General features: G+C 49.8%; 6 protein-coding genes across 17 annotated transcripts in view; all 6 read left to right on the plus strand.

Annotated features, from left to right (window-relative positions):
• Nucleotides 1–5,436, plus strand: part of CSF3R (colony stimulating factor 3 receptor) — a 20,342-nt gene extending 14,906 nt beyond the window's left edge. The window contains exons 14-16 of the mRNA XM_030539088.1: nucleotides 836–926; nucleotides 1,527–1,608; nucleotides 2,258–5,436. Coding sequence (XP_030394948.1) covers nucleotides 836–926; nucleotides 1,527–1,608; nucleotides 2,258–2,791 — 707 coding nt within the window. The 3' untranslated portion in view covers nucleotides 2,792–5,436. The remainder of the gene's footprint in view (nucleotides 1–835; nucleotides 927–1,526; nucleotides 1,609–2,257) is intronic.
• A 2,823-nt stretch (nucleotides 5,437–8,259) lies between these two features.
• Nucleotides 8,260–22,409, plus strand: MRPS15 (mitochondrial ribosomal protein S15). Of its 2 annotated transcripts, none has more exons than XM_030539129.1 (8): nucleotides 8,260–8,383; nucleotides 11,341–11,403; nucleotides 11,950–12,025; nucleotides 15,251–15,299; nucleotides 16,868–16,952; nucleotides 18,391–18,449; nucleotides 20,617–20,808; nucleotides 22,207–22,409. In XM_030539129.1, exons 1-8 carry the CDS (start codon nucleotides 8,275–8,277, stop codon nucleotides 22,324–22,326), a joined length of 753 nt encoding a protein of 250 aa, XP_030394989.1. In that variant the 5' UTR covers nucleotides 8,260–8,274; the 3' UTR covers nucleotides 22,327–22,409. The 2 variants fall into 2 exon arrangements, with proteins under 2 accessions (XP_030394989.1, XP_030394990.1); XM_030539130.1 differs by having other exon boundaries at nucleotides 22,169–22,318.
• Nucleotides 22,410–30,183: 7,774 nt separating this feature from the next.
• Nucleotides 30,184–49,328, plus strand: OSCP1 (organic solute carrier partner 1). 3 transcript variants are annotated; one of them, XM_030539289.1, is made up of 11 exons: nucleotides 30,184–30,341; nucleotides 36,454–36,483; nucleotides 41,662–41,816; nucleotides 42,470–42,637; nucleotides 43,271–43,351; nucleotides 44,053–44,156; nucleotides 44,601–44,729; nucleotides 45,409–45,478; nucleotides 46,248–46,387; nucleotides 47,121–47,184; nucleotides 48,211–49,328. In XM_030539289.1, exons 1-11 carry the CDS (start codon nucleotides 30,230–30,232, stop codon nucleotides 48,325–48,327), a joined length of 1,170 nt encoding a protein of 389 aa, XP_030395149.1. In that variant the 5' UTR covers nucleotides 30,184–30,229; the 3' UTR covers nucleotides 48,328–49,328. The 3 variants fall into 3 exon arrangements, with proteins under 3 accessions (XP_030395149.1, XP_030395150.1, XP_030395151.1); XM_030539290.1 differs by lacking the exon at nucleotides 36,454–36,483; XM_030539291.1 differs by lacking the exons at nucleotides 30,184–30,341; nucleotides 36,454–36,483 and adding an exon at nucleotides 33,261–33,578.
• Nucleotides 49,329–50,393: 1,065 nt separating this feature from the next.
• On the plus strand, nucleotides 50,394–52,273 carry LSM10 (LSM10, U7 small nuclear RNA associated). Of its 2 annotated transcripts, none has more exons than XM_030538868.1 (2): nucleotides 50,394–50,484; nucleotides 51,462–52,273. In XM_030538868.1, the coding sequence occupies exon 2, from the start codon at nucleotides 51,479–51,481 to the stop codon at nucleotides 51,848–51,850; it is 372 nt and encodes a 123-aa protein (XP_030394728.1). In that variant the 5' UTR covers nucleotides 50,394–50,484; nucleotides 51,462–51,478; the 3' UTR covers nucleotides 51,851–52,273. The 2 variants fall into 2 exon arrangements, with proteins under 2 accessions (XP_030394728.1, XP_030394729.1); XM_030538869.1 differs by lacking the exon at nucleotides 50,394–50,484 and adding an exon at nucleotides 50,803–51,020.
• Nucleotides 52,274–62,336: 10,063 nt separating this feature from the next.
• STK40 (serine/threonine kinase 40) lies at nucleotides 62,337–103,369 on the plus strand. 6 transcript variants are annotated; one of them, XM_030538862.1, is made up of 13 exons: nucleotides 62,337–62,422; nucleotides 64,078–64,200; nucleotides 77,358–77,473; nucleotides 79,699–79,818; nucleotides 81,465–81,550; nucleotides 82,375–82,518; nucleotides 84,063–84,290; nucleotides 85,470–85,522; nucleotides 91,424–91,539; nucleotides 95,358–95,502; nucleotides 95,911–96,030; nucleotides 99,040–99,124; nucleotides 100,434–103,369. In XM_030538862.1, exons 3-13 carry the CDS (start codon nucleotides 77,452–77,454, stop codon nucleotides 100,650–100,652), a joined length of 1,338 nt encoding a protein of 445 aa, XP_030394722.1. In that variant the 5' UTR covers nucleotides 62,337–62,422; nucleotides 64,078–64,200; nucleotides 77,358–77,451; the 3' UTR covers nucleotides 100,653–103,369. The 6 variants fall into 6 exon arrangements, with proteins under 6 accessions (XP_030394722.1, XP_030394724.1, XP_030394725.1 ...); XM_030538864.1 differs by having other exon boundaries at nucleotides 64,078–64,129; XM_030538863.1 differs by having other exon boundaries at nucleotides 62,340–62,452.
• Nucleotides 103,370–103,438: 69 nt separating this feature from the next.
• Nucleotides 103,439–119,798, plus strand: EVA1B (eva-1 homolog B). 3 transcript variants are annotated; one of them, XM_030539063.1, is made up of 4 exons: nucleotides 103,439–103,493; nucleotides 108,047–108,135; nucleotides 118,187–118,305; nucleotides 118,552–119,798. In XM_030539063.1, the coding sequence occupies exons 3-4, from the start codon at nucleotides 118,239–118,241 to the stop codon at nucleotides 118,959–118,961; spliced, it is 477 nt and encodes a 158-aa protein (XP_030394923.1). In that variant the 5' UTR covers nucleotides 103,439–103,493; nucleotides 108,047–108,135; nucleotides 118,187–118,238; the 3' UTR covers nucleotides 118,962–119,798. The 3 variants fall into 3 exon arrangements, with proteins under 3 accessions (XP_030394923.1, XP_030394920.1, XP_030394921.1); XM_030539060.1 differs by lacking the exons at nucleotides 103,439–103,493; nucleotides 108,047–108,135 and adding an exon at nucleotides 108,145–110,425; XM_030539061.1 differs by lacking the exons at nucleotides 103,439–103,493; nucleotides 108,047–108,135 and adding an exon at nucleotides 115,945–116,872.
• The last annotated feature ends 2,098 nt before the right edge of the window (nucleotides 119,799–121,896 follow it).

Genomic DNA, 121,896 nt, shown 5'->3' on the forward strand with positions numbered 1-121,896 from the left:
ACACACACACATGCACACACACATATACACATGAACTCTAGGGACAGCTGGATCCCAAGCTGCATGTGAACTTGGCTCATCCCTAGGTGGTAGGGGAGCACATGGGGGTTGCTGAGGCACTGGGACAAATTCCTGGGACCACTCCAGCTACTTAGCACAAAGCACCCCAGGATCATAAGAACATGAGAACAGCCGTATTGGGTCAGACTAGAGGTCCATCTAGCCCAGTATCCTGTTTTCCGACAGTGGCCAATGCCAGGTGCCCCAGAGGGAATGAACCGAACAGGGAATCATCAAGTGATCCATCCCCTGTTGCCCATTCTCAGCTTCTGGCAAACAGAGGCTAGGGACACCATCCCTGTCCATCCAGGCTAATAGCCAATGATGGACCTAGCCTATATGAACTGATCCAGTTCTTTTTTGAACCTTGTTATAGTCTTGGCCTTTACAACATCCTCTGGCAAGCAGTTCCACAGGTTGACTGTGCATTGTATGAAAAAAATACTTCCTTTTGTTTGTTTTACACCTGCTGCCTATTTTCATTTGGTGACCCCTACTTCTTGTGTTCTGAGAAGGAGTAAATACACTTCCTGATTTACTTTCTCCACACCAGTCACGATTTTATAGACCTCTATCCTATCCCTCCTTAGTCGTCTCTTTTCCCAGTCTTCTTCATCGCTCCTCGTATGGCAGCCGTTCCATACCCCTTATTATTTTTGTTGCCCAACCCCCACCTACCTCGGGGGAATGCTCAGGTCACTCCATGCCACCTACCTGACTCCTTCATACAAAGTGCTGAGCTTTGGGAATAACCCAGTTCCTATCTCTTTTCCAGATGAGAAAGAAATCCAGTATCTCCTCCCGTTCTTTGGCCTCGTGTGTGTCGTGCTTGTAGTATTATTCGTCTGCTTCCAGAAGAATCGGAGGTGAGTGCCCGTGGATCAGCAGCCGTCCATGGGCTTGGCGGCGCGTTATTAGCCACTTAGCCTCCCGTGATGTAGCTGTGACCTGTGCTGCCCTCCTGTGCGATGCGTGGGCACTGATCTCCGTCCAGACAACGGAGGGGGCTGGAATCAAAGGGCTGGCCAGACATTTCCTCTCTGTTAGGCTCAGGGACGCTCATAAGTATGGGAGCTTTGTGCTTTTCACACCAGGCCAGATCCCCCACTGGGGTGAATCGGTGGAGCTCCATGGGTTTCCATGGACTCAGGCCCAGAGGACCGACGTTCCTCTTCACTGACGGAGGTGTCTGAACAGAGGCAGGTCCAGCAGGCGCAGACAGGCACTGAGGGTAACTGCACTGCCCCCAGTTATTATTTATCTTGTGATCAGACAGCCCCCAGAGGCCTCTGCCAGGGATCAGGGCCCCCTGCTTCTGGGCAGTGCACAAACACAGCCCCAGGCCCTGGATTTCACCCTGCCAGCTGCATCTCTGCCAATACCCCCAAGAACCCAAGCCCTGACCGACTGACCGGCCAGCAGCCCTGTCATTAAGCATCCCCCCGGCTTTGTTATGTGACCAACAGGGTGAAGAATCAGTTCTGGCCCAGCGTCCCGGACCCAGCTAACAGCAGCCTGGGCAAGTGGGTGCCAGCCGACCTACAGCAGGTAAGAAAGAGTCCGGCAAGTGCCAGTCCTCCCCCATCACTGCTGACTCCATAGCACAATATTGAGTCACCTCTCGCCAGCTGAGCACCTGGCTGGGAGACGGGACCATGCCCTGGTGAGAAGGCCAGACACCACAGTGATGGGCAGGGATTAAGCACCAAAGTGGAATAGAAGAGAAACTAGCCCTGCCCTCCTAGCAGCTGGGTCAGCAGCAGTCAGCCTAGCAAAGCTCCTTCATATCCGCCAGTAGGGCCGTAGCAGGCTCAGCCCTGCTGGACAGTCAGATCTAGCAAATAGCTCAGCTGGCAAAGAATGGAGCCTGATCCTGCAAAATGCCGAACATTGACTTACTCAGCACCCTGCAGGATTAGGCCCCGCTTAGCGCCACTTCTGGGCCCTGCAGTGGGGCTGAGACACAGAGCCTGGCGGGAGAGGGGCAGGACGAGGGCAGGGGAGCCGGAGGGGCTTGCATAGCAGTTGGGCTGGGAAAGGCTGGGGTGAATAGGTGCTGCAGAGTGTCTGAGAAGGGGCTAGGGGAGAGGGTAGCCATCGGGAGAGGGCTGTGCCCTGCAGTGGGGCTGGTGAGGCCGCAGCTACACACCTCACCACTATGAGTCCAGCCTTCCCTGAGCAAACGCCTGTTTCCTAGGAGACTCTCCAGACAGCCAGTGCGAGGGAGCCTGGCCTGGTGACCATTTCTGACATCACCGTGCTCGAAAAAGGAGCCGAGAAGAAGGCACCGCTCTGGGGGAAGAAGGACCCTGTCCCAGCAGCTGCTGGCAGCGTCCCGGCCCTCCCCAAATCCTACATCCACCCCAGCAGCTCCGGCCTGCCAAGTGGCAGCAGAGCTCCAGGAGAGGCGAGACCGGGCTCGTACGTCAACAGTGCTGGGGCCGTCCAGTATGCCAAGGTAGTTGCAGAAGGCTACAGGGGCCAGCAGCAGCATGTCCCATCTCCCCTCTACATCCGGTCCGACTCCACTCAGCCCCTGTTGAGCGAGTCGACGCCCAGCCCCAAGCCTTATGAGAACCTGTGGTTCCACGGGGCCCCGCAGGCGGGGCTGCACTGCCAGAGTTCCCAGGAGGATGTGGCCTTCCTGGAGGAGCCGCTGATCGACTTCCCCCTGCTGCAGGGCCTGAAAATTGACGGGGCTGAGGACCTGCATGACTTCCAGAGATTCTAGCGCCTTGCAGAGGCCAGAAGAATGGGCAGCTCAAACAGATGTGTCTCTCCTGGCCAGCCTCACACCGTCCCCCCACACCCAAACCTCCATGGAGTAGGCACCAAGCTGCTGTTTGCATTTGCACCACATACTCTCAAAGCATTGGCGTGGCTTGAGCCTTGGGGAGGCAGAGGGCTGGCTGGCCGCCCAGGGATGGTGCATCCCGCCACCCTGCAGGAATATGGAGTCTGGCTCCTGGGCTGGCAGGGGCTGGAAGCTCACAACCAGATCCTGCTCAGGGCAGTGAGGAGCTGGGTGCTGTCTGCTCTGAACTCCAGCGACAGCAGTGTGCTCTGTAGCTCACAGAATCAGGCCCTGAGTGCCTTCCCCGAAAGCTCCTCTAGTCTCTTTCTCCCAAGCCGGTGGGGCTGGGAATGCGGCAGAGAGCCTTGTGGAGGGAGAGAGCATCCCAGGCAGCCCCGCTGGCCGGCGCTCAGGGCAGTGCTGACTACCTAAAGGAGCTGCACCCATCTGCAGCTGAGGGAAGGTGGCTATGATGCAGAGAGGAAGGACGGGGGGGGGATCCCTGAAAACAGAACATCAGCTGCGTGCAGGGTCCATGCAGAGGCTGCAGCTCTGGAGTCCAGACTTGCTCTGCAGCTGTCTCCTTTCTGCAGCTACTATCCCCAGTGCTGCCCTGGTAGGGAGGGAGCCCTGCAGACTTGGCTAAAGACTTTATAAAGCTCCCTATCTTCTAAGGAAATGTCAATGAACAGTCTTCTAAGCTCATTATCCTGCTCCCTGGGGTTCTCTGGCAAGGACCAAGCCACGGCTCTACATGGCCCTCGCAGAGATGGGTAGCTGAGAAACTTCACTGCACTTTCTAAACCCCAAGTTAATGTTATGCTATTTATTTGCTTCTCTACATGCTCACTTGTTACCCTGGGGACATTTGCAAAGAGTCAGCACAGCAAGAGCTATCTGAGGCCAGGGGACGGGGACTAAACTGCTGAGCTGTTTGCTGCTAGGTCACCAGTTCAAACCTAACCTAGGTCCATAGTGACCAACAGTCGGGCCCTTTGATGGATGTCTAGGGGTTGGCGTGTGAAATGAACTGGGTGTCCAAGTGGGACTGTGTTACCAAAAGGGATAATGAACTCCCCGGTCAGCCTGTGAGGTGGGACCTCCAGCCAAGGGCTTGGGGTACTGTGAGGAACGTGTGCCCTGCCGCTGCTCAGGCTGTGCCTGTTCACTGTGGGGCAGGATGATCCCAAGTTTGGAGAGCTAGCCTAGGATGGGGTAGACCTGGGCTAGGTTTCCTTCCTCACTCCTCTGTGACCTAGGGCATGTCACAAAGGGTATGTTTTCTCTGCAGTGTAAACCCGGGGCTGTGGGACCTGGGCCTGTGGACTCAATGGATCCAAGCCCTCATTTGAGCATCTACACTGCATTGCAAACCTGGGTTTACAATTGCCAGCCCCAGGTCTCACAGCAGTGCTCACAGGTCCATATTGCACTATGCAGCCCTTCTGACTCAGATCTGTGGCTTGGCCTGCATCCATACTGCAAAACAACAGGGCTTGGATCTGACTCTCAGCGAGTCCCAGGTCTTGAGCGCTTGCTGACCCCCAAGTCAGGCTGATTTGTGTGTGGACAGAAGGGGGACTTGGGCTCAAACCTGAGTCAGACTCCATGCTGTGTGTGCAATGTAGACATACCCTTTGTCTCTCTAGGCCTTGGCTCCTCAGCGGAAAGCACCATCCGGCCTCCCAGTGTGTCATTGAGATAAATGCCCACAGGATTGTGAGGCGCTCAAATACCACAGCATTACAGGGAGGCAGTACCGTAGATGGCAGGTACACTAAGGCTTTGAGTCTCCCGGCCTGCCAGCCCAGCACTGGAATCGCCACTTGCCTGTTTACCTTTTGAAGTGGTATTTTTTAATCGATTGGGCTGGCTTCAGAGCTGGAGCGTAGCGACTTTCCGTAGCTTTGGAAGGAGTCGGCTGGGCACTGGATGCTGCGGCAGAAGCTGCACTGCAGCAAACCCACCCCCAGCTCACCCTAAGAAGCCCAGAGGATGAAACGCAGCTTCTTAAGGCTTGTTCAATACTCCCCCAGGGTTGGGGTTTGGGCAGCGAGTAGAGTAGATCCTTCTTTATGCTGAGCCATTTTGCTCAGCCTGACTGTCAGCTCAGGAAGTTATCGGTCTGCTTGCCCTGTGGCAGCATTAGCTGCTCTCAAGCATTAATATAACCAGCAGTGATCCCCGTTCACCCTGCGAGGCAATCACCGGTCATTAGCAGTAGGGTTATTTCCTGTAAGGATTTTGAATTGAGCCATTTGCTGGGCGTGCTTTGCCTTGGCATGTGGCCAGTTCTCTAGGTTGCTTTGAACATTGCACTGGATGGGACTGTTGGGTGGTGGACCTGGCTGCCAATAACACTGTTCTTATGTGATGGTGGGGACTGGAGATCCTTCACAGATAAAGTGTTGTACAGCCATGTAACCATTCCAAACCTGTACGTGCTGCCCCAGCAGCCGCTCCGCCTTGGGCTCTGTTTGTAATATACCACTCGGAGGGAAGGTTTCCCTTTATGGGTTTGGTTTTTTATGTTTCCTTGGTTTGTTTCCTTTGAACACGTCATTGTAACGTTCTGAAATTCAGTGTTTGCCAGGTGTGTGTATTTGTTTCTGTGATGCTGCAATGGTTCTGTCACCTCTTGCTCTCCTCCCACAGGCAGATTGGTAGCAGGTGGAGAGGTTCTGTTCCCTCCAGTTCTACTGCAGGAGTGACATATCGGCCGGTCCTATCATTGGTATTATTCGTCTCCAAGCCAGGCCTGATCTAGCTGCTGGAAAAGGCAGGGGGGCAACACAGTATGGATCTGATCTCCTGAGGTGCTGAGAGCCCCAAACCCAGCTGAAGTCAGTGCGAGCTGAGGGTGCTCAGCACTTCTGAAAATCAGGCCCTAGATGACATTCAAAGTCCAGCACTCCTGCAAAAGGCTGGTTTTCTGAAAGGGTCTCTAAGGCAAGCAAGCCAGCCAGGCATGTTCACACTGTGCAAGCCAGCAGCAGTTCTGCGCTGGAGCTGGTAGATCAAAGCACTGTATGTCATCACTAAGAGTCTGAGAAGTGACATTACACCCAGTGTGAACGGGGACTGTCAGCCACAGATGCCTGACTTTAAAAATCATTATTATTAAGATATTTGCAAAGCAAGGAGAGAAAAGAGATTTGCTGGCTGGGCTCTCTGTTTCTCATGCCATCAGTTACCCTGTGTAATGTGAGTGTGAAACACCATCAAATCAGAATAGTAACAATTCACTCCCACTGTGCACTGGGTTAAATGGCTGCACAAGACACAAGGCAGCAGGAAATCTACCTTGTATTTGCTTCTGTGAAACTCACATTAGGAAACCTGAAACCACCCCAAACCCACCTGGCTCAGCTTCCGTTATAGCCTCCACTCTCCCAGCTTTGCATAACCCTGGGGCGTTTAAAACGTTTGGTGTTGAAATCAAGTGACACTTGCATTTCAGTGTGAACTGTGGCTGCTCTTCTCTAAGTTTTGCTTTGAGCATTTGGCATGATTCAGACCATGAGCCTCGAAGTAAAACTGACAAAGGTGACACAGGGAGGGTGCGTGGAGCCCCCAGGAGGACATGCAAGTGGTTGCCAGCTATGCTGAGGAGGTCTTTGTCCTGCAAGAACAGGTGTAGTAATCGTCTCATAACTCCACTGCAGCTCGGAACCCTGAATTCTTGCCTGCTGCAAAGGCCACCCCTTAGCTGATGCAATCCTTATTTGAGTGCCAAGGTTTACAGGCCATCCTATTCAAAGGCTTCCCCAGGTCACAGGCCCTGGGATGCGCCAGTTCCAATGCAAGCCAGCTCCACAGCGACTGAGCATCACTACAATCTGGCGGCTCTTCAGCAGCTCCCTGGGGAAATGAATGGGGGGAGGGTCTCACTTCCGTTCCCGTTGGCATTTCCCTTTTGTTGGCAGTCACAGCAGGAAAGCAAGGAACCTGAACCTCCTGCTCATCCTCAGACGTGAACCCATCAGTGCATTGATGGAGGCTGAAGACACACTATGGGGGAAGCTGCTGCTGCCCATCCCATCCCTGTTTGGGCACCTCTCCTGCCGGGCCTCTGCACAGAGTCTCTCATGGGTGCGCCTCCCCAGTACATGTAACCCTGTTCATGCCCCTCGCTCCTTTGGAGCCCCTCCTGCCTCAGTGTCAGGATGGCCTTTGAATGCTGCAGCCATGCCTGGCTGGCACCTTCACTGAACTCTCACAAACTAAATGTGATGCAGGAAAACAAACCCTTGAAGGCAAGAGGGAGTGATGTGCACTATTCTTTATAAATCCCACGTGTAGCTGTTTTCCTGCATGTTATCCTGCCTGACTGCACAGAGTTAAATTGAAGGGGAAACTGACAGGAAGCAGAGCAATGGCAAAGAACAGGTCAGAATGTCCAGGGTTCTGGGGGAAACAATGGGGAGGCTGTTCACAGGGGAAGACCCCAGTCTGGCTCTAGCTAGACTGGTCTACTCATTCCCAGGCTTTGCCATAAACCATAAAGATGTTGGCTAAGGAAAGAAGGGGGGTTGTCAGGGGCTGCCCAGAAAGCATCAGGAAGTGCTGATGGCGATGCTAGGAGTCTGCTTCTCCCAGTCCAGAGCCAGAGGTAAGTGGGCGGAATGGAACCGACCCAAGCTTGCAAGGAAAGATAAATGTTTAGAGAAGAGGAAATATGCACATAGACCTTTATGGTTTTTATCTTTTACTCTAGGTGCTTGGTTTTGAAGAAGCTGGTTTTGGGTCAGTTGAATCAACTTTCTAGGCACAGCTCCCCAGAGGTAAATGGCTTACAGGTGCCAAACCCCACTGGGCTGCTAGTGCCAGCACTATCGGGAAATGGACACACGCAGAGAGCCGGGGGCAGGATGGGCACTGCCACATCCCCAGGACACAGCACATCCCTTCGGCTGTCCCTGCCCCTACCAGGGTGAACACGCACACTGTGTGTGAGGTCACAGCACACACACAACACCATGCTGCCAAGCGCCCGCTGGCATGACCTCGCCTACACCACGCCGATGGGGGTGGAGCAGCGTGCGCTGCAGAATGGCATACCCGGCGCGTGACAGCGACAAACCACGTCCGGTTTATATCAGCACCGGAGAGGGGCAAAGCACCCGGCCAGCCTCCCCCAGACCCTGGCTGCAGGGACCCCCCTGCGAGAAAGGGGCAGGAAGCCAGGCCCATCCCTGTGGGTGCACTCGAGGGGGGCGGGCAGGCCCTGCTCCCCCAACACCCCCCAGCAGGGCTGGGAGCCACGAGAGGAACTGGGCCAGGCCCGACCCTGCTAACCTGGGCAGAGCTGCCCCACCCTGAGCCCAGCCCAGCCCCCGATCGATTAGCTCGGCGGTCGATTGGCCGGGTCTGTCTCAAGATGGCGGCGCCCATGCCAGCCGGAGCGTAGGGCGGGGGAGATGCTGCTGCTGGGGCTCCGCGGGGCGCTGAGCTGGGCCCGGAGCTGCCGCCTGCCAGGCCCCGACTGGAGCAGGGGGGTCAGCGGGGCCCTCCGCCTGCAGGAGACGAGTGAGGCGGGGCTCGGGAGAGAGGGACCGGGGAGCAACGCGAGGAGGGGGCTGGAGGTTGCGGGGAGCTGGGGGTAGGGGAGGAGAGTGGGTGGGTGGGTAACTGGGGAAGGGGGGAGCTGGGGGGAAGGGGGGTAAGGAGGAGGGGTGGGCAGCTGGGGGAAGGAAAGGGGGGAGGGGAGTAGGAGCTAGGGAGAGGGGAGGGGGAAGCTGGGGGGAAGGAAGAGGGGGTAGCTGGGGGAAGGAGGGGGCCAGGGGGAAGCGGGGGTAGCTGGGGAGAAGGGAGAGGGGGGTCAGGAGGAGGGGTGGAGAGCTGGGGGCAGGGGAGGAGGGTCGGGGAGCTGGGAGGAGGGAGAGGGCAGCTAGGGATAGGGAATCTGGGGTTGGGGGAGGGGAGGGGGAAGCTGGGGGGAAGGAAGAGGGGGTAGCTGGGGGCAGGGGAGGAGGGTCGGGGAGCTAGGGGGAGGGAATCTGGGGTCAGGGGAGGAGGAGCTAGGGGGAAGGAAGAGGGGGTAGCTGGGGGAAGGAGGGGGGTCAGGGGGAAGCGGGGGTAGCTGGGGGCAGGGGAGGAGGGAATCTGGGATCGGGAGGAGGAGCTGGGGGAAGGAAGAGGGGGTAGCTGGGGGAAGGAGGGGGGCCAGGGGGAAGCGGGGGTAGCTGGGGAGAAGGGAGAGGGGGGTCAGGAGGAGGGGTGGAGAGCTGGGGGCAGGGGAGGAGGGTCGGGAAGCTGGGAGGAGGGAGGGGGCAGCTAGGGATAGGGAATCTGGGGTCGGGGGAGGGGAGGGGGAAGCTGGGGGGAAGGAAGAGGGGGTAGCTGGGGGCAGGGGAGGAGGGTCGGGGAGCTAGGGGGAGGGAATCTGGGGTCGGGAGGAGAAGCTGGGGGAAGGAAGAGGGGGTAGCTGGGGGAAGGAGGGGGGTCAGGGGGAAGCGGGGGTAGCTGGGGGCAGGGGAGGAGGGTCAGGGAGCTAGGGGGAGGGAATCTGGGGGCAGGGGAGGAGGAGCTGGGGGAAGGAAGAGGGGGTAGCTGGGGGAAGAAGGGGTCAGGGGGAAGCGGGGGTAGCTGGGGAGAAGGGAGAGGGGGGTCAGGAGGAGGGGTGGGGAGCTGGGGGCAGGGGAGGAGGGTCGGGGAGCTGGAGGGAGGGAGGGAGGGGGCAGCTAGGGGGAGGGAATCTGGGGTCGGGGGAGGGGAGCGGGAAGCTGGGGGGAAGGAAGAGGAAGGGTGGGGAGCTCCACGCTGGAGGGGAGTGTTGCGGGAGTTAAGGGCCATGGCAGTAAGGGGAAGTTTGGCAGCAGTTGGCTGAGGTCGAGGGGGGGGTGCTGGTGGAGTTCTCGGATGTCAGGTGCTTGGCTGGGGCGGGGGGGGGGGGCGCATGGGCTCCCTGCCGGGACTAAGGTGATGGGAGAAGTGCAGAGTTCTGCCACTGGGAGATTGGGCCTAAGAGTGGGTGCTGGTTGTCACGGAGTCACCGGACGATGCTCTGGAACTGCTCCCCACCAAGCCAGTCAGGACTTTGGGGAGCCTCCTCTCCCTTGGAGCAGACTTGTTCAGGGCAAGAAGCTCACACGTCTTCACCTCCTGGGTCTCTCCTTGGAGCATTCAGCATCCTCTGCCCCTCCGTGCGCTTCCCACAGCGAGTCCACCCCAGCGGGGTCCTGGGGAAGCCACCGGGTCCTGCACCCCCACTTTGCAGTCAGACGTGACTCTCAGCCAGCCAGTAAAACAGAGGTTTATTCGATGACAGGAACAGGGTCTAAAACAGAGCTTGTAGATACAGCGAACCGGACCCCTCGGCTGGGTCCATTCTGGGGGGGCAGTGAGCCAGACCCCCAGGTCTGCCCTCCACCCTTGACCCCAGCCAGCTCCAGACTCACAACCCCTCCCAGCCCCTCCTCTCTGCTCAGCTCCTTTCCCGGGCCAGGAGGTCACCTGATCCCTTTGTCTCCAACACCTTCAGCTGGCACCTTTGCAGGGGAGGGGCCCAGGCCATCAGTTGCTAGGAGACAGAGGGTCAGGCATTTAGGTGCACTGGCCCTTGGCTCTGCCAGAGACTTAAGAACTGACATGGGGACACTGAGGCACCAACACAGAACTCAGAGAAAACATTAAGAACTTTCCCAGTTCGTCACACTGGTCCCTGGGGGGAGTCGGGTACTTCGGGCCCTAGGACAGGGTGAATGCCGAATCCCAAGGTGCAGAGTGTACTAGAGTGTTAGCAGGTTGGGATAGGTGACAACCTGTAAGCCCAGGAGCCTTCTGTGCAGGGAGGGGAACACTGGACACTGTGGTGCTTCATGCCTCCAAACACGCACACAAGCAGCAGTATTGGGGCCACGGGCTTGGTTACCAGCTACTGTAGCTGATTCCTGCCTCAACCTCGGAGATAAGTGTCTGTGCTGATAGACCACTGCTGCCAGTTTCCTATTTGCCCCCTCTCTGTCCCGCCATGGAGCTTGAGCTGCTCCAAACCTCATATTGTCATCAGACCACATTTTATGGTGTGTTGGTGACACACATAAATAGGAAGTGATGGGTGCTGGTTAGTACAGCCAGAGTGTTACTGTGATTATCTGGGACACATGCATTAACAGACTGAGGAGCTTCTGCACTAAGAAGTAGTGAGTAGATGGTGAATTGCCCGTCCTGTAATGCTCAGTAATGGACAACGTCAGCAGGAGCCTGCTATTGGGAGTGCTCTCCTTCACACTCCTTGCTTCTGTGGACATGCAGCATCCTTGGATTATGGTGCAATCGAACATCTGCTTGAAATATTTTCTTTAGTGCCTCTGACACAGACCTAGATAGCTCTCACAGAAGCCCAGGCAGAGGGTGCTCTAAAGGCAATCTCCCAATACAAACTTCTTATTTACATTATATTGAGTATATTCTTACCAAATCTCAAAAGCATATAGATAAAATGTATTTATGTGTCTAGTCAATCTTTGCTTTCTTCCATGAAGAGTATAGCCCACTTGTTCAGACAGCCAGAGGTTATGCCAGGCCTGTCAAAAAGAGGAAGCAAGGTATGGTAGAGACTGGATTTTGAGCACATTCCACAATGTATTATTCTTAATAACATTAACATGACCAATTTGCGGGGAGGGGGGGATTACACCCTAAACGTGTTATTAGACACTTGAATGGGGTGTGGGTGGGTGTGTTTGATTCATTTAAATCATGCTTCAGAAATCCTAAAAACAATTTTCGGACAGCAAGCATGCTGGGTTGGTCTAAAACCGTAATTGGACTGTCATTTCTTGAATACACAGTGAATGCTCACTGAAGTCAATAGGAGCATTTGCATTGATCTCAATGGGTTTGGATCAAAACCTAAATCCAGAATTCTGAAGCCAGGAAGTGGGATCATATCAACTCCCATCACCTGTCTTATCCACACTCAAGTTCAATTCAAAACTGCTTTCTTGGTTTGCCCTTCACAATTGAAAGATCCATCCCCTCTTTCCTCTTGAATTATCTTCCTCTGCTCCATTCCCCCTCCAAATTATCTAGGGTGTGAGAGAGCCCTGATTTGATATGCTGTTCCTCACATGTTGATCTTTTCTTTGTAGTGCTCCCCAGCCATCTGGATGACCTTCCTCCTACCATGCTGAAGAAAGATTATGCCAATGTCCCAATAATAGATAAGTATGTTCCAGAGGCAAGGGAAGGGGGAATGCTTAATCGTTTCAGAGATTTAATTATTAAAGACATCTAACCACAGAAAGCAGTAGTTGTAATACTGCTAGCACTTACATAACACTGTACAGTCATTCATCTAGAGAGAACTGCAGAAGTTTTGAAATAATGGGTGAAGAGTCTGTAATTTGCGGAAGTGGCCACTGATTATAAGAACATAGGAACTTAAGAACAACTATACTAGATCAGAGGGACTGTGGCCAGTCCAGAGGGAATGAACTGAACAAGGTGGTCCATCCCCTGTTGTCCAGTCCCAGCTTCTGGCAGTCAGATGTTTAGGGATACCCAGAGCATAGAGTTGTGCCCCAACCATCTTGGCTAATAGCTATTGATAGACCTTTCTCCATGAACTTATCTAGTTCCTTTTTGAACCCAGTTATACTTTTGGCCTTCACAACATCCCATGGCAACAAGTTACACAGGTTAACTGTGTGTTGTGCAAAGTCCTTCCTTGTGTTTGTTTTAAACTTGCTGCCTATTCATTTCGTTGGGTGACCCCTAGTTCTTGTGTTATGTGAAGAGGTAAATAGCTCTTCCCTAATCACTTCTCCACACAAGTCATGATTTCACAGATCTGTATCGTATCCCCCCTTTAGTTGTCTCTTTTCTAAGCTGAACAGAGCCAATCTTTTTAATTGCTCCTCATATGGAAGCTGTTCCATGCCCCGAATCTTTTTTGTTGCCCTCTCTGCACCTTTTCCAATTTGAATAGATCTTTTCTGAGATGGGGTGACTAGAACTGCACACAGTTTTCAAGGTGTGGGTATACCATGGATTTATATAGTGGCATTTCTCTCTTTCCTAATGGTTCCTAGCATTCTGTTAGCTTTCCTGACTGTAACTGCACATTGAGTGATGTTTTCAGAGAACTGTCCAGGATGACTCCAAGATCTTTCTTGAGTGGTAAAGCTAATTTAGACCCCATCATTTTGTATGTATAGTTGGTATTGTTTTCCACTGTGCATTACTTTGCAGTTATCAACACTGAATTTCATCTGTCATTTTGTTGCCCAGTGACTGAGTTCTGTGAGATCCCTTCATAATTCTTTACTGTCTGCTTTGGACTTAACTTTCTTCAGTAATTTTGTATCATCTGCAAACTTTGCCACCTCACTGTTTACCTCTTTTTCCAGATCATTTATGACTATGTTGAACAGCACTGGTCGTAGTACAGACCCCTGGGGGACACCACTATTTACTTCTCTCCATTCTGAAAACTGACCATTTATTCCTACCCTTTCTTTCCTGTCTTTTAACCAGTTACCAGTCCATGAGAGGACCTTCCCTCTTATCCCATGACAGCTTAGCTTGCTTAAGACCCTTTGAGAGGGACCTCATCAGAGACTTTCTGAAAGTCCAAGTACTGGACATTCACTGTATCCCCCTTGTCCACATGTTTACTGACGCCCTTAGAGAATTCCCATAGATTGGTGAGGCATTTTCCCTTTACAAAAGCAATGTTGACTCTTCCCCAACATACTGTGTTCATCTACATGTCTGATCTTTCCTTCTTTTACTCTAGTTTCCACCAGTTTGCCTGGTACTGAAGTTAGCCTTCCTAGCATTACATTAGCTATCCTCCAGTCGTCTGGTACAGAGGCTGATTTAAGTGATAGGTTACATACCATAGTTAGTAGTTCTGCAATTTGAGAACACTTGGGTGAATGTCATCTGGTCCTGATGACTTACTACTGTTTAATTTATCAGTTTGTTCCAAAACCTCCTCTACTGACACCTCAGTCTTGGACAGTTCCTCAGATTTGTTGCCTAAAAAGCATGACTCGGGCATGTGAATCTCTCTCACATTCTCTGCAGTGAAGAGCAATACAAAGAATTCATTTAGCTTCTCTGCAATGGCTTTGTCTATCTTGAGTGCACCTCATGGTCCAGTGGCTCCACTGGATGTTTGGCAGGCTCCCTGCTTCTGGTGTACTTAAAAATGTTTTGCTATTTTTGTCTTTTGCTAGTTGTTCTTCAAATTCTTTTTTGGCCTGCCTAATTATACTTGACTTGCCAGTCTGTTTTCCGCGGTAGGATTGACTTCCAATTTTTAAAGGCTGTCTATATGTCTCTAACTGCCTCTTTTACGCTGTTGTTTAACTATCAGGGCATTTTTCTGGTTGTCTTAGCATTTGTTTTTCATCTGGGGTATACATTTAGTTTGATCCTCTAGCATGGTGTTTTTAAATAGTTTCCATGCAGCTTGCACGCTTTTCACTCTTGTTGTCACAAGGAAAGTTCCTTTTAATTTCCACTTATCTGGCTTCTTCTTTTTGTGTAGTTCTCCTTTTTGAAGTTAAATGCTACTGTGGTGGGTTTCTTTGGTATTTTCCCCCCTACATGGATGTTAATTCAGTAACATTATGGTTGCTGTTACTGATTGGTTCAGCTACATTCACCTCTTGGACCAGATCTTGTGCTCCACTTAGGACTCAGTCAAGAATTGCCTCTCTCCTTGTGGGTTCCAGGACTAGCTGCTCCAAGTAGTCACTAATGGTGTCTAGAAATTTTATCTCTGCATCCTGTCCTTATGGATACCTTAACTTTCTGGGTGCCCAACTTGAGATGCCTTGGGGTCTGATTTTCAGAAATGCTGAGCACCCAGAGGAGGAACCTGTGGGTGCCTAGTACTTCTAGAAATCAGGCCTTAAGGTATCTCAAGTTGGGTACCCAAAATTAGTGGTCACTTCTGAAATTTGGGCCCAACTGCATGTGTGTGGCTGGACTCTTTTTTGCCCACATGGAATCCCACTGACTTTGGGAGGATGCTGCACAGATATAGTTTGAAGGATAATGGCCTTAATAGGAATCATTTTGTCTTTGAATGTTCATGGAAAGCTAATCTTCAGCACCCGGATTGCACATCATGTAGGTTTCAGAAGTATCAGTACTTCATAGTGAACTGAAACGTTTCAGCCCTAGTATCCAATTAAAACAAAAAGCTACATACTGCCTCCACTCTTAGCAGTGATTTCTTTTAACGAATGGTTTGATTTCCTTATTACTTTTTATTGGTAGAAAGCCTCTAAGCTACTCTCTTTTAAATCTCTTTGAAACACTTACAGAAATGCTAATCTGTTCTGAAAATCTAAATCAACCTTCAGAGTTGAAAACAAAATAAATACATTGCATATTCTGCTTTGTTTTATAAATCCATCTCCGATCTCCCTGCAGGGTTGATGATGTAGTGAAAAGGCTATTGTCTCTGGAAATGGCCAGCCAGGTTAGTGTCTTTCTGCTTGTGTAAATGCTAGAACTTTGGGTGGCAGTGTCTCTGTAAGATCTGGCCATACGCTCAAAATCATTTCATAATTTACTTCTTCTGGTTTGTTAGTTGTGCCAAGTGACTTCAAGCCTGGTGGTTAATAACTCACCCTGATCTGTTGGTAATTAACTCAAAACACACCTGAAATTCACCAAACAATTCTCTCATTTATACTAGTAAAATACATGTATGTGCTATTGTTTTTTACATATATTAAAGTAAGTGAGAAAATGCTAGAAGAATCACAGAAAGAACCATAGGGCTGTTGAGTGCCAGCAAATGGTATCTACTTATTTTAGAAAATGATACACAGTCAAAATTCATTTAAAAAGTGGTTTTATTACTATTTTTCAAATGCCTCAAAATGCAGGCACATCAAAGACAAGAGAAGGCCCTCATCCCATGGAGCTGCTTAGTATCTAAATTCAAAAATGTACAACCAGAATAGGACACATGCAGATAAAATAGAGTTTTCCAACTGTACTGAGAGAGACCGGGCCCAGTTCCTGGTCCTTCATCATGCTGGCAGGAGCTGGGAGCACTTTGGTGTGATCATGGTCAAGCCTACAAACTGTTAAATGTCTAAGTGCTGCTCAAATATTAATACCAGGGAAGGGTTTAGTATTACTACCCTTGTGAGGTGGCAAAATACATAACTTGTGGTTAGGCTTGGAGGAATTTAAATCTTTTTTATATAATTTTATGCATAATATCAATGTTTATTTTTAAGTGTTTTTGTATTTAATTTTTCATAGTTGCAGGAAATTATGGGGGGTCAGACAATTATTTAATGATTGTAGATGTTGAGATTCCAAAAGTTAAAGCTTTATGACCTTTAAAACACACATTGTCAACATCGCATGTCAAAATATACAAAGTAAATATCCTTAAAACAAACTCTAAGAAGTTCTCATGCAGCATTTTTCTTACCTTGCCTAGCTGTAAATTTTGACCGTTATCGATGGAAATATTTCTTCATCGGCTTGTGTGTGTATGTACAGTGATACCAGTCTTTACCAACTTTTACCAATAAAAACTGAATCCTTTCCAGCCTAGGTTGGCGTTGCTTAATAGCAAATCTCTCTGGCTAGTTAAAGAGAGAAACTGCCAAGGTTCGGAAGGGGAGATGTGCATTCCAGTGGGGCTGGATGAATCTCTGAGCTTGTCAGCTAAAAGGCACAAAGGGGTTTGAGTGTGAGCAGGCACCTTTCTTTCCACATCTGTGTGTGTCTTAAGAAAGGGGGTTCCGTGACTTCAGGCCTAAAAAAAGTATTTCTGGTGCTTACAGCTGAGAACTTCCTGAGTTCTTCTTTGCTGTACTCTGACACTCAGTGGCTGCCTTGCCCTTTGCTGGCTGAAGAAGCTTATGCATTGAGCAAAGGCATTTATAAAATACTTGGCTTTTCCCCACACTTCCTCTGGGCGTGTTGGGTTGGTGTTAGTGCTTTGAGGCAGTGGGGGTCTTGCATCTAGAATAATCCCAATTAACAAAGCTGAGGGCCTTGGTTTCTGTCTGTTGCCCACAGAGGGAGAAAGTGAAGATAAAGACGCAGCAGTTGATCGAGAAGGTCAGGAGGAGTCCCAGTGACAACGGTTCCTTCGAGGTGCAAAGTAAGTCCAAGAGCCAGAGGGAAATCCTCAGTGGAGAGCATCTCTTTGCTTTAATCCAGCCGTTTCCCCTGTCATTTTACTGAGGCTCTTGTGAGAACTACAAGAGCCACCTTTGTGGGAGCACTGGGAAGGTGTCCCACCTGAAGTAGAGCACTGGGGGACCCTCAGGGTCTGGGAGTGCAACAGATGTAAAAAGCTTATCCAGTGGCAAAGGGAGCGGTTTGAATTTTTCTAATGAGTGCCTGTGGCTGCTGCATAGAGAGACATTCTTGTAGCTCTCTGCTTCAGAGACCTGGGATGGAGGATTCCTCTGCAGCTGTTGAAGTTGCTGCAATACTTCTTCCAGTAATATGTTTCTTCTGGTTTTTCCTTCACTGTTTCTGCAACTGTGATGTCCCAGGCCCAGCAGAATGAAGCAATTTTCTGGGGAGGGAGTGCATGACAGGAACTGTGGCTTCTGAAAGATCACTGTTGTGTTTGGAAATAAAACTCCTTTCTGTACACATACCAATTGTTTAATGAAACCCCAAAGGACAGGTGCAGAGGCAGGGGTCAGGCTGCTGCATGACAATTCATTTGACAGGGCGTAACCTTGCCCAAAGTTGTGTATGGGGCTGGGAGAGGTGAATCCCTCCAAACATGTGACCCTGTGTTAAAGTTCCACAGTGAGTCTGACACCCATTGTCACCCCTTTCCCCATCTGGGAAAAGGAGATTTGCCTCTCCACGCTTAGTCAAAGTGCTGTAAGGTGCTAGAATTTCACAGTACCATCATCCTTCCTTCCAATGCTTTACACTACAAATGTCTGCCAGGAGCCTTTCCAGTGACAATGTGGAAGTGCTGCACACCCCAAGGGCAATGTGTGAGTTAACCAATTCCAAGCATCCACATCACACAAACCACTGCAGCTGGCAGTTTTAGCACAAAGTCTGAACTGGCCAAGGAAACGGAACTTCTCACCTCTAGAGGCAATCCCTACAGGCCAAGTCTGATGTATATTGGTAGGGGGCAGTGGATTCTGCCAGTACTGAAATTCACTACTGATTTAAATATAGCCATGTATTGTTAAACAGACTGGGCTTCTTCCTATTCCTCTGAGACTGACTCCAAGTGGAGAAGAGTGAATATAAAGCCGTCAGCAGTTAAGTGGGGCAGCAGGCATTTCAGCTGTCAAGGCAGGCTCTCAACTGTTATTAAAATAATCTTAATACATAATACACACTTTCAAAATAACTTTAAACTGGTGTTTAAGTTTTGGGTGTTCAATTTTGAAGGTTTGTTTTGCATTTTTTAAAAGAAATTCTGTACAAATGCCCAAAGTTCTTTGCAAATCTGATACCCAAAATGTATCCACTGTAGTGTGTCAGAAATCTGAGAAAACATCAGTGTCAGAGAACGCATTGCTGCTTTTGTGTAATCTCTTGTTTATCTTTTATAGCTGCTATTTTAACTGCCAAGATTCAAACTCACCAGGAGCACCTGCAGATGCACCCCAAGGTAATTCTCATTAGATATGTAATCTACAAATTTGAGACCAGCCAGAGGGTCTTGTACTTTATTTCAGACTTAGAGGAATTAAATTGTGAGGAAGATCCTAATTCAGTTTTTTAAATGTCTGTATCTCCTCCCTTCTAAAGCAGCGAGGTCACTGGTAGCGTTTGAAGCTGGAAGATACTGTAGGCAGTAGCTCATGTTTCAAGGATTACTTTGAGTTTTGCTGCACCTGACTGGAGAATCTATGGATCACAGTTACATTTTCAAAGATTGAAATTTGTCCAGATACGTTCCTGGAGCAGTGGAAGCAGTGGCGTAGCCAGGTTCTAAGAGCAGGGGGAGTGAACACAGAAAAAAAGGCGCCACCCGCTGCAAAGCAGCAAATTTAAAAAAAAAGAAAAAAAAGAAAACTCAAGTCTTGCCAAAGAACCCGCTGCGCCAAATTACCCACCATCGAATTGCTTCCGAAGACCCGGAGTGACTGAAGCACCTGCCACCGAATTGCCGCCAAAGACCCAGAGCTGCCAGTGGGAAACCCGTGCTGGAGCCACAAGGTAGCAGGTGCCCCCCAGCGGGCACAGGGAGGAGTGTCACCCGGCCGCCACAAAGCAAGGGCCGGAGGAGCAGGAGCTGCCACTGCAAGATGCATGCAGCAGAGCCCACAGTGAGTGCAGCCGAAGACCCATACGTGCTGGGAAGCGCTGAATGACTGCTCAGGGGAACGACTGCTCCCCCGCAGCTACGCTATGGAAGCCACTGACTAGATGCATTTGAATTAACAGCTAAGCTAAATCATGCTGCTAGTGAAGATGGGCTTTTCATATGTTTGTTGTTTTAACATATATTTATGTATGTCAGCTAGAAACCTATTTCCTTCTGGCTATAAACATTTTTCCCAGATGGGATTTATCTCAATGCCACAGTGGCTTAAAATCTAGTCTGTTATTTCAAGGCCCCCTAGGTTCAAAGTCCAAACTTGGATCATCAGCAAAAATGAGTTTGTGGACAAGACACCATTAGGTTCTTGCTGAAATTGTACCAACTTGGAAATGTACCAACAAACATGCCCCAGAATGTGCTTCAGTTTCTCACATTAAAATTGTTCCCTGTTTATATTTAAGTTTATGGAATTATAGTCTTTAAGGTTAGTCTGCACTACAGAGTTAGGTTGATGCAAGGCAGCTTACATTGACCTAACCACGGAAGTGTCTACACTTTAATTTGCTCCTACCAACGTAACTGCTCCAGTACTGATTTCATCTCCATGAGTGGTGTAGAGTCAAGATCGACGTAGTTGGGTCAATGTGGTGTCAGTGTAGACACTGCATTGCTTATGTAAACTCGCTGTCAGGAGCCATCCGACAATGCCCCACACTGATAGTACAATCAATCTAAGCGCTCCTGACACAAGGAGCAAAGTGTAGAGACACAGCGGCGATGTAACTGCTGCAGTGGCTATATGCCAGCATAAGTTAGGTCGACTTAATTTTGTAGCATAGACATGGCCTGAGAAGGTAAGAGCTGTTATCCTGGACTGGGGTCCAGCTAGTCCAATATCCAGCCTGTAGCAGCAGTTGTACGTTATGTTTCAGCGGAAAACAGAAACACTTGAAATGTACTTGGCTGAGAGTGTGCAAGAGTTACGCATATAGTGTGGGGATGGGATTGCTTCTGACCCCTGCAGGAAGTTGTTCTGCCCTGAAGCCAGAGATTCCCCCTAATAACATGGTTGAATTATCCAAACTCCTTTGCAAAGGATGAACCAATGGACCCTACCAGGTCAAACTGGTCCCAAATGCTTCTGTAGGATTTTGGAACAATACATGTAAATGGAAGCCGAGGTTTTAGCCAGTAAGACTTCCCCTGCAGTCTTTGGCACTTGGCCATTGCAGGTTATGCTAGTGCTGAGGAAGGTGTAATTGAGCAGTAAAGGAGAATACACAAATTGAAACTAACCTTCTAGCAGAAAAATTGTAAATCAAATGCAAAATGCAATTTGACTCTTCAAATTTTCTTATAAAAATCCGAGGTGCCGATTATATCTTTTAAAGAAAATGGTTCTTAAAATATTACTCTTAACCTGACTGGGTCCCCATCAGCAATAACCTGGGCTGTTGAGAACTGCTTATTGGGAAGGAATTACAACTCATGAATATTAAATCCTCTGCAGGACAAAAGTAACCGGCGTCGCATGCTGATGGCCATAGATCGCCGGAAGAAACTGCTTAAGTACCTGCGTCGCACCCGCTGTGAGACTTTTGAGCACACGTGCAAGCAGCTGGGCATCCAGTACACGTTACCGCCACCCTATTGCAGGAGAATGACCCGGCGATGGGCCGCTAAGAAGGCTTTCTGCCTCAAGGTATGAAGTGGAAGTACAGCTCAACATAATGTCAAGGGGAGCAGGCTGTGGACTTGTCTGCACAGCTAGAGCAGATTTTCCTGCTAAGGGGCATAGCAGTTTGGATCACTGTGCTGAGGTGTGGGAGGAGGAGAGGTTGTGACTCTATCCTGGGTTTAGTGCTGGGAGTTTGATGGTCACTCTGGAATAGGATTTGAGTTTGAAAAACGAATGAAAATTAGTGAAAGGTCTGGGCTGTCCAAACAGCTCCATGGAAGGTGAATTAGGAGCTGGATGTGGTGGGAAAACTTTTTGACCTGAGGGCCGCATATGGAGGGCTGGCTAGAGCCTGGCGCAGCCCAACACCCCGCCCCTCCACTTCTCTCCCCCTGATGGCCTCCCCAGGACTCCTGCCCTATCCAACCCTGCCCCGTTCCCTGCCCCGACTGCCCCCCCTCACTGCCCCATCCAACCACCCCTTCTCCGTCCCCTGACCACCCCCAGGACCCCTGCCCCCATTCAATCCCCCTGTTCCCTGCCCTCTGACCACCCCAACCCCGACCCACACACACCCCCGACCACTCCTCCCAAACTCCCCTGCCCTCTATCCACCCTGCCCCCTTACCATGCTGCCTGGAGCACCAGTGACTGGCGGCGTGGCTGGACCTAGCCACGCAGCACAGAGACTGGGTCAGGGTGGGCTCTGCAGCTGCACTGCCTCAGCAGCTCGCAGCCCCGGCACCCAGAGCATTGTGCTGGAGGCGCAGTGAGCTGAGGCTGCACGGGAGGGGTACAGGAGCTCGGGGCCGGGCAGGAGGGTCCCGCAGGCCATAGTTTGCTCACCTCTGTGCTAGAGTCACTGAGTGAGCTGCAAGTGCAGCCTGCTTTTTAACTGTCTGAAAGCTTCAAGTTTTGTTGCTGAATTGCTGTGAATGAGAGATTCTGCTTTCCATTGCAAACTTGGGACAAATCCATTTCTGCAGAGTCACACTAAGAGAATGAATATGTAGAAGTGAAAGTGCAAACTTCTGTTGTTTCCTGGGAAGGGATGTGGGTCTCAGTGGTTGGTCAGAGTCTAACTTGTCATCTACACTCATGTAACTGAGAGCAAAAGTAAAAAACTGTATTTAAAAAAAAAAAATTCCTTGAAAACGAATACAGTACTTTGGCCCAGCAAAAGAATAGCTGTGTGGAAATGAATATATCAACTGGAATTCTTGTATTTGGAGTCCCAGAAGGTGAGAGCGTGTCAGGTGCAGTTGCCTTTATTGAGACATGTTGTGTCCCTTCTAAACCTTGATGTTCTAGGATTTAACCGATCTTCCCTACGTTCCTGAATGACCCTGACCTGATGTTAGAACTGTTTTCAACAGCGAGACAGTCTTCTTTCTTCCCTTGCCCCCTACCACTCTCCTGCAGGTTTTCAATGAGGTACAGAAACTGAAAGCACCCGAGAGGCTAAAACAGAGACGAGAATGGCAAGCGAAAGCAAGGGCCGCCAAGGAGCAGACGCTGCAAAGTGAAGGGACCCCAGTATAGCAGCACTCTGAGCAGATCTCGCATTCCATGCCTGCGTGTGAAAAATGTGTCCCTCCAAAATACAATAAATGATTTTAAAGCTACTATTTCCAATTTCTTAGTGTGGGAGGAGGGTGTATGTAGTGTGTCCTCTGTATTGGGTGTGAGTGATTAAAAAATCTGACTGTTCAACAGAAATACCCAGTGGGTGTAATGAGCAGTTTGAGGCACTTTAGCTGCTATAGTCAAGTGTGCATTCTTGAGCCTTGTCCTCACTGATTGTGCTAAGAAAAACTTTAATTTTAGAGATCCCACCCCATCGTAGGTTGGCAAGTGATCGTGTCTTCAGTGTGAAGCTCCCTCCTTTTAGAGATCCCACCCCATCGTAGGTTGGCAAGTGATCGTGTCTTCAATGTGAAGCTCCCTCCTTTTAGACAGGCGTCTAGCTCAGGGAAGGGCAAACTACGGCCCACGGGCCAAATCTGGCCTGTCAGGGTTTTCAATCCAGCCCCATGGTGCAGTGGGGTTAAGGCAGACTCCTTGCCTGCCCTGGCCCCGCGCTGCTCCCGGAAGCGGCCAGCACCACATTCTTGCAGCCCCTGGGGGAGGCAGAAGGCTTCGTGCGCTGCCCGTGCCAGCAGGCACCAACACCCAACGCACAGCTCTCATTGTCCGGGAACGGAGAACTGCGGCCAATGGGAGCTTCAGGGGTGGTACCCACAGGTGAGGGCAGCACATGGCAAAGCCGCCTGCCCCCACCCCATCCCCAGGAGCCACTGCCAGACATGCTAGCCACTTCCGGGAGCGGCGCAGAGCCAGGGCAAGCAGGGAGCCTGCCTTAGCCCTGCTGCATGCCACTGCCACCCCAGAGCCGCTCAAGGTAAGTGGCACCGAACTGTGGCCCGCACCCTGAACCACTCCTGCACCCCAACCCCCTGCCCTGAGCTCCCTGCCACACCCCTCCTGCACTGCAACCCCCTGCCTTGAGCCCCCTCCCGCACTCCGCACCCCCTCCTGCACCTCTGCCCTGAGCCCTCTCCTGTACACTGCACCCCCTGCCCCAGCCCTTCATTCATGGCCCTGCATACAATTTCCCCACCCAAATGTGGCCCTCGGGCCAAAAAGTTTGCCCACACCAGTCTAGCTCCTCTTATCACACAATGCAGAGAACTCGCTACCTAATATTGCTGATGTCAAGAGGTAAGAAGAATTCAACCAATGATTATCCATAGAAATGTCACATAGAGGAGGGGCAGTTTCAGGAAGTTAGCCAACTCATGATTTAACACCAAGTCCCTGTAAGATACACTTTGAATACATTTACCCTTTTGGCTCTCTTGAAAGTGAGAAGACAAAGCTTTGAGGTAAGTGGATCTTTTTTCATTTCAAAATGTACATAAATTGCATGTTAAATTACTCTGTTGTTAAACCATTCCTAGTGCGTATTAGTCAAGTACAATGTGTGCATATTAATTTGTCATGCACCCAGAATTTTTAAAGCTCCTCTTTGAGAAGCATTCTAGACCTTCAGAGGGAATGCTGTGTTTACTTGTTGTGAATATATCTATTTTCCCTGTCCTGAATAATTAACAGCTCCCTGCCCTTACAAATACAAGACCAAGTATAATGTCAACACATCTTATGCTTTTGGCTCTCTTAAGTCACCCTAGAAGAAACAAAGATACAAAATCTTTAAAAGTACGTAATATAATGGGAACATGCAACCATTTAACCTCACAGCATAGATCCTGTGGGGGCATCAATGTCTATATCAGTGAGTCTCAGACTTTTGTATTGGTGACTCCTTTCACACCGCAAGCCTCTGAGTATGACCCCCCCCCCCAAATTAAAAACACTTTTTAAAATATATTTAACACCATTAAATACTGGAGGCAAAGTGGGGTTTGGGGTGGAGGCTGACAGCTTGCGACCCTCCATGTAATAACCTCGTAACCCCCTGAGGGGTCCTGACCCCCAGTTTGAGAGACTTGAACTTTTTTGTATTTTCAAACACTGAATTGCATTTTTAACACACAATTCTGTTTTGTAACTGATGTGTAGTAAATTAGCACCTGTAGATGACTGACTGCAGTTGTAAACTCATCATTAAGGATAAGATTGTCACAGAAGTCATGGATTCCGTGACTTTCCGAGATTTCCATGACATTGTTCACTTCAGCCCTGAGATTTAGGGGCTGCAGCTGGCGGGGGTGGGGAGGTGTCCACAGCTCCCAGACACCAGCCCCAGAGCCCTGATCCACCGTGAGGGTGCCCCAGAGCACTGAACCGCTGCAGCAGCAGTGGGTCCTGGACTCTTCCCCTGCCCCCCCTCCCATTGCACAGCAGGGTTTGGTCTCTCATTCCTCTCTGCCCCTGGGGCTTCAGTCATCTCTCCCCCCTCCACCCCCAGTCAAACTCTCTCCATTATTTTTAGTAAAAGTCACAGACAGGTTGCGGGCCTCCATTAACTTTTGTTTAGTGCCTGTGACCTGCCTGTGACTTTTACTAATAATAACCAAAACAATATCTTAACCCTACTTGTGATGAATCTTGTGTGCTGACTTCAGACAACATAGATTGGATAAGGTCACGCACCCTTGTATCCATTTCCCCATTTTGTAAAATGGAGATTACACTGACTGACTTCACAGGAGAAGCGGAGGGCTAATATTGCTCTTCTATAAGTGCTTAGGGTTACTGGTTCTTTAAGGAGCAAATATGACCTGTAGCTGCACCTTGGGCTTTGTTTGCAGAGGGTGCACTGAGCACTAGACAATGTCCCAGACAGTGATCACCCAGCAACCTGGCTCCGTGGGGTCTGCCATCATGTCCCCAACGGGTGACTGGAGCACCGGGAGGTACGAATGTTGTGCAGACTGTGCCATATGTAAGTACAGTACTTGCTGCAGTTGTGATGCGTTTTTGAGGCAAGCCAGATGATCTCTCAGTGTCAGGTAACAGGACTGCTGAGACTTAGAAGTGCATCAAGCACTGGGAGGGCATTTCTGTGAAGACAGTAAACATAGGAAAATGGAGAGGGCTGAGACCTGACTACGTGTTCAGGAAGTTGAACAACAGGGGAAGGGGTAGGTGTGTAGGGAGGGAGGAGGAATATAGTTCCTTTCCTAATGGTTCACTACCCCATGTTGGCAAAACTGAATGATAAATGACTGATGTCCTGTACACTGTTTGTATATACTCTGTTTTGAAGGCTGTTTGGGGACTTTCTGCCCAACACTTCTGTCATGTTATGTGGCAAACAAGTATGGAGAGAACTGCTGCCTTGGCATCGCTTTTGGAGGCATGACGGCGCTGCGAACTCACATGCGCCTCTCTTACGGCATCCAGGTAGCATTGCTTTTTGGAAAGTTTAACTTCTTGGCATTTTCTGTCTTGTGAGCAATGTTTAAATTAGGTCAGGCTATCAGAGCAGCAGGACTCTATTTAGATTAAGAAATGGATGTAAGTGGATCAAGGAAGCACCAACAGCACTGAACGTGAACTGGCGGAGGGTAATCTTTGCTGTGGAGATATCTAACATTGTCTGAGAATAAGAACATATCTGCTGTATTGGGTGAAAGTTTAAGTCCATAATGTTTTGCACCTTAGTCTGCTGGCGGGCAACGCCTGATGTTTCAGAGGAGGCCAACACCGCTAACCCCACCCCGTTACACCGTTCAACAACTGTACAGTGGGGTACATAGGAAGGAGGGATTCCCTCCTGATCCCTGTGATGATTATCTTGCACCCCAATTTTTGAGATTTTTATTACCCTTTTCTCACCATGGATAACTTCAAATGTTATTGCGTGCAACATAATCCAGCTATGGTATTTGTCTCTGCCTTCCTCTGGGCAGTAATTTCCATGGCCCACCACATACTTTGTGATATATAATTCCTTTCATTTGTTCTCAAATTATCCATCACTTAATTAATTGACTCCCCACCCCTTGGCTTGTTTTCCAAGATAAACAGCCAAATTCTAAACCTGTAGTACGGAAATGCTTCCTACGTTAAGGACCTGTCTGATAACACTGGCTGACTCAACCCTCACTGGAAATTCCTTTGTGTCTAATGGTTCAACCAGATATGAGAATCTGAAGTGTGAAACATGGATAAATCCTGTTAGTCCATCTGCTTGGTGGAGATTAAGGTTTCAGTCTGTAGAACAGAACTGATTATGAAACAACACACTTCATCCAGCTTTGGACCGACAGCTTAATCATTTTAACTCCTTTGCTAGGAACTTCTGATAGAGAGTGATGTTAAAATCTCTGACTTTTGAACAGAGCTTTATCTCCTGTTAATTCCTTACCTACCACACTTGTAAAACCTACACAAATGAGTTTGTTCTGTTATGCAACGGCACAAATAACTGATCCCCTGTGGAGAGGGATATGCAGGTCTCTCTTTTTTCAACACTACAGTTTCTCTTTTTCTTCAGCAAATCGTTACATTACAAAACTGTTAACTTGCTGAGGAAGTGGGGAGATGTCCTGTGGCTGAAAACAGTAGCATAGCCTCTCTCTGAATGGGAGGCTGCAGTAGGAACTGTTGGGCCTCAGTTCTGGTCTTCAGCCCTGCAAACTGCTTCCCCTTTGCTTTGTGTCAGACAACAAATTCTAGGGCTGTCAAGCGATTAAAAAAATTAATTGTGCTGTTAACAATAAGCAGCAGAGTCCTGTGGCACCTTATAAACTAACAGACGTATTGGAGTATGAGCTTTCGTGGGTGAATACCCACTTCGTCAGATGCACTAGAACACCATTTATTTAAATAATTTTGGATGTTTTCTACATTTTCAAATATATTGATTTCAATTACAACATAGAATACAAGGTGTACAGTGCTCACTTTCTATTTGATTACAAATATTTGCACTGTAAAAACGAGATGTAGTAGGTGAATTGAAAAATACTAAGTACTGTAGTGCAATCTCTTTATCATGAAAGTAGAACTTACAAATGTAGAATGAAGGATTTTTTTAATACATAAATGTAAAACTTTAGAGCCTACAATGGTGGTTGAAGCATGAAGACATGAATCTTTAGTACATCTGGCACAAATATCTTGCAACGCCAGTTACAACAGTGCCACGTGAATGCCTGTTCTCACTTTCAGGTAACATTGTAATTATCTCCTGTAAATATAAACAAACATTTCTCTTAGCGACTGGCTGAACAAGAAGTAGGACTGAGTGGACTTGTAGGCTCTAAAGTTTTACATTGCTTTTGAGTGCAGTTATGTAACAAAAAACCCTACATTTGTAAAAGCAGCAAAGAATCCTGTGGCACCTTATAGACTAACAGACGTTTTGGAGCATGAGTTTTCGTGGGTGAATACCCACTTCCTCAGATGCATCTGAGGAAGTGGGTATTCACCCACAAAAGCTCATGCTCCAAAACGTCTGTTAGTCTATAAGGTGCCACAAGATTCTTTGCTGCTTTTACAGATCCAGACTAACACGGCTACCCCTCTGATACATTTGTAAGTTGCACTTTCATGATAAAAAGATTGCACTACAGTACTCATGTGAGGTGAATTGAAAAATACTATTTGTTTTTTCCAGTGCAAATATTTGTAATAAAAAATAAAGTGAGCACTGTACACTTTTTATTCTGTATTGTAAGTGAAATAGATGTATTTGAAAATGTAGAAAAACATCCAAAATATTTAATAAATTTCAGTTGGTATTCTACTGTAAGAACTGGCCTTTGGGGCCTCTCACCTCTAAATCACTGAATGAAAATTGTCAAGGTGGTTAATGATCAAAAGTGATTAATGTCTGACAGCACTTTGCCCTAGATGTTAAGTGAGTTTGAGTGCTCTGTCCAGTTCCTATTAACTGCCAGTCTTCTGACAAACTGCTCAAGTGGCTGGTACGTGTGTCCAGTCCAGTTGGCGCAAGTCTACACCTGGTACAATAATTAGGTTAGGTTGGGTATTTTTAAAAAAAATCTGAACTGAGCCTAGTATTCTGAGGATTGGAGATGTATTATTCAGATAAGACGCTGGCAAGGGGGAATAGCTACTTATATTAAAACAAAATTCCTACCTGCAGCACACGTGTCTCCAAGCCATATAAAAGCACAAATTTGTGACCATTTCAAATCAACAGCACAGAATATTGGATTTAGGATAGGGTTGATAATAGTCCTCCCATTTTATCTCGTGTATGCAGGGAACCATCTGCAGGGATGTACTGGCGATGTGCTTTTGTGGCCCTTGTGAGGTATGCAGAATGGCTCGCGAAATGAACATCCGCTCTCCACAGTAAAGGTAAAGAGCACTGCAAAGTGGCAGTTGGTGGGTGAAATCCCAGACACACCATTGCCCTTTTTCGCTAGGGAAGAGGCGGCAACTTTTTCATAGAATATCAAGGTTGGAAGGGACCACAGAAGGTCATCTAGTCCAACCCCCTGCTCAAAGCAGGACCAACACCAACTTTTGCATGACTGCCCAGAAAATCTCATGCCTGGGCTAAGGCCCAGACCCCGTGGTGCAGTTCCGGTGGTAGGGATGTAGTATTTCCATTAGAGGAAGTGGCTGCAGGGTGAGAGGATAAAATCAGCACGTGTTTGCTGGTAGCTGATAAACCTTGAGTGGTGCAGGGGCTGGCTGGGGCAGTGAAGTGCAAGGGTGGTTGGGCTCTGTGGGAGGATCTGCAGTAGCTGAGACAGATTTTGTGGGGGCTCAGGAGGGGGACACGAGGAGTGGGCAGTATTTGAGAGTATACGGGTTGGGGATTGGGGGGTGTGGGGCAGAAGGGTGTATGATGGGGGTTGGGGTCGGAGGGGGGAGAGTATGTGAGGGGAATGGTGTGAGGGGGAAGAGAAGGGTGGGGGGTTACGGTGTAGGGGGGCAGAGGGGAATGGAGGGAGGGAGCAGAGAAGGGTAAGGGGGGTTAGAGTGTGGGGGGGGCAGAGAAGGTAAGGAGGGTCAGGGTGTGGGAGAGAACAGAGGGGTAAGGGGGTTACAGGGTGGGGGGCAGAGAAGGGTAAGGGGGGTTAGGGTGTGGAGGGGCAGAGGGGATGGGGAGGGGGCAGAGAAGGGTAAGGGGATTAGGGTGAGGGGGCAGAGGGAATGGGGAGAGGGCAGAGAAGGGTAAGGGGATTAGGGTGAGGGGGCAGAGGGAATGGGGAGAGGGCAGAGAAGGGTAAGGGGGGTTAGGGTGTGGGAGGGAGCAGAGGGGATGGGGAGGGGGCAGAGAAGGGTAAGGGGGGTTAGGGTGTGGGGGGGAAGAGGGGATGGGGCAGAGAAGGGTAAGGGAGCTAGGGTGTGGGGGGGCAGAGGGGATGGGGAGGGGGCAGAGAAGGGTAAGGGGGTTACAGGGTGTGGGGGGCAGAGAGGATGGGGGAGGGGGCAGAGAAGGGTAAGGGGGTTAGGGTGTGGGGGGCAGAGGGGATGGGGGAGGGGGCAGAGAAGGGGAGGGGGTTAGGGTGTGGGGGGCAGAGGGGAGGGGGGAGGGGGCAGAGAAGGAGAGCGGGTTAGGGTGTGGGGGGGAGCAGAGGGAAATGGGGTGAGGGTGGGGGGGTTGGAGGGGAGCAGAGGCGCTGCTCCCCCCCCCCCACGCTCTAACTCGGGGCTTTGTTGTCGTTGCAGGCCCGGCCCGAGCGGCGGACCCCGGCGGGGGCGGGGGGGGGCTGGTGCCCAATAAAGCTGTTACCGACCGAGCCGTCTCCTGCGCCGTGTGTCGGGGGGAGGGGGGGCGCATGCGGGGATTCCTGTCGGCCAAATTCCCCCTTCCCCTTTAAGGGCCCGACTGTGCAACAAACCGGCGCCTGATTGGCTCCTGGCCCCGCCTCGGTGCCCTGGCAACGGCGTCCGCCTAACCGGGAGCCTGGAGCCGGCGGCGGCGAGGGACGGGCCCCGCGGCCCCGGCCGGACTCGGAGCGGCCCCTCAGGCCCCGCCCGGCCCCGGGCCATGTCGGCCCGCACGCTGCCGCTGCTCTTCCTCAACCTGGGCGGCGAGATGCTCTACATCCTGGACCAGCGGCTGCGGGCCCAGAGCATCCCCGGGGAGAAGGCGCGCAAAGGTGAGGGGCCGGCCGGGGGGCGCCCCGCCCCTTCCCAGAGCATCCCGGGGGGGGTGACCCCCATCGCCGCACAGCGCCGGGGGGCGCCCCGCCCCTTCCCAGAGCATCCCGGGGGGGGTGATCCCCATCGCCGCACAGCGCCGGGGGGCGCCCCCCCCCTTCCCAGAGCATTCCCGGGGGGCGCCGCCCCTTCCCAGAGCATCCCGGGGGGGTGACCCCCATCGCCGCACAGCGCCGGGGGGCGCCCCGCCCCTTCCCAGAGCATCCCGGGGGGGGGTGACCCCCATCGCCGCACAGCGCCGGGGGGCGCCCCGCCCCTTCCCAGAGCATTCCCGGGGGGCGCCCCGCCCCTTCCCAGAGCGTCCCGGGGGGGTGACCCCCATCGCCGCACAGCGCCGGGGGGCCGCCGCCCGCCCCCCCCCAGCATCCCCGGGGGGCGCCCCGCCCCTTCCCAGAGCATCCCGGGGGGGTGACCCCCATCGCCGCACAGCGCCGGGGGGCCGCCGCCCGCCCCCCCCCCCAGCATCCCCGGGGGGCGCCCCGCCCCTTCCCAGAGCATCCCGGGGGGGTGACCCCCATCGCCGCACAGCGCCGGGGGGCGCCCCGGCCCTTCCCAGAGCATCCCCGGGGGGGTGACCCCCATCGCCGCACAGCGCCGGGGGGCCGCCGCCCGCCCCCCCCAGCATCCCCGGGGGGCGCCCCGCCCCTTCCCAGAGCATCCCTGGGGGGCGGCTCCCACCTATCACCACACACCACCGGGGGGACCGCCATCTGCCCCCCCCACAGCATCCCTGGGGGGGCTACACCCTCCCCTTCTCAGAGCATCCCTGGGGGGCCACCCCCCTCTACAGCATCCCCGGGGGCCTCCCTTCATTACAGCATCCCCGAGCATCCCAGGGGGGCTGCCCCTTCCCAGAGCATTCTTTAGGGCAGCCCCCCACCCCTCCTACAGCACCGCCAGGGGGCCACCTGCCACCCCCCACTACAGCATCCCTAGGGGGCCTCCCCCTGCCCTTACCCAGAGCATCCCGGGGGGCTGCCCTCCTCCACAGCACCCCCAGGGGGCCACCTGCTGCCCCCCACTACAGCATCGCTGGGGGGCCTCCTGCTGCCCTTACCCAGAGCATCCCCAGGGGGCTGCTCCTGCCCCTTCCCAGAGCATCCTTAGGAGGCAGGCCTGCAAAGGTGACAGCCCTGTCCCAGGGGACAGCCTCCCTGCACCTCCCCTGAGAAGGGCCACAAAAGTGAGGCCTGTGCAAGACTGCCCTGGTGCTACTCTGCCCACCGTCTCCCATGAATTGGCTGAGAGAGAGAGAGAGAGAGACACACACACAAGCCACCGCCATCGCCACCGCAGTCTGTGTATCACAGCGTAGGCTGAAACTGGGAGTGGGCTGTAGGGAATGGAGCATGTGGGAAGGCCAGGGCTCTTTAGAGGAGGCAACTTTAACTCTCCCCCCTTTTCCCCATGCCTCTGAAATGGAGCGACTTGAGTTCCATTCCTGTGGCAGGCTTCAAAATACTCTCTCCATGGAGCCAGTAAGAAGCTTTTTTTTTTTTTTTAGAGTCCCACTTCTTGCCCCTGTGGTTTGAAAGTGGAGTCTTCTGCCTGTGACCCAAATTTACAGCTTCTGTTTGAAGTCCTGTAGACAGCAAACAATCATGTCAATTTCACACTATTGCTTCAGAATCTTCCAGCCACAGCGGCAGGGCTGGCACTGTTCACCCGTGAAGGGGATAGAACACCAGAGGCTGTGGGAAGGGTGGAGCAGCAAGCCCACAAATCAAGTGCTCCTGCAAGGCAGTGAAAGGACACTTTCCCTTCCAGAAGCCAGGAGGGCTGGGTCTTCACATGTATCAAATATCTACTATCCACAGAATAGAAAAATAGAACAGAGTTTGAAGACAGCACCTGGGTGCTCAGATGTTGATAAGAGGAATAGAGGAGTGCCTTTCTCACCTGTATTACCCATCCTCCTGCTGGGTGACCATGGCTGTCTCCCTCCTTACCTTTTTGTTGGCATCTGGCTAGTAGATCATATGCTAGGGCTAAGTTCCAGAGCCCTAATGGGGAGGCATCACATCTCACGGTGTAGGTGGTAGATATCTGGCTAAAGACTCAGTTTCCTTTACATGTCTGACATTTCTAGAGTTATGTTCATATTTAAACAGCTACACAATTTAGCTTCATCTCTAAAGAGAGTCAACAAATAATTCACTCTTTTGGATCCTGTATCTTTGGCTTTCTGTTCAAGAGGCTTGGTACACTGCCCTCTAAACAGCTGAGGCTCCATGAGCAAATTTTGTGCTAAACTGATTTTAAAATGGCTTCTTGTAAGTACATACTGAGCCAACCTGTTTTTTTTCTAGAACCATGTTTAAAATTTGTTTTTAATGGAGTTTTGGACACAGCACTGTTGGATACTTATGCTCATGGATGTAAATGGTGATGTTACATTTTGAACAGAAAAATTTTGGCTAATGTAAGTGTGTGGGGGTGATGGGGGAGTATTGTTGAATGTGGATCAAAGCTATGCTCCAGCTCTCTGTACTCAGTTTCCATACTGTACAGTACAGTCATACTCTATCCCCCTACCCAATATATAGGTTTCTTCCAACTGTTACATCTTTTATGGAAACCTTGAAACCAACGGTTGCTGTTTGAAACCAGGGTTCTGACTAGATCCCCTTCATTGAGGGGCAGATGTAAACACCTCACTGTAGCTGCCTGGGCAGAAGCCTGTGTATTGGAAATGTATGTTCCAATAGAATATGAGTTGCACTAGAATATTATAAAGTAAAATGATATGACAGCGTGGGGAGGAGAAAATGTGCGTGGGTGGAAGACTTGACTGGGTGTGCAGAGGACACATTCTTTGTTGCTTTGGTGAAGGGAATGACTCCTTCCTGCTGATCCAGGGACATCCCAAACAGGCTGTGGAGGGTACCATCTACATCTCTGCCCTTGGTCTCTGTAAAGGGTGGGAATTAAAAAGAAAAACTGAGGAAATCCCAGAAGACCAAGAAGCAAATAGAGAAAACTCCAGTCATGGATGTACAAAATAAGGTGAAATATTATCCTTCTCCTACTGATTCCATTGGTCAAGAAGCGACTTTGCTGCAGCACAAAAATGGACTCAAAGCTGCTCATTCATGGCAGTGTCCTCTGTTTTTAGCAATTTCACTCTGAAATATGATCAGTCACGCTCCAGCTCCAAAGTGATCTACTGTTTACTGGTAAGCTAGTCTCATGCAGTCATTTTTGTTGGGTGATATTTCCCTGTATTAAATTTATATAAGAGAGTTATTCATATACTTACTATGGTATCAGAAGGATACTGCAAAGACAACATAGACATAACAACCATTTCCTAATCAGGGCATTATGGTCATAAATTAATAGATTCCAAGGCCGGAAGAGACCACTGTGATCATTTAGTTTGACTGTATAACACAGGCCACAGAACTTCCTGACAATAATCCCTAGAGCAGATCTTTTAGAAAATCATCCAATCTTGATTTAAAAATTGTCAGTGATGGAAAATCTTCCATGACACTTGGTAAATTGTTCTGATTGTTAATTACTCTTACCATTATAAATTGATGCTATCTGAAACTAGGTACCTCTCTGGTAATGACTGCATGAAGCTGTTATCATTCTGTGACTTTCCATGAGCTCCGTAACTTCTGTGGCAGCCAGTGGGTCTGACCCCAGAACTGCCCAAGCAGCTGGCTCCAGTGCCAGCTGCTCAGGTGGCCCCAGAGACAGCCCCACTGGCCACTGCTGAAGCTGCTGCGCAGCCACCCGCTCAGGCAGCATTGTATCCAGCTGCACCAGCCACTGCTGGAGTGGCCCTGGGGCCAACAGCACTGGAAGCTGCTCGGGCAGCCCCAGGCAGCTGGCCCCAAGGACCACCGGAGCAGCAGTCACTGCAGCTGGCCCCGGCGACCGCCCAAGCAGTGGAGTCAGTGCGGCTGCCCTGGGGACTGCCTGAGCAGTGGTTCCCCAGGCAGCTGGAGCAGCTGCTGCTTGGCGGTCCCTGGCAGCTGGTGGTGCTGGTCCTGCCCCCACCCCTAGCAGCAGGACTTCCAGACACCTCCCCTAGCAGCAGACCCAGCTCCCTCTCAGCAGCACCTCCCTTACCCCCAAGATTTAATCGGGGGTATTTACAGTATTGTTATGGACAGGTCATGGGCCGTGAATTTTTTTATTGCCCTTGAGCTGTCCATGACTTTTACTAAAAGTACTCGTGACTAAATCGTAACCTTAGTCATCATATTTATCAACATCTCTAGAAAAATCATCACTTCTTTACATACTAGAGATTGCTACACTTATTACAGTAAAGAGCTGGTATGGGTGGAGGCCTACAATAGAAGAAAGTAATAACTAAGATTGTGCATTTGGTTATCATGGAAACCCAAATAAACTTCAAGTATCAGAGGTGTAGTCATGTTAGTCTGGATCTGTAAAAGCAGCGAAGAGTCCTGTGGCACCATATAAACTAACAGACGTTTTGGAGCATGAGCTTTCGTGGGTGAATTCCCACTTCGTCGGATGCGTGACTTAAACTTGCATAAACTTGAATATCTCTGTATTTTTATTTCGGAGCTTAATGCCTCAGGGATCCATTTATGGAACCAAACTAACTCAAGATTTGGTCTTCTCAACAATATTTTCATCATCCTGGTTCTGAAATAACACAACAACAGCAGATGAGGTGTTATTTTTGGACCCAGAGATGGCTTCCTGAAGCATTTAAAAAGCCCCTGAGAAACAAACACACACAATTTTAAAAATAAGAGAAACATAAATATATGACTACTGGACTTTGTGCCCACCCTAGTAACACGTTTTGGACCCTGTATTTATAAAGTTGTAAAATCATTATTAAATGTACCTCCCCCTTTGATTTTGTACTAACTGCACAAAAGCTCCAACCTTAAATCAGCAGCTCTCATTGTAACATTTTCAGAATTAAACAAATAAAGGTTAAAAATAAGCCACTTTCTTCTCCAAACCATGACTGTATATGGAGCAGGGGCAGGGAAGGCGTTCCCAGGAACTTTAAAATTTCATAACAATAAGAAATCAGGGAAAAGGTTCATTATGCTTTTCCATCTGTCCTCCCAACCTGAAAAAAACTGCTGGACAGTTGCAGAGGCTATATTACAGGAAGCTATTTTTAACAATTCATATTGTAATGGCTAAAGTAATGATAGGGCTATCTTATTGCACTATCGCTGTGTATTGTTCAAGTGGCTAGAGGTACAAAACTTAGGCTTGGCCTACACTACCAACTTATGTCAGTATAATTACGTGACTGAGGGGTGTGAATTTTCCACAACCCTGAGAGACATAGATATACCAAGCTAACCCCCAGTGTAGACAGCACTATGTCAACAGGAGGGCTTTTCCCATTGACAAAGCTACCACCTCTCGAAGTGGAGTACCTGTGCTATCAGGAGAAGCGCTCCTGTTGGCATAAGTAGCATTTTCACTAGAGCTACAGCAGCGTAGCTCCACCGGTGCAGCTGCAGCACTGTAAATGTAAACAAGCTGGGAAACATAATGACACATGAGGTGTGAATTAGTGACCCAAAAAAACAAGTTCTGCCACATCTCGATGAGAACATAGGACCTGCACACTGTAGCGGCATTTTGCACTCCAGAAGAGTCAGGCTTTATTTCGGTTGAGATGTGGTTACAGCTATGTTGTGGTATCATTGGTTAGAACTGTTGACTCTATATTGTTCACTTGTGAGTAATAAATATAGTTGTACTGAAAACAGCCAGATACATTAGCTCTTCCCTTTCCCAGCTTGGTGTCAAAAGTGCTGAACATTTGCTTGGGATAAAATTCTGGCCTCAGTGAAGTCAGTGGGATTTTTGCCAATGACCTCAAAAGGGCCAGAATTTCACCATTGGTGTTTGGTTTTTAATGTGAATTAAAGGTGAAAATGGCAGGCAGCCTTTTCTTGTTAAGCATTGAATGCTGACATGAAAATAAAGTCCATTAGCTAGATTTTTCCAATTTCTTTCTTTTAATCTCCTTGCAAGTATTGTTCTTACTACTTGAACCAATGTTTTTGTTTTGTATGCTTCGTGTAGATGAATGGACAGATGTGGACAGGAAACGAGGTACAGTAACCTTTTAGCTACATGCCGTAGATCAGCACAACCATATGCACTCTAAACCCATATGCACATACACACTCCAAACCCTGTTACTGCAGTGTTGTAGTTATAGCAATTGTCAAGAACACAAACAGGTGATTCTTCAACCAAGACTTTCTATTTAAAAAATACATTACTAATTTTAGATCTAGACACAAATAAATCAAAGACCCTTTAACAATAAATATCTTATAATCATGCAGCCCTCTGAAAATTAATTATAATCAGGGCAATGCATATCAATGGATGAGAGAACTTTCTAGCCAAATCTGAATGTCTTTGTTGATTAACCTTACAGAAATACAAGCATATGACTGCATGAGTTCTGTGAGCATTGTTCATGTGTATAATGCAGGCAGTAATCATGTATGCTGCATAGCTGTATTTCTGTAAGGGATATTCCCTAATCCCCTACCTTTCCTGATCTTAATTAGTCTCCAGTTTCCAGGGACCAGCACCTCTTTAAGCAGCTTCCTTTTAATAGTTATGATTCGCAGTTTTCAGAATAAAGGCTTCAGCATTCTCTGTACATTTAGCTAAGGTGCTTCACTATGTTGGGCTGTCAAGTGATTAAAAAAAATAATCGTGATTAATCACGTGATTAAAAAAATCGCAATTAATCATGCTGTTAAACAACAATAGAATACCATTTCTTGTAAATATTTTTGGATGTTTTCTACATTTTCAAATATATTAATTTCAGTTACAACACGGAACACAAAATGTACAATACTCACTATATTTATTTTTTATTACAAGTATTTGCACTGCAAAAACAAAAAAACATTATTTTTCAATTCACCTCATACAAGTACAGTAGTGCAATTTCTTTATCAAAAAGATTGAACTTACAAATGTAGAATTATGTAAAAAAAACTGCATTCAAAAATAAAACAATGTAAAACTTTAGAGCCTACAAATCCACTCAGTCCTACTTCGTGGTCAATCACTCAGACAAACAAGACTGGTTACAGTTTGCAGGGATAATGCTGCCTGCTTCTTGTTTGCAAAACTACAGAATCCAAACCACCAAAAAGGAAAATCAGCCGCCTGCTGGTGACATCTGACTCAGATGATGAAAATGAACATGCGTCAGTTCGCACTGCTTTGGATTGTTATCAAGCAGAACCCATCATCAGCATGGAAGCATGTCTTCTGGAGTGGTGGCCGAAGCATGAAGGGGCATACAAATGTTTAGCATATCTGGCATGTAAGTACGTTGCAACAGCAGCTACAAAAGTGCCATGCGAAAGCCTGTTCTCACTTTCAGGTGATGTAAATAAGAAGCAGGCAGCAGTATCTCTCATCAGTGTAAACAAACTTGTTTGTCTTAGCGATTGGCAGAATAAGAAGTAGGACTGAGTGGACTTGTAGGCTGTAAAGTTTTACAGTGTATTGTTTTTGAGTGTAGTTATGTAACAAAAAAAATCTGCACTTGTAAGTTACACTTTCATAATAAAGAGATTGCACTTCAGTACTTGTATGAAGTGAACTGAAAAATACTATTTATTTTGTCATTTTTACAGTGCATATATCTGTAATAAATAATATAAATTGAGCACTGGGCACTTTGTATTCTGTGTTGTAATTGAAATCAGTATTGAAAATATTGAGTAAATTTCATGTTATAAGTATGATTGATTGCAAATTAATTTTTTTATCACAATTTTGTTTTTAGTTAATCACGTGAGTTAACTTCGATTAATTGACAGCCCTATACCTAAGTGTTCAAGTGATATTCACATGTGACTATGCTGGAGTTTGCTTCCGTTTTTTCTCTGTGGCTCCACAGTGTGTTTTGTGCAGTTACATATTCTTGCAGCATTTAAAATGCACTAACATATCATGTTGGGCTCTACTGTAACACATGCAAAAGTGGGATGTGGAGGATAAAAGCACCTGCTTTTCATATTTATATGGTCAAGGCACAACTGTGGATTCCACATAGATCAATCAGTAAAGCTTTAATACTTTCATTGTGCAAGGATTGTACAGTAAGAACATACTGTATCCATTGCTGGATGCTACTATTAAAAGGAATGATCCCCGAGCAGTGAACAGTCCAAAATCACAAGGCTGATGATTCAGGCTTCACCCATCCTCATCTACTTCATTGACTTCCGTTATTTGTCATTAATACACAATTGTTCATGTTTACACAATGAGTAGCTAAAGGAGCTGCTGCAGCTGTGTAAAATGTAACCAGTGACTGGTGTCTGAAGCAGTAATTAGTAGTTGGCAGACTGTAATGTGAACGTGTATGTGTCTGTTGTTCACAGCTGGAGTCAGTTATAACCTTGGTTGTCAGCAGTTGTGTACCTGGATTTTGTTTTAAATGGAAACTCGTTGCAAGTAAAAATGTGTAACTGTTTTGGTCTTGGATTATTCATTTGTCTGACTTGAATGTAATCTAGGAAGCATGAGCTTTATCAGGACAGAAAGTTATCTGCTTCCTGTCATGCATGTGAGCCATCTCTCATTAAACTGCATTAGAAACTGAGATGTATGGGTCACAAAATGATGTGATATGATTATGAAAGAACCTCTGTGAATCCTCCCTCTTCTCTCTCGTCCATTGCATTCTCTCTTTGTGGGAATGTCTCCTGTCTGCAGTTGGATCCCTTTCCTGGTCCTGCTTGCTGAGCTCCCTCTGTGCCTAGTTGCCTTTATGCTGCACTGCTTAGAGTGTCCTTATCCTTGTGCTGACGCACCTCTGGTTTTTTTTATTTTCTTAAACTCGAATGGCTAACGTTCTCCTTGGGAGAACCTGCATTCTGGGATCCCTTTGCTTGATCCAAGGCTTTTGTCTTTAGTTCCTATAAAGAAATTAATACCACATTTCACTATCAGAAGTGTTTGTTTTTTTAATGATACAGGGTTGGCTGTCCCCTTTTTACATTGAATATTTGTTTCTTTCACAGCCCTACTTTAAGAAATGTGAATGGTTTTAATTGCAGGAATTAATTTACGTAAGGATTGATGTGTGGTTAATACAAGTCATCCCATTTCATTCAATTTCATTCCATTGTAAAACACTTATAGAGAGACTTTGAGTATTGTTGCAACTCTAAATAGGATTGTTCTGCTACCTGTTTGGATGGCCTTGGTAACAAGTGAAGGAGAAGACCTTAATGTGTGCAAACAGCTATAAAATATTCATGTTAGTGTTGCCATGGGGCAGAAGGTCTGATTTTTTCATGTCTGACCAGCTGCAAAATAAAATATGTAATGACTGATACTTATTGACATTGGATTGGATTTTCTTCATTCCTAAAGGGATGTTGGATTAAGATTCATTGTACTGCTGTGAAGCAAATTTTTCTGGCTAAGATTGACAAATAAAATGTTTTATGGATAGTACGTGCCAAAGGTAGGCAGTGGGGGAAGAAAAACCTTTTAATCATAGTTACTTCTATTTGGGTCACTGCTTCTTAGAAGCTGAGAATATATTGGAATCCTATGAAATGTCTTAAGATGCCCGCAAGGGGAAATACTGTTTTGCATCTTTGTAAATATTACCTTCAAGCAAGCATAGAGGGAATTGCATCAGTAATGACTTGCGCTCCAGCACCTTGAATGATCTGTTTCCAGCTTCTTGGCACCTGAATGGTACCTAGCAACTGCCCTGGATATCTAACTAAATTTCCAGTATTATTTAGCGCCAGAGAAGGTGAAAATAGCTGCTGTATAGCTTCTTCTGCAGGGCAGCAGACCCACTCATCCCCCCCTGCCCCTGCAATGGTGAGCGTGCACTCTAACTCTACCAATAAGAAATCATGTCAGTATTTATATAACTAATCACTACCACCAAGTATCCCTTTGTTCTCTGACTTCTGCCCGGAGGTTTCTGTAATCCTCTTTGAATTTGCTAGCCTCACTATCTTTGGTAGTGGTCATCTGCTTCCAAGAGGCTTAATCCTTGCTCTGTAGTCTTGGTATGGACTGCAACATTAGCTTTCATTCAGCATTTCCATAGAGGGAAGGGAGTGCGTGGGGTACAGAGTTTAGGGCCAAATTCAGTACTGAAGACAGTGGAGTTGCACCTCCTTGTATCACTGCTAAATTTGTCTCTAGTGTCTACCTTTTCAGAAAAGCAGTGTACTCTGATGACTAGAGCAGAGCACTGTGAGGCAGAACACCATGGTTCTGTTCTTTGCTCTGTCACTGCATCTCTTGAGTAAGTCACTTAACAGCTCTGTTCCTCAATAAACATATATAAAAAGGTACTATTCATAAGGTTGTTGTGAAGCTTAATAAATGTTTTGAAGTGCTTTGAGATTCTCATATGAAAACCACAGTGGAAGAGCTCAGTATTATCTTCCAGTGGTGCCACTGTTTGAAATGCCATCCTTACCACTAAAAATCCAAATCTGTACAACACAAACACTTCAGACAAGGAACCTTGAATCATTTGATAGACTTCTGTTAAAAAGAGGAAAAGAAATTGATTTCTTACATTTCTAAAGGGAGAAAAAGATTCATTTGACCATAATTTATTTTAAGATGGTAATGTGAAAGTCTAATATAATTTAGAACCACAAAGCTTTCCCTGTGGAGCAGAATTATAGCTAAATAGGCATTAGATGTAGTATCAGCCTGTTCACAGAACAGACATTTCTGATTTAAATAAAAAAATAATAGAAGTAATAGACATGATTTAAAAAACAATGCACCAAAAAGAGTCTTATTCCCATCAGAAAGAAAGTGTTTGTTGCCTATGGCTAGGTCTACACTGCAGACTTCTGCCAGCCCAGCTCTGTCATTCGCAGGGGTGAAGAGGTGTGATCCCTGACCTACAGAGCTGTGTCAACAGAAGCTCCTAGTGTAGATGCATTTATACTGGCAGAACTTCACTTTTACCAGTATAGTTTGTTTCTCTCGTGGGAGATGGTTTTACTATGCTATAGCAAAGGACAGCTTTGCTGGTTTAGCTGCGTCCACACTAGAAGTGCTTTGCTGGTATAGTATACCAGTATTTTTTTCTCTTGTGGCCCTGTATGTGGTTTGCATAGGTAACAATTCATATGAATCCTCACACACCTGATTGTCTGTGTCCTCCATGTGGAACAAAATAGAGCATGAGCTATTTTTGAAGTCTGTCAGTATAGAAAATCAACAAAATGGGTTCTTTTGTCTTTACAGTTATGAATGATATCATCACAACCATGTTCAATAAAAAGTTTATGGAGGAGCTGTTTAAACCACAGGAACTCTATTCCAAGAAGGCCCTGAGAACAGTGTATGACCGGCTGGCTCATGCTTCAATCATGAGGCTGAACCAGGCGAGCATGGATAAGGTAAAAAGAATGTCTTCCCTTCATAAATTATTCTAGATATTAGAAGCCATTGCAGTAGATTTTTTTTATATCATTCTAATTGAAGCATTTTGTGACAGAAATCCTCCTTGCAAAAGTTCCTCCTAGTTTCCTCCCAGGAAAGGTGTTAGAAAATACACCTTAGTATCAGACACATTAAGATAACTTGTAACAACAACAAATTCAAAACTCTGTGTTTCTGCTTTGATAATGTGAAAGTGTTTGATTTGGGGTGTTCATTAGCTATATCTTAATTATAACTGTGTATATGCTTATTACTCTTTGGGCATCTTCAAATTCATACCCTCAATTTTGTATGTGCAAATACCTGAATGTGTGCCTGCAAAGAGTATTCTACATGCAAATAATTGTGGCTATAACTAAGGAGGTTGAGGAAAGCCCCTGTGAACACTTTACCCTATGTGTTTAGATACTGACAATTAAATTCTGCATGTTACAGGTATGTATAAAACCTACCAAAGGAATAAAAGATCATAGCTCTTACCATACAGGTATTGGGTTGAGTTTTCAAAATCACTTTCCAGGTTAAACTTGACTTGACAGTGAGATTTTCACCAGATGATGACGGACCTCGGCTTTTTGATCTAACTAGATTTCCCTGCATTATTTTACAGCTCTATGATCTTATGACTATGGCTTTCAAATACCAAGTTCTGCTCTGTCCTCGACCCAAAGACATACTGCTAGTCACTTTCAATCATCTGGATGCTATCAAGGATTTTGTACGAGACTCCCCTAATATTCTTAACCAAGTGGATGAAACATTTCGGCAGCTAATCGATGTAAGAGCCAATTATTGGATGTTTGTTTTTTTCAGCTAATTTTAAAGATGCTAAATACCCCATTGATGAGTGGCTCAGTGAGTGGGGAACTTTGCTTTCACCCTTAGGAAACAAATCAAATCATTCTGCTCCACTCTGGAACCTGAGAGAAATAGATTTGGTTTTCAGTTACTGACTTTTCCTAATCTTTTTGGAACCACAAATATAACTATCCCAGTAAAAGACTTTTTTTTTTCTCTAAATTGTATTTCTTTGGAAGGGAATTTAGTGACTGATATATTCCAACAATAAATAATGATGAAGGAAGGAAGGCTCTGAAGTGTTATAAAAACACTTCTTGAGACTGAGCAGTTTAGAATCCCAGTGTTGTTTTCATACTGGCTCACTTGAAGCTATTTATTTATTTAGTGTCCAGTCCAGTTCCCATTAAAGTGTAAGTCTTTCCATTGACTTCAGTAGGAATTGAATTTGGAATTGGTTTGTTAACAATGGCTGCTTACCACACTGCCCTTTATTTATTTTTATTTGCAACACAGTTTTGACATTTTCGTGGCCACATTTGACTGGATGGGACAGGTCATTCACAGAACAGCTTAGAAACATTACAGTTATAATTTCTTTTCTGTTCTTTAGATGTACAGTTGTCTCTCTGCTGGTGAATTTCAGCTGATCAGGCAAACACTCCTAATTTTCTTTCAGGACATGCACATCAGGGTAAGTGTCCCATTTCATTAGCCCATAAGAAAAATAGTGTGTTTGATTTTGTGGCAATAAAATGTAGGTATTTTGTTATAATTACATTAGTTTGAAACAGGTGTGTTTTTGCTGCTTGGGCTTGTAACTTACATCTATGTGCTTGATCTCTCCGTAACTCTAAAAACTGAGCACAACATAAATAACAAGTGTGCCTAATAGTTTTTACTAAATGAACATCCCATTCACTAGAATGATATGAAAAGCAACTGCCCATACTCAGCTGCAGTTCTTTAAATACTAATATACAGACTGTTTTCTGGACTTGGGTTTTTCATTACTGAGAGGTTTCACAAACCCAGAGATACCTGTTTATGTACAAACTCAACTGACAAACATTTTTTCTTTTTAATTAAAGGATTGACTAAGAAACCATGAAAAACTGGGGATTGACAGAAGGATTCGACATTCCTAAATAAAATGAAGGGTTCTGTTTTACTCATTTGAGTATGATCAGTTAAAGTTAGATTAATCCTTCCAGTCTGTGGGCGATGACTAGAATATTACTGCTGTGGGCCCAATCTCACAGTCCTTTCAAATATCAGCCTTCCTTTGATTTTGGCAGGAATTACCATGCAGGAAGTCTGCAGGATCAGGCTCCAAGTGATTTACATTAGGAATTGTTTGACTGGTATTTTTGTGGGTGGGGTGTTTCTTTGCAGGTCTCCATCTTTCTAAAGGATAAAGTACAAAACTCGAATGGTCGCTTTGTGCTGCCTATATCAGGTCCTGTTCCATGGGGAACAGAAGTTCCAGGACTCATCAGGTGATTTCTAAACCATTATTTATTATGTATGCAGCTCCCCCAGTGTGCATGGCTGCCCACAAAGGAGCAGTTGGTACCAACTGTAATGAGAATACTTGTCCAGTGGGAACTGCATCAAAATTATCATTAATTTTGCATAGATCACTGAATATCTGTTGGGTATTAATTATTTATATAGCTCAGGACTTGGAACAAGTGATCTGACATTGAAAGGCTGAGTATTTCCTCATTAACCGCTGTTCCACAAAGTCCCCCTTATTTATTCTTTTAAAATTACACCACTGCCCTTTATCAATTTAGTTGTTGTTTTTTATAGTAGTATCAAACATTTGACAAGAGAGAGCTTGATTCCCCCTCCTCCAGTATGAAGAGCAAAGCAAGTCAGCACTAAAGAGCCTCACTGAATATCCTGAGATAACAATGATTTATTTTTATTCCTTTAAGGATGTTTAATTGCAATGGAGATGAAGTTAAAAGGGTTGAATTCACCAATGGTGGAAATTATATCAGTCCACAAAGGGAAGGTTCATTTGATCTTTATGGAGACAGAGTGCTTAAGCTGGGGACAAACATGTAAGTAAACTGTCCTACATAGAAACTACGTATAAAATTCTTAATAAAACCTGCTGAAGGTCAGCCTTGAAGATAAATGACTCTTGGTTTGTTGAGGAAAATATGTCTTGAGTCTTTGTATCTCGTTGGCTTGTTTATGCCACTTCTGCAGCTCTTTATCAGCTTGACACCTTTAGTTTAGTGATGTCGTCCTGGGAGGAGAGCACCACAACTAGCAGTAGCTATGTATGGATATATATAAATAGCCCCGAAAAGAAACAGCAGATTCTCAACTCCTGTCTAGGGCAGAGTAGAGGAATGACTGGATCTGGTTTACTATTACATGTTCTGTGAGCTGCATGTAATTATCACTTAGTTTGCATTCAGGGAATACTTTTGATGAATAGATTTCTTCTGAGTAATTCTGCCATTCAGGAAAGAAGAGTTAGGAGTACTCTGTCCATTTGTACTTTTCTTCACTCAAGCACTCTAACACAGTCAATATGTTAGAAAACTGAATTAAAACTGCTCATTCCAATTATTCACTGTCTCCAGAAAAGAATGTATCGATATAACTTTATCATCCAGAAAACATATTTTGATCCTATGCAGACAGAGAGGTCTCTTTGGCTCCTCCCCTGTGCATAGGAACTGACTGTTTTTTCCCTGCATGCAGTAACTCTTTTATTTTTCCCTCTAGGTACAGTGTTAGTCGGCCAGTAGAGACACATATGTCAGGAGCATCCAAGAGTTTGGCATCCCACACAAAGGTTGGATGTCCTTCTATCCCCTTCATGCTTTACTAAGTTATTGACGTCAGTGACATTCTGTGGCAAAAAGTATTTTGGTCTAATTACGCATTATGTGAAGATGTCCTTTTATCAGTTTTGGATTTGCCTCCTTTTTTAGTTTCATTCAATCTCCCCTTGTTCTTTGATGAGACATGAAGAACAGAAGCTCCCAACCTTCCTTTTCTAGACCATTCATTATTTTATATACTTTTATCATTACCTCTCCTGTTCATCTTCCTTTCTCACGTAAACAATCCCAGTCTCTTCAGGCTTTGTATATCGGATAGTTTTTCCAGGCCTCTGTATTGTTAGCCTTCTCTGAACCCCCTCCAATTTTGTAACATCCTTGTTGCCATGAGGTGACCAGAACATATTAGAGGAGGCTAAACCACGATATAAACCACTGGTAATAATTTTTTCTGTATTATTCTCTGTCCTGATCTTTATGCATGCTAAAATCTTTGTTGTTTTTCCAAACCAGTTGTTTGACCTACTGAAACAGTTGGAAGTTCATTTTACAGATTTTTCAGCTGTTCGATTTAGCCAGGAAATTATTTTATCCTGTATGTGTAACCCCAGTTTGAGTCCATATGCACTAAACATCAGTCAGCCACCATATTTGTTCGATAATATAAAATAATATCACACTGAAAAATGTTGTCCTTTACAATATCAGGAACCAGCAAAATGAGTATAGTCCTTCTTTTTCTTTTTGTCCATCCAATGAATCCATTGTTGTTTTCTGCAGGAGAATGCAGCCCCTAACCCTCTTGCTAAAGAAGAACTGAACTTTTTGGCTAGACTAATGGGAGGCCTGGAGATCAAGAAACCCAATGGCAGTGAGCCAGGATTCCGATTAAACCTATTCACAACGGATGAGGACGAAGAGTATGCTTAATTCCAGTGCAATTTTGTGTGTGTGGTTTTGGTACTGGGGAGAGGCACAGCACTGACAGTCCTGGAGACTGAAGCCCTTTTTCTAAAGCGAAGGTACAGCACAGGGCAAGCTTTCTATTATGGCTCAATCCTGACCTGGATGGATCCTCTCCAGGGACAAGAGAGGAGTTCAGTCTCTCTGGTGTGTTCACACCTTGGCCTCTGAAATTACCAACCAGAAATCTAGTTAGCACAGGTGCCGGGGGGGAGGGTTGTAACGTGGAGTCTTCTCCACTATAAAGTGACTGAGGTTTCTTAATTCTCCATTGAATAGTAATGACTTTTGGCTACTAGTGACCTGATAGATTTGAACCTGTGCCTGAAACGAAATACTCCCCCATTACCAATCTCCCTCCAGCTCCTTTTAAGCAAATAAACATTTCACAAGATAAGTGCTTTATTACAGCCTTAATGACAATTCAGCTAATCTGGTCTTTCAGCTCTAATCATCCTAGTCTCTTTGATAAAGGATTTATTTTCTGGCTAGGGGGAGCAGAAGGCTGCCATTCCATTGTCTGATTAGTTAAAGTTAAAGCTAGCTGGATTTGTTTTGTATTAGAGAAATACAGGGGGTGCTATATGAAGAAAGCTGCTCAGTAAATTAATAACCAACCAGATGTTTTCCCCTTCACTCCGCTATCTATCATACATGAGATTAAGTAAACTTTTTTATGCTTTCAATCAGATATGCATCATTGACCAGACCTGACGAGTTATCTTACAAAGTTATCAACATACAAGCAACCCAGGTATGTATAGTCAAGTATCAGAGGGGTAGCCATGTTAGTCTGGAGCTGTAAAAAGCGACAAAGAATTCTGGGGCACCTTATAGACTAACAGATGTTTTGGAGCATAAACTTTCATGGATGAATACTCACTTCGTCAGATGCATCTGATAAGTGAGTATTCACTCACATCTGACAAAGTGGGTATTCACCCACGAAAGCTTATGCTCCAAAACATCTGCTAGTCTATAAGGTGCCACAGGACTCTATCGCTTTTTACAGGTATGTATAGTGTATTTCAGATCTTTGATCTTTATCATCTCTTTGTTTCTGAGAAAATAATTTCACGCTAAAGATGAATTCGATAAATTTTGAAAATATTAATGTATTTTGACAAAACCCAGTTAAGATCACAAATAAGTAATAGAAATTATGTGCAGACTTAGCAATTGCAAAGTAATAGAATTAGAAAGATAGCAAATATTTGCAACTGTATCTCCTTTACTCACCTGCCAACGCACAAAGTTTTAAAAATATATAGGCTAGAGATGGCAGACCCTGTGGACCATTTGCCTGCTTCTGTTGCCCTACAGCTGCAGATCCTCACATGTTTAAGCAGGTGGTTAAGTATGTCACCTGAGTTTTGTATTCTGATTCCAGTCCTGTGGTCTGCACAGGGCAGAACTGAGGGGCAGGCTCCATCATTAGCTATTTTAAGGGAAAAGCAATGGCCAGTGTTATAATTAACGAATGGGGGAAGGGGAGGAGGTACACACTTGTTTTTATTTGTAGTGTTTAAAAAACTGGTGGTTCATCAGGGGTTTAGTTAATTTCTCAGTAACTGACAAGTATCTTTTCTTAAACATACTTTTTATGTTAAAATACATAAAATTCAGAATGCTGAGGGCTTTTCTAAGGTTATGATGACAGCTCTAAATTTGATCAAATTTTGGACCTTAAATCTTCAGATGAACTCTCTGAACAGTTATACCGACAATAATTGTGAAATTAAGAATTTAGATGTTGGGGTTTTGTTTTCATTTTCAACAGGACCAACAGCAGAATGAGGAGCTGGCTCGAATCATGGGAGAGTTTGAGGTGACAGATCAGCCCAGACAGAGCACAAGCAAGGGAGATGATTTACTGGCCATGATGGATGAATTATGATACTCTGCTTCTCAGAGGCACAGGCAGAACAAGAAGCTGTTTATTTAGTCACTTACAATTTGACACAGACAGAAACCTGCTGCTAGTCTCCTATCACATGGAGCTGTTACAAATCCTGTCTGTTTGTGTCATGCCTGATTACACAGGCCAGCCTCAGACCCCAGAATCAGTCTGGGTGGCATTTATACACATTCTACCAAAACTACTCTGATTTTAAATGTGACCTTTCAATATTTGCCTCCTTCATTTTCTGTGAAAGCTCTAGATTGTTCCAGGCCTCAGACTTAGAATCTTGAGTAATTAAAGGAAAGGGGAAGTGAGTATTCATGTTCTGCCCTTAACCTTTGCTGTGGGAAGTCTGGATACTTTAGATACTATTTATAATGGGAAATGTGAAGCTTGGTGTAATATATGCTAGCTTGTGTGTGATTCTTTAGCACTCCTGGAAGGAACAGTCCCTTCTCTTTGCCAGTTGAGGCCAGAGAAGATTTTGTTTACTTCAATTCATGTAGCTAGCTGTCTGTCCACCATTAAACAGTAGCAACCTCTTTTTTGCAGCACTCATAGAAATGAGAGGTCTAGAAATGACCTACTATCAAAAAAGTGTCTTATTTGTGTTTCTATGTTCATACTTCACTGTTCATTTCTGCCCCATCACAAAACAGGGAACTCCAGTTCTTCATAAATATTTTCCTGAGTGCATAGTCCATATTTTCTGTCTTAGAATAAATCTGTTGGCCAGAGCAATGTAAACTTCAACCCCTAAATGCTATGCTATCTACCACTTTTCTTACTTCCCTTTAGTGATATTCTTCTTTATAAATGTAGCAATGTGAAAGTAACTTTCAGTTGGATTACTTTTATGGTCTGTTGTTTGCAAGAAATAAGGAAACTTCTCTCAGCTACAAACTAACTTGCCAAAACGAATAAGTGGATTTAGTTCCAGTAAAATGCTGATAGTAGATTTAGGGTAATAAATCAGGAGCTGATCCAAAACCATACATGCCAGTGAGAGCAGGGGCATTTTCTTTTTATCATTAAAGTAAAACAAGCCTAATATGTGGATGAGTAAAAGAGGGAGTTCAGGTTCCCTGCAGGGAGGCTGGCGAGGTCTCCAGGGCTGGTGCTGTACCAGTCCAGGTCTTGAGCAGCATGAAGGGATGACAGGGGCTATCATGGCCTGTTTGGAGGTGGCGGGAGGGGGGAGATGTGAGGATGGTTCCATGGCCCAATGGGGGGGAAGAGGAGGGGAGATGTGAGGGCAGTTCCATGGCCCATGACGAGGGAGGGGAGATGTGGGGGTGGTTCCATGGCCTGTGGGGGGGGGGAGATAGGAGAGGTTCCATAGCTGGGGGGAGATGGAGGGTGTCCATGGCCCAGGAGATTAGAGGAGATGGGGAGGTTCCATGGCCGGGGGTGAGGAAAGAGAGATGTGGGGGAGGTTCTGTAGCCCAGGAAGGGGGAGATGAGGGGGTGGGTCCATGGCTGGGGGGATGGGGAGATAGGGGAGGTTCCATGACCGGGGCGGGGGTAGGGGAGATGCGGGGGTGGGTCCATGGCCGGGGGGGGTAGGGGAGAGGAGAGGGTGGGTCGATGGCCGGGGGGGTAGGGGAGATGCGGCCCAGGGAGGGGGAGATGAGCGGGTGGGTCTACGGCCGGGGGGGGGTAGGGGAGATGCGGCGCAGGGAGGGGGAGATGAGGGGGTGGGTCCATGGCCGGGGGGGGGTTGGGGAGATGTGGGGGTGAGTCTATGGCCGGGGGGGGTAGGGGAGATGCGGCCCAGGGAGGGGGAGATGAGGGGGTGGGTCCATGGCCGGGGGGGGTAGGGGAGAGGAGAGGGTGGGTCCATGGCCGGGGGCGGATAACGGACGGATTTGGGACCTAGGGGGGCGGGGCTCACCGTCTGGCGCTCCGATGGAGTGTCCCCTCCCCCCAGCCCAGGGCGCCCCGCCCCGCCCCGGATATTAGCCAATGGGCAGTGGCCCCCGCCCGGCGCCCCCACACACGTTGAAAGGGGCGGGCCGCGCTGGTTGCGCTCTGCGCGGGCGCGGCTGGGCGTGGTGTTCCGCGGGCGCGTCAGGAAGAGGTCGAGTTCCTGCCGGGGCCGCGCGGGCGGGGCCAGCCCGGGGCGCCCCCCCTTCCAGGAGCTGCAGCCCGGTGAGCAAAGCCAGGCCGGAGGGCAGCTCCGGCGCGCGCCCGCCGGCCTGGCCGTGTGGAAGCGGCGGGGGCGGGGTCAGGGGGGAGCCCCCAAGCTGGGAGTGTCCCTGAGAGCGCTGCCCGGAGCGGGGTGCGCGGGGGTCGCTGCCTGAGGGGGCCGGGCTCTCCCCTGCCAGCGGGCGGGCGGGCGGTGCCGGGCTGCTCAGGCCCGCGCCGCGCGGCTTACCCCGGCCGTGGAGGTGCCGCTGCGCTCTGCCCGTGCGGGGCAGCCATGGGCTCAGGCCGGGCTAGCGGGGCGGGTCCGGCCCGGCACTGCGCTCGGGGGCTCGGGGCTGCAGGCTCAGGCTGGACGCGGGGCTCGCGATTTTCCCGTTGTAACAGTTTCCCGGGGTCCGCCAGTCGGGAATGAAGCTCTGCTCTGGAGCCATTTCGGGGGTGCTCTGGGGCTTGTGCCTTACAGGAGCACGGACTTGGGAGTCTGACTCTGCAGCTCCTGGGGCGCTGCTCAGGCTTCTAGACCTGCCGCTTTCTGAAGCGTACGTATCCCCCAAATAATCCCCCATGGGCACCGAGTGCCCCACTATTGACTTGTCTGAGCAGAGTGGCTAAGGAGTGACTGGCAGAGACAGCTCCCCTTTGGCCTTTAGAGGGCAGAAGTGAGGCACCTTAACAGGGGCTCGTGTATGTCTGAAGCTTCTGCTGATGTCCATGATGTACCTGTTACAGAGAGAGCTTTGGAGACTGATCCTTGTTGTCTGGCCAGACCCATGTACCAGTGCTAAGTTCGTCTTGAAAGCTTTAGCAATATAAGTATTTGTTATATAATGTGTTTCCTACAAACAGTCCCAAACTTTGCAGAACTCAGGATTAGCAGAGGCAGAGGGCAATCGGAGGTAGCAGCAGGACCTGTTAGAGAGAGTTAACGTGGGGTAAATTCACAAGCGTTACACAGGCTTCTCTTGCTTTTTTCCTTGTAGTTGGGTAGCGCTGTGCAATGGAAATCAGCCACTCTGTCAAAGAGCGCACCATTGCTGAGAACAGCCTGGTCATCCTACTCCAAGGTATCCATGGCTATGTCACCACAGTCGATCTCCGCGACGAGAGCACGGCACTGGGCCGCATCACCAATGTGGACGCTTTCATGAACATTCGCCTGGCTGAGGTAACCTTCACAGACAGGCAGGGCAGAGTCTCCCAGCTGGATGACCTGTTTGTGACGGGCAGGAATGTCCGCTATGTCCATATCCCTGACGAAGTGGATATCAAGGCCACAGTGGAGAAGCAGCTGCAGCTGATCCACAAGGTGCGCTACTTTGGAGGCCGAGACAAAGGGAGAAAGGAATTCCCTACAGCAAGACACAAATAAACTGTTCTGGGCATTGCCCAGAATCCCCAGGGAGCTCTCACATGAAACAATAGCTCTCAGCTCCCTTATAACACCACCCCCCAACTTCTGGACTGGAAATCTTCCTGTCTCTGTTACTGTTTTAGAGACAAGAACAAACATGTCTCATCCTGAAAGATCCCCTGGGCTTCTCTTTCAAATCCCTCCTCTGTTTGTTATGGGGATTTGGTTTTGGTTTCTTAGGGCAGCTTCCTGACATTGGTGGGAGGTCGGGGGAGGGAGGTGGAATGCAGACAAGGGATAATCCATAGGGGTTTATTTAAATTTTTTTTAAGGCCTCTGTGAGACCTGGTGTGTTTCTTGTTGCTCTGGCAGGTTTTATATCCTGTCTCATTCTTGAGTTCAGAAAACTTATTTCAAATAAACCCTTTTTCCAGAAACCAACAAGCTTCTTGTGTGTTATCATTAGGTCTTTCCAGTGCCTTTTGAAAACTCCACTCTCCTGCTAGCTTGGGCCATCACTGTATTTTTATTCTTTGATCAATGGCTGGTGAATTATTTCTATCATCTCATTTATCTTTGCCCACCGGCTCAGACCTGAGAATTCACTTCCTTCTCTCCATTAGGAAGTTAGAACCAGAAAGATCCTTCTGAATGGGAAAGCAAGATAGGCCAGAGGGCCAGCTAGCAGGGATAACTGGATTATAAACTGACCACTGATTGCTCACCTTGTGTTATCCAAATGCTACAAGTGGTTTTGCCTTTGCAGTGGAAGAGAGATCAGAAAGGCCTAAGTCATGGCCGAGAAAAAGTCTAGCCATGCCATCTTTCCCTGGCTGATTAAACCCTCTAACCTCTGGTGTCCTGACTTAACATGAAGGGGACAGGGATAATCTGAGCATTGGATGCATTCTTGCTCCTCTGTATGTATTCAATCCTGTGTCTGGGTGCAGGTGGCAGCAGCTCCTGACAGCAGCGGAGACATGGAGTGACAGTGGTGGCTACAGAGTCCCTCAAAGGATGAGCTGTGCTGGCTGTGCCTCAGCATGGGGGTGACTATGGCGATGGGAAGCAATGCGAGCTCCATTTCTGTCAGTTACAGCTCCTCTCTAAGTAGTGCCCATTTGGTCTAGGAGTCTTGCCACACAGGAGAAAAAAGGGCTCCTTGATTTGTTGCTAGGTGTCTCTCTCTCCACCCCCAGCCATGTGTGCTGGCCTCTTGATAGCAGTGCTTCAACAACAGCTCAGCGTATCCACAGCTACACTGGTTGCATGCTGCTGCGGCACATTAGGATCAACTGGAGTTAGAAAAATGCAGAATGCTGACGTGAACCCCTTGCTAACTGTATTCCCAAGAGCTGCCAAATCTCCAAGAGAGGCTGCTTCGGCAGCCCTGCTTGGCCCTCCGTGAGTGTTCCAAGGGCCCTGTTGGGAGCTCACATCCCAGCTGCAGGTTAGTCTAAGTCACCCCATTTCTCCCCCTTCTATGCCGCCTCTGCTCAGGCCCTTTAGGTGCTGTTCTAGTTGAGAGAAGAATGGAAAGGCGTCTCATTGACTCTGCTCCAGCCCTTCAGTATTTAGTTAGATTCTGGACCCAGGGCTGATCCTGTGCTTGTTTCCATCACGCTTTGTGTGAACCTGCTCGAGAACAGCTGGCCTTTTGTTAACTGAGATCTTCTTTCGGAAGGACTGTTCCATCTATAAAACCCTATCTGTTAATTTTCTCAGTGATTTGAAGGCCTTCACTCTTGTGGGACTTCATAGTTCGTTCATTCTGACTCCTGCCAGTGCAGCTGTAATCTAACAACATCCATAATAGAAACAGCTTGAAACAGAAGTCAGTCTATAGTGACAAGGCTAAAATCAGTGGGAGACGGGGTTGGGGGGGAGCTGTGTATGGAGCTGTGCAACTGGGAAGTGTATTTTTGATTGATAAAGCATCGGGTTGCCTACAGTTAGCTTGCAGATGGCAGGTGATCTGCTGCGAGGCCCTGGAAAGAAGTAAAGCCTGACATGATGCACATGGAGCGCCGCTTTCTTGTGGAGCCTGCCACTGCCTGCACCCTTGGGAGCACGGGTGAGCAAGCAAATGAGCTCAGAACCTTTCTGTATCATGTTTGCTGTTTTACTGTTCAGAGCATGAAGTGTGTGAGCCCTCAGGGGATAACTGTGTTGTGACCAAAGGGCAGGAGGAAGGAATAGGCTGTCAGAAGTGACGTGTTTCTTGGTTAAATGAAAGCACCAAATAGCCATGGTTTCTGGAGCCCACTATTTTTGGGTCATCTGGTGACATATCTCTGCATGGGTTATCCTGGGAGATGCAGGGGGAGGGGAATTGGTGCCAGGAGAGGGAAAGTTGGGATGTTGAACAGGACTGGACACACAGTCCCTTTGACAGAGGCCTGGCAGATTATGATTTCATACAAACTGAAATGTAACTGACAGCAGCCGTAGCATGAATCCGAGAAAGGAGTTAAACAGGAAAACCTGTGTCTGTGGCAATCAGCACAGGGTGTGTGCATCCAGCCTGCAGTTTACCAGCGTAAGAGCTTGTCTACACATGGAGTTATTCTGGAATAACTCCTATTCTTGACAAGTCCCAGTGCAGACACTCTTATTTCAGGATAAAACTGCCTTATTCCAGTTTAACCTAACCTACTTTGAAAGTAGATTAAGTTAAACTGGAAGAAGATATGCTTCTAGAATAAGAGACTCCACACTGAACAGCTATTGCACTTTGGATTAAGGTAGGGTGTGAATTTAAATTGTGTCGACAAGCCCTTAAGCTTCTCTGGAAATCCCCACCTTCCCTTCCCCTCCCTAGTCTTTCTCTTTCACAGATTGATAGATTTGAAGGCCATTGTGATCATCTAGTCTGATTTCCTATATTACATGGGCCACAGAACGTCCCCAAAATAATTCCTAGAATAATTCTAGAAGAACATCCAATCTTGATTTAAAATTCCCTGTGATCTCTCTCCTGCAGTCCATCAGATTCTTACAGACTTACCTTAACTTTTCTTGTTAATATGTTGAGCTACTTGAGTCTCTCACTATAAGGCGTGTTTGCTAATCCTTTAATTGTTGTCATGAGTTCAGAGAAAAGCCTCTCTAGTTTATCAGCTTCCTTCTAGAATTTTGTGGGAACCAGAACTGGATGTGCTATTGCAGCAGTGGCTGTACTACTGCCAAATACAGAGGTAAAATAACCTCTCAACTCCGACTCAAGAGTCCCCTGTTTGTGCATCCCAGGACTGCATTCATTCTTGGCCACAGCATCACATGGGAAGTTCACATTCAGCTGATTACCCACTAAGCCTCACATTTTATTTCATTTTTTTAGACTTGCTGCTTCCCAGGACAAAGTCCCCCATCCTGCAGTTTATCAAGTGATCCAGATCAGTCTGAATCAATGACCTTGTCCTCTGTTATCACTGTCCCAATTTTTCTCATCCATAAACTTTATCAGGGATCATTTTATGTTTTCTTCTAGATGAATGATAAAAATATTGAATAGCATAGAGCCAAGAACCGATACCTCGGGGACCCCACTGGAAACACACCTGCTAGATGATTCCGTATTTACTGTTACACTTTGAGACTTAGCAGCGAGTTTTTAATCCATTTAATTTAACATCACTACGCTCCTTTAATTCTTATTAATTTTCCCTGCGTCATGGAGAGGGGAACTTCTCTTCCGGGCTTCAGCCTTTTCCAGTCTGCTCCCAGGGCTGAGTTCTTGGAGCATGGAGGCTGGCAGCTGGATGGCATGCTGCTTCTGCTGGAATTCCTTCCTGGAATGTGGTGACTCAAGCAAGCAGCTGTCCAGCCTCTGCCTGAATCCACCCCAGATTTCTGGACAGCCCTTTCCCAGCTCACACTTTCATCCTAGGCAGCTGGAAACTCACTCATCTCAGATTTCCCCCTGTGGTGCCCTGGGAACTCCCTGTGAGCCTGGGCAGCACAGGCTGTGCCATAGGCAGGAAAGCCCACAGACTGCTGATAGCTCAACGGCATGAATCCCCTTTGCTGATGCACAAGCAGGAGTTGCTCATGAAATAGTTACGCCCTGTTCAACAGCTGACAGCCCGGTGCTCTCCTAGCCTGTCACTGATGCTCTAGGCAGGTGAGATTGACAGTTACCCATTGGCCAGTGGGGCTGGGACCCCCTGTGCCTGTGTTGGGTCTCCAGTGTCAATGGCATCTAGCTGAGCTTGTCCATTTCCTGCTAGCAGGTGGGTGGGACACTGTGAAGCTGGATCTTAGCAGGGGAAACAATAGAAGGATCCTTCTGTGTACATGGTCTGTCACTTTTGCCAGCCTTGCTCCTGCTGTGGGAGAGGACTTGGACCCCTACTGCCTTCATCCTGGCACAGTCTACCAGCACTGCATGGCGTGATCACAGAAGCCGCTATCCCGGCCTAGCCTTCCTCTGCGGAGCACAGCGAGTGATGAGTGCTACGTGGGGCTGATATTTGGTTCCATGAGAGACAGGCCGTCTAACTCAACAAAGACATGCCAGCCACGGATCACTCTGTTCATCCCAGCCATCCAGAGGGCAGGGAGGGTTCACCTAATCTAAGTAAAGGGGCGATTTTCACCAGGGAAAGTAATTGGACTGCAATTGCTTTTAGATGATTCACCACCCGTCTAAATGTCCCTCTGGCCGCAGCAAAGGATGTCCCTGCCAGCGCTCCAGCTCTCTGCTGCTCCCTCGAGCCAGGGAGGAGTTAGCCTGGGCCACAGCCAAGGGCAATAGATGATTTCATCGTATTTTGACAGGACTCTTTGTGCCAATCAGCACTATCTGGCTCCTCTGAGATGGCACTCTGGTCTCTTCCCTTCACTAACCCACAGCCCAGTCCTGGCTTGTATCCCAGGATGACAGCGCACCCCTTGTCTCCTGTTTATCAGCCGAGTGGGCAGGTGTGGGGTTGGCCGAGTGACCCGCAGCAGTTCAGCTGGTAACTAACACATGGGGACAGTCAGCGCTGGACTGTGAGCTGGTGGGAGCGGGAATGGGGTGTGGGTTTGGAGGGGAGAGCGGACTGGTGAGCAGAGACTTGACTTCCAGCTGCCGTTCCCAGCTCTGAGAGGGGGTTGTGGTCTGGGGATCGGAGCCGCAGGACTGGGCATTGGAACTCCTGGGTTCTGGCTCTAGCTTGGGGAGGGGATTGGGCTGTAATGGTTAGAGCAGGGGAGTGGGAGTCTGAACTTCTGGGTTCTAGTCCTGGCTTTGCCAGTGATGCTCTGGGGCTTGATTTCTTCATCAGCGGCTGGGTCGGGTGAGGCTGAATCCTTGTATTGTGGAGGGGGTGGAACTTGGAAGCCCTGAGGCGAGGCACTAGCAAGGAAGCAGTCTGATTTACTTACTCTTTCCAGGATCTCTCGGGCAGCAGCTACTGCAGGGTCAAGTGCAGCCACGATGGTTCAGGGCCAGCCCCAGACACAAGCAATGAAAGTGACAGCTTGGACACCACCCCATTTCCCCCACGCTGGGTGGCTTGAGGGTCTGCATGACGTTAAGACACTGGCTTGATGGCTTCCCAAGCTTTGGGGCTGGGGGAAGTTGTTTCTCCTGGGGGGCTGGCACTCTGGGGCAGAGCAGGCACCTTGCACTAACAGAGAGCAGGGAGTGGCTGCCTAGTTAGCGCAGCAGTTCTCTGGGCCTGTGATGCCCTCGGCCTCTGCTGTATGCCCTGCCCTTAGGCTCCTTGTGTAGCCCATATGGGGTATGTTTGGGACGTGACGCTGGGCTGCCATTCAGGCCCCTCTGGTGGGTGCCATGTGATGGCACAGAGCAGCCTGCTCCCAGTGCTAGGGAGGGCTGGGCTTGACACTGCCATGTCCACACTGCTGCTTGGTAGTCTCATGACAGCAGGGAGCCAGAGCTTGGGCAGCAGGCAGCTTTTCCCTGGGCCTTCGGGGTGGGGGCTACCTTACATCTCCTGGAATATGTTCAGGGCCTAATTCCCCATCACCATGTACCGCCTGCAGCCACTCACACATGAACTCTGCCCCCCATTACATTTTTTTCCAGCTAGTGGGCGTTTAGTGGAAAATGCCCTGACTCAGCGAGAATCACAGACCTTTTGGAAAACCAAGACAATCGATTTCACAAGCTGGCTGGTGCTGCCACCGGGACCTTCTCTGAGTTAAAGGGCCCCTGGGAGCTGGGGTGGGGAGAAGGAGCTTTGTGCTGCCATCCTCTGGTATCTCTTACTTGGCACGCATGCTTTGATGGTTGCTCTGTCTGTGCACTATAGCCCAGGGAGGCAGAGCTCTATTTAGCTCACTGCATCTGTGCAAGATGCTGAACAGCCTTGTGTGCTGTGGGAAGAGGGGACCAGCTGGCATACACTCAGAGCAGGGATGAGCCAGACTTTGGGCATTGATTTATAATGATGTGACTATGCAACAGAATTAGCTCCATGTTAATCGGCCCCTGATTCGCTCACTTGTCCCACTAGGGCCCAGACACGAGCCTTCCTTTTTCATGCACTTTATAAAGAATTTGGACGTGAATCTGGTGCTTGTGAAGCAACAAGCAGGTATCACTGGTGTTCAGTGCAGTGCTGGCAGGAGCTGGGCAAATCCTCCCACTCCAGCTCTGCAGATGCCCCTCGATCCCAACCTGCAGCCCCCCTGCTATTCCAGTTCTAGTTGTCTCCTGACCAGAGCCTGCCAATTTGGGGGAGGTGTGAGTGTGTGAGAGACAGACAGCAAGAGATGGTGTGTGGTGAGAGACTGCAGGTGTGTGTGTGAGAGGGAGTCAGCAGCATGTGAACAGGAGAGCGTGTGTCTCTCAGAACGCTTGTGAGTGACTGAATGTGTGGGGGTGGGGCATTGCCCCCCCGGGCCTGGGGAAGGTGCCAGCACACTGGCCCTGCAGACCTACCCTTCCCACCCACCCCCAGCATATCCATCAGTGCGCGTTATCCAATCACCAAGGCAACCTGGTTCCATAACATCAGGGATGTAGCATCCCAGCGGCTTTGGACAGCATGGGAAGAAAACAAATTTCCCTGTATCCTAACTACAGCCCAAGCTGTGATAGATGGGGGCTGGCTGGGTCTGGATGGATGGGGGGTGCATATGGATGCAGACTGATTTTTGGGAGAGGTTGCAGTTTTGTATCTGTCCCCTGATGAGCCAGCATCCCCTGCTGCTGGATTCTGTGCTCCCTCCCAGTGATGTATTTGGTCCATCAGCACCATCTCCCGTTCATGCAATGCTGCTGTTGAATGGAGGAGAGACTCTGGTAGTGACACTGTCCCTTTTCGCTCTGGGGCCAGCGGTGTCTGGAAACAGGTCTCAGCAATGAATAAATAACATGAGCAAGATCAGTTGGGCATTAAACCCCTCTCTGTGCCTCAGCCGAGACAGAGCCCTTCCCACGAGCAGAAGACTGCCCTTCCTGGGGTCAGGGCTGCCCAAAAAAGCATGGGAAACCTCAGGCTGCAGCGTGGGGTGTCAGTGAAGGCCAGGGATGCTGCAGCCTACCTGCAGGCACCTCTCAAGTCCCCTGGGGCCCCTTGGAGGGTGTGTCACGTCTACACCTTACTCATAAAGACAAAACGATCCTGCACACACACGGGCAGTTTGCGATGTGTCTAGGTAGCTCCCAGGAAGAGGGATGGACCCACAGACCTCAGGACAAACAACAGCCCCTTCTCTCAGCAGCATTGGCTGGCTAGGTACCGTTCAAGCCAGGGAGGTGACTGGAAGTGCTGTTTGCAGACTCCGGGCCAGTCTGGAGCAGCTGGAGAGGGAGCTGCACGTGGGTGGGGGACCTTCGAACAAACCCCAGTCCCACCTGCTTCCCGGGCTCAGGAATGGGAGTGTACAGGAACTAGGCCTTGGGGGTTTCCCAAGCCTTCACAGTAGGGAGACAGGCACAGTAATCACAGCGCAGCGGCCTTCACTATTCAGCATTTGGACAGTGCTGTGAGATCCTCAGCTGCATCTCTATGTCAGGAGCCCTGGGGCCAGCCCAGGTGTCAATCCTGCAGAGCTCCAGGGAGTGTTCAGGGAGGGAGCTGCTCGTCTCCTTAGCCATGGTGGGTCTGGACTGCAGCAGAACTTGACATGTTAGACCACAGACAGGAGCTTCCCTCCCGGTCCCCTGCCACCTTTTCCTGGTGCTCAATAATACGAGCGCTGGCATCTCACATGGCACAGTCTAGGAAGGACCATGTGGGCTGTTGGTTCACTCTGCTCCCCTGCAGGCATGATGCTGTGGAGTAATCGGGAATTAGACTATCCCAGCATAATGCAGATACAGTAGAGTCTTCCCTGCCTCCCTCCCCATTCTGTTCCACCCACAGCTTTCCTGTGGCTGGATGGTGCAATCAGGAGGAGGGGAGTAATTGACTGATGCTCCTGGGAGTTTTGAGGTTGCCTTTCAGGCACTTTCGGTTGCTGAGAGGCAGAGAGAATCCAGAGAGGGAGGAAGGAGCCCTGCCTGTTGCATGATTCACCCTGCATGATGCAATTGCTTTACAGTACCCACGTGCTGCTGCCCTCTGTGTGCAGCTGATTCAACAGAGGAGTGGCAGGGAGCGAAGGCTGGGAAGAGATTGCACAAGCTGCACGGGCCTGCTTATTGGGCTGCTTCACAGGAAAGGCTGCTCCAGCACCACACCTGACATGAATCACCCATGGCCAAACATCTGGGGGTCTGATGAGATCATGAAGGGCTGCCTGCCATCTCTGAGATGTCCCCATCACATCCCACTCTGGGGGTGGGGACTCAGAAACCCACGGGGTGGGGTCATGTGTCTGCCCCTCTTGCACTTGCTTTCCTGAAATTGCTAGCCATGGTCCCAGTCCAAGAATCTGGGAGAGCAGCTCAGGAACATAGGGACTGTCAGACTGGATCAGATCACTAGCCCACCTAGCCCAGAATCCCATCTGTCACAGCAGCCAGGAGCAGGTGGTTCACAGGAAAGAGCCCTGCAGGGGACTTGCCCCCAAGGAGAGTTAACCCTGTTAGGGAGAGGTTTGCCTAGGCCCTGAAGCAGGAGTATCTAGATTTTTCCAAGGCTGCTAGAAGGGGTTTGTGTATAATCCTGGCTTTTGGGCTGTGTATGCTCTCCGTATCCATAGAAACATCCCATCCTTTTGACTCCTGCTGCGCTCTTGGCCTCTCCGGGATCCTGTGCAGAGAGTTCCCATGTTAATCGTGTGTTGTTTGTGTATATGGTGTTGTTGTAGCCACCTCGGTCTCAGGCTATTAGAAAGACAAGGTGGGGGAGGTAATATCTTTTACTGGAACAACTTCTGTCGGTGTGAGAGACGTGCTTTTCAGCTACACAGCTCTTCTTCAGGTCTGGGAAAGAGCCAGTGAGTATCACAGCTAAATATACGCTAGTTTAGCATAAATAGTTACCACATATTTTAAGGGACCATTTAAGGTGAAGCGGCCCATTAATATCCTTGTAACCACAGGACAAAAAGGGCAGTTAGTGGGTTACAGATTGTTGTAATAAGCCATAAATCCAGGGTCTCTGTTCAGTCCATGGTTCTTAGCATCAGGCAAAGTTATGCATTTAAGCTCCCAGGTGTGTCTTTGACAAGTGTTGTAGTTTCCTTTGAGGATGAGGCCTGAGGGGTCAGCTACAGAACGGTCGCTGTGTCAGACACGTCCACCCACAGTAGGGTGACCAGATGTCTCAATTTTACAGGGACAGTCTTGGTTTTTGGGTCTTTTTTTTATACAGGCTCCTATTACCCCCCACCCTGTCCCGATTTTTCACACTTGCTGTCTGGTCACCCTAACCCACAGGCAATGGGGCGTTTCGTCTTCCTGTGCGAGTTCATTCGTGAGCGCAGCGCTTGGCGAGCTGCTGTCGAGACGTTCGGTGCTGCGTGAGGGACCCCAGGGACCACGACAGGTGGGGGGGGGCGGTGATCACTGTGGCGATAGTGCTGTGATGTGCCATGCAGACAGGCCCTGGTCTCTGTGCACGCACCCTGGGGATTCGAGGGGAGCTCTAGGGGGCCCCCTGGGTATTTGCCTCTCAGGTGCTGGGGGACCCCATCCCTGCCCGCTCTGCACAGAGCCCAAGGGTGACCTGGCAAGTAGCTACCCAGCTCTCCTCCAATCACAGCCCAGCAGCTTTTTAATCCCCCACTTACCCACCAATCCCCGAGCCCCATGTCAGCTCACCTGGGGCACAGCCAATCAGCACGTGAAGTTGACCAGCCCCGCCTAGTCATCTATCCCGCCCCTGCGGTGATCAACCAATCAGCAACTAACACCCTCCAAACTCCTCAATCCCCTTCCTGGCCGGCTAAGGTTTCAGCCAATCAACATTGATGGCGCTGGCCCAGTCTTCCAATCAGGAGCGACGGTGGGAGGAGCAAAGTGACTTCCCCAGGCAGCAGTCGCCATCTTTGCTCTGGGCAGAGGCGCCAGGAAAAAAGATGGCCGGTCGTCATGGAGGCGGGGCCGGGAGGAGGCGGGGCTCGGCGGGGCGCGTCACTTCCGTTGTCAGGTGGCCGCCGCCGGGAGCGGAGCGAGCCGGGGAGCAGGGCCGAAGGGGCCTGGGCTGCGGCAGGAGATCCCTCCGGCCGGGCCGGGGGTCATGGGTGAGGAGCGCTGAGCGGCCGCCGGGACCGGTGAGGGGGGCGCGGGTCACCCGGCGGGGAGCTGCCTCCTGGGCGGGGATGTGATGCCACCGGGGTGGGGGTTTAACCCCCCTCCCTCGGGGCAGGTGCCCCTCTCCCTGGGGGGCCAAAGGGGGTTGTGTGCCTCTCCCTTGGGGGCCGGGGGTTTAACCCCCCCGCCCTTGGGGCAGGTGCCTTCCTCCCTGTGGGCTGTGGGGGGGTTAGGTGCCCTATCTAGTGTCCCCTTCCTGGGGCAGGTGCCCCTCTCCCTGGGGGGCCAAAGGGGGGTTGTGTGCCTTTCCCTGGGGGGCTGGGGGCCTGCCTGCCTGCTGAACAGGGGCTCCCTTTCTTGGCACAGTTGCCTTGGTTGGAACCACTCCCCTCCCCTGCTGTTCTCCTGTTACCTAGCAATGGAGCAGGGCTACACCACCAGGAACCGTGGAAATGCCCCTCGTCCAGCGGGGATGGGGGCTTAGAGCCCGTCTCCAGGAGCTCCTGGTGTTTAGATAATGTCCCCCTTTGAAAGCTTTCACTTGTGTGGTGGGGCAGATTATGGGGGGAGGGAGGGAGGGGGTGCATGGGCTTGGCAGAGCTCTCCCAAGAGCCCTGTAAGTTTCTCTGAAGCTCCTTGGCATGGGCTTTGCTGCATGTGGCTGATAGACACAGCAACAAGAGTGACTGTCTCCGCATAGTGCTCCCACTGCTATAGTGCTGGGGTTTGCCGCCCAGCAAATTGAGTAATGAAGGCAGCACAGATAGTGATGGCAAAGGCTAGGTATTGGGTTGTATGCCATGGTGGTGTAGCCGCCTTGGTCCCAGGATATTGGAGAGACAAGTGGGGGAGGTAGTACCTCTTACTGGACCAACATCTCTTGGTGAGAGAGAAAAGTTTCTAGGCTTACACCTGAAAAGAGTTCTATGTCTCTCTCACCCACCGAAGTTGGTTCTGTAAAATATATTACCTCCCCCGCTTCATAGCTGTGTCAGGCTCCTTCACCAAGAGTCTCTCAGGACATTTTGCAGAGGGAGATCCAGGCATTCCTCTTCTGCATCCCCATCCTTACTGCTTTGTTTCGGAGGTGACTGATGCATGGTGGTTTATCATTATTTATAGGCTGTTGGGCTAAATGCAGCATTTCCCAGTTTCTGATGATTCGTCCTGTCAGTTTCAGGTTTAACGTAATATGGTTTGGGGTGTTCTCACCACATCATAACCCACTTCAGATAGTGCCCGCCCTGTGACTGGCAGCATTGGTTTATTTATCTTGCTGTGTCCTGAAATCTTTAACTACATAGATGACAGAAACAAGAGTCAGCAAAGACCTGTTATTAGTCATATAGTATTGCAGATGTGCAAACTGTTTTATGATGAGTATAAACATGCTGAGAATGGAGTCCTGGCCTGGAAAAGGCTACATCTGAATGGATGAGTGGGTTCCATGCAGTGCAAACAGTATTGCCAGGGAGAGTATTATCTAGTAGTTTCAGCAGGTCACTGGGACTCAAGACTTTTTGGCAGCATCTACTGCAGGAAAATTGGCCCCTATAATCCCCACTGGCTGCTGTAGTGTAGATGGGTCAGATATTTTTACCATCATCTCATTTAACTTACACCAAATCTTATACTTTTCCTACAGCTGGTGGAACTGCACTGCTGGGAAAGTGTAGGTCCTAATTCTCCTCCTGTAGGTAAGCCCTAGGCTCTGTTCTTAGTTCTGCTGCTGACTCACTGCGTCATTAAGGTAGAGATGCATGGAAAGGTGAGTTTCCTAATCTGTAAAATGTTGGGTATAGTGCCTTCCTATCTGGCAGGGGGCTTGTGAATCGTAATGAATATTTCAATCTCCTTTGAGCTCTGGATGACAGGTGCTATAGAAGTGCAAATGCATTGGGGGTGGTCACTGTAAGTGGGATGCTTGGTGGAAGATTCGAATTCTCCGATTTGAAAGAAAAGAAGCATGATGTCTGGGTCTCTGATTTAGCCCTTTCAGTGTCATATTGTTCTACAGCAGGGTCAAGGAAACTGCCTCACGATCTTGTTTTTTTAACTTTAGAAACTGAGTAAATAACTGGTTGTCTCTAAAACCTGTAGTAACTGATTACGGTGGCTGAGAAAGCCTGAATATTTTCTAGGATTTGCTGTGGCTTTCTCACAAGCTTAGGAAGAAGCCGCACTGAAATCTTGATGGAAAGCTGGAGGAGAAAATAGTTAATTTATGCACATATTGAAGCTGTCTGGTATGCAAATATTGTACTTGGGATGTTTAAGTATTGAATAGCCTAGAGAGAGTGAAGTGGTCTTAATCATGAAATTATTCAGGGACTGATACTCCATTGTTCAGGTGCTGAACTTGTCTGTGCTTCTGTCCTGCTGTGTGAGAATTGGAAACATAAGCTTGCATGTGATCTCTTAAAAGGATAAGTGGGGGGAGGAGGGGCTTGAAAGTTACTCTAGCCATTCGCATCTAGGCTTCGGATTTAAACCCTGATAAGGCTCCTACTGGTAGTTGATTTTCTGCTGCTCTGGTCCTTAATAGTGATTTATTCTGTTCTGTGAAGATCCAGGCTGTTCAGGAAGGCACCTGGAACTAGGTTGAGTGGTGCTTACCCAGCTGATCAAAGAAGCTTGCACACTGGCTTCCCTGCTAGCCAGTGTTAATCTTACTTTCATAAACACCCAATTAATCCATTGACTCTTTAAAAATATGTATGCACAAAAATGATTTTAGAGCTATGTCTTTGTCTAAAAGTTCTTTTAGTTTGGTATTAATGTTTGTTCAGCACTTCTTGCACGTAAAGTACTAGCCCAGTGCTATGTGGTCCTTTCTGGTGTTGGTGCACAGAAAACCTCATGGACTCCGGTGGAGATGGTTTTACATCTGTACTGTTAGGAAAGAATTAGATGATAGTTCTACTCACTTGTGTAACAGCTTTGATACTTTCCTCTAAAAAATGCTTTAACTTTAGAAGCATGGAAGCTTAGTCTGACTTTTTTTCCTTTTCAGGTAAAGTAGGTAGGAATTTACAGTGAAGAATTTTAGGGAAAACATGAGTGACTCTTTAACTGGATGCTAAAACCTTAAAAGGAAGTTTTGCTTTTAACAGAAATGACTTTCTGAGAACACTGACAACCTTCTGAGTAAAGGTTTCCATCAAAACCAACAATGGAGATGTAACCTCCTGGTTCTCTTAAGATCCCCTACTGACTTGCTAGTAAGGAAAAGTGGCTTCATGCTCTCATTCAAAATTTCTTTCTGATCAGGCCGCTGAATCTCTGAGATTTTCCTGGTCTTGCGCAGTTTTTTGTGGTGTGGAAGCCAGTGTCCTATTGACTCATCTCTTAAGGATGTGTTCAAAGGCAGCAGCAGTTAGATTGTTATTGGACTAGTTCATGAAACTACAGAAGTGCAACTACATGCACATTGGCCTTCAAACAATTTGCCACATTCCCTTGCCTACATTTGGTCAGAGGTAAGCTTCCTGACTTTCACTGAGATAAACTTACCAAGCCTGCATAGCTTGCATACCTTCCACAACTAACAGCTCTAAAATAGGCTTGTTCAGTAACAGGCCTGTGTGCTTGTGAGGCACTTTGAAAAGCAGCTTTTTCTGTCTTGAGTAACATCTGAAATACATTTGTGGGACTGAAGAACAGTTTACTTCATTAATTCTGGATGTGCATAGTGTACATTTATATGTACACACACGCACTTCTATAATTCCATGTGTGTGTACACATACACACAATATCTACTCTTTTCCAGGATCCAGATTGTCACGAGACATTAGTTGGAACAACCTACACCTTGTTTGTGCAAGTCTGAGCTACCCTCTGCTAACTGATCTTGGTGGTTCCTGAGAGTCTTCCCAGAACAAGACAGTCCAGCACCGTTCAATCATAGCTAACAGGTTCTTGTCTACGGCTGTGCTATACTGATGTACAGTACAGGTTCCAGGCAAGTGTAGTGTGCACTTATCTATATGCACCATTCAATTGCTTACTCTGATGGGGGTCTCCACAGGATACGTCTGCATGAAATGAAAGTAATGAAATTCCTCATTTGGGGTCTTTTCAAGCATTTCATTGTGGATGTATCACTAATTTTGCCTTACATTGATAGATACAACCTACTCATTCATGCACCAGGGTAGCAAATTGTGAACATACTGAGGAAACAAACAGTTCATGTGTAGCACTATTTCTGTTTTCAATCAGTGCTTAGCAGTTTCTTGTCTGTCCTTTTCAGGCCCCAGCAATGAAGGAGAAAATCTTACATATTCTGAGCACTTGTCTTAGTTGAAGTGAACAGTGCCAGATAAGAACTGCTTAGACAATAATAAAGCTTTAAAGATGGGGATCGAGGCTAGTAGAAGATGAGTTTCTGTGGCTATGCTATTGTTCCCTTCATTCACCTGGATAAGATAACAGAGAACCCATTTTACTTTGATCTGCTGGGACCGCGTCATTTTGCTCTGTAATTCACTTGTGGCTCTTAACGGTAAGATGCTTCATTGTTGCCGTATATAAAATATCAGTCTTGTCTTACAATTGTCATGGGGAGAACCCACAGGTGCCCCTTCCCGCTCACTTCAGACATGACGAGAGCGTCTGTAATTCTTGCTTTTATTTTGGCTGCCTAACCGCCCCTTCCCTTTAACACCATCTTGTTAATTGTTAGCTCAGTGGTTCTGATCTTGAATGTGAATGAGACTCTTCTGTGTAGTAGATGATTCCTTAAGTGCTGAAAGAAAACCAGGAAGCTGCATGTCTTGGTGCTGTGATTGATCCTCCTTTGCAAGAGAAGTACAGAATCCTGAACTCAGGACTTGGCAGCATAAATTTTCCATTTACTTTTTAAAAGCATTTATTCGGCATGTTGCATTAAACTGTTTTCAGAATCTCTCTAACATGGTGCTAGCATGGCTGAGATTTAAGAATTAGACTCAGTGTACAATACTATTTATATTAGTGCCTAACAGTATTGTAGGCACCTCACAGGACAAATAAAACACAGCTCCTACCCTTGAGAGACTCCATTCTAATACCAGATGTGGTGGGCATCAGATCAGTGGGGAGGAGGACAAAAGAACTCAGCAACAGGTAATACATAGCAGAGCCAACACTCTTTTTACTGTATAAACAAATTCAGTGGCTTTGACTCCTTTCCTGGCGGTGTCACAATGAGAGTAGGTCTTGCAGAAGGATTTAAATGAGTAGAGGGTGGTGGCTGAATGTACCAGCTCGGTAAGAATGTTCCTGTGAGTAGGGGAGCAGAGGGTAAGCCCAGAGAGGCTTCAGGAGAAGTGGAGTTAAATGCTAGATGACTAGCCAGAACTGTGTGGTGTCTAGTCCTTGTCTACAGTAGGAGAAATCAGATCTACACTAGGAGAAATCTACTGGTGCAATTCTACCAGTGGTAGCTGTTGTGAAGAAAGGGCACAGGTCTCTCTAACCACTAAATCAACTCGCTCTGTATCTGAGTTCTGGCTGCACTACCGCTTCCACCATTGCAATGTCTGGTGGAGAATTACAAGTCTGAATTTTGCCATTGTAGCTAGGTAAAGCCCTGGATCGTCAGCCTGATCCAAGTATGCAACATGCCCAATTCTGTTTGTGTGACATTCCTACTGAGTGGCTTCTCACTACAGCATAATCTCTCGCTACCGGCATCTGGCGGGCTATTTTCCAGAAAACATTCCATGTTCTGGCAGGTATCTGAAGTGCTAGGTGCTGCATTGTTGTTGTGTTTTTCAAGATAGTGTGGTGAAACTGGGCTGGATCAAACCATTCTAAATGGTACTCTAATTGTGGAGGCATTTGTCAGCCTAATCACTTTACAAATAAATATTTAAAATTACTGCAGTTCAGATTGAACACCTTTTCCTCTCTAATTCTTCACAGGCCATGTTACATGGAATATTGGTCTTCTGGCTCTCCATGCCTGAGCCCTTTCTCTTCCAACTAGTAACGGACAGGTTAATCCCTGGCTCAGTATAAGCTGTGCTCAGGAGTAGGAACCATACCTCTGCTTAGATTCTGCGGTGGGATTTGCTCTCATGGATGCTGTGCAAAACCTGTAATTTTTACTGAGTTTAACTGAATAGTCCTTGAGCAAGTCTTCACTTTCCCATTAACTAACTGGAGAATTCTTTCCTGGAAATCTAATGGAGAGGCAGCTGGTTAATAGTAAAATTTGAGCCTGCCCTGCTACAGTGCATCTGAGACTGTTTTGCCACTGATCCTAACCAATGGGAAGGTGTCATCCGCCCCTCGAAAGCATCAGTAGCAAATTCAAATGTAACAGGAGCAGAGGTGTTCCTCTGCAGAAGGATTCTTTTTCCTATGGCTAATTACAAAACTGGACCAATAGCCATTTGGTCAGAGAAGTCAGTGGTCTCTAGGTGGGGTCAAGAAAACAACAGGAGCTCAGACTTGTGTCTCTGTCTAAATAGCCCTAGGGGCAGATTCTGACACATTCTCCTTTTGAAGAAGAGCCTGTATTAATGCCCATTTAGTGAACAGTCCCTGAGCAATAGCAGTCATTAGGATGCAGGAAGTATTTCCTTCATTTTGTAGTGTTAACGCTACATCCTTTCATTGTTTCTCTGTGGCATCCACACTAATGATTTGGTCGCATAATCATATTGCTTAGAAGCACCGTCATCTTCAGCTGCTTTTTATCCTTAGGATGTTATGGCATCATCTCCATTTAAAGACCACACAAAGGGAAGCCTTGTAGGTTGTTAGCTGCTGCTTGATTAAGGATGACCCTATCGATTTCAGCTGCACTGCACTTGGCTTTTAGTCTAAATAAGCCCTGTGTTATCTCTGTTTGCAGAGGAGATGCTGTGGGTTTTCTAAAGATGGTACCACGCTCCCATTTGGTGTATTCTCTATTGGGAAGCTGGTGACGGGATTGCTGAAGTTCTTATCCATATTTTAGTTCATCATCAGGAATGTCTTTCTCCTGGGAGCTGTAATCAGGATGCAGGTTTTGTGGGGTTATGGGGTGGTATCAAGCAATGTTCCCTCTAATTTTTCCATCCTTATGTGGAATGAATTTTGTTGTTGCACCAATACGTAGGTGATGTGGGGCTGAGGGGTTCGCAGTGTGGGAGGAGGCTCAGCGTTGGGATGCCGGGAGGTGTGGGGTCTGGGGTGGGGCTGTTGAGGGGTTCAGGATGTGGGAGGGGGCTCAGGGTTGGGGCAGAGGGTTGGGGTGCTGGCTCTGGGGTGGTGCTGAGGATGAGGGGCATTGGGTGCAGGCTGCTGTGGTGGGGAGCGAGGACTCCACCCCCCAGCCCTCTCCCCACTACAGCAGCCCCAGGGCCAGGGGAGAGGCGTCTCTCTCCACCGTAGCCCTGCATGCCCTCCCCTCCACTCCTTACATCCCACCTCTACACCTCTCTCCTTCCATGCCGCTGTGGCTGCGCGCCTGCACAGCTCTCCTCATCAGGTGCGCAGCCCTTGATGGGCTCCTGTGCCGGCACGCAGGCACGCACCTTAGTGGGAACACAGGAGTCAAGCATGCTGTCATGTAAACGACTCTGCATTAGTCAGGTTGTATCACATCAGGACCATGTAGACAATCTGAAATGCAGCTTTTCAAGTGTTTTCTTTCTGCCCAGTCAGGGTTATAGGGTATATTACATCTCCTTGTAATTACATTACAGCAACAGCACTTCACTGCAGAGAATGAAAATGTCAGCATGTCCATGGGTCATACAATAATATTCTGTGCATGCAAAGGAGGCCTTACTGCAGCTAAAGACACACAGTAACTTAAGTAAAATAAAATCCAGTGTAATAAACATCTTATGTGATGGGTACATTTTTTTTTTTAAAACAAATACCTGAATGGCTTTATGCAAGTTCTGTGTGAATTGCAACCCTCTGAGTTAAGGATGCGCTGGGCATGGAGTTCCTATACAAACAGCAATGGCTGTCCTTTCCAGGCATCTGCAGGATGCAGCAGCACTTCATTTGTATGCGCTCCCGCCGCATTGTACCATGTCCCAATAAGTTTTGCATCAAGCTTATAGACCATGGCTGCAAACGTGTATTTATTGAATGGATTGGAAAACTGGATTACTAAATGAAATGTTTGATCTGTCTCCAGCACTAAACCAGGGGTCTCAAACATGCGTCAGCCCACGGAGTTATTTCCTGCGGCGTGCCATAGCTCCCCGCTTTTGCCCCCCGAGCGCGCCAGATCCCCGCTCCTCAGCCTACCTGCCAATGCTTTCGCTTTGGACTTTCCAGGAGGGAGGGGGGAGGAGCGGGGACTCGGTGCACTCAGGGGAGGAGGCAGTGAAGAGGCAGGGCCAGGGAAGGGTTTGGAATAGGGGCAGGGACTTTGGGGAAGGGGTGAGAAGAGGTGGGGCTGGGGCAGGGCCTAATGAAAGGGGTAGAGTAGGGGTGGGACCAGGAGCGGGGGGTGGGGGAGGGTTTGTATCTTTGTATGAAAAGGTGTCAGTGATGCGGCCCTTGGGTCAATGTACTAGTCGTCATGTGGCCCTCATGGTGATTTGAGTTTGAGATCCCTGCACTAAACAGTTAAGCTTACTAGTTAGAAAGGGATTGTGTAAAGACAGCCCTGTCCTCTAACCTTACAGCCAATAAGAAAATGTTTCCCTATCACTCCTGCTGACAGTCCTTAACTGTTCTCTTCTGCGCCACACTCTTCTGTAGGCTTTTAATCAGAAAAACTGTTTTGCTTTTCAATTCTAAAGTTTTCTTTTAATCATTCAGTAGAGGAGGAGCCAGAGTCAGTTTGCAGATTTCCAAGGGCATAAGCCAAAGCTTCCTGAGTCTAGACTCCCTCTCCCTGCCCACTCCAGCCGTGTTTCTGTAGAAGGCTTTGTTCTTACAAAAGGGCTTTCAAATCAATACACAAGTTCTTTGTGTGTCTCAGTGGTGCTTTTGAATAACTGGACTCAGTCTTAGACTTTCAACTCTTTGAATCTTACTGATAGTTTTAATCAACTGAAATATTAATAAACCTTCAGAAATGTAACAATTCTATACAGAAAACTAAATTACATGAAATGAAAACCTGAGTGTTCATATAAACTGAATCAACACCAAACTACTGCCATCTCCATAAGGCAGAGGAACTAACTTGGTTTGTACTTCCTTTTTTTAGAAAGGTCTCTACTTCACTGGCTACCCTCTGCACTTACCCTTCTTGTAGCGAAGGGGATTGTCTCCACTGAAGAGCCCTTGCTTTGCACCGAAAGGATAGTGGAGCTGATATTTGCATTCATTCTTTGGAGGTAGCATGGTCGGGGGAGAAAGGAAATGTCCTGGCTTGTAGAGTAAGTTGCTGCACTGACCTCTGGCATCACCAGGCCAAGTTGCAACCTCCTTATTTTATCATGCTTCCTTCATATTTTGAATCTGATCTACAAAGCTTCCCTTAGCCCAGGAGCCAGGGCCTCTTGCTCATCTCAGGTCCAGTCAATTTTGAACAACTAGGCTTCTAGGGAGGTTGTTTAAATAGGTGTCTGAGTCCTGTATTAAGATGATCTGGGTGGCTTTGTCTTAGAAGTTCTACAGTTCTTTCCAAGTGGGAAGTGGCTCATGGAGACACATGCAAATGCTTTTCTTGGAACACTGTTTTTCACCATAATCTTAACCAATTATACCTCCTCTCAACTGATAAGTCAAGTCATATTTGAGGTTTTACTGTGTTTAAACTTCAGTAAATGCGTAAATCATTCATTTGGATTGAAGGTCATGTCCATTGTAACCTCTCTTCTGCACACCAAGTTTAAAAGACCTCGGATAACCTTGATTAGATGGGAATGGATTTTAGCTGGTAAACGTTTAGAGGCAAACATACAGTTTTGACCTGTTCTGTTGACCCAAATGTCATCTTTTGCTGTTTAAATTTCAGTAAAATCTAAAACTGACATTGAAGCCTGTCTGATCAGGTGCCTGGTAGTCAGTGGATTTGAGGAAGCAAACAGAACAATTACCTTTGTGCCAACTCTTGTAACTTGCGTTGGAAGTATCCAATCGTTTTTGGTCTTATTCTCAAGAGAACCTAAGTATACATTGCTGCACGTTAACAAGTGCCCAAAATGCTGGCGGGAAAAGCCAGCAAGTTAAGATGAAAGATGCATTGCAAATGGCTGGGTCTTGTGCAGTTCATCTCTGAAGCTGCTGAGCTCTGCAAGGAGATGCTAACGTGGCTTCCCCTTCCTATGAATAAACGGGTCTGAGGGCCTTTGTTCTCTCCCTCAGTGCAAACTGGTAATGCCATTCTAACTTCTGTTTTGGAAAATGGACTGAATCCTGCCGGGAGAAGCACAGTTATATGGACACTGAAATATCAATCATAAGGGCCAAGTAACTCCACTGAGAACCAGAATGTGGGTTCCTTCTCTTCCTGATGCAGTAGGTGTTGGGAGAGCCTTGCACGCAAGCAGTATTTTGGCCTCTCCTGGCAGTAGTGGAAGAAGGATCTGTGTCCAGTGTTCTGTACCTAGACGAAGGGTCCCTTGCAGCATGAGGAAGAGATCAATAATCCAGGGATATGTGGGGGGAGCTTTGAGCCACTCCTAGCTGCATAGCAGCCAGAGTGGCAATGAGCAGATTTTTTATTATTATTATTTATTTTGGCTGTTTCCACTGGCGTCTCTTCCTTTCTGTGTCTTTAGCTGACATTTCAGGTTTGATGACAAATTGGAGTTGCCAGGAGTCTCCAGGGAAAAATGATTCATTTGTCCTGTGCGCATGTTTAAATTAGCCGTCTGGGAACTGCGCTTGTAACTCTGTTTGCCTATCTTGTTTTGCCTGCAGTGTTTCCATCTTAGAAATGATACAGAAGTTTCAGACACTTCAGTGATCACTTCAGCAAAGCAAAAACATACGAGTGTGAGAATATTCACCAGGTCAGCTTAAAATTGTTTCTGGAGGTATCCTGGTTTCTGAAGGCTTCTACTTGCTGCAAGTAAAGCTCAGACTCTTTCAAAAACTGCCTGTTCTGCTCTTGGGAAGTGTTAGGTAGCATATAAGATGGTTTGGGGATACTAAATGCAAGACCAATGAAGCAACTTTATTTGAAATCCTCAATTCTAAACCCAGCATGAGCTGTTGTAGTGAGAAACAGCCCTGTGGTAGCTGATGTATCCAAACTCTGGGTACAATTGCCATTTTTGCTGCTGGTTTTGTAATCCTTAAATTCTAGCATATGCAGGTCTCCTTTACCTTTGATCTTTGTCCTGGATCAATCAATCTTTTCTGCTTTTGTCAGCTGACTTTAGGCATTCAGAAGTTACAACAATGCAGAGTTTCTTAGGAAGGTGACTTGCTAGGTCGCAGTTCTTTTATGGAGGGAGAGCACTGCTGGGCCATCACAATGCCTCCCATAAGCGTGCCATCCCTAGAGCAAAATATTTCCAGGTGGCTTTTGCAGAATTTCTCTCATTTTGGCACTCGGTTTAGTAAACTAGGGTTGAATCCTGTACTATTAAAATGGATCTCTTCAGGCTCCTGAGGTGAGAATGAGACCCAATTATAAAGCACTGACCTGAGGCTATCTGCAGAGGACATTGCAGAAGTTCATGTGTGGTTCTTTCTTCACCATCATAATGCTAAAGACTTCAATCTTCTGTTAAAGCAAGTGTAGATTTTAGAGCATAATTGTGTAGCAATCTTAAAATTAACAATTATGCTGCAATTTGCATGGTTGCATAATTGCATTGTACATAAGGTGATGATTATTACTATTTATTAGCTCTTTGGTTCCCTATTCATTATGCCTTTGCAGAGCAAGAAATCCTTGCATGATGCAGTAATTCTCAGATTTGTCTGCTTTCTTCTTGTGAGCAAACAGGACAGGGGAAAGCCTCTTGCTGCTTTGGCAGATCAGTGGTGGTAAAACATACTACCAAAAGGAAATTGGAGTTTGGAACATAAATTTGGTCTTTGCAGTAACTGTGACACTTCCTGTTTTTCTCTGGCACGCCTTCCAGCTGATGTAGGGGTAGTGTTGATGGGGTCCATTGACATGTACCACCAACCTACCTTGTCTGGAAGGAAGCTGTGATTGTTTTAAGGGAGGGTAGGGATCCTGTGAAGCCCTTTGGGGATGGAAGGGCCTGCAGATTATCTAGCTTTCTGCAGTGCTTGCAGAACCAGATTCCCATCTCTTTCATTGCCCTCTGTGCTTGCAAGAACCGAGCATACAGTCAAAGTGCAGGATTAGCATCAGTGCTTCCAAACACAGCTGCTGGATCTAAATTTAGGTCTACTGGTTTACATTGTGTCCCTTTTTAAATATGACTTAACATTTAGATCTTTTCGGAATATAATTAAATAGTTGGTGTCTGAGCTGGCAGCCTGTAAACCAGGTTTCAGTGGGATTCATAGATTCCAAGGCCAGAAGGAACTTTGTGATGTAGTCTGACCTCCTGTATGACACAGGCCAGAAACTAACCAAATTAATTCCCAGAGCAGATCAGTTGGGAAAATATCCAATCTTTATTTTAAAATGGCCAGTAATGAAGAATCCACCCGTGGTAAATTGTTCCAGTGGGTAATGACCCTCACTCGCTTAAAAATGTGTCCTTATTTCCAGCCTGAATGTGTCTAGCTTCAGCTTCCAGCCATGAGATTGTGCTATCCCTTTCTCTGCTAGATGGCAGAGTCCATTATCAAATATTTGATACAAGTGCTCCCCATGGAGAGCCCTCTTGAAGTGAGCGTTGTATGGCAGTGCTCAGCGCTAAGACAAAACAGAAGCACTAGCAGGTCTGCATATTCTGTATACCTGTGGACTTGGTAGGGGGTGGGGAATCTCTTGCATTGCAGTTTATCAGGGCTATGACGATGATGCATTCTGTACAGGACGCTTTCAAGTAAAGGCAGCACAATGGCATTCATGTTGAAAGGCCTCAATAGATTCATCCCCTAGAATCCTGTTTTTCAAACAATGCATTGTTGTAGGTGAAACAAACCTGTGTCTCTGTGGGCATTCCCCGGTTACTAAGGAAGAAGCTGCACGGTGAAACGTGTGGCCTTTTGACCACTTTCCTTGGTTTAATCAGGGTTATGCAATGTCAGTAAATGCAGAAAAGGGAACCATCTTCCTGGTATTTCTGAGAGCAGCTGCCTTTGACTTTCTTCCCCTTGCTTCCGGGACTTTCTCTTTCTATCTTGTGTTTAATTCATGTTCCATTGCTTAAAGGAGCTTCAACATGAAAGAAATCCTCTCAATTTCAAAACATGAGTTAAAAGTAATTTCCGGTGCTGTCCTGAATCCCCCTGTCAATTTGTGTGGTTTTACAATTGCATTTTCCTATTTACTAAGTTATTCTTTTTCCTGTTGCTAGTGTGAGATGCCCTACAGAGGGAGAAACAAGCTAGACAAAGTGCTGTCAGATGCACAGATTGAAAACAGGATTTTCTTTAATTGTTCTGTCCCAGCCGTTTTGGAGGTTGCTTGTAACAACAGCAGATAAGTTTTCTGACAGGAGTGTGATCGTTAAGTCAATGTCACTTTAACAGGACAGGAATGAGAACTCCTCCCACTCTGTTTGTGATAAACTCATAGTGAAAATGCTGCATAGACCACACTAGAGGTTTGTGAGCTTGCCTCCTTTGCACTGCTACAGCCCATCCGGCACAAGTCTGCGTGACTGAGGTAATGCCTACAGCCACGCTGCTGTAGTGTAGACGCTTACTTCAGCGACAAAAGGGGGTTTCCACTGCTATAGTAAATCCGCCCCCTCAAGAAGCAGCTGCTAAATTGTTGGAAGAATTCTTTCGTTGACCTAGTGGTGTTTACACTCGAGCTTAGATCAGTTTAATAATGGCTCTCGGGAGTATACATTTTTCATACTGCTGAGCGACATAGGTCAACCTACATTTTTAGGTGTAGACCAACCCTTCGAAAAATGTTCATTGCAGTCTTAGCTCCTAGTGCTAAGTCCTTTGGCATTGTAAGACAAAATATTAAAAATGAAAGATGACACTCAAAGTACAGTGCTATGTAGCCTTTTAAACAAGTCCCAGTAACCAGATGTATTGCATCTTTACAGCTCATCTGGCCTCAAAGGAGATTAATTTTTGTTGTGTCCCAAATATGGTCACATATGCGTTTATTAAGGTTCAACTGCAGTTTATTATTTAAACAAATACAAGGGGATTAAAACATTGTTGAGGTTTAGTAAAGCTGTACAAATTGTTATACAATATTTAAACCTCAAATGTTTGTAATAATCTGTTTTTTTTAATACACTAACTGCCTGATTAAATCCTAATTGCAATCCTTATTTGAGCATGATTTTGAGTTGTGACTAGATTAACTGGAAATGATACTGAATTTTAGTGGAATTATTTTTGTCACAGGTTTTCTTGGCCCTTTTAAAGAGAGGTCCTTGTGCAACCAGGATTCAGTAAGAACTTAATTTCTAAGAAGGACAAAGTTTGATACATTGTCTGTCTGAAGTGCAAACTTTAACCCTTTCATAGCAATACAGAAATAGTTGTTGTTGCTGAAGAATTCATTTCCTTCTCTCCTTCCATGAAAGTGGTAGGTAGCCGCCTTAATTTTTATGTAGGTCAAAACTCAGTCAAGTGTCCTTTGAAAACCATTTAGGTAGATTTTACTGAGTTCTAAATGATCCAGCTTGCACCACAAAATATCATTAGAAAGATCCTTGAGGCTAGTATTTGTCTTCTGTTTGTACAGTACCATCCATACATTTAACTTTCCAGTAACAGAGCTTCGGTAGCCCTACTTGCTTGTCCACAAACAGGAACTTAGAGAGGGATCTGGAGGTTGTTCCGAGACAAACCAAAACATAGACGTTGCAAATTACAGAAGTTTTGGTGCCTACTATGTTATCGTAGTAAAAAATAATCCGAGAACCATAGCATCAAGTGCATCTCCTTCTACATTTGCAGAGTCCCCGACCTTTCGACCATCCAGCCTTCCCCAGAGTGATGCCTGCTGTCTCCTGAGGCATTGGAAAACCTAGTTTGGAAGAAGAATAAAGATATGGTTGATGCTGAACTACAGCGTGAGTCCTCAGATTATTTTGTTTACAACAACGCCATGTGCACCAGTGAGTCCTAATGAACGCAGATTGCACAGCACCAGTTGTTGCAGCATATGTATTAGCTGGGGGTTTCCTCAGTGAAATTTTGTTCGTACCTATTTCCATCTGGAATGATTAAATTGCAGGGGATTGAGTGATTTCAGCAAGGTCAAGTAGTAAGTCAGTGATGCAGCATGAACAGAACAAAGACCATTGTGGCACCCAGGCCTTGGTTCTAACCCCTAAGCCTTATGGGTGCCATAACTGAATTCAGTTAATACTTAATTTAAAGGCAAAACCAAAGGTATATGGGTCAGTAATGGGGGAATCTAAACCTGCTGATTGATTTCGTGGAAACATCCCACTTCCTACTGTAAAATTTCTTGCTCTGCTGGGCACAGTGGTAAGTGCTTTTGTACAAATTGATAGTGGTGTCATGCTGAGTCAGCAGTCAGTGAAAAGTTCATGCCACCGCAGGTGTGAACTTCCCACTCTACATAGTCATGGCTGGAGAGGCGGAAGAATGTATCAGTACATCTCACCTTTTAAACATCCAGGCTGTTAAAAAGTACTCAAAGCACCCTTCCCCCGCCGAACAGTCATTGAAACTTTGCAAGGCATTTGTTTAGGGTAAGACAGGGAGGTAGGAAAACCCTGGCCCAGGGACAGTTCCTATCGAAAGTCTTAGTCATTCCTTTTTGAACTGCTTTTAAGATGTATTAGAATGAATACAGTTAATCAATGTGGAATTGGAGCATTCTCTTTAAAATGACTCCTAAGCTAGGGAAGGGAGTGCGGTGTAAGGGAAACTCTCAGCAGGCTGGTCTTCACTCCAGTGCCTGCTGCTGCGGGAGTAAGACCTTTGCACTAGCAGTGAACCCACTGACCGCAGAAGGTAGCAACTGCAATAGTTTCATAGCCAACCTGAGGACAAATTCTCTTGCCACTGAACTGAAGCAAGACTGTACCCTGTAGAGGGAAATGTGTTGTGACCAACCAGAGACTTGGATTAACCTGGACCTTTAGATGTTGGAGCTGCAGGGCTACGTCAGTACACTTTCTGTAGGGCTCTGAGGAACAGAAGGCTGGTTCATTTGAGAAGAGTCCAGAACGTCTCTGCAGTACCTGAATAAGGAGCGGGTAACATACTTCAGAGCCTAGTCCAGAGTGATTATCCATTCCTTCAGTCTGTCTATATATAATGCTGTTATCTGCACATTTGGATGCATGCAAGACATTCCTGTGATGGACAGAAGTATTTTTCCTGCATGGTGGTAGAGCAAGGGAGCTCACATCCAGTTTTTTCATTAAAGATTTGTCCACCGCAAAATATCTGTTGAGAACTGGTGGCAGTGTGCTTTTCCTTAGACAATGCAAAGCACAGAAATACAAGACAGTGATTTTATACAGCAGACTGAAAGTGCCTGAATCACTCAGTCCAGCTGGAAGAACATAGTGAAGAGAAAAGAGTAGAGATTATTAGGCTATAGGGTAAAGAGGGGGATTTTAGTTTACACTAACTAGAAAATATGTAATTTTTCTCTCTGTTACAAATAAGTTGTTAATTAAGGATGAATTAGCTAATCATCCTGAAGTAACTAACAGAGATGTATGCATCTTTCATGTGCCCTCGCTCCCCAGTGCTCTGTCCCAGGGAAAGCTGAAATGTAGTGATTCAGCCAAATGATCAGTTTTATTCCTCCAAGTGCAGAGAACTGTAAAGACTCTTGTGCTTCTCAATAGATGGTGAGTTGGCCACAGTCTTTAAAGCATAAGTGTTTCTGCGAACAAACCCCTAGGGTCTCATGGGTTGACTTTGGAGGTTTTTGGAGGAGCAGAGGCAGTTTCTTCTGAAGCTTTTCAGAATGTGTTCGTCATGTGCTTTATTCTGCCATAAAACAGGTCTTAATTATTTAGACACCACCACCACCCCCATTACATGTGTCAAATAAATGATCTAGGAACATTACACTCTAATGAAGCTGCTTTGTTCCTTGTAACTTCCTGAAATGCATGAAGTCTGTAGCTCCCAATTAATCCACTAGTAAATGAGCTATAGCTTTTTGTCAGTAGGAACTGCCTTCTACTATACAAATAGGCAGAGGTGCTGTGCATCATCAAGTAAAAGTTTCCAGCACAAGATAGGATTTAGTATAAGGAGAAGAGCTTTGTTACTCACTGAAGTGTGATCTTCCTTGTCTTTCAAGAGCTGAGGATGAAGCGGCGAGCATCAGACAGAGGAACTGGGGAAACATCCGCTAAGGCAAAGGCTCTTTGTACAGGGATTTCTGGAAGTAATGCCAAGAGAGCAGGCCCTTTCATCCTAGGTAAGCAGAAGAGGTTTTCTTCATCCCCTCTGCTGTATGAGGTAGAATGTTAATGGTTGCAAAGCTTAAGGAGAACAGATTCAATAAAGTGAGTCAAAGCAGAATTGTAATCTAGGTTTTTGTGCCTAGCAAAATTCGCTTCATCTGATGTTGACTGTAGCACAGCACAGACACTGCGGCGCCTCCTGTTGGTTGTCCTTGGGAATTAGCTCTTTGACCCAGGAGCGCCCTCTGCAGGCAGGTGATCTGCTTGCTGTTGGCCCTTGTGTCCCTCCCTGGACCCTGGTGCCCTTTTGAGTGGGGTGCTGTCCCCTGGCAGTACCCCACCAATCTGGGTCTCCCCTCCCTGGGGGAACCCCCAACTCATTATCTAGCCCCCATTCACTGGGGCAGACTGCAGTATCAGCCACTTATCACAGGCAAAGGGGTTTGGACCTGCTGCCTTTGCCTGCCCCCTGCAGCCCCCAGTAGCTCTTGGCCTTATGCTAGTCCACAGCCTGGGGCTTTCCAGGCAGGAACTCTCCAGCTCCTCTGCCTTTTCCCAGCCCTGCTCCACTCAAATGCCCTGTCTCTAGCTCCCTGCAGCCAAGCCCATCTCCCTCTACAAACAGAAACTGTCTGGGCTCCTGGCTCACTGCTTCTTATCAGGGCCAGCTAGGCCTGATTGGGACCTGGCCACAGCTGAGCCTGCTTTCTCCCAATCAGCCCAGGCTTCTTGCCCCAGCCACAGCTCTCTCCTGGGCTGTTTTAAGTCATGAAGGGCAGGAGCGGGTAACCACCCTGCTACATTAACAAAGCAGCAATCCTTGGAGCTCCTGTAACTGGAAAATTTAAGGCTGTTTGTCCTGCTAAACATGTATTACAGGCATAGCCATTAGGGGCACAACTGTGACCCCTGCTTTTATTGATTTATATTAAATTGTATCCAAAGGCAAACTCTCTTCTTGAGGGTGGTGTGTAAGGAGTCCTGAGGTGTATGTTCAACCCCACTTCACTTTGAATATGCTGTTAAATGAGCGCACACAGTTTATTGAAGTAACACAATGGCTGTTCTCTCCTTGGTGTGTGTCCTGTTGGTACTTGCTTGCTCTCTCTCTCTCTCTCTCTCTAGCTCTTGGCTGTCACTTGCATAACATAGTTTTTAGAGTTATTTTGCATAACCCCAAGATCCCTGTGAAGTCCATTGTATAAAATGTATCAGATCATCTGTTATTAAAAATGGACTGGTTAAGATGGGGAATCAACACTGGGGGTTATTCTGGTGCCTTCCCTTAGGAGTGGCAGCTAGATTCAGAGGTTCAAGAGTTCCTTACCACAGCTGCTGGTAACAAATGTTAAAGCTATATGGTTTAGGCATGCAGAAATCTGTATTTCTATAAGGGACAGCTGGACACTGTGTGTAGTGTTTGCCAAAGGTCTCTTCTGTGAACAAATGGACCATTGTCCAAGGAGGTTCAGAATCCAGCATCCTTTATTGTTTTCTTAAGAGTACAATCTATGAGAAGAAACTGACAGTTTCATGCCCTGCTGAAAAAGGAACTTGATTTAGACTTATGCAAACTGTATGACAGCTGAATATTGACATAATATTGAATTAGTCATAGCTTCTTAAAGGAAAACAAATCTGTTCTGCTTTGTGTTGGTAGGTCCACGTTTAGGTAACTCCCCAGTGCCAAGTATTGTTCAGTGTTTGGCAAGAAAGGATGGGACAGATGACTTCTATCAACTAAAGGTAAGCAAAACGCCTGGGGTGTGGATTCTCTGAGACTTTTTAACCCTTGCTCCATCAGAGAAACTGCCTGAATCCAGGGAGAGTGCAGCAGTCTAAAGCCTTGTATACAAGCCTTGTCAAACTTCCTGCTAGCCGTTCACCTCCACTTGCAGCAACACTGGTGCCAGTGTTAGCTCTCAAGCAAAGCCTCAGCTGCTGCCGCTCTGAGCAGGGTTAAACAGCTGTGCTTAACACACCAGTGGCTTTCTGGAGCTCTGTGCACTACTGCCTCTAAGGGAACTGAGCTGTTGTACTGGCAACAAAGGGGGAAAGGCTCATGGGTGCTTGCAAAGGGCAATGTGTGTTTCCTGTGAGCTCATCACTTTAATGAACAAGAAGCAATGGGCTTAAACTGCAGCAAGGGAGATTTAGGTTGGACATTAGGAAAAAGTTCCTAACTGTCAGGGTAGTTAAACACTGGAATAAATTGCCTAGGGAGGTTGTGGAATCTCCATCGCTGGAGATATTTAAGAGTAGGTTAGATAAATGTCTATCAGGGATGGTCTAGACAGTATTTGGTCCTGCCATGAGGGCAGGGGACTGGACTCGATGACCTCTCGAGGTCCCTTCCAGTCCTAGAGTCTGAGTCTGAGTCTATGCTCTCTCATTCTGCACATATGTTAGTTCAGACACTGTGTGGCAAGTACATAAATCAAGCTCTGGTGTAATTCCATTCAGCTGTTAAATGCACGTGTGAATGTGTAAACTGTACAGCTGTAGCTAAATATTTGGGGAGACTTTGGTTTTTCCTAAAAGAATAAGGCTTTTTTTCTCATTTCCCAAAGATCCTTACTTTGGAGGAAAGGGGTGACACAGGAATAGAAACCCAGGAGGAGCGACAGGGCAAGATGCTGCTGCACACAGAGTACTCTCTCCTTTCCCTTCTGCACAATCAGGATGGAGTGGTTCACCATCATGGGCTCTTTCAGGTACCGCCAGCCACCTCATAGGCTCTCTGAGGACACTAGTAACTGCATTGGGCCTGAACTACTACTCTGTGCAATGCGCCACTCACGCGGACCGTCTCATGCATAGAGAATTATCAGCCTGCAAGTCGTGATTAGGGCTAACTTTGTCATGGATATTTTTAGTAAAAGTCACGGACAGGTCGTGGGCAATAATGAAAAATTCACGGCAGCATCTGATCTGTCCTTGACTTTTACTAAAATTACCCATGACAGAATGGGTAGCCTGGGCAGCTGTGGGAGGTGAAGACTGGGAGCTCCAGAGTCAACTTCTGCTGGAGGCTTCCGGCTGCAGAGGGCTCCCCCCTGCCTCCCACAGCAGCCAGGAGCTCTGGGGGTCCCTCAGCTGTGGCCAGGAGCAGTGGGGATTCCCTCTGCTGCCTGGTCCCCCTGCCGCCAGCGGGGAGCAGCAGGGGTCCCTCTTGCTGGCTGGAAGCAGCGGGTCCCCTGTCTGCCATGGTGGCCAGGAGCAGTGGTGGGGAGGCAGGGGAGCCTGCAGCTCCCACATGGCACTGGCAGAAGACTTTGGAAATCACAGATTCTGGGACCTCCATGACACAATCACAGCCTTAGCCATGATTAATCAGTGCCTCTTAAAGCAAGCAAATGTATTGCAGAGGCAGTTCATGTTAAATACTGATGAAATAAGACTTGTGATGTGAGATATGTTAGATTATAGAACAGGACATGGGTCTTGATATGTGCGCTTGTGAGCCTTCCTGTTCTGCTTACCACTGAGAAGTAGCCTAAAGCAAGTACATGAAACAGTCTGAAGAGGCTCTTCTGATACAGCTATAGCAATAGTACCTGGAATTTGGATCCCACTCCAGGAAAATGGAATTGCTCCATGTTCCTGGCTTCATATTTGTGCTAATTAGCAAAGCGCCTTTTTCAAATGTAATCTATGCTTTGCACTTTCAGTAGTTGGTCTGTTGTTGAATTGGGAGAAGCAGACAAGTTTCCAAGATGCTGCTTCAACATGTTAAAATAAATTTGTAAATGTGCTAATTAGCAATTAAATATCTGTAAGTGAACCAATTGCAGGGCTGTTAACACCTCTGAAATAAGTCATTTATTGAGTCTGTGACAGGTTGGCTGATAAGAGGTGTTAGCAGTGATGCAGGTGATTGTTCACTTGCTGCCTGAATGTTTGTCAACAGCCTGTTTCAACTGAGGCTCTGTCTATGCTGTAACAACCCAGAGGGCTCAGCTACAGTCCCGTGTCTGGTTTCTGAGCATGCTGGTGTTTGATGTAGGATTTGGTTGTGTCGAGTACCCATGCTAATTGCACTACTCAGGCCAGGAAATGCAGACTAAGCCCTATCGTTGCTAATCTTAAATCAAACAAGTGTGTCCCGGGTAATCTCTTATCTGTGCTTTGCTTATTGCATTATTGTAACTATCTAAAAGGCCATCTTATTCTCTAATGCTCTGTTCCTAAGTAATACATATGTGCAAAGTAGACCATTTATTTAAACTCCATTCCTTGCCTCCGTCTGCCACTACAGGATCGAACTTGTGAAATCATAGAAGATCTGGAAACCAACAGAATGGTCAGGAAGATGAGGAAGCGCATTTGCCTTGTTTTAGACTGTCTCTGTGCTCACGATTTCAGTGACAAGACAGCAGATTTAATCAACCTGCAGCATTACGTCATTAAAGAGAAGAGACTCAGCGAACGGGAGACTGTTGTTATATTCTACGATGTGGTACGAGTGGTGGAAGCATTACACAAGGTACAGTCTCCATGTAGCCTGTGCACGTGTCTTGGGGGAGTTTCATCCCAAATTAACATCCTGGACTTCATAAAAGCAACTGAGAGATTACAAAGGATGGATGTCTCAGCTCTTTTCCAATAACACAATCTTTTTCAAACATTAAGCTCTATGCAAGCCTTGGTATTCTGAGCCATACTAGAGCATCACCTCTCTCCCCCGCTGTTTATTGATGGCACAACAGTTGCTGGCTGAGGAGAGAAGGCAGTTGGATTAGATGTAAATCAGGTGAACAGCAAAACTATTAACCTCAACAAAAAGAAACTTTCTGGGTTTGAGGCTAATCAAATCCAGGAACCACTCCAAAGCATTTCCCATGGAAGCAATATAAATCATAAGTAAGATAAAAATTTATTCTGAGATAAAAACCCTATGCTGCTAGTTTGAGATCAATGAACTGGAAATTACTGTGCTATAAAAATAGATTCCACTGAGGTTTCTGACTTGTTAGGCTGTTAAAAGTGACATCCGTCCTCCCTTAGCAGATGCACATTCAGAAGAATTTCTCCGTCAAAAGGGGCATTGCTGGGATGGGGCAGCCTGCGGCTCAGACCCAGCAGCTTCAGTCGGATGTGCCATGCAGCAGACCTGAGTTAGCAGGATTCTTACACTGTGGTTTTGAACCCGGACAAAAAGAATGAAGCAGACAGAGTAGTGCATGTGCACTGGATACACCCTCAGTGACAAATTAACACTTTGAATTTCAAGGGGATATCACCCAGCTCATTAGATAAAGGGCCCTCGATATCTGTGTTAGGGTTATATTATTTGGGTATAGCCAGCCGCCTTTACAGCTGTTTACCCCCAGAATCAACTGAAAAATACCAGACTGGGCCTCAGCAATGTTTGCGGACACTTATGTTGCTATTTTGAATGTAGGCTGATCCAGCTATATCTCTACATTGTAGGCTTTACCTTCCCAGGGCTGCTCATGTGCTGGGGTTGTATATCACACTAACAAATTCAACAGGCTAAGAGTGTGAGCATTTGCCTCTGCATCATCCTCCGACTAGAAGAATATTATTCTCTAAAATAGAATTAGTGCTTTGTATCCTCTGAGTGTTGGGACCAGAACTGAAATTCTGAGGATGCTTGTGTTCATATGATATCACCTGATCTGATATGGAATCTGTCTTACAGAAAAATATTGTGCACAGAGACTTGAAACTAGGAAACATGGTGCTAAACAAAAGGTAAGTCCTTCCGAGGGCTTCTTTTTGCATCTGTTTTATGGTGCTTCCTTAAGGGATTTCCTTTCTAGCAGACATCTCCTTCATGGGTTACAGAGGGTGCAGATCTTTAAGTTCACACATGGCTGCTATTCCAGAGATGGTGAGGGGAAAGGAGCAGTTTAATCTTTTGTCTGTTGTCCCCTCCCCTGCCAAAATTCTGTTCTTAGCGGTCCCCTAAAAGTGAGCAGAGCCCAACCAATCTCAGTTCTCCCCCCACAATGTACGTTTACTGCCCACACCAAGCTTGTTACCCTGTGGTCTAGACGTCAGGCATGCAGACTCTTGGGTTCTGGTCTCAGTTCTGCTACTAAGCAGTTCCTCGGTGTGCTCACCTATATAACGTGGATGACACCAGTTGGCAATGTTGAGATTTAATATTTGTCACATGCTTTGAGATTTGCAGATGAAAATCCCTGTGTAAGAACTGAGCATTACTGCTGTGCCTGGATCCTGCTTGTGGCAGGTGCTCAGAGCCTGGGAATTGTAATGATAGGCAAACTGCAGTTTTTACCCTTCCTGGTCTGTTCAAGTACATTTCCTCTCAGGTCTTGAGCTGTTCCATCTCCAGATGGAATCACACTATTCTCCTTCTCTCAGACCAGATTGAATTTCATATCCTAATTCTAGATGGATTTGAGCCTGAAATTTCCATTCTTAGCTGTTACATAAGAGGCTGCTAATACACATGGCAAAGTTATTGCAGATTAGTTTTCAGTTTCTAATGTTAATCCCTTCTACACTGCACAATTTGAGCAAAGCTTAACTGACTGCTAAATTCAAATGGGTAATCAGCCTCTAGCACCAATTCTGAGGCTTCTGGAGCAAAGTCTATGAAAATCTCATTCTTACTGCCAAACAATTAAGGGTTATTTTCAAGCTTTATAGAAGGCAGGATAAAACCTTTGAATAATCTATGGCCAGTGATAAGACCAAGTCAGACTAGATGATCATAATGTCTCTTCTGGCCTTAAACTCTACAAATCTATGAAGGAAAAAATATATAGCAAGGAGAACATAAGTGTGCGGGTGGTGGCCGTGGCCTGTGCTAGACAGGAGGCCAGACTATCACATCAGTCTTCTGGCCTTAAGCTCTGACTCTAAACAGCTTCCTTTCTGCAGGCTAGAGAGTGGGTAGGGACTGGATTGGGAAATGGATCTTATCTTGGTAGGACATTGAAGAGAGAAGGGAACAGATGCTGGCTTTACCTGTAAGCTAGTTGTCTGTCTCTGGGGTTTTACTAGTAAAGACAAAATGCAAGTAAGCATTGAAAAGATATGATGGTTTGGCAAGTCTAAAGTGCCTGGGTTTTTGTGGGGGTTGGGATGTATGGATGCTAAAGTGTACCTCTCCTGGGATCAAACTAGCTTTATAATACCCACTCGTAATTATAGTTTAGTGTGGGTCTAGGCTACAGCAGGCTATAAAAAGCACTGCATTAGTGCAAGATCTCCCTTAAAGAGCAGTTATAATCTGTAGTCAGTTTTACGTTTACTTTGCAGGTTTTCATTGTGTGACTTACAGGGGAAAAAATTTGCTGTTTACAGATCAGATGATGTTTTGGTAACCGCTGATATCAAATTCTGCCTCGGTCTGAAAATCCAACTTTATTGCCTCTTACCTCATAGTTAGTAACAAAGATTCTGTAGGTGGGATTTATTTGACTGTTCAGGTGCACAAGGCAGAATAGAACCTTATTGGTTCTGCAGGGCTAATGGGAGTAAAAGCGTGGTCAGTAAAGTGCAATCAGATCCTAAGATGTGTAGAGAGCTAGACATGTTGTTAAGCTGTAAATTGGTCCCATATTTACATGATCACACTTCTCACTAGCACCACCCTCTATATTCGGGACAGGAGCCTTCTGAGTGGTCCTTTTAAAATCTGTGTTCAGCCAGTTCTGCACCAGCTATGTTGACCCTTCTGTCTCTCCCCAAGTTGTCTGGTGTCAAATCCTGTTTGCGCTTTCTCATTTTTCCTGCAGGATGGGTGCTCCTAGCCTGTTACCTTGTGACAGAACCTGCTTTCATTCTGTTGTCTTGCTGACTCCCTTTTCAGCTTCAATTGTACTTTCCTGCTGCTTCTTTCACAACTGGTTTGAAGTTGCTTAAACTCTGGGACCTGATTCCGCCCTCAGTTGCACCTGAGATGCCCCACTGAAGACAGGTGGGATTGGGTGGGTGTAAAGAAGGCAGAAAGGGGCCCTTGTTTTTGCGGAAATGAGCCAGAAGTTCTGATAACTTATTTCAGTTAGGCTTTCAATTTCTCTTCCACTGGCCAAACAGCAGAATTTTCTGTCTTAGAGCCATTGTGCCTGAAATATCCGAGCATCCAGGTACATTCCCCTTCTCTGGGGAAAGTGAACTCTCCTGTTCCAGGGAGGTTGGCACAGCTTCTCTTCTTTTTTATGGGTGGGAGGTGCAACCCAAGTTCCTAGAAAAGAAACAGAGCATCAGCCAGAAGGCTCGTAACTGAAGCGTGACTCATTCAAACCAAATGGCACTGATGCAAATCTCCGTTTTTCTCTCTCGCAGTCCTGTTGAAATGGAATTGACTGCCTTGAGGGAATAAAGCCATCATTTCTCTGCAGATAAATTGTAAGAGCTGGTCACCAGTGACTCTGTAACCCAAGTAAAGCTTAAAGTCTGCCCCAAAAAAGAGAAGAATCTTTTGAGTTAATCTTGTTTTCTGACACTCATTCAAAGCTGGACTTTAATTGAGTAACCAGTGGCTCAGTTCTGAATGCTGCAGTCCTACAGTATTATCTAACACAGCTTGCTGCTTTATCCCGACGTACAGTCGGCCTTGTTGGTCTTTCTTTTTGTGCCAAAAATCTTGTCTTGTCTTAATGAGACAACCTTAGCTGGTAACTTCTCAAGCCTTTTAAACATAGTGAAAATAAAGTTTGCACTTTGAGAAGAGTTAGTCTTGCTCATTAGGCTCAGAGAAGTTGTATATCTCATTCTGTGTAGCAAACCCTAGGATTTCCCTTTGTGCATCAGTGTAGGCTATTCCTATCAAAACAGAAATTGACTTGGAGAAACATTCATGTTCTTTCCACTCTTAGTCTCTCATCATTTTTAGCCATGCATGTCCTCCCAGAACATGAGCTCCATTACTTAAAATACCTTGTTGAATGTTGAACTAATCAGTGTTTAAAATTCACGTTTAAAGTAAAATGACCATCTAAGTTCCCATTTTACTAAGCTGGCGTGAATTTCACAGTAATTTTTAGAGTTCAAGATTTTAGTGACAATGTTTTAAAATAGCTTGATCCCAGTCACAGCTTTCACCAGAATTGGCAAGATGCCAGGGGAACGTGTTTCCACTTGATTCAGATTACACTACTGTTTCTATTGTTACCTCGTGGCAGCACCGTCATGCAGTAGTTCATCTGCATAGTCTATATCATGGTCAGCCTACGAGCTGTGGCGCATCTCAGATGCTCACTTGTATCCAGACTTGTCAGGGAAATGGGCACTTGTTGATTATCACTTCTGCACGTACTTCCATTAGCTTTGTGAAGTATTGTGGTAGAGTAATCTTGTGTTGCCTTGCTACTGTCTTGTCCCTATCTTGCCTCCAATGTCCACGTGTGAAATGTTCTTAGAGCTTCATATGTGTGTGGCCAGCCATGGCTCTTGCATCACGCCTTGGAGTTACTTTCCAGAAGTGTAGAGAATTAATGTCTTTTATCCAGCTTCAGATTTCTAAAGCTCTGATTTGGGGTGGTTCGTGTTGGGGCTGTGAGGGCCTGGGCAGTCAGTGTCTTGCTGCACTGCTGATTATTAGATGGAAGCTCTATATCAAGCAGTTTCAGGAATGAAACATGCTGCACTTACTTGCACATTTCTTCTACTGTTGTACCTTGAGCTCAAGGCCAAGAGTGCACATTTCTTAACCATCTCTCCCTGCAGCTGATCTGATTCATTGGATGGTGATTTGGGGCTGTCTGGTTTTCTTGTTGGTTGATGTGATCAGAGAGAAGCTGTGGGGATCTAAAGTCTTATGCTCAACTCCCCCTATACCAGCCTTCTGCTCCCACGCAGAATCTCTAGACACATGCTGGCTGTGTGTACAATCCTACTTAGCCCCCAGTTCCTATTTGAAGACAAACAGAAAAGTCTTTACCTACCCCAACTGAAGGCTGTGGTTCCCCTGCAAGAGTTGGTGGCTTTCAGTGCAAGGAGCAGCTTTCCTTGTATTGTGTTTAACGATCACAGCTGCAGGATAAGCTTTCTGTTTAACTCCTTTGGTTGCTGAAAGAGGCAAAATGAGACTTCCCAAGAGCTCCTTGCTCCAAACATCACATGCCAGTGGGAGGCACCAAACTGCGCGTATGCATCCCTTACTAGCGAGAAGGGAAAGGCATTTGAAGTGACACCAAGATGCCTGGGTATAAAGAACTGTTTTAGCAAATATATGCTAGGTTTACTCTTGTCTAAAATAACGCGTTTTATGGCTAGAATGCCATTAACTGGAGAGAGAAACTCACTGGATCTTCTACAGCGAGTCGTTGAAAAGGGGCAAGGAGGTCAGCTTTCGAGTAGCTTGCTGTGGAGAGGGCCAGTGATTTGGGCTGATCAGAAATGTTATTTCAGTGCCAGACAAGCCTGTTGTAAAAACTCACGTTTTCTCTGTTGGCTGCAGTGGTGGAGTTGGCTGACGGTCACTTTATAAAATCCAAACCACAGACATCATGTTCCTAGGCTAACGAAAATACTGCAGCCGTTGTCACCAGGGAAACCGATCCCAGCATGAAAACCTCTGGCTAGCTCAGGCCACCTTCAGAGTAACCAGTGCAGCAGCTTGAGTCTAAATTTGCAAATCAGATCAGATTTCAGTGCCTAAAGAAAGCCAAGCAACTCTGAACATCTTCGTGTCTGTTAATCTAAACACTGAGCCTTTTACGTCGCTAGCAAAGCTTGGATCTGCCATCCTTCCACAGCGGCATTCCACTCTTAATCTCTTGACAACAGTCTAATGGAAGTCTCTTGAACATCAGTCTTGTTTCTTAAATAAAAATAATGGGGAAACTCCATTGCCAGCCCACACTTGATTTTGTTTGATTCTTCTAATATTTCATGGATAATTTTGACTGACTCAATCCACACCTGTCAGCAGTACATTAGAAATACCTTCCCAGGGCATCATAATGTCATCTTCTAGACAGTGGCTTTGGCCTTCATCCCTTGGGTTTTATGTTGAGATTTTTAGATTGTTCAAGTGACTGTTGAAAGTAACAGGGAGGTAATTAATTTCATAATGAGCTCAACTCTGAAAGAATTTCTTAAATCAGATCAGGAAATCCTGTGGAAACAAGGGTATTTTGGTGTGAAAACTGTGTATATCTAAAGTTCTTATCCTCTTTACCTAGAAACAGTTATCTGTAAAGAAACCCCTAGTTATTGATTAACCATTGTCTGCACACTGGGTACTTTCATGTAAAAAGTATCTGTGAAAGCCTGGTTGTGTGCTGTGAAACACTGCTGCAATGGTGTACTTGTTTGGAGATGGGTCTGTGTAAAGATTGGGGGGGAAAGAGGGTCAACTTCTCAAATGAAAAAACTGCCATTTCTTACTGCTCCCAAGAGGTGGTAGAGATTTGAAAGCCTAACACAGAGGTCCAGCTGGGCACATTTGCCCCTTGCAGACACAATGCCAAGTCCTATTTTAGCATATTTAGAATGCCTCTCCCTCAGAATGGGCTGGTTTATAACGACAGCTGCCAGTGTACAGCTGGTGGTTTATTGGCTTCCTGCAAAGAAGTGTAGTTGTTTCTGCCTTTGTGTTAATTCCCTTGGTTCACACTATCTGGCTTCTGACCTGGCTCTCCTTGTTCACTAATGCCTTGTAATCCTCCCCAGGACTCACCGAATAACCATAACAAACTTCTGTCTTGGAAAGCACCTAGTGAGCGAAGACGACCTGCTGAAGGATCAGCGAGGGAGCCCCGCCTACATCAGTCCAGACGTTCTCAGTGGTAGGCGATTCCCTTCCTTCCTCAGCGGGAGTTCACAGCCCCTGCGCATGTGGCCAGCTTTGTTTTATTTGTATGCTGCTCTTGTTACTGGACGAGAACTCTGTCTAGTCTTGTTCCCAGATGTAACATGCTTCTAAGATCCTCTTACCGCCTGATATTAGAACTAGTCTGTTTTCCAGCCAGGCGGGGAGGGGAAGGGAAGAGTGTTTGTAATTCTTGGATTAAGCTACACCAGAACAATGCTCTCTGACTCTGAAATCAGCATGTCCACACATGGAGTTGGTCAAGAATCCTCACAGATTCCATGTGTAGACAAACTCTTGGGCTCTGTCTTAATTCTGTCCCACGGGGGATCCGTGCAGCTTAGTTGGGTGATGGGTGCACGTTTTAGACAAGAACCAGGGCTCAGTCAGTGCTGACACCTCAGCAGTGTAGCACTTGCCCCATGCTGTACTGTCTGATGTTACATGGCTCCTTTTTGCTTAGTCTCTGGGTGCTGCCCTGGTGGAAATTAAAGATCTCATAGGCACTTTGTGCTGAGTAACGGACACTGCCAACGTCCCAGCCTCTGACTCTGCAATAGCGAAGTAGTAGATGGTGGTTGCTTTCGACTAGGCCGTGACTGCACTAGTCACTGTGGCTTTAAAGCGTTGAGGGTATCTGGCGCATAGCAGGATGTCAAGTTGGAATCCCAAGTCTGCGCTACTACAGCTGAGCTGTTTGTTTCTGGAGAGAACGGGGCTCGGTGAGCCGTGATGTTCAGTGTTGCTTCTGAAAGACTTCGGAGTCAGCCCTGGCTGGTTCAGGCCCTGGCTGGTTCAGGACCTGGCCCACACTGGTGTTTGACAACTACCCTGAGAGCGCTTGACTTCTCTGTGTTTTGGCTTCTGACTTTTTCTGCTAGGAGACCACCCTTGGTCTGTGGACTCTGTTGGACCCCTCTGAAAATATCAGTAAAAATGATTTTATGTTCCAGGAGGTAGCAAAACCTGCAGAGACAGGCTCGTCTCTCTCACCATGGTCTGTTCTGCCTATCAGCAGGCACCTCTTAGTCCTGCCCGGAAGGCTCGGGTCTCTTCTCCCTGGCTCCATCCTGCCTGGGTGAGGGCAGAGACAGATCAGTGACAGCCATGAGGTAGTTCACCCTGGAGTGTGCTTCTCATGGGTGCCTCACTGCACGTGTCCAGACCATGACCCTGAGATACAGCAGGCTTCTGAAAATCTCAGGGGCATTTGATCTGCTTCCTTCCAGGGTCTCTTTGAAGGCCCTGTCATTATCTTATGCTACATCTAACATCTATAGCATTGTAGCAGGCCAGCATGTGAGAAGCGAGCCCTTCGTTGTTTGGTCAGCTATAATCCAGGGGCATCATTTGCCATGGACCTTGGCACTAGAACGTAGTGACTAGCTGCAGCAATGCCTGGCTGCTTCTTGACTCGGGTGAGGGGAGAGGGTTAAAGGGAGGAGAGGATAGGAAGGTGGGCAGGATTTTTAATTATGTTCATCTTATCCTCTCCCCTCAGTGCCTGGTACGGAGGAACCAAGCAAGCCTCTGGAGGCAAAGCCCCATAGGTCCATGTTGCCCAGTATCTGTCCTAAGCCAGCAAACACCCAGGGCCTCTGTGCAGAGAGAATCTCAGGCCAGAACCTGCTGAGAGCTCTGTAGGCCTGTAAGCATGCCAGAGCCGCAGGTCTCTTCTGCTTCTCGAGGTATTGTGAGCTCCTGTGGCCAAATGGGGGGATGAGTTAAGTACATTTCAGGGCAGGTAAACTGAGGCAGCTGCTCAGGTTGGAATTCCGTGCTGCTATCTCCAGCCCTCCTGCTTTGATGAGGCTTCTCCTCACTCGTCAGTGGAGTTCTGCAGTAATCTGGCCTGGGACCAGGCCCTGCCTGACCTTGTCACTCACTCATGGCTGCGTAGTGCTACTGGGAGCATTTCTTTGCTCTTCTAAAATCTCCCTTGTTGCCAGATTTGGGGATGACACATCTGTGGGCCCAGCCCTGCAAAGTTCTGGGCACCCTCCAGTCACATTGACTTTCCTGGAGGAGAGGATGTCAAGGGCCTTGCAGGATACGGCCTTGTGTATTGGGACGGCCCATAGCTGCAACACTAATGAGAGACCTTCCCAGGCAAAAGCACTCTGTGGTTCTGGGATGCATCCCTCTGGCATGAGCACCTTCCGAGCCAGTCCTGTGAAAGGGAAGAGTCTGTGTGAACCCTTCCGTGCCCAGGCTCTACACACCCGGGAGACTCAGGCTGGACCCTCAGTAAGAATGCCACTTGGGAACGACTCAGTCTGTGGCCAGAGTATCCTCTGAACCTGACAGCAGACAAGACCCAAGGCCATCAGATTTTTCCTTCCAAACTAGATGTTCATTTAGTTTCTAAGAGACTGTTCTTGGTGTGGTGGAGCCTCCTTCTGTCTGCATGTCTAATATTCCGGGGCGAGGGGGAGCTAAAGAAGCAAGGATGATTACTCCTCGTTTTAGGGCTCTCGAAGGAGCTGTCTCCTGCTAAGAGATGGGCTGAATTTCATGGCTGACAAAGTGTCACTGCAGAAGTCAGCAAGCAAGGAGGAGGGTGAGGTGTCTCTTGAGCTGCACAAAGCAAAGAATAATCAGTACCGATACCAAATACTGCAGCGGTGACTCACTGGTGACTCAGAGGAAGTCGTTCCCTTAATCCTGTGCTGTGGTACAGCAACAGGAGCTTAATGTTCAACCCTCCTGCAAATTCTTATGTGCATGACTGATGAGGTGACTGACTGCAGGGATTCTAAAGCAGCAATTCCCTCTAGTGGATTCCAGAGTGCCATGGGGGCTGTCGTGGAGGGTTCCCAGGATGCTGAGGCATGGGCAAGAGGTTCTCTGAGCTGTGCCTCTTAATGTCAGACTTCAGCAACCATCTATTTCAGATCTCACCTAAGGTCTGAGTCATGTCAGCTCAGCTGGGTGCATCTGAGACATGTGTGAGCAGCTTGGGAGTCTGCACCTCCACATGAATGGTGATGTGTCCTATACAGCCAGGCGATAGGGGCTGTATTGTAGTAGCTTTCAGATTGGGGCTGACCTGGGGTAGATGTTTTTCCAGTCCTCCTCATGCTTCTCATTGCAGGGATCTTTAGTCTTCTGTCGTTTCACTCTTGCCAACAATGAAATTCCTCTGAACCTTGTGAACCTGAGTTGGAGTAATACACACCCAGGAGTACTTTGCCCAATACTTAGAACACCTGGTGTGGTGGAGAGTGATCATCAGTGCATGGCAGTGGGGTTGGAGAACAAAAGAAATGCCCCCAGGGCATCCCCAGTGTGGATGTAGAGGAGACAGGACTTCAGAGGAACCCCAGATGGGTTCAAGATACTCATTGTCTCTGCTTCTGGACAAGGGAAGGGCTGTGTGAGCACTACCAGAATATGAACCTGCAGCTTCAGAGAGCAGGACAGGCCACATCCCAAGCCTCTGTGAAGTACTGCATGGTGTCAGGCCATGAGAACTCGCAAATGTAATGAATCTCAAGGTCTTGTGGTAAATAACTTTTCCCCTCAGACAGGGGACGGCTTCAGCTAGAGAATAGCTTGACTTCTTACCCATCAATGTGCGTCCCGCGGAGAGGAGTTCGCATGCACTGTCTTAATTGAGACTCCTTTGAAAGGTGGCTGGCTAGCTTAGGATCCAGAGGCTTATAATCATGCTGATCTAATGCCGAAAGAAGAACTTGCTTGGGAGACAGTTCCTGGGCTGCGTCCTGTGCCATACTGATGAGAGACTGAGGTCGCAGCATCGCGTGACCTGCTTTTGTCCCTTCCTCTCTTCAGGTCGGCCGTATCGTGGGAAACCCAGCGATATGTGGGCACTGGGTGTGGTGCTCTTCACCATGCTGTACGGCCAGTTTCCCTTCTATGACAGCATACCTCAGGAGCTCTTCCGCAAAATCAAGGCTGCCGAGTACACCATCCCTGAGTGAGTGACCCAGCCCCCGGCGCGCCCAGCCCTTAGTGCATGCGTAGCGGTGGCTGTGGGAGCTCCAGTTAGCGAAAGGCGCTGGGTGCACGTGTCCCAGCGTACAGTGGCCTACAAGGATGCAGGAGCTGTGCTCTGGCACCTTGTTCTAAGTGTGAGCAAGGCCCTAGCAGTGCTGCCCCCAGCTTGAACAAGCAAACATGGAAATAAAACCGAAGGAAATCAAGCCCAGTGGTTAATTTTGAGCTCTAGTGAATCAGAGCACAGCCCTTGCGCTGCATGTGCTGCCCTGCTCTCCTGTCCCCTGCCCCACACCAGGCCCCGGCTGTTCCTCCCATGTTCAGCAATCTCTGGGCTATATAACTATCACAGCCTTTGTCTTGCTCTGACGGCACGTTTCTCTGGCAGAGATGGGCGGGTTTCTGAAAACACTGTGTGTTTGATCCGAAAACTGCTGGTGTTGGATCCGCAGCAGCGTCTCACGGCCTCCGAAGTACTGGAATCCCTCAGCTCCATCATAGCATCGTGGTGAGTGCTTCCAGCTTCAGGAGGATAGGGAGGTTGTGCCTCCTGGAGGGTTGGGTGTACCTCGCTTGTGCCTGCTGGAGGGTCGGGTGTACCTTGCTTGTGCATCAGGAATATGTTGCTCTTGAGACTTTGGCAGCCCATGGCTTGTAACCAGCGATATGAAGTCCAGCTTGGTAACTCCAGGCATGAGCCCTGGAAAAGGGCACACAGTAGATGTTTCTATTCTAAATTTGAGCATTTAATTGTGGGGGGTGGACAGGGATGGATAAATCTGACTCCAGAACTGTGCACGTACAGAACAAAAGGAAGCTCCTCTCTCAGCCCCTGGCCAAGGGCCCATTCCAGCAACAGTTCCCTGTCCCCTCCCCCCACAGTCCATTTGAATTATCCCAGGTGACTCCCCAGCTGTGCAGTGCAGTCTGTTGCAGAATGCCCCCAAGCCTGGAGCTAGAGTGGGCACCCAGTGGGTCAGCAGCAGACCCAGCGATTTTTGGAGCATGGGCTATTTTCATTTCTGCCTAAACAAAGTGGTAAGATTGCTACATCTTGCTTAGAGCACTGGCAAAAAGCAAGAGTGTGAAGTAGGTCTTCCGTGGCTGTGGTGTGCGAGGCACCTCGAGAGACTCGTGCACTAGAGATGCCTGGTTAGCTGGAGCTCCAGTGAGCACACAGGTGCTGCATGGCAGGTGGGATGGACCCTGCCCATGTGTTTCGTGACTCTGGTGTGTCTGTGCCATAAGCAGCAAAGAGTCCTGTGGCACCTTATAGACTAACAGACGTTTTGGAGCATGAGCTTTCATGGGTGAATACCCACTTCGTCGGATGCATGTAGTGGAAATTTTCAGGGGCAGGTATATGTATGCAGGCAAGCCAGAGATAATGAGGTAGTTCAGTCAGGGAGGATGAGGCCCTGTTCTAGCAGTTGAGGTGTGAAAACCAAGGGAGGAGAAACTGGTTTTGTAGTTGGCAAGCCATTCACAGTCTTTGTTTAATCCTGAGCTGATGGTGTCAAATTTGCAGATGAACGGAAGCTCAGCAGTTTCTCTTTGAAGTCTGGTCCTGAAGCTTTTTTGCTGCAGGATGGCCACCTTAAGGTCTGCTATAGTGTGGCCAGGGAGGCTGAAGTTTTCTCCTACAGGTTTTTGTATATTGCCATTCCTAATGTCTGATTTGTGTCCATTTATTCTTTTCCGTAGAGACTGTCCAGTTTGGCCGATGTACATAGCAGAGGAGCATTGCTGGTATATGATGGCGTATATTACATTGGTGGACGTGCAGGTGTGCAGTTACTGGTGAGAATATGTTTCAGGTTGGCAGGTTGTCTGTGGGCAAGGATTGGCCTGCCACCCAAGGCCTGTGAAAGTGTGGGATCATTGTCCAGGATGGGTTGTAGATCTCTGATGGTGCATTGGAGGGCTTTTAGCTAGGGACTGTATATGATGGCCAGTGGAGTCTACATCTACCCCAAGTCAGTTTTCTTTCTTGGGTTTGTCTTGATGACAATATATATCTCCAGATCAGTGGCACCGCTATGGGCACCCACATGGCCCCACATTATGCCAATATTTTTTGGCTGACCTGGAACAACGCTTCCTCAGCTCTCGTCCACTCACGCCCCTTCTCTACCTACGCTGCATTGATGACATCTTCATCATCTGGACCCATGGGAAGGAGACTCTGGAAAAATTCAACCAAGATTTCAACAGCTTCCACCCCACCATCAACCTCAGCCTGGACCAATCTACATGGAAGGTCCACTTCCTAGACACCACGGTGCAAATAAGTGATGGTCACATTAGCACCACCCTATACCGAAAACCTACCGACCGCTATGCCTACCTTCATGCCTCCAGCTTCCATCCTGGGCACACCACATGATCCATTGTCTACAGCCAAGCACTGAGGTACAACTGCATCTGCTCTAACCCCTCAGACAGAGACCAACACCTACAAAATCTCCACCAAGCATTCTCAAAGCTACAATACCCACACGAGGAAATAAGGAAACAGATCAACAGAGCCAGACGTGTACCCAGAAGCCTCCTACTGCAAGACAAACCCAAGAAAGAAAACAGGACTCCACTGGCCATCACATACAGTCCCCAGCTAAAACCTCTCCAACGCATCATCAGAGACCTACAACCCATCCTGGACAATGATCCCACACTTTCACAGGCCTTGGGTGGCAGGCCAGTCCTCGCCCACAGACAACCTGCCAACCTGAAACACATTCTCACCAGTAACTGCACACCGCACCATAGTAACTCTAGCTCAGGAACTAATTCATGCAACAAACCTCGATGCCAACTTTGCCCACATATCTACACCAGTGACACCATCACAGGACCTAACCAGATCAGCCACACCATCACCAGTTCATTCACCTGCACGTCCACCAATGTAATATGCGCCATCATATACCAGCAATGCCCCTCTGCTATGTACATCGGCCAAACTGGACAGTCTCTACAGAAAAGGATAAATGGACACAAATCAGATATTAGGAATGGCAATATACAAAAACCTGTAGGAGAACACTTCAACCTCCCTGGCCACACTATAGCAGACCTTAAGGTAGCCATCCTGCAGCAAAAAAAAACTTCAGGACCAGACTTCAAAGAGAAACTGCTGAGCTTCAGTTCATCTGCAAATTTGACACCATCAGCTCAGGATTGAACAAAGACTGTGAATGGCTTGCCAACTACAAAACCAGTTTCTCCTCCCTTGGTTTTCACACCTCAACTGCTAGAACAGGGCCTCATCCTCTTTGATTGAACTAACCTTATTATCTCTAGCTTGCTTGCATATATATACCTGCCCCTGGAAATTTCCACTACATGCATCTGACGAAGTGGGTATTCACCCATGAGAGCTCATGCTCCAAAACGTCTGTTAGTCTATAAGGTGCCACAGGATTCTTTGCTGCTTTTACAGATCCAGACTGACACGGCTCCCCCTCTGATACTCTGTGCCATAAGTCGCTAATACACTGTGCTCTCCACACCCCAGGCAATCCATGTCCTCACTGAGTGGCCCTTTGCAAGTGGTGCCTGATATTGATGACCAGGTGGCTAACCCAGAAGCTGCCCCAGAGGTAAGAATGCAGGGTGGTGGTGAGCTTATTTCCCACGGGGTTGAGATATCGGGAGGCTTTGGTTGTGGTGGGCAGATAACTAGCTGTCCTGCCGAGTGGGCGCACATGAGAATTTGTCCCTGCTCTGACAGCCAGCTCCTTTCCCCCAGGCTCAGCACACTTCCTTCAGTTGCCTTTCTCCTCAACTCCCACTTTCTCTGGTCCCTTCACTTCCCTTGTGTCTCTTTGTCAGGAGGACCCTTGCCCTCCACAGCACGTCCCTAGACAGGGAGGGAAGTGCTGCTGGAATCACAGTGCAGGAGGTGGCGTGAGCTCTCAGGTCTCCATCGGTAACAGTGACTCTGGGTCGGGATAGTCAGTCGGTGGAGTGTGGGCCAAATCTGGACGGCCAGATGCTTTTGAACAGACCCTGAATTTTTTTATTTACTTATTCTCATTACTTTCTCTGGAGTTGGGACCTTGACTATACCTTGACCAAGAAATTTGGATCCTGGCAACAAATAGACTCCCCCTGCTCTACAGAATAGCTGTCTGCCTTCCAACAGGGCGATGGCAGCGGAGCTATGCAGAGGAAGCAGCTGGCAGCCCCAGCTAGCTCAGTTCACACGTACTATGTTGGTCTCTTTAGCTTTTCTGTTTAACAATTGGGCTTGAATTTGTCATATGCAAATGAGCTCCCCAGAGTTGCCACTTCGCTGCGGGAAGAACCAGGAAGTGGTAGCGGCACTACCGCTGCACATCTCGCGTATTCGGCAGTGAATAAACATCCTGTTCTCTTGGCCAGTGCATTTGTGTGGGAAGTGATGGCTGGTGACCTTGCTGTGCCAGGCCCCTCATAGCGCCTGCGTAGTGCTCCACGCCAAGCAGCCTCAAGGGCTGCATTCCTAGCTGTGGGGAAACTGGCTGCCACTTGGCCCACTCACCTAGTGGTCGATGAAGTGTAGTTGGCAGCTCTAGGGTGTGATGCCACCCTTTGCCCATTCTGAGTGGGCAGGGGCGTCTTTGTTGTCCAAGGGACAGCTCATGATTGCCCCATTCCTACTTTTCCCTGGTGGTGAGTGCATGGGAACCCTACACCTCTGTGTTAGTAGACAGGATGCCCAGAGGCCTGCGTGCTTTGGTTAGGTGAACTCTTTCGCTGCTTTTCAGTAGCTTAGGACTATCTGACATGGGTATTGGCACTCACAGCGCTTTTATGTGCCTTTGCCAAGGCTAATGAGTTCTTGGCTGTTGGGCCTCAGGGGCTAACAGTAGCTTTGCCATGGGACTAGCACTCCCACAGCTCTGACTCACTTTGTGTTGTCTGCAGGCGAAGGTGACTGAAGAGTGCTCACAGTACGAGTTTGAGAACTACATGAGACAGCAGCTGCTCCTGGCTGAGGAGAAGAACACGCTGCACGAGGCCAAGAGCTTCCTGCAGAAGCGGCAGTTTGGGAACATCCCGCCTGTGCGGCGCCTGGGGCATGATGCCCAGCCCATGAACCCTTTGGATGCTGCCATCCTGGCCCAGCGATACCTTCGGAAATAGCGTCCCACACATCCAACACACAAGCATCATCCTGCAGTCTGCCTTTCACATTGCTACTACAGCTCGACAGCAATACCCGTGCCCTGTGATAGAGATTAATGTAGCAGCTCCTTCAAGCTCTGTTAAGGGACACGCCTCATGCTCGCTCTGTTGGAGGGAGAAGACTTTTGAAAAAGATAGTTTTGGAAGCAGCAAACTCTTGGCATCTTTTGGAGTCTCCGATTTTTAAATCCAAGCCTGGATGACTAATCTGCTTTTAATCATGACCTTTTAATCTACCTCTGTCTTTTTACCTGTGCTGTTCTCTGGCTCAAGAAAAGCCTCTGGGAAGGGAGAAGGTTACTAAGGGTGAAATCGATTCACTGGCACAAGCGCTGTGGCTGTGTGCAGTATGGAGAGTTGGCTGGTAGCATTTACTCCATATGGTTTGAATAAGCTTAATTTTATCTGGGTTTCATGAAAGTAACAATTTCCTGAACCCTCTCACCCCTCATCTGCATGAAACCTTCGTTCTATTTTTAACACAACACCTGGGTTGGGTATAGTTTGTCTAATCCTGGCTGGTGTCTGGCATCTCAGTAACAACACTTTGGGCCTTTAATAAGTGATACGAATATTAACATCCTGGCTAAGAAACGAAGCCTGTTTCCTGAGCAGTGGAACCAGGGTGAGATGCCAATGACCCTTTCAGGCCAGCATTACAAATGTCTATAAAGTCTTTCCAGGCTTATTCAGAGGTTTTGCAGAACCCCATTTAGCCCATCTTGGCCCTGACTCCCCTCTCACCTTTCATGGATTCTTTTAGCTTCTCGAATATATGATTTGTTCTGTTTTTCAGTAGCTTATCAAGGTGCAGTAAATTTGCATTAATTCTGTTAGCATTTTCACCGTTCGTTGTGGCACACAGATAATGAGTTATAATGTGAAAAAGTTCCCCAGAATAATCTGTGTAGAATTAGAGGGAGGGGCTGGCTAAAGCCTCTACTGTATGTGCTCTCTAGTTTATCCTGACGTGCAAATCTGGTGCTGTTCCTCTGGGCTGGCCACTGGGAGTTAGCATGGACAGTGACACCCCAGCTTCCACCACCAAATGCCATTAAATAAGCATTGGGCTGTGTTGAGAACAGGATAGATCATTTCTGAGCCTCATTTTGTGAACTGGATGCCGGTCTTGCCAGAGAACTGTTCTCACCAGAGAGATCCCATGGCCCACGCCGCCCAGTCCAGCCGTCTGATTAACTCAGAAGCCAGTTTTGCTTTTCAAATGCGGTCTTTCCCCTAGTCCTGACCACATACTGTTCCCGGCTGTAACTTGGAGCCCCACAGCATTGTCACGAATAAGCTTTAATGTAATGGTCTCTCTCTTAGTTGTGGTAACCAAAGAAACCACCAGTTTTCAGTGGAGCTATATGAGAAAGCAGTAGTGTGGATAGCTGGCAGCTGGCTGGGCAGGTGCGAGGAAGTGCTGGAATAACAGATGTGAGAAGCTGGCAATCCCTGGACCCGGGAATGGAGATGGGAATTGTGCTGGCCACAGGCTGGGCTCAGAGTTGCCAAATCAAAAATACTTCTCACTAGATACAGGGGTTTGTGCTGAGACGTAGCAATATCAGCCAAGTACCTGGAACAGGTGCTCGCTGGCTGAGCCCCTGTGTCACTGGGTATCCAGTAGAGCTGCTGAGGGGTCGCAGCCTGTGCAGTCACCAGCACCTGCTGTTTCGTTCCCCTGTTATGTTAGTGAGCACAAGCGGGAACTGAGTAGTGGGATTTATTTGTAGCTTGTTGCCGTCTCTTGCCTGAAGGCTGGAGATATCTTAGCCTGTTCCCAGTTGTATTTAAAGCTGCAGCCCTCTCAGTGGATTCTGCCTGTTGATGCACTCGGGGGCTGAACTGAAATTCCATGGCAGGAATGTTAATTGTAAGCTTTGGGCATTATGTTCTGCCTCCAAACTCCCTGAAGCAGATTCACCGTATGCAGGAAGTTTGACTTATGAACACTAACAGGGACTAAAACAGCCTCGCCAAGCTTGCCGGGATGAGCCAGTAGCTTGAAGTCGTATTAGTCTCTTATTTATTTTGTTCAAAGATGCTACAAATGGGTGTGGCACCACTACCCCTCAGTGCTGTCAGCGTGAGAGCTGGCGTGCAGAGCCCCTTGCCATTGGCTGCTCGAGAATGCCAGCCAGCCACCACGGAACAGCTCGGCCAGGCAGGCCTCCCTGCGCCATGCAGGAAGGGCTTTGAGACCTCGGGGGCAATAGCCTGACAGCCCATTCTTGCCAGTTCCTCTTCCCCTCCACAGTTCTCACAGCAGGCCGGAGGCAGGAGCGCTGTGTGGATTGTCGCACCTCCAGCCCCCCCTTTGCCCCCAGCCACCCCCTTGGTCTAGCTCGCTACTTGTTCATGTTGTGTTTTTTCCCCCAAAGTTGAAGCAATATTCTGGGGACTCTGCAAAGTTGTCTAATACTGAGTATTCCTGCAAATGGCCGATCACCAGTGAATGATCACAGGTTTATATTAAAGAAACTGGAAAAAGATGGCAGGGGAGGGTTTGAGAGCTGCTGGGTTTGGTTTCAGTAGATTAGACATATGACATGCTGTAGACAAGGATCCTACTGTAAAAAATGGAAAAAAAAATTTGTATAAAGACATATTTTTGTACTACATCAAAACTCTTCCTGCATGTCAGCAATAAAATTTCATAATGTAGAACTAGCGTCACGTGGCCCAGCGTCATGTGTGTGTGTCCGGGGGGGGAAGGGGTGACAGCTTGACTCTACGCCGAGTAGCCTGAGTGGGGAAGAATGGTGACTCTGCTCAGCCTCCCAAGGAGCTGGGGAGGTGAGAACCCCTAACCCCTCCCTCCTCTTCCTGCTGGGGCTAGTGGGGTCTCTTGTTCCTGCTTTGGGCTTCTGCCTGAGGGACAGCCCCGAGCCAGGGTCGGGCTTGCAGTGCGTGGGGTGATGCACTAGAGGGCACTCAAAGCCTGGCGTTACTCACATCTGGACGGAGTTCACCCAGCTGTGGGGAGGGCGAATCCCCTGGGGGGTTGAGTCTGGGCCAGGTGCAGGCAGCCAGGCCTGGAGTGTCCTTGGGCAGACACAGCTCCTGCCAACACTGGCCAGTCAGCAGTCGTGTCTGAAGTCTTGCTCCTGCTGTGCTGCTCTGCTGGGGAGTCCACACCCTTGCTTGGCCTGGGCCTAGCCCCTAGCGAGCTGGAAAAGCCGCAAGAAGTGTTAACCCCCAAAGCAGGCAAAGGGGATGGGGTGAAGAGACACGTGTGGACAGAGGAGGGAAGCATTGCAGGCCTATGCAGGGGAGTTGCGGACAGATGCTTTCCATTCCTGGGCACTGCCCCCTTCACTGGAGGTTCAGCAGGAGGGATCTGCCAGCCCTCCCAGGCAGCAGCATGTGGGGCCTGCTAATGCCCTGGTGCTGGGGAGATCTCAGGACAGGTGGCGCTTCTGTCCGAGGCCCCACTTCCAAGGGGACAATTCAGCCCGGGGTGGCTGCCGTGTGAGGAGCCCATGGGGCCAGCTGGCAAGGGCCATGGAATGTGACCCAGCCTGGAGGGCTGCCCTGCCTCTTTCCTGTTGCTGCAGAGGGTGATTCCTGGGTCCTGGGTGCTGTGGTGGGTTGGGCATTTCCTAATGCACAGCTCTTGCTAGCCTGACTGGCTCCCTGCTTTGGGGGCCGCTTTGCCAGGGGTCGTGGTGCTGCAGCACTGCTTGTTGCAGGTGTTCCCCGTTCGGAGCTACATCCCTGCTCTGGGGGTAGCATTACCTGGAGTGGAGGCCATGGGGCTCGCCCTGTGCATTGGCCTCCGGGGGACACTGGGGGTTACATGCTGGCTGGAACCACCCTCTGCAGCAAGGGAAGGGATGTGTCATCACTGACTGCTGGGTCAAACCTTGCTTCCCCTCCCCTTGTTAGAGAAAACCACCAGGGCACCAGGCCCATATGGCCATGTGCTTTTCCCTGCAATAGCAGAGGGAGACTGGGAAAGGAGCCCCCCCAGCCCGAGGGCAAGCGGGGTCTGGGAACACACAGGCCCCAGGGCTGGCAGCTGGCTGTGTCCCAGGGAGTTTGAGGCTGCTCTTCCAGCCAGTTCAAGGGCTTTTCAGGCTGCCTGTTACCTGCCCTGCTGTGGAAATGTGTGGCTGGCTGCTTCAGTACAAATGCAAGAGCAGGGGCTGAGCGCTAGAAGGCAGCTGTGGGCTGAGTTCAGGGCTGGGCCAGGCTGTTCATGTGCATTTAATAAACACCAAAAATCCCCAGCATGGAGAACTCCAAGCTGAACTTAGCAGGAGGCCCTGACTATGGAACAAACAGAGCAATGTGACCCCAAGTCTGTCCCTGCTCCTCCCCAATGCTCCCCTCAGAGCCCACCCTAGTACCCTTCACCCCAAATCCTAGCCCCTTCATCCACCTCAAACTGGGTCTCTGGGCCTTGGAGGGGACCATGGTGCTGGTTTCAGGAGGTCCACCCCATCCAGCTGCCCTGAGGGGAGCTGTCCCAGCTGGCAACTCCCAGTGCCTGGTGCATGATGGGATGGAAGAATGGGCCTGGGGATGTCACTGCTCCTCCTGCAAAGCCAGCCAGGACTTTGGGGAGCCTCCTGTCCCTTGGAGCATTCAGCATATGCCCCTCCATGTGCTTCCCACAGCGAGCCCACCCTGGCGGGGGCCGTAAAAGCCAGAGGGTCCTGCACCCCCACTTTGCAGTCAGACGTGACTCTCAGCGAGCCAGTAACACAGAGGTTTATTTAGATGACATGAACACCATCTAAAACAGGTCTTGCCGGTACAGACAACAGGACCCCCTGTAGTTAGGTCCATCTGGGGGCCCCAGGGAGGCCACAAGTCCTTTGGGAAGCCCAAGCCCCATCGGGCACCCCTCTCCATTTCCCAGCCAGCTCCAGATGAAACTCCCCCAGCCTTTGAGTCCTTTGTTCAGCTTCCTGAGGTGTCCACTGGCCTCCAACCCCTCTCCTGGGTTCTCAGGTTACATGCTCAGGTATCCTCCCTTCCCCAAGGCAGGCCCGGGCCGTCCCAACTCCCCTGCAACCGTCCCAGCTCAATACTCCCCACTCAGCATTCACATAACGCAGCCAGAACATTCCCACTTCGTCACAAGGCCTCAGCTGAGAGCAGGGCCCTGGCCTGCTGGGTGCTGCACAGACCAGGCAAAGGGGGCAGAATCAGCCTCACCCCTCCAAGGTCTTGGCTCTAGCAGGGAGATGGGGTGGGTGTGCTGTGCCAGACCCCTGCCCCCGTGTGCTCTGATGCCACTCCCCTCTCTGAGGGCCGGGGGGATACACAGGACTACCTGGGTGGCCAGATGCAGGCTTGTCTGCATTGGTGTCCTGCTCCCCTGAGGTCTGACCGTGCTGTTCCTTGCTGGGCATCTCTGCATGCCAGTGAGTGGAGGGGCTGGCGCTCTCAGAGATGCTAGCAGAGCCGTTGGTGCTGACTCCCCCCGAACATGAGGGGTTCCTGTGACGAGCCGATTCTCTGTACAGAACTAAGGGGGCTGGAGCCCAGAGGTTCCCCAGCAGATCCAGGTGGGCAGCAGGAGGGACAGAGATGTTTTAAAGGGTGGCTGGTTCTCTGAGCAAGGGGCGAGCCCATGGCCACATGGCAGGAGGACGAGCTGAAGGAGGGAGCCGCAGGAAGGGCTGCCCTGTGTATGGACGCTGACCAGCCCTGGGACTCGCAGGAGGGGTGAGCTCAGCTTCGGGAGGGGGCGTTCAGCCCTCATTTGCCCAAGCTCTGCGCCTCGCTGTGCCATCGAAGAGTAAAGTGTCTGGCTAGGAGATCCCTTTGCTGCACCCGTTCTCCAGTTAACCCTTTCAGGGGAGCAAGAACATGCTGCGTGACCCCGGGCAGGTGGCCTGGAGGGGGAAAGGGGGATGTGTCTAAGTGGCTGGGGCCCCAGCTCCAGGGTCCAGATGGTCAAACTTCCCACGCTCCCCCTGCACTCGCCTGCCCCCCCATCCCGCACATCCTGGAAGGCGACGGATGCTGCAGCCTTCCTTGTCCAGGGTTAGAGGCTGGAGCTGAGCCAAGGCCCTGGAGCCAAGCTGTGGCCAGTCTGCAGAAAAGGGCGGAGGCCAGTGACCCCCACGCCTTGGCTCAGGCCCAGTGACGGTGGACTAGTGCAGCTGCTGTCCCAGCCAGCAGTGCCAGGCCAGCTCCTGCCTCGCTCGCCCTCTCCCAGCCCTGCAGACACGTGCCCTGGGGAGAGGCGGGTGCTGGCTGTGCTCCCCCGCAGGAGCGGTGCCAGGCTGGTGGCCCTGCCACTGTTGCTGATAGAAGCCAGGGCAAAGCTCACGCGAGGAGCAGGGCAGGTGGGCCGAGCTGTGGAGCAGCCGGCTCTGCTTTCGCCTCCTGGGGCAGGGCTGGGCCTGGGCTGCGAGCTCCTGAGCCGAGGAAGATGGGGCCACAAGCAGCCACTCGCTGCGTGGGAGAGGGGGCCAGCAGGGCTGCTTCCCTCAGACAGAGTCCCGTGGGCTGGGGCCTGTGGGGAACGGGGTTGAGGCCCACACAGCCCCCCGTCCCAGCACTGGGCACAGCCAGAGCCCCGCTGGTCCATGCAGAGTGGCACGTGGAGGGTCCAGCTCCCTCTGCCAGGGCCAGCTGCATCGAGCCCAGGGCTCACAGGCTGGTGGGTTGACTCTATGCAAACCCCTCCCCACTCACAGGGTGTGATGGGGTGAGTCCAGGCGGAGCAATAAGGGGGGGATGGTAAGTGTCCCGCCCCCCACCCAACCAGCACACACAGCTCGGGGCTGAGTGCGAGGTTTGCTCCCTGCTCCAAATGCTCCCTGACGCCAGGGTCTCTGCCAGCGTGGTGAGGGGATGGGGGATTGCAACACCAGGGATCTGGGTTTGAGTCTCAGCAGCCCGTGTGACTCAGGCCCAGTCACATATGACCAAGGTTCCTAGCTCCCAGCACGGCCCTAGGGTGCTGGGTCCTGGGGCATCTGGCCTGGGCTGTGGATAACCTGGGGTGCCCCCTGCAGCAGTCAGCAGGAAAGATGGGGGGTGGAGGGCTGGGGGGTTAAGTATCAGAGCTGGTGGGGACACCGGTTGGGCTCTGGGGGGTGTGGGAGATGGCAGGGCCTTGGAGTCAGGGGCTGGGGCAGGCCTGTCTCCTGCACAGGGCGATGCACCAAGTGCTGTCTTTGCAAAGTATTTTCCTCAGGGCCCTGCCCCCAGCTCCCACCGCCCCCAGGGAGCCAGGTTTAACTGGCTCCCCCCTCCCCCATCCCAGCTTGCAGGAGGGGGCTGCCACGGGCTGCTCTGGGGAGCACTGACCGCCAGGCTCCTCCAAACGATTTCCTGTTGCTGCAGCGTTAATGCTAACCAGACCTTTCTCTCCCACTTCTCAGCCAAAGTGCAGCCGGCTCCTGCTGCCGCCGCGCTGCCCCAGATCCCGCATCAGCCAGGCCGCCCCGTGCCCCCAGCACCCCTCAGCCCGGTGAGTACCAGCCCCACCAACAGCCGCCTGCTCGGCCTCCCTTTTGGTCGCTCTGACTCTGGCCTCAGTCCTTTGCAAAGGAAGCTGCAGGGGCTAGAAAAGGCATTTGGGAGGGAGCCTTCCTGTCCCAGCGTAGGGGGGAGGCATGGCCCCCAGCGGGTCAGAGCTGGGGCCAGGTGACGCGCCAGCTCAGGACATGGCCTCCTCTATCCTAGCGACTGCCCCAGGCCACTCACCTACAGCATCACAGGCCCCCATCTTCAGTCTGCGTCCGTCTGCACACGCGCTCCCTCCCTGGGCAGGGGCATGGCAGTGGGAAGGCCTGGGCATGCCCCTGACCCATCCCATGCTCCATGCTCTGGGCCATGATATGGGGATCTTCCCACTATGAGAAGGTGTCACATTTCGGGGTACTCCTGTGCGCTGCCCACACCCTGCCTGGCCGGCTGGATTCCCCAGCCTGGCACTCCCTCCTATGGCCCCCAGCCCCCAGTGCAATGAGATACAAGAAACAGGCCCTTCCTTGGGCCGTGACAAGGAGAAGAGCCAGGAACCAGAATTCCCCAAAGACATTGGTACCCAGGGAGCCTGGGTGCCCCGAATGCTGCCTGCTTTGCTTTTCACCGCCTGGTATCAAAGGGCGCAGGGGGGAGGCTGGTGCCCAGCTCTAGGGGGCAGGAGGGAAGGTCTTGCCTCTGCCCTGACACTGCACCCAGCATGGTTCTCCCTTACCATGGACATCTAGCCCCCTGTGCCCTGTATCAGCCTGGCTTCCCCTGCCCTGCAGTCCTTCCTGCATTGCACACTCCAACTCAGTGTCAATCATTAACCAGGCGCTGCTCCTCCTTGGTGGGGCCCCTGCGGCAGGCCCATGCTGGACGAGCTGTTTGCCAGCAGGGCTTGGCCTGGGTGCACAGGAGTGTGGGCTTTGGGGAGTCCTGCAGCAGGATTGGCTCCAAATCTAGGGAACCCCTTGCAGCTGCTGGGATTGAACTAGACTTCACATCCCACCCCAGGGGCATCGAATGCGTCAGGGACCCAGGTTGGGGTTTCCAAAAGCACCTTGGTCACCTTGGAGCACCCACTGCAAGGGCCTGCCAAGTGCACGCCTCAGTCACCGCGGCTGCTGGAACCCTTCCAGAGACTCCAAGGGGCTCACTGCCCCACTGAGCTCCTGTGGGGCCAGAGGCAGGTTCCCCATTGCGGGTCGGGGTTCCCTGGGGGCTCTCAGAGCCCTGCCCCATGCCAGGGCTGTTGTGCGTTTGGAGGGGCCCAGCTGCCTGCAGGGAGCGCTAGGAATGGCCTGTCCAGGGACAATTCTGCTGATGTGTCACATATTTGCTGCTTTTTTTTCCTCATTCCTCCCTGTGTAGAGACGTTTCTGGGAAATCAGCTCACCCCTGCCAGCGCCCGAGTGCAGGGAGAGTCACGGGAGCTCTGGGGGCGTCTCCTACCCACGCTCCTTCCAATCCACCCCGACTCTTTCCCCCACGCGTCAGACCGCACCAGTTCTCGGTGCAAAACCTTGTCCTGGCCGCAGACTGGCCTGCGGTTTCAGAGGGTGGGGAGGGTTACATGCTACTCTGGGCCATGCCTGGGGGGGGTCACGTTGGGGAGATTGGGCCATGCCTGGGGCCCCGTGCTGGGTGCATTTGGGATGTGTTTGAGCCGCGTTCCAAGGGAGCCTGAGATGGAAATTGAGCAAATACCTCAGCCTGGCCTGAGCATTTCTTTGAGGTTTTTAGGCTCTTTGACCAGTGCTGGGCCCCAGGGGTCCCTTGTGCTCCCCAACACGGTGCCAGGGGATTAGCTCCTCCCTGCTGTGACTCCCCTACCTCCGAAAGGCCCTGGGGATCCATGGGGCAGTTTGAGGAGCAGAGGGACAGAGGGTTCATAGGGGCCCAGCGCCCCCTTTTCCCATTGCCTTTAAATCTCCCCCTGTGGAGCTTCCTGCCAAGGGGGAGGGGAGGGGAGGGGACGGCCAGGGGACGGGCAGGCTTGCCCTCCCCCCCACTCTCCGACAGCGATTTTTCCTGTGAGCGCTGCAGCCTGGAGTCTAACAATTATTGCCTGTGCTCACATCTGGAAGGAAGTGAGCGGCTCTTTCCACTGGCCGCCTGCACCAGGGGGGACTGGCAGCCAGCTCCTGTCCCGCCCCAGCTGCAGAGGGCCCGGGGAACTCCAGATCCAGAACGGGGCTGCTCCAGAGCCTGCGCCTGCGGACGGACATGGGGGGAGCCGGGAGCCCCAGAGCTGCAAGGCCCCTGCTGTGAAGGTGGCAGCACAAGGGGTAAGCTGGTGCCTGCGAGGTGCGCCCCTCCTTTCCCTGGCCTAGCGCAGCAGGGGGTGAGGGGCCGGTGTGGGCTTTGGTTGGGGGGAGACTCTCACAGTCCCAGGCACTTCAGCATTAACCCTTGCCCACTCCTTCAGTGAAGCGACACTGCTCAGCTTTTGCCAGGGCTGGGCAGCCGGGCTCTGTCAGCCGGAGGCCCGCGCCCTCGGCCACCCTCTGTGTCTGGCTCTCTGGCTGCTGGCGGTGGCGGCAAGGCTGGCCGCTCCGCGGGGTGCTGTGCAGGACGCCCATCAGGCTGCATGCTGCTCTTGCTGCCCCAGTACCCCCCAGGGATCTGGCCTCTGGCTGAGTCACCCCTGTGGCTGGGATCACTCACAATATGAAGCACCTGGACCACCCTTCCCCCTTCTTCCTCCTCCAGGGGCCCTAGAACTGGGCAGCACATGGGGCCATGCTCCTGGAGCCTGCACGAACTGGGCGTCTCCCTCAAATCCGCCAGCCATGTCCCCCCGGGGTTCTCATGTGCAGCCAGGGGCCAGGCCCAGCACCACTCTGCAGGCGGCAATGTGGATTCCAGCCTGGGTCTTGGCCCCCAGGTTCTGCCAGCGCCCCCAGCCAGGAGCCACCGAGTGCTGCCAGGAGCTGCCTCCTGCCCTGCGGTGCGGATCTCACTGCAGCCCCCAGGCAGGTGGGACCCTCCCGCCACACAGCTAGTCCCGCTGATTCGCGCTGTCATCCCCACCTTGTGCCTCCCCCGCTCTGGGAGCGATGGGGTGGGGTGGGAAGTGGGGCCATGGCTGATCCAGCCCCACAACAGCCAAGAGGCGCCTCCAGCCCAGCCGCCCCAGCAGCAGGGAGATCCTGAGGTGTCTGAATTCCCCCCACGGTGGAAGGGAAGGGAGCAAGGGGCAGGGAGCAGAGCCATCAGGGCTGAAGCCAGGCCAATACCAATACCTTAAAGCAGGGGAGGGGGGTCGATTCTGCAGGCATACGGAGCAGCTGCTGTGGCCCTGGCAGCCTCATGTACCGTCCAGGCACCCCTGTCCTGTCCTGCCATGCTGCCCGTCTGCCCCATCCCCGCCTGCACTGGCAGAGTCACTGCCCAGCGTGGGACACCGAGCCTCAGGTGTAATCCTTGCTCCCGGGCGCAGGAAGGGCCCCTGCAAACCGGTGCCATTACTCCACCCCACAAAGCCACCACTGGCCTGTCCGGGGAGGAAGCCAAAGTTGCCAAGTCTCGTGAGATAAATGTGCCTTTCAAAAACAAGCCCAGGCTGCCCCAAAGCAAGCAGCTCGGGAAGAGGTGAATAGAGTCCATCCCCCCACCCTCTCCGGGCCAGCTGGCCAGCCACCCCCCGGACTCCTGGTTCTACTTCCCCCCTCCCTCTGCCTCTTCTCCTCTGCCCCTGCTGCCCAGGTTCCTAACCCCCGGCGCTCCTTTATCTGCTCCCCCCTGCCCCCAGAGTGCTAAGTAAACACATGGCCTGCAGATAAAGCGCTATGGTTTTAATTTAAAAGATGCGGGGGGGAGTAAACTGGTCCCTTCTAGTTGTACTTAGAAACCTGCCAAAGGCACTAATCAGAGTTTCCCACAGATTTGGTTCCTTTGAAACAAATGGTTATTAAAGCACTAAACTTCCCATGGTCCAGGGAATGAGAGCTCTGAGCCTTCCTCCTTCCGTGGGCAGCCCGCCCGTCACAGCTGCTAAGGCACAGGATTGTCAGAACAGCATCCACCACATGCCCGGCTCTTAGGAAGGGCAATAAGACCCGGTCCCTGCCCCCAAAGAATTGAAGGTAGGCAGGCACCAGACCAGGGCAGGCAGATGGACAGAAGGCAATAGAAAGCCACACACCTGAACTGCAAAGTAAGGGGCAGTGTCTGGTTAGTTCTCCCATTTGTTTGAAGTGTGTGTTGGGCAGGCGGTCAGAGGGCTGGCGGGATGATCAGGTTGAAGGAAACCATGCATGTTAAAGGCAGGCCTGGAGGAGAGAGCGGATTCATGGCAGCTTGGTGCTGAGAGGGGGATCGTCCAAAGCGCATGGAGTAAGTGTCAGTTCTCCCACTCCCGGGCTCTGGGTTCCCTCAGGCCCAGGGCTGGGGGAACAGGGGGCTGTGGGTAGAGATTGGAGCAGAGTGGTGGGGGAGAATCCAGGGCAGCGACAGCTCGGGGGGCTGGAGATCAGAACTGAGGGGCCATCCGCAGAGCTGGGGGGCCTCGGAGGGGGGGTCGCGCTGGCAGAGGGGCATGGGCTGGCTCCCTCCCTGCCAGCTCTGTGCCTGGTTCCAGCCCATGTTCCTAGCCCTTTAATTGCTCAAGTGCTAAATTCATCCAAAACGTTCAGGGGAAAGAATAGAGGCGTTTCTGTGCTCGGCTGCGGCTGGTTTCTGCATCTGCAGCTCTAGAGCCCCCAGCCAAGAGCGTGTGGTCAGGAGACCGGCGTCTGCAGATTTACTGCCATTCCACACATTGTTGGGATCATCCTATTTACTCAGCGCAAGCCAGAAACGGTCTGGGGCAGATCTGGGCAGTGGAACAGCGGTGGCGGGCTGAGCTGTGAGAGCTGCAGCCTGCTGGAGTATCCCGGGGACAGCCGCAGGGGGCCTGGCAGAGCCACACTTGGGACAGTGGCTTCTTAACATCTGTCCGGCTGCCAGCCTGCCCAGGCCAGGGATGCAGGCAGCAGTTATTTCATGGCTGGGGGATGGGCAGCAGGCACCCGGAGCTTGGTGCATTGGAAAACGCAGCCCGATGCTGTGCTCATGTCGGCTCTTTGACGCTAAGCAGGCCTGCAGCTGGCTGGGGAGGCCCAGAAGGAACACCTGGGCCGCTGGGATTCACTAGTTAGTAGGGTCATAGCACAGGGAGACAGCTGTGCTCTGACCCCTGGGGTGGCTGCATGTTGCTGGCAGGCATGGCGGTCTCTGCCGAGCTGTGTAACTTGCTCTGGGAGCCCTCAGGACGCCTGGTGCTGGAGGAGTCCCAGCATGGGGCATCGCCAGCGCTGCCTTCCTGCCGCAGGAGTGACCCTCTCCTTCGTTGTCCTGGGGATGCTGGGAAGGGAAGACTGGGTTGTTTGGCTCTGCTCTCCCTCTGCTCAGCTCTCAGCACAAGCCCCTCCAGCCGGGTGAGGGCAGCTCAGCCCCTGCGGACAGCCCATCGCTCCCTGGCATCGCCACTGAGAGGCCAGCAAGGACTGCAGTCAGGGCCAGCTGCCTAATTTCCACTGCTGTTCTCCCCCTGTCTGCTAGTGCCAGGCTGAGGGCTGGTGGCTGCGGTGAGATAGCCCATCAGATGAGGAGGGCAGGGGAATGACGGCTCCTGCAGGAGTGGGACCTCCTGAGCCAGGCTCCTCTGAGCTGTGACACACATCGTTAAGGGAGGAGAGCAGTGCTCCCCTGCAATGGGCAGCAGGCCCAGCCCTGTGCCCCCAGCCAGTGCCCTGGCCACTGCCTGGTGTCTAGGGCCAGGTGGCTAACAAGGGAGGAGCCTGGGTTCACTCCCGTACCTGATAGCGGCAGCAGGGTGGGATCCCACAGGGGCATGGTCCCCCATGCTCCCAGCCCACTTCCTGCCCTGGGCACTAATGGCACCATGAGCTGCAGGAAGGGATGTTGGCAGAGCTCTGGCTTGGGACTGAGAGAGGCCACAGCTCAGCATGAGAGGGGTCCCTGTGCACCAGCCTGGGGGAACACGCCCGCTGCCTGCACACAGAGAGTGCAATCCCCAGCCCTGTCAGCAGAGAGGTGGCTGCACCGGACTCTGCAAAGCACGACCAGGCCCCTGCCCCAAAGAGCCGACAGCAGGACGTGGAGCCCCTGGAGCCCGGCAGTGCCCTAGGCACCCAAGGGCCTGGATTCTCGGGGGCAGCTGGGAGCAGAGTAGGGCGACCTTGCACCACTGCAGGCTGGGCAGAAGCAGAACATGGCTCCACTGTACCCCTCTGGTCCCTGCTGATGATGGGGGCAGTGGGACCGGGCCCCACCCCTCAGTTGTAGCCTGCAGGAGGAGCTGGCTCACCCAATGAGAGCCGGGGCCAGGGCTGCCCGGACCCCGGGCCTAGTCAAAGATTAGCGTTGTGCAGCTGGGGAGCGACGGGTCATTCCTGCCCCAGGAGCTGCTCTGCCCAGCACACAGCCCTGGCACTGAGTGGGCGATGCCTGACGTGGGCTACGATGTCCTGGCACCCTGTGGAGGAGCCTAGGCTGCCTTGGGCTAGGGCCTCCCTGCTCTTGGCCAGAGGCGCCCCCAGCTCCTCCACGCCCAGCTCCGTCTCCTGGTAGCAGGCTCGGCGCTCCATGTGCAAACAATTCATGCCATGAGCGGGCCCTGGGTTGTCATGACAACGGCATGTCCTCTCCGTCCAGGGGGGGGGGATCGTCCCCAGACACCAGCCCGGCCGAGTGGGGCGAGTGCTCGGTCCCTGCAGCACAGTCACGAGCCGAGTGCAGTGAGCCAGGGAGGGGTTGGGCACAGCAGCATCGGCTCATGCACCGGACAGGTCACGACAGGCTGGGCCCTAGCTGGGCTGGGGAGGGGAGCAGCACATCTGCCAGAAGAGAAATGGAGCTGGATGGTCTAGAGTGGGGGCATGGTGACGGGGCCTCCTGGGTCCTACCCACAGCTCTCGGAGGGGAGTGGGGTCTAGTGGTTAGAGTGGGATGGGCCTGGGAGTCAACGCCTGGGTCCTACCCCCCCCCCCAAAGTTCTGGGAGTCTAGTGGTTAGAGTGTGTGTTGGGGCGGGGTGGGGGAGCTGGGGGTCAGACCTCCTGGGTCCTATCCCCAGTTCTGGGAGGGGAGGGGAGCCTAGTGGTTAGAATGTGTGGGCAGGGGGGGTGTGCTGGAAGTCAGAACTCCTGGGTCTTACCCTCCAGTTCTGGGAGGGGAGTGGGGTCGAGTGGTTAGGGGGCAGGGGGCTGGGAACCAGGGTGCCTGGGTTCTTTCCCCGGTCTGAAGGTGAAGTGGTGTCGAGCAGTGAGCGCAGATGGGGCTGGGAGCCAGGCGTACTCCGTTCTGTTTCTGCCATTGACTTTGGTCATATCACCACTGTGCTCTGTGCCTCACTGTCCCCTGTGTGACCTGGGAGCATGCACTCACCGGCCTAGGGCAAAGGGGCTATTTGCAGGCACCTTACACGGGCATGGAGCTGATCCCTTCTTAAGTGAGCATGTCACGGAGTGTTTTCCTTGCATAGCAATCCCCCAGAGGGGCTTCCCAGGCTGGGTGTTGTCCTTTCACATCCTGGGGCTGAGCTCAGCTCCTGCCTGGCACACTCCTGGGGGGGGGGGGGCGCTGGGCTGGAGCCATCTCTGCATGGGGCGCGTGCGCGCGCATGCGCGCGCATACACACGCACTACCTCTCTCTGTTTCCCCTGGGGTGTGTGCCCATTAGCCACCTCCTCTGGCAGGGCTGCAGTCCTGGAGACGATGGGCCCGGGGGTGGGGGCTGGCATATGCTCTCACTGTGCTGGGGGGTGGGGGATTGCTGGGGGTTCTGTAGTGTTTCCCCTGGGGAAGAGGTGCGCCGAGCAGTTCCTCAGCTGGGACCCCGGCCCCTGACCAGTAGCTGTGGTTGGCCTCTGGACCCCATGGGAAAGCCTCCAATGGCTGGCAAAGGCAGCTGCTGGGCGTTCCCCTCCCTCTGCAGTCAGAAGCCCTGCAGCCTCTGGGCCCAGTGTCTGCGCTGGATCTCCAGTCCCGCCCGCCCGCTCCCCCTCCAGCTGCAATGGGTTTGGCTTTGGCGCCTGCCTCTTCCTTGACACCACCTGCCCTTTGGGGCCTTTGTTCCGGGAGCTGCGCCTCGCGGCCCAAGGGGCAGGGGCGGGAATGGCACGACGATGCCCTCAGGGTCATGCATGGAGCCAGGTGCTTCAGCTCCAAACCTGCACCCGGGATGGTGGGCGGGGGGGGGGGTCGTTCTGCTGCTGACAGCTGAGCTCAGCCGCTTGGAAGAGATGGGCAGGGACCTGGGTGAGCCAGGGAGCTCCTGTGCTAACTGGGGCCCTGGTTTCCCATGTCCCCCATATGCTCCCGGCTTGTCGGTGTGTCCTGCCGCCACCCAGCTCACCAGCGAGGGAGCCCCTGCTCGGCTCCCCAGCCGGCACTGCTGCTCCAGACCAAAGCTGGGGCATGGTTGTCCCTCGCACCAGGGGCCGGCTGCTGGCGGGGCTGTGCAAGGGGCAGAATCTGCAGGGGACCTGCTCCCTGGGCCCAGAATCCGGGAGAGGCCGTGCTGCCTGGTCACGGGGGCCCCTGTTCACGGCACAGCATCCTGGCTAAGCCCCCTGCCCAGCGTGCTGCTCCAGATGCCTGGTGTGCAGCTGCATGGACATAATGGGCAGCTCAGCTCCACCCCCCCTCCGCCTCCAACAGGCAATAAAAAGGTGGCAAGACTCCGAAATCTGCTGCAGCTCCTCCCGCAGGGCCTGGCATCCCGAGCCGGTAAGGACTGCCCCTCCCCCCCCATGCCCGTGCCTCACTGCCCCCCCATTCCTGTGTGTGCCAAGGAGCCGTGTGGGCACCCGATGCCTCCAACTATTGGGGCCTTTGGGTGCCTGCAGTGGTGGGCTGGCTAAGTCGCCCTGGTAATCTTTGGGGTGCTGCTTGAGCCCCCATGCTGTGCAGAATCCCGCCCGCTCCCCATCCGCTGCTTCACAAAGGACACCAACCAGCCCCGCGTCTGCAGGCCCTGGGAAACTAGGCCAGCCAGTGGCCTGAGCAGAAAGCAGGGAGCTGCTGGGGTCCATTTCCTGGTGCTATGATAGAGGTAGTCACTTTCCCCTTCCGTGCCTCGGTTTTCCCATTGTTGGACCAGGGTTCAGGGAGGGCCCTGGGCAGCTGTGAAGTGCTGTGTGAGGGTTATTTAGTGGCCCTGTTGGCGTATGTCCCAGGACAGCACTGGTTACACGTCTCTGTGGGCAGTGTCCCCCTGGCACGACCTATAGGGAGAGGCCTTTACCCAGAGCCCTGGGCAGTGTTGTGGGGAAAGGCGTCCCTGTGGATGTCTGCTCACGCCTGGTGGGAAGAGCTGGGCTGGCTGGTTCTGGTGCTGATTAGTTCAACAGCTCCTGTGAGCGAACCCTGGGGCCAGCTCAGCCCCAGCAGTGCGCTCCCTTTGCTTGTTCCCTGGGGCTAGGGGTTGTGGGGCTGCAGGCTCCACTTGAAACCAAGAGAGAAATGCAAGGCCCCCCAGCCCCAACCAAAGCAACTGGCTGCAGGGGGCAGTGGGCTGGGGTCAGGGAGCCAGCACCCAGCTAACAGGTGGGCAGCTGCTGTGTGGTACCTCTCAGCCCCAGGCTGGGACATGACCCAAACTCCTGCCGTGGAGGTGGTGTGTGTGGAGTCATGTTAAAAACCCAGCGCCTCCCTGCAGCTGTTCGCTGGGCTATAAATGCAACAGTGAGCTGGTTCGTGGCATGGCCTGGCACATACATGCCAATAGCTCTGGCTTGGCAGGGGCACGACTGGCGAGAGGTGCCTCTGAGCTGGGCCGGCCACCTGCCGGAGCGATCACAGGACCTCCTGAGGGCACCGGGCTGCTGGCATTACAGTGCCTGGCCCTCGCGGGCGGGGGGGCGATTAAGCCAGTGCTGTTGGCCGGCCTCACCAGGCCCACACCTTGGGCGGATCTGCCCCTCAGAGACAGCCATGGCCCTCCCCAGCCAGAGCAGGGAGGGCTGAGGGGCTGGAGCAGGGGCAAAGGGGTCAGGGGGCAGTGGTGCCTGGGCAGCCCCATTTCAAGTCCCCGTCTCCTAGGTGCCGCGAGCACGTCGCCCTTTGGCCTGGCGAGAGCCCCAGTGTTGCCACCATGGAGACACGCAAGCGTGAGATGGAGCTACTGAGCAACAGCATGGCCGCCTACGCCCACATCCGAGGTGGGTGTCTTGTAGAGGGGGTGCTGACCACTTGGGCACTGGCTGCTCCTGGGGCAGATGGGTGGGGGGAGCAGGGCAGGCGTTTAGCCGCCCCCCAGTTTGGGAACTAAGGGCTTGGCAGACACCAGCCTCCGAGGGCGAGCCCACTGGCTGGCTGCCCTCAGGCTGTGCGTGGGTGCCCAGGCGTGTGGTACCCAGCACGACAGGTCCCTTCACTCAAGTCCCTCCCCTTTGTTTCTGTGCCAGACAATCCTGAGAGCTTTGGCCTCTATTTTGTCCTGGGCGTCTGCTTCGGCCTGGTGTTAACCCTCTGCTTGCTGGTGATCCGCATCTCCTGCCAGCCACGCACCCGCAGCCTCCCTGCCAAGCCCAGGAGGAGCCTGCGGGATGTCAGCGAGGAAGACGAGGAGGAGGAGGAGGAGGAGGACACGGTTGACAACGTGGCGACGGAGTCCCCGCTGCCCATCACCGAGATCCCCCTGGAGAACCACAGCCCGGCAGATGGCACCTTGACTGTCAACGTCTTTGCCTCGGCGGAGGAGCTAGAGCGGGCGCAGCGGCTGGAGGAACGGGAGCGCATCATCCGGGAGATCTGGCGCAACGGCCAGCCGGACATCCTGGGCACGGGCACCGTGGGCAGAGTGCACTACTACTAACTGCGGGCACGGGGCCTGGCTGCCCAGCTCCCTGAGCTGGACTGTGATGGCAGCCCCCCAGCCACATGGGGCTCTGGTAGGAGGGAGGGCCCACTGCACGCGCTGCTCTTAGGCACTCCCAGAAAGGGTGCCCGTGAGTCTGGAGATGTTCCCCAGCCCTTTGCACAGCCGTGGGCATTGTGACTGTGTGCGAGCTGGGCGGGGCTTGGCCCCCTGAAATGCCCCGTTAGCCGGCAGAAGCTGCACATGGTGTTTGTTACCGGTGGAGCGAATGGAGCCAAGCTCTGCCGAGCACCAAGCTCCCTGAGGAGCTGCTCTCGTTAACTGACTGCTCAGGGCCCCTCTCACTGCTGGTGATGGGGATCCCCACGCTCTTCCTGCAGGAGCTCCCTGCCCCCTCCAGATCAGGGACACCACGCAGGTCCTGCCAGGCTGTCTTCCCACCCTCAGTGAACCAAGTGCATAAGACTGCAGCAAGGAGAGAACTGAGTGCCCGGCCAGCCCAGCGCCTGGAAGGGTCCTGCTGGGGCATGGATGAACTGGGATGCATGGATGGAAACTCCCAGAACTGGCCACCATAGGTGGCTTTGTCCCTTCCTCTGAAACACTTGGTACTGGCTGGTGTTGGAGGGACAATGCCAGGCTAACGGGTCACTCCCGAGCCAGGCCCCCACATACTGCCAAGTGCTAGGTAAGGTAGAGCTTAGAGGCTAGCGGCAGCGCGATAGTTACTGGGCAGTTAGCAGTAGTTCCTGGGGTGCTCATGTCACAGAGTGTGGGGGAGTCAGAGCCCTGCACCCCCAGCGTCCTGTGATCCACTGTGACTCTCAGCCAGCCAGTGAAACAGAAGGTTTATTAGCCGACAGGAACAGAGCTTGTAGGTACAGAGAACAGGATCCCTCAGTCAGGTCCATCTTGGGGTGTGGGTAGCCTAGACCCAGGTTCAAAGCCTCCCCCATCTCCCCAGCCAGCTCCAAACTGAAACTCCCTCCAGCAGTCCCCCCCCGCACCCGGCTCCACCTCTAGCCTTCGTCCAGAGTCCCAGGCAGGGAACTGACAACACCCTCCTGGGTTCAGCTTACAGAGGGCAGTCACCAGCCTTTACATGCTGGCCAGCCGGTATCATCACTCAGAGAAGTCACCCCGATTTCCCATCCCCATCTAGTATTAATGCAGAGAGTAAACTAGCAAAACTCCCATATTAATCCTCCCTGCTCCCTCCCAGCTCAGTTCAGCTGCCTAGCCATGCCCATGGCTCAGGAGGCAGGCATGGGGCCGGGCTGCCCGCTGGCTGTGCAGTGACTGGGTTTGCATTCCTGCATGAGCGGGTGGCACTGCAGGGAGCTTAGGGCAGCATGGTCCTGCATCGTGTCCATGGGGGCACCCCCAGCCCTTGCAGGAGAAGGGAACCCTGCTGACCCCATGGGCATGTGGCTGTCCAGCCACTGCCAACCCCTCTGGCAGGCAAGCCCCAGAGCTCACCAATCCCCAGCAGCCCAGGATCCCAGCCACTCCTCTTGACCACTGGCTCAGCTTGGCTGAGGGTGGTTGAGGGCGTGAAAGGAGCCGGGGCCCAGCAGCTGCAGGGAGGATGGTGATGAGCTGCTGCTGGTGCTCTAGGAAGCGAGAGACATGGGCAGGGGTTTGGGCCCAGGACCGTGAATCTTACACTCTGGGCACCCTGTCTGTGCCAGGCCCTAGGAATGCAGCGGGCTGCTGGGTGTCTCTGTCACAGGAAGAGCTTCCCATTCCCCAGCATCTCTGAGACCAGCTCCAGCTGGGACATCACCGCTACGTGTGATGGAGTAGGGGCTGTCTACATGGGGGATGGGAGAGCCGGGGATGTCTTTAGGTGAGGGACAGGATCTTTAAGCCTGTAACCTGAGCCAGGGAGGGGGTTAGCACCTTGGAGTGTGAAGCTGGAAAAAGGAAGCGGCCGGCTGGAGGAGGGGCAGTTCAGTTTCGGTTTTGGGCTGGATGAGGGGAATTCAGGGGATCCTATGCTGGACCCAAGCGCCCTGAAACTCCAGAAGGACTTGATTGAGGGGTCCTGACTATGCCAACAAGCTCTGCTGTAACCTGCATTCCTGTTGTCCAATAAACCTTCTGTTTTACTGGCTGGCTGAGAGTCACTGGGGGTCCCAGGAAGAGGGGTGCAGGACCACCACCCCCACACACTCTGTGACACCCTGCCTCCCTCCCCACATCTGCCTGCAGAGAGAGACCCTCCTGCTCCCCGTGCCAGGGCAGCAGGGAGCCTCTCCATGGGCTGGGTCTCCCCTCCACCCAAGGGGCAAGGACCGGGGTGCAGTGTTGCTCTTGGACACTGGGGTGGCACTGTGCAGTGCAGGGACATTTCTGCACCTTGAGCAGTTGGTATGATTCCCTCTGCCGCCCCCATAGCCACTCCCTGGGGAGCTCCGGAAAGGGAAGTCGGAGCAGTGCTACCCCCGCCTGCTCCAGGTTGGAGCCTGGCCCCAAACCAGCCCCTTGGCTACTCAGCAGGGTGGGTGAGGTCAGTCACTGGTGCTTCCCCAGGCAGCACCGCCACTGCTCCCTGGTCTGACTGCAAGGCCCACGCTGCCATTGCAGCCAGCTTGGTAGGTGCCCGGCCAGCCTGCCCCTGGAGCCTGGTCCCAGAGCGCAGGGCCCGTGGGGAGTTAGACCAAGCCTGACTTCTCACTTCGGGGTTTGCACAGGACGTTAATTGTGGCAACATGGCCAGGGCATGTGGCCTTCTCTGCCTGGGCCAGGGGCACTGGGGCTTGTGCCCAGGAGCATGGGGGAGCCCCACAGCAGCATACAGTGCCCGGCTCCGGCCAAAGGATGGTCTCACCGGCATGGGGCCCTTCTCAGGAGTGCCCCCAGGACAGCGTGAGTGGCACAACATAGGCAGAGCTCATGGCTACCAGGTCAGAGCTGTCTGGAACCTGAA

Source organism: Gopherus evgoodei, chromosome 20 (genome assembly GCF_007399415.2).
Source record: "Gopherus evgoodei ecotype Sinaloan lineage chromosome 20, rGopEvg1_v1.p, whole genome shotgun sequence".
NCBI lineage: Eukaryota > Metazoa > Chordata > Testudines > Testudinidae > Gopherus > Gopherus evgoodei.

Coding starts and splice junctions, on each gene's coding strand:
- MRPS15 (XM_030539129.1), top strand. CDS start 8,275: ATGCTGCTGCTGGGGCTCCGCGGGGCGCTGAGCTGGGCCCGGAGCTGC. Junction 11,404..11,949: donor TGTCAAAAAGAGGAAGCAAG/GTATGGTAGAGA, acceptor TTTTCTTTGTAG/TGCTCCCCAGCCATCTGGAT. Junction 20,809..22,206: donor AGAAGGCTTTCTGCCTCAAG/GTATGAAGTGGA, acceptor ACTCTCCTGCAG/GTTTTCAATGAGGTACAGAA.
- OSCP1 (XM_030539289.1), top strand. CDS start 30,230: ATGTCGGCCCGCACGCTGCCGCTGCTCTTCCTCAACCTGGGCGGCGAG. Junction 41,817..42,469: donor ACCAGGCGAGCATGGATAAG/GTAAAAAGAATG, acceptor ATTATTTTACAG/CTCTATGATCTTATGACTAT. Junction 42,638..43,270: donor CATTTCGGCAGCTAATCGAT/GTAAGAGCCAAT, acceptor TCTGTTCTTTAG/ATGTACAGTTGTCTCTCTGC.
- LSM10 (XM_030538868.1), top strand. CDS start 51,479: ATGGAAATCAGCCACTCTGTCAAAGAGCGCACCATTGCTGAGAACAGC.
- STK40 (XM_030538862.1), top strand. CDS start 77,452: ATGGTTGATGCTGAACTACAGC. Junction 84,291..85,469: donor TGGTGGAAGCATTACACAAG/GTACAGTCTCCA, acceptor TCTGTCTTACAG/AAAAATATTGTGCACAGAGA. Junction 96,031..99,039: donor AGCTCCATCATAGCATCGTG/GTGAGTGCTTCC, acceptor TCCACACCCCAG/GCAATCCATGTCCTCACTGA.
- EVA1B (XM_030539063.1), top strand. CDS start 118,239: ATGGAGACACGCAAGCGTGAGATGGAGCTACTGAGCAACAGCATGGCC. Junction 118,306..118,551: donor CGCCTACGCCCACATCCGAG/GTGGGTGTCTTG, acceptor TTTCTGTGCCAG/ACAATCCTGAGAGCTTTGGC.